The 144,179-nt window shown below is 32.9% G+C and overlaps 6 protein-coding genes and 1 long non-coding RNA gene across 7 annotated transcripts; 1 reads left to right on the top strand and 6 right to left on the bottom strand.

The window, feature by feature from the left end:
- Window positions 1–2,405: 2,405 nt before the first annotated feature.
- LOC129952504 (uncharacterized) lies at window positions 2,406–19,048 on the bottom strand. Its single transcript, XM_056065111.1, has 3 exons — window positions 18,382–19,048; window positions 3,259–3,396; window positions 2,406–3,191 (listed from the first exon to the last, which is right to left on the bottom strand). Exons 1-3 carry the CDS (start codon window positions 18,437–18,439, stop codon window positions 2,827–2,829), a joined length of 561 nt encoding a protein of 186 aa, XP_055921086.1. The 5' UTR covers window positions 18,440–19,048; the 3' UTR covers window positions 2,406–2,826.
- A 12,167-nt stretch (window positions 19,049–31,215) lies between these two features.
- LOC129951493 (uncharacterized) lies at window positions 31,216–39,711 on the bottom strand. Its single transcript, XM_056063678.1, has 3 exons — window positions 39,468–39,711; window positions 38,620–39,377; window positions 31,216–31,535 (listed from the first exon to the last, which is right to left on the bottom strand). The coding sequence occupies exons 1-3, from the start codon at window positions 39,541–39,543 to the stop codon at window positions 31,401–31,403; spliced, it is 969 nt and encodes a 322-aa protein (XP_055919653.1). The 5' UTR covers window positions 39,544–39,711; the 3' UTR covers window positions 31,216–31,400.
- Window positions 39,712–48,000: 8,289 nt separating this feature from the next.
- Window positions 48,001–49,600, bottom strand: LOC129952250 (solute carrier family 25 member 35-like). Its single transcript, XM_056064751.1, has 4 exons — window positions 49,264–49,600; window positions 49,030–49,205; window positions 48,826–48,961; window positions 48,001–48,739 (listed from the first exon to the last, which is right to left on the bottom strand). Exons 1-4 carry the CDS (start codon window positions 49,333–49,335, stop codon window positions 48,203–48,205), a joined length of 921 nt encoding a protein of 306 aa, XP_055920726.1. The 5' UTR covers window positions 49,336–49,600; the 3' UTR covers window positions 48,001–48,202.
- A 361-nt stretch (window positions 49,601–49,961) lies between these two features.
- On the bottom strand, window positions 49,962–50,619 carry LOC129952251 (uncharacterized). The gene is made up of 3 exons (XR_008782285.1): window positions 50,497–50,619; window positions 50,112–50,414; window positions 49,962–50,048 (listed from the first exon to the last, which is right to left on the bottom strand). It is a non-coding gene; the product is annotated as an uncharacterized LOC129952251 (long non-coding RNA).
- A 2,740-nt stretch (window positions 50,620–53,359) lies between these two features.
- Window positions 53,360–64,241, bottom strand: LOC129951599 (steroidogenic acute regulatory protein-like). The gene is made up of 12 exons (XM_056063841.1): window positions 64,030–64,241; window positions 61,942–62,103; window positions 61,726–61,874; window positions 61,504–61,662; window positions 61,384–61,437; window positions 61,193–61,325; window positions 60,997–61,130; window positions 54,924–55,076; window positions 54,743–54,847; window positions 54,129–54,685; window positions 53,935–54,058; window positions 53,360–53,867 (listed from the first exon to the last, which is right to left on the bottom strand). Exons 2-12 carry the CDS (start codon window positions 62,045–62,047, stop codon window positions 53,748–53,750), a joined length of 1,794 nt encoding a protein of 597 aa, XP_055919816.1. The 5' UTR covers window positions 62,048–62,103; window positions 64,030–64,241; the 3' UTR covers window positions 53,360–53,747.
- Window positions 62,516–63,027, bottom strand: LOC129951600 (10 kDa heat shock protein, mitochondrial-like). Its single transcript, XM_056063842.1, has one exon. The coding sequence runs from the start codon at window positions 62,940–62,942 to the stop codon at window positions 62,634–62,636; it is 309 nt and encodes a 102-aa protein (XP_055919817.1). The 5' UTR covers window positions 62,943–63,027; the 3' UTR covers window positions 62,516–62,633.
- A 42,456-nt stretch (window positions 64,242–106,697) lies between the features above and the next one.
- On the top strand, window positions 106,698–107,048 carry LOC129950443 (uncharacterized). The gene has a single exon (XM_056062384.1). It carries the CDS (start codon window positions 106,698–106,700, stop codon window positions 107,046–107,048), a length of 351 nt encoding a protein of 116 aa, XP_055918359.1.
- Window positions 107,049–144,179: the final 37,131 nt, after the last annotated feature.

Consider the following 144,179-nt stretch of genomic DNA (forward strand, 5'->3'; position numbering starts at 1 on the left):
TGAGGTTTAAGATTATATTTAAGGGACTTCTATTGTTTTAATGTTCAATAGTTTTTAATTGTTTATCATTGTTATGTATTCAAATTTATAATACTCTTATCATTCCTCTTAAATACCTCAATAAGCAATAAAAACCCACATCACTAATAAAAACTAGTGCACTTCAGTAAACTGATCTTTTCCGTAACCAACTCTATTTCTACTCTAATTTTTCATAATCAGAAGAAACAAAGTAATTCTTCTCTTAAAATAATAATTAGCACCATCAAGGAGAAAGAGGTGAGCTTCCGGTGTTTTAAAGCCAACCCAAATAAGGAAAACTGGAAAAGTTTTTAGCAGGCCTCTTTATATGACAAATTACGGAAAAAAATACTGCAATTTCCCAAAGGCAGTAAAATATTTTGGTCATTCGTAAAAAATATGAGGAATTCTTCCTCATCCTCGGGTACTACGCTTGTTGTCAATGACACTACTTTAGTTAGCTCTATTGATAAAGCCAACTTATTTGCAAGGCAGTTCGCCGAAAATTCCACTTACCAGATAGTGTCATGACTCCCTCAGTTCTTGGACGTATAAATGGTTCTATGGGACCAATCTTTTTTCGTACTCGAACTTTGGCGAGAGTTCTTAAAGATCTCAACAGATCCAGATGGTATCCCCGCTATTATTCTTAAAAGGTGTTCTTACACGCTAGCAAAACCACTGAGTAAGCTTTTCCATCTATCCTATTCTTTTGGGCTCGTTCCGAGTAGTTGGAAAACTGCATTTCTCCACCCAATCCCAAAAAAAACGAATCTTCTTCTCCCACAAATTACCGACCGACTAGCACTAACGTCCCTTCTTTCTAAGGTCATGGAAACGCTGATTAATTAGCAGCAATACGGCTTTCGAAGCAATAGGTCCACTGGTGATCTTATGGTTCATCTCACCGAAAAGTGGGACAAATCTTTACATCGTTTTGGAGAAAGTAAGATTATTGCACTTGATATTTCAAGGCGTTTGAAACAGTCTGACATCTTGCTCTTTTATAAAAAATGCATAGTTTTGGTATTGACGAATCTCTTATTCGTTGAATTAGAAATTTTCTTTTTTGCGAACCGCTCAATTCAAGTTGTTTTGGACTGATTCAAGTCTGAAACCCATAAAATAAATGCTGGTGTGCCCCAGGGCTCGGTTTTGTCTCCGACTCTATTCCTCATTTTTATAAATGATCTAATGTCGCTATACTTCTAATCCAATACATTGTTTCGCTGACGATGACACTTTTAGTTTTACATATTCGTTTCCAGACTAACAACCTTCCTCTTTGGATGTGGAACTGCAACGGCAAAATGTGATAAGTTCATTAAATTCCGACCTACACACCATTGTACAATGAGGAATAAAAACAGTGTGGAATTTAATGCTGCGAAAACCAAATGCTGTCTTGTATCGTTAAAGAGAGATATACCCTCTAGACATCCTTGGAATGTGCATCATCAACCACCTTTTGTAAAACGATCACATACGCGATGTCGCCAAAAATGGCGCAAGATGTCTAGTTTTTTGAGACGATGCATGTAATTTTTGTCTCCGTCTGATCTGGCTGCAATCTACAAAATATATATACGTCCGAAACTCGAATATAACTCTCATCTATGGGCTGGTGCTCCAGTAATTTATTAAAGCCTCTTGGACAGGATTCAAAGAAGAGCTTTTAAATTGATTGGTGACATGCACATCATCAACTCGATTACGTCACTCGAATATCGACGCAAGGTTTCTTGTCTCAACCTTTTTTCTGTTACTTTAACGTACTAAGCTCCAGTGAAATAGCCAGTTGCGTTTCTCCCCTAAAACAATTTAACCGTAATACCCGCACTTCTAGGAATTCCCCTCAGTTTACCCTTGAGCCCAACTTCGGCAGTACTATGAAGTACAAAGATTCATTTTTTAGCCATACTCCGCGAATGTGGAATGCCTTGCCACGCTATATCTTTCCCTGTCATTGCAATGTTTAGAAATTTTAAATCAATGTACACCGACGGCTCCTATCCAACCCTTCAGTCTTTTCCTAATGCTCACACTGTGTCTTTGGCATATTAAAGGTATACAAAACCCTTTTAGTTTTCGCTTATTATAAAAAAAATTTAAACTTTATAAATGTATTTAAACTAAAACATCTACAAGCACGTTCATAAGGATCATATACACTTTCTTTATGATACCAAAAAGCACGTATACGCCCAAGTACCCCGTTTAAATATTTTATTTGTTTTTGGATTGATCTAAGATTATTCTCAAAAAATACAGATGTTGTTTCACCAGCAATTGTTTTACTACCAACTTAAAATAAAATATAATCCATTTTCATTGCATCAGAATCATATAAACTTATTAATGATAAAATTAAAAATGCGTAGATATAATCTGAATTTTTACAATTTTCATCATAGATTTATTTCAGGTTTTTACAATTATATTTCAAAAATATTGATTTTTGCTTATATATAAGTAAACACTTAAAATATTTTAGTGTAGATTTGGACTATTTAATTAAATTATCAAATAACAGCTACACAATGTCAGTCTTTCTATAAAAATTGTCTTTTAACAATTATTATTATTATCTTGAATACGTATTTTCATACTTTGCATTATCGTTTCTTGTTTTTATATTTTTGTTAGACAAAAGTATGTAATAATAAATAATATTATATTGTAATTATAACTAGGACGAAGATCTTATTGATTTTTTTTTCACTTATTTTCTACAATCACAGATTTAACAGTCTAATCACTGAAAGACTTGTATAGTTTTTTTTTTAAATACTCTCTTTTTGAAAATTAGCAACTTATTTTCTGCAATTCATTGATTGTGTGGAACGTAAATGGTGGCGGTGGATCTTTGTCCTTTTCGGTTTCGATATATGGCACCTGTACGACGAATACTGTCGCTGTTGGTGAATAATGCTTCTCAATAACAGTTTCATAACTAGGAGGGGCAAATTCACTGTATGAAGGTGCTGGGCTGGGTGGTTGTTGGAGGTGATCATCAAGTGATTGCGTTGCATTCCGACGACCGCATTTACGATCGGAACAAGCCATCAAAGTGAAGAACGCCACCAACGCCAGGAATGTGGCAACGTACCAAGTTATTGTTATCGCATCCATTGTCGTCTGTGATAAATCCGATGGAATTCTTGATGAAGCTATGAAATTAAATAAAATAAAAATTAATAAAAATTATAAACATTTTTTAAACAAATCAAAACTTACTGTTTATTGCATAAACTTCAGTGATATCCGTGGCGTTGCGCAATTCGAGTTTCTTCTCGGCAATTCTCGCATTGACTCTATCCTCACTGTAGTTCAGCAGGTAGATCTGAGCATTTGTCTGCTTTGTCGCTGCCAAAACTGAAATAAATAAAATTTTAAAACATCTACTCTAAAGAAATCAATTTCATTACAAAAAGCTTTTTTTTCAAATACATTATTTTATAATCTAAACGGCGTCGATACAAAATGTCGGTCGGTATATAAAATGATAATGGTTTCTTCTTTAACTTTTATCGGTATCTTATCAAACGGAAATATTGTTTATCAAAATTGTCTTGTTTTGCCAATTTGATCACGACACGATTGGAGGGGACTCGCACGCATTCTTTGATACATATTAAAGGTGCATATAACACATATAATGTAAGAAAGAACTTGAAGTGGTCAACAAAGATCTTGTTAGTACTTGAGAATTCCTTAAGCCCGCTGTAATAGTTGTTGAGGAGTAATTTCAACTCACGTACGAGTGGGTACTCAAAATGGGGTTTTGCAACTTCGAGAACTTTTTGCAGTGGAATTATTTTAGAATTTCTATTGTTTCCAAGTTCATTGCACAGTAACAGCTTGAGATAGAAGACAAATTTAATTTTAGAAATGCTCGAAAAAACTATTCATAGTGAATTATTGAAGCTCAATGGGTTTAGAATTTACAAGTACTGTAATTAAAGGCTTTGATTAAGTTGAGCAAGAATATAGAGTTCTTCAAAACTTGAAGTTAACATGTTTCCTGATAAATACTTGGGCTTTTTAGATACATTATTTATTGAAATCGGCTTTTTAGTCTGCTTAGCAAAAGTGCAAATGCAGATGTGTGGAATAAGTGCACTGATTTAGAACTCTTAAGTTCAGAATTCTACATTTAGAACTCCTCTATCAACATAAGGTTTTTTTTTAATAAGGAATTTTTCAATTAACACAACACTTCAAAACCAATTAAATGTTCAAGCTTTTCTGTATTATAGAATAAAGAAGAACCTTAAAACAATACAATTAAAAATACAAACAAAATATCTGTTATTGTTTTCAATCTATTGCAAAACGTTTAATTTCTGTTTAACTTTTTTTTAATTTAACCAACCAAAGTATTTCACTGTCAATATTTGAAGTTCATTGCAAATAAAAAGAAGGCCAGAAGAAGTTCAAGTTTTTCTCGAAGTTGAAGGTCGGCGATTGACTTTGTGTCTGTCTTTCTGCTGTGAATAAGAAAGGTTTCTGAACTGCACAGAAAGAAATAGAAGAAACAAAACAAAAAAACAAAATAAGTCAGAATTTAATTTTTTTAATTAAAAGATATTGATCAAATGACTGCAAAATGACAATTATGTTCTTATAGAAGCAGCAGCAAAATAGATTTAATTTCTGAAATGTCAATGTCAGCTTCTGTTATCATTCATTTAAATTTTGTTTAGCAGGGATATCAGAGATTAGGTTATAATCAAGGTGATCAATTCAAATCGTGTGTTTGATCCATTTTAAATTAAATATCAATTTGGCAGTTTGAGCTTGCAAATATCAAGAAATTAAATTATTAACGCTGTTTTGATACTTGATCAAAAGTGTTCAAGTAACATTTTATTCACATTGAGAGTCAAGGCCAAATAAGTTCGTTAGCATTGTTAATATTGTCAAATTTAGGACTATCAAAGTTCACATAAGATCCATCCACAGATAGCTACTGTTGGGTGTAGATCTTAGACGTTATTTTGGCCTGGTCATTACCGTCAACGGTAGCGAGCGTTATCGGTCGATGATAACCAATTTCTTTGAGTCCCAATTGGATGATATGAACACCAAAGAAGTGTGTGTTTTCAAAAGGACGTCGCTCTTTAGGCACAAGATTATGATGTAAATTGGCACCAGAAATCATTGAATTCCACCCCGCTTTTCTGAATTCTGTTATAAGACTATTAAAAAACCTCCGTAATCAATTCCTCTTGTCAAATTTAACTTAATTATTCTAATTTATGGACAATTCATCGTTTTGGTTGTGCAATACCAGGAGAAGGAGTGATGAGCATTTGACTTTTGTTATTTTTAAAATTTTTATTAGCACGATTTAAACAAATTATTTTTTGGGTTGTGAGCTGAATATTTATTATTTTATTTTAAATATTCTAAGATTTAAAATTACCATTAATGCAGAAAATTAACATCACAATAAGCAATACAAAGAAATATAGCAAAACATCACTTGGCCGCAAGTTCACGATTTTTAAAAATGTGAAAATTATAAAATTAAGCTAAACATGGACCTACATAAATGAATAAAATAAAATCTGACTCGATTTGTTTACTTTTTAATTATCTCTACACCGATACCAAATTGTCTGCTAAATACATTTTTTTGTATCTATATTTGTAAAGAAGATAAAAACCGTGTGCACAATTGTCAAGTAAAAAATTGATAATTTTATTGTTTACAAAAGTAATACATCATACCTAAATATAATTACCATTTGAGTGTCTGTTAATGCACGACTTAAATTTTTACTCTTTTGAAGTTTCTTATCTTTCGAATTTTATGTGACAAGAAAATTAAATTATAAAAAAATAGATTCAATTTAGGGCACACACTTTGTGCACCATATGCTTTTGTTTTCTTTTGTTCTAAAGAGTTTTCTAATGAAAGGTTTTCTTTTGAATAGTTTGCTATTTGATCAGCCTTCAATTTTGAAGTTAGTATTTCTAAAAATGAAACGATAGATGCTTCAAGCATTCAGTTTTTAAAATCTAATAATTTTTGTTTAATTTTCTCACATATTTCGCACTTTTGGATCGTTGTCGTAAGGCAAGTTCTCTGCTAAAAATAGGGAAACTGATTGAAATAATTGAGCTGTTGTTGGAAGTTAGTGATGCGAAAACCACGTGCGTCGTGTGTCAAGAACAACAAAGACTATTGCTATTTAGCATTAGTTAACACAAGAACTAAAGTCGGTTGGTCACCAGAAACGCTGCACCGTATGTTTGTTGATCCCTTGAAATGCATTAAAATTATCTGGATTTTCATCTAAATGTCGTTTTTATAAATGATGATCATTGGAGGAGTTGACATTGAAAATCCAAGGTCGATTGTCAAAAAGTCACTTCTATTGATTTAAAAATGAGATAATTATTGCGGATATGGTAAATTAATTAAGCCACCAAGTACGGCCCGGAATTGGAAGATATTATAGACAGTAATACGTGCAACACAAGCAACGAACCAAGCTTAAAATTACGAGAAAATTGTTTTCGAAAAATTAGTTGGCAACTCAGATCTTCTGATTTTACAGCTTTAAAATTTAAAGCAACTTTAAATGCTTATTAATCGGTAAAGACCTTAACAATGGAATTTATGATCAAAAAACCCTTGATTTTTCAATTTTATTTTCGAAAATCGTTAGAGCAGTTTTTTTTTAATTATTTTGTATATACAAAGTTTTTCAATTTTGTTCTTAAAATATTTTTAGTATGGAGTTGTTTAGTGATTGTAAATACAAACTCTACATTTAAATATTGTTAAGGCAATATAAGAGCTCGTTCAAAAAAAACTATTGAAATCGGTTTATAAATAGCTGCGAAAATTAAAAAACAAACAAACGGTTCTATGAGCGGAACCTTTCCGGAGCAATACAAAAATATGTTTTCCTTACTTAAAGAAGCCAATTCAAAAAATAAAATTTTAGAGAAAATTTAAAAAAAAAATCTATCGGTTTGTTTTTGAGAAAATTCAAATTTTCGTTTTTCGACCAAAAAATCTATTGGAAGCCGCTGTTAGTTTTGATCTTTAAAAAAATTGAAAAAAATATCTAACGAGAATCTGCTCAAAATCTTAACTTCCAGGTTGAACTCAATCGATCAAATGGTTTAGGCTGTAGGAGTGTGAACAGACAGACAGGACTTCTCTACCATCGTGATATCATGTTTGATTAAAATCTCGAGTTCGAAATTTTTTACGAATCCAAAACTTGCCATATACATACGTAGTTTCTATACGTCGCAAGTAAAAATGTTTAAATCACATTTATGTATTTCGAATTTGAATTCCAGAAATAAATAAGATTATGTTTTTCCAACATCCAATAGATCATAGGTTTTTTTAATTATCAATCAATATCAATTAGATATTTATTTTTTAAATACTTTTTCTTATTTTAAAAGACCATGAAATTTCTGTTCATTCTTGTAAATATTTTTTCTTAACTATAGTAATTAACACGCCTTTAAATATGCAATACACAATTAGATACCATTATAATTTGTTTTCTAGTGCAAATAAATATTTCTGAAGTTCGAATAGAATTTCCTAACTTCTATGACAAATAAGATAGTGCTATCAAAGTTATATCACACAACTGATATAATCAAACAAGCCCCTAGCAGAAAATTATACCTCACAGCTTTTTTATTATTATTAATTCATTATTGATTTTTCATATTAATTTTCTGTTGCTATGTACAATTTACATACATATATGGGATTTTCTATAATAAATTAATTTAACAGAATCAAAACAACTCGTCATAGAACTAATAAATTTATTGATTATTATTGTTTATACAAACAAAAATAAATACAAGAATAAATAAACAACATTATGACTATAGGCATGCACTATTTTGAGGAATTTTTCGGTATAACAAACTTTACCTAGAAACAGTTGTCTACATAGCCTGTTTATATACATACATATTAATATACATAGCTAAACAAAATTATATCAGATATCTTTAATATATCGTAAAAACCACTTAAACATGACATAAGACTGTAAAGTTTTGAGTAATGATTAAATCAAATAATTTTATGATATCTAAAAACATCATCAGTGAACCACTTGAATTTTTAAAGATTAAAATATTTGTTTTATTTTTTGTCATTGGTTTATAAAAATAATAATAATTGGGAAGTAAACTTTTTAAGGAAGTATACAACCGACAGAGCGACCGGGTATAAGTAACAAGGTTAAGTATTTATTTTTAAATTGCATTAATTAAAAAACATCAAACTGGATTCTGTTGGGTTTCATGTGGTTACTTTGATTACAACACAATGTTTTTATTTGAACTTACATAGAAAAGAAGTTTATGAAAACCCACGAGAACTGTTTAAATGAGTAACTATAGTCTTTTCTTGTGAAATTGTCTGTTTAAAATTATCTAGAACTAATTAATTGAGGCTGCATTGCAAGTTAAGAAGTTATATAAAAACCCTTAAATATTTGTAAAGATTTTGACTAGAACTTCTTTTACGAATTTTGTATAAAATGTCACAATATTTGCTTTGGTAAGTCTTAAAAAATACAAGAAGAGTAACGATGGATGAGAACGAAATTCCCCCCTCATTTGTGAATACAAAAGTGGTTCACTTCGTTTGCTTACTTTTATTGTAAATTTTATCAATTGTTACGAAATTATATAATAAAAGGTGGCTAAATTTTAAAGGTTTTTCCCATTTCATTTTAAAATTTCTCAATTTCAGACATACTCAATTTAAACCATGGCAAGATACACAAGCAATGCGATAAAGTTATTCAGGCTTATTTTAAAAATGGGTGTTCAAATCAAACTTCTTAATTTGTCCGTTCAATTTAATCGTCCAAATGTTCGTACAATCGGAAAAATCTTTAAGCAATCCAGGTCTTTAGGAGATGTGAAAACTAAAATATTGCTGCTATTCGCTATAGTGTGGCTGAAAAACAGTTTCCAGAATATCTTACGTGGTGGAGATGTCAATTATCTCAAATTCATATGATTTGACACCGTTGGACTTCTTTCATCATCATTTGTTGAATAGGTATACGCCGATAAGTCAGCAACAGTTCAAGAGCTAAAGAATGAAATAATTTGGCTTATTGACCTCAATTATGCCTCAATGTCATCGAACATTTTGACCATCGAATGGAGGTGTGCCGCCGAGGTTGTGTCTCATAATTAATTGAACCATACTAATAATATCTTATTATCAAGAACCGAACATCAATTTTTCCTAAATTTACGTAGCATTTTTTTAAATTTTATTTTCTTATGAAAAAACAGACAGTTGGATTTTTATAAAAAAAAATTACTGAATATCGAAAACAATATTTCCTGTGAAATAAAAAAAAAGTTTGAAGACAATATTTTTAATTTTTGATAAGCTTTTTGATTCGAAATAAAATGTGTACCAAGTTTCAGTACTGTACCTTTTTTAGGTTTTTATTTTTTGTAAAAAAACTGTCAATTAGATTTTTTCCAAAATTTGACTGAATATTTTTTGAACATAAAAGTAGTTTAAAGCCAATATTTCAAAGTTTTGAAAAGATATTTAAGTCCAAAATCAATCAATTTCATTTTTTGTAAAAAAAAAACTATTAATTCGCTTTTTCTCAAAACTCAACTGAATGATTTTTTTTAAGATAAAAGTAGTTTAAAGCCAATATCTTAAAGTTTCGAAAAGATATATGAGTCGCAAATCAATTTTTCTCAACTTTTATTAATTTTTTTGTTTAGTTTTTTATTTTCAGCAGTTTTCCGAATATTGAAAACAATATTTCTCTTAAGATTAAATAAGTTTGAAGCCATAATATCACGTTTTTGAAATTATATTTAAGTCGAAATTCAATTTTTACCAACTTTGAGTAATGTTTTTTTTAGGTTTTTATTTGTTGGTTTGGTATCACGTTTAAATATATGTAATATAAAATTTAATTCAAGTCTCTAGCGTCATTGGTTTGTGAGATATTTAGGGTTAACCAAAATGTTCACCTTTTTTTAAACTGCTATGGTAAGAAAACTGAACACGCAATTTTCTTGAGAGCCCTTTCTGCATCTTTCTGTTTTTTATCTGTATAACACAATTTATTTGAAGTCGATATCTCTTCTATTTCTCGAGCTATGGAAAACGAAAAAACGTCGCAAATGTACGAACGTACGTACACACGCACGCACAGACATCTTTCTAGAAATATTTTATTTCAACTCTAGGGACCTTGAAACGTCGAGAAATACAATAACTTCCTATGGGAAGTAAAAAGTATCTTACTTTATTATAATAAATTGAATTGAAGGAGAAGTACACATTTTTGACGAAAAATAAAATATTTCAATTTACTTTTGAGTACTTATAAAAATTTCCAATATGATTTATTTAAATAAAAATAAAAACCTATGGTACGTGCAAGTTAAAACCAAACATCTGCTTATAAGACTTAAACGAATTAAAAGATAATAAAAATAATAATTAACGCTATTGACACTTAATATTAAAAGCAGGATTAATAAATGAATGCAATTACATATACTTGTACGTAACGCAAAAAGTTATTACCCTTATATTGAATATCGATATATTTCGAGTGTTTTCGTTAAAATATAAAAAAATATTAATTAATTTATAAATGGAAATTAATGAGAGTATTTTTAGGTGAAAGCATAAACTCATATAAAGAAAATAAATTAATAAACTTGTTTAGTCTGGTAAACAATTTATTTAAATAAAATTTTATAATTTGATAAGGTATAAACATTGTATTGTATTATTAATCATGTAAATATGGTAAAAATGGAGGTTTTACCAATAAGAGGTAATTTTGATGTCTACAAAGAGATGTTTTTAAGGGAGCTAAGAGAATAATAAAATTGATACAGTTTTACTCTTGAACTTTTTTGAAAGTGATCATAATAATATAGAAAGTTGAAACTGCTCTATCAAATTTGTCTCAAGTTTTGATTACATACTGTAAGAATGTTAACTATTTAAATAACTATAATATTTAAAATATAAAATATAAATAAACAAATTTTCGGTATGAGAGACAAATTTGTTCAAGACATTTTTAATGAATTGTTATCATGTTTTCAATTTTTACATTTTTGACTTTAGAGGGTCGTTTATTTTTGCTAATTCCAATCTTGATTGATTTTTGGTTTAGTTTTTAAAAATTGTAATAAACAAATGTAAACTTTGATAACAATTGAAAATAATTATTTAATTGTTTACCACACATGAAAGTTTACTTGGACTTGTTGATTGAATACGGATTGGAACAAAACAGTAAACATCAACAAATTAAGTATTTAAATTTAGTCGAAAATAAAGCAAAAAATCTACGTTTTAAAATCAACTAATTTGCGACACACTTTTATAAATTAAATTCTAAACATATAACTGAATAGATAACTTGCTCGTACTTTAACCCGAATTGAAATAAATCTATAATTTCTCAATTCAAAAAAGTGGTCTTAACAATATTAAATTTAATTTAAAATTCAAATTATATTGAAACCAGACTTAATAAATATAAATATCTTCAAATCGGAAAAAAAGATCGTTTTGTATATTTTTATTGAATTAATGAGAATCTTAAATAAAAAAATATAAAAAAATACAAAAAATAAATTGACTGATAATAGAAAGTAAACAAATAAAAAAGACCAAGCCTCTTAAAGCAAATGCTTTATTTATACACTTAATATAGGTGTTCGAAGCCGCCTGAATACAAAACGAGTACGTGCTTATTTTATATTATGCAAATTCATGAGAATAAAGAACTTTAAAGTTAAGTAGCTACTCGTACCATTTTCTGGGATCATACATGAGATAGATTTTAAATTAAGCTTTGTATTTTAAGGCATTAATTTGGCACATCAATAATATGTGAGCCTTGAAATTATAAATAAAATGATGCTTTAATTTTTCCTACTTAATTTTGTAACAATAATTGATCAATTATAGTTTTAATAAGTTGAACTGGAAGTAAATTTGCTGCTATATTATGTAAATCTTTCAACAAAGAAATCAAGGAAAAACTTGTACCAAAAAAAAGGAATTTAAATTCCGTATAAAAAGAATTGGGAGATTTATCTACTATAATTTTTTGTTAAACTCTTAATGTAATATTAATCAAGGCAATAGGGTTGGTTGTTGTTGTTTTATCTCAATGGACTTTAAGATCAATACCATTTTATTTTCCTTTTCTCTGTAACGTTTAGAGTTTCAAAATAAAATATGTTAAGTATCAACGATTAAGCCATAAATAAGATAAATATTATTTTATTTCCTTTTAAGACATAAAAAGTAAGGAACCTTAAAAAATTAAGAACTACCCCAACATCTATAACTCCTTCGAAAAGAAAAAAACTTCTCAATTACTTATGCTATTATTATTGAAACTTAGGTTTTTTTTGTTTTGAAACTTAGTCAAAATTTTATTTTTAACTATTACAAAAAAAAAAGTTTACAAAAATATTCCACACAACTTTTGTTTGCTTATTAAATTCCTAAATAGAAAACCAAATGTTTTGCTGTTTTAATATTCAACCTAGAAAGTTTTGTTGATTATTAACAAAAGTTTTTAATAATTTAAACAAACACAATAGGTATGCAAGTATTAGGTACCAGACTCCGATACTTCGTTACACATCGAAAAGGCTGAATAAACTTTGTACTAAATTCAGGCCTACATGTTTGCAAATGTTTATTGTAAGCAATAACCGCATTCTTGACAAAATTCTTTTCTATTGACATTTGGAATTTATCCTTCGACTATAGGGTGTTTCACAGTCTTTTGAACAGATGAATATCATAATACCTAGAGGCGATTTTGCTTAGACACGTTTACTTAATCATATTTTAAAATAAAAAAAAGAGGCTGGAATGCGACCAACACTGATAACTTCCCATCCCGTCTCTCTATTTGCCTTGCTTGAAAGTTTGTAGGTTTTCGTGTTGGGTTAAAAAAATTGCTATTTGAATTGTTCTTAAATATTTTTAAATAATTAACAATATTTTTCATATAAAAAAACAGTTTAGTTTGAAAATCTAGTTTTGTTAAATAGATTTTTAGTCAAAAAAAAATGTTTACCAATTTTTGTAGTATTTCTTAATTTTTTTAAAAATTGGATGAATACAATTAATTTAAAAGATATCAAAATACGAACATCAATTTTTATCAAATTTTGCGTAAAATTTTTTGTCGATTTTATTTTTTTTAATGAAAAAACAGACTGTTGGATTTTTATAAAATAAAAAAAAAAAAACTGAATATCGAAAACAATATTTTCTATGAAATAAAAAGTTTGAAGACAATATTTAAAATTTTTAAAAAGCTATTTGAGTCGAAAGTAAATTTGTATCAAGTTTTATTATTGTTTTTTTGTAAAGTTTTTATTTTTTGTAAGAAACTATCAATTAGATTTTTCTCAAAATTGTATTGAATAATGACAACAATATATATTGAAAAAGATAAAAGTAGTTTAAGGAAAATATCTCAAAGTTTTGAGATCAATTTTTACCAACTTTTATTAATTTTTTGTTTATGTTTTTATTTTTTGTAAAAAACTGTCAATTCGATTTTTCTCAAAACTTTTGCGAATGTTGAAAACAATATTTCTTATAAGTTAAAATTAGACCGAAGCCATAATCTCAAATTTTTGAAAAGATATTTGTGTCGAAAATTAATGTTTACCACCTTTTGTTAATTTTTTTTTAAGTTTCTATTTTTTGTAAAAAAAAATGTCTATTCAATTTTTCTCAAAATTTTGCCGAATATTGAAAACAATATTTCTAATAAGACACATTAAGTTTGAAGCCATAACCTCGAGTTTTTAAAAAGAAATTTGACTCGAAAATCAATTTTTACGAACTTTTAGAAATGCTTTTCTTAGGTTTGTATTATTTTTAAAAAAACTTTCAATTCGATTTTCAAACAAATTTATGGAATGTTCAAAACAATATTTCTTATAAGATAAAATTAGATCTATGACAAATTTCAAAGTTTTGAAAAAATATTTAAGTCGAAAATCAATTTTAAGCTACTTTTGTTAATTTTTTTTAAGTTTTAAATTTTTTGTAAAAAAAACTGTCAATCAGATTTTTCTAAAAATTTTACTATATGTTAAAAACTTTATTTTTATTGCACAAAATTGTTTTGGAGATAAAATATTTTTTTATTCGTAAAATTTTCGTGGCGACAAATTTGCTTAGTTTTTAGATTCGTTATAAATCGTCAATTGATTTTTTTTTAAATATACTTGTTTGGTATCACGTTACAATATATTACATAAAATTTAATTCAAGTCTCTAGCGTTTTGGTTATTTAGGGTTGACCAACATTTTAACTTTTTTTTAAATTGCTATGGTATAAAAAAACCACCCGCGCAATTTCGTTGAGAGACTTTTCTGCATCTTTTTGCATTATTATCTGTATAACAAAATTTATTTTAAGTCGATATCTCTTCTGGTTCTTGAGCTAGGGACCTTGAAACGTTGAGAAATGTCAAAACTTTCAATTTGACAAATCCTACCCATTACAATAACTTCCTATGGAAAGTTAATAAAAACTTTCTTCAGTAAGAGGTTTTATTTTGAAAAATCCGCTAAAGATACCATTTGAAAAGTGAAGTTGAAATTGATAAAATTCATTACAATAATGGTAGAAATTTTGCAGTTACAATTCGCAGTTTTAAAACAAAACTTTCCTAAAAGTATTATTTTCATGCATCTTTATCATTGTTTTAAATATGCATGCATCTTTATAATTCAAAGAAATTAGAGGAATTCGAACATTTATTAAGACAAACTACATTTCATGCTCGATATTTTTCCATTTATTGTACAATTTGTTTCTACAATCAATTCATTATTGATTTTAAACGAACCAGGAAATTATAACCATAATCTAATTTTTTCTAAACCATTCATAACTCTCCTAGAGCTTAATACTTTTATTTCGACCACTCTCTTCTCCAAAACAATGACATTGACCATGCGATGTGATAAAGTTATTTTTAACTTTTCAAACAAATCACTTTATTCATTTTAATTCAGTTCAATCAAGTATATAAAAAAATGATTAATAAACTTTAATTGAACCTATAAAAATGGAATCTATACAAAATATATGTAAAATAGATATTATCATGATATTTTAGTTTGAACAAAACAAAATATGTAAATCTAAAAGGAAGTATATAACTTTATGCAACTAATGCTCTTGCAATGTACATACATCAAGCTTAGCAAAACCCGCAATTATATAGATAGGAAAAAAAGTATCTCCGCCACATCCTACATACAAAAATGTATGTACGTCACAACAACATTTAGCGTCCTTGAAGTCTGCAACAGGTCTACTTTATCTATTCACTTACATAGAGTCAGTACACAACATTGAAGCTCTATTTTATTATGTTTAGTAATATTATTTTATTTGCATACGAGATACGACAACAACAACAACGTCGATTTTGATTTCATTAATTTTTCTTTGTTTATCGTATAAATGGAGTCGATGCTTTCCATGTACGATAAAATGGTTTTTTAATTAATTGAGTTTTTTTTAGTTCTAAGTGAGGTACTTTTTTATCTATAGTTGTGTGCTATAGGTATTTTTTTAATGCATACACTAAAGACCCTATGTTCTTTTTCTGCATGAGTTACGAGAAAAAAAAAGTTAGGTTAGATTCATGACATTATAGCTCTGCCCTTATTAAGGAAATGAAGACAAAGGAAAAGCATTTGTTTGAAATGTAAGCCAGGTTTTTTTTTAATTGATTAAAACTGGGTTACGTGGGTAGCATTTACATTTATTGAACTTTGTATGTTATATTTAAGTCTAATTTGTAAAGTGTTTTTTCATTTTTCATATTGAATAACCGGCTATTTTCACAGCTGTCACTTTTGAAGCTGCCATCTTTTGACATTTAACAAGAAAAACCTACTCCATTTTCAAAAATGGGAAGATACACATCTTAATAATGCATTTAAAGTGCTAAACTTCACTAGAAGAAGATATGATGTTTTTTTTAGTATCAACATAAAACCTCTTATTAAAAACACCTGTTGATTATGACCTAAATTATATTCCAGCAAAAATTAATCGAAATTTATTTGCCTATCTATTTAAACCAGTTTAACTATGAACTTTGTGAATAAAATTAAAATAATTTAACCATATTCAATTTTTGTATTGTCTTTTTTAAGCTAAAATTGGAATCTCCTTTTTTAGAAGAGGCTTAAAATAGTTTTAAGACTTTTATTAAAACGTTACTTTTGAACATATTATATTAACCCATACATGTACATTATGTATATTAAATAAAATTTTAAAACAAAGTTAGCACATGGGGTTGTTTATATAGTTGAATGAACTTATATTTGTTTTATTATTTTTAATAAAAAAAATGTTATAAAATCTCCAAGTATTCAACTAAAACCTTTAAAATGTCAATGACCCAAGGCAGGTAATTTTGACAAAAACCTTGAACTTGGTATTACAAACATAGTTTATAATTTGTACAACCCCGACCCAAAGAATCTCAATAAAAATCAAATTAATTTGTATAAATTTTGTAGATATCAGAATTTGTCTTTACCTCATCATTCCACTCGAAAGAACCTTAAAATAAACTTGAACTCGCTACTTTGACTAAGATAACTTACAATATTTTAAAGTGTTTACAGAGTACTTTATTGTTTTGTTTAATAATGCCTACTCTAGTTTATAAAAAGGTACACATTTACAGTAGTAGCTCCTTCTCCTCTGTTATGTATAATAAATAAACATAGTAAATGCGAAATATTAACTGTCAGTCGTGTGCAAAATGTCAGATATTAATTTAAGAAATCTTCGCAAAATTTTAGGTAAAACGATCAAGTCAGTTTAGTAAGTAACTAACTTAAAAAAGATGTTTCTAACTTTAAACGAACCCATTAACATGTTGACATAAATGTTAATAGGTCCGTTTCACAAATTTAGGTTTGTTTGCGTTTAGTATTTTTTTTTTACGAACTGTCACTTTTTAGTCATGTTCAGATGCCCCTTTTTAGTAAAGTGAAATAATTCTTTTTAAGGTTACCCCAACAAAAACAATGACAACGAGATAGTTTTTTTTTATATTTTTTTTTAAATTCAGCCATTGTATAAGTTTTACAAAATTGAGTCATAAAATCTGTGATTTAATTTTTTCTTCTTAGAATTTCTAATATACATTAATTATATGCGTTTAGTTGTCACCTAAACATATGAATACGAACAAATACGACACTTAACAGAATATAGTGAAATTGTTACGTTTCTTATTTCTTAAAAAAAAATAATGCGATTCGTCAGAGTTTTAAGAAACAGATGAGTGACTGGTCAACGTTTAGGTATAATTAGACTATGTGTATTTATTCTTTATTCTTCAAATTTAAATTCGACTTAAGTAAATAAAAATAGACAATGATCTTCATAGGGCACGATGCAACATAATATTTTCTATGAATTTATTTATCTTTTCATTAGCACCTTTAACTGTTCCAATTGTGTTCTATACCTTCACTTAATTTTTTGTTTTCTTTTTGCAAATTAAGCTAACGAAATGATTGTTAGATTATAAAAACATGCTTACAGAGACTTATAACCGATTTACAATCAATTGTCAGACAATTTGTGTGCTAATTGACAACCGTGAAAATCTCACATTTAAACGTAAGACGATACATTTTAAAGTAAAATTAAGTAAACACAACATTTTGTCTGACATCTGCCAATGTTTGTGGTTGTCTAGTATTTCTGACAGTAAAAAAATGTCAGATTTACTTTTTTTAAATTATACAATTTTTGTACTGAAAGACAATTATCACCAATAAGCTTAATGTCTTACGTAGTGCTCACTAGGCCTTAGAAATGCCTCAGTGAATTCGTAGGCACAAAAACACAAACCCTACAAATTGTGAAGTTAGCATCAGCGGCAGAATTTTCATTTATGTCTCTTTTTCCAGAGAGATTCATTTAAAACTCACCTTTCTCCCATCTCCCGAGAGCCATGCATATTCGTCTACTTAGAAAAGTTCTATTAAACTCACATGAAAACATTTCTATATTGTAAACCCACCCCACAGCCTTATAATAATAACAACAATAATAATTGAACAAGTCATCAACAATTTCTTGACTTTTTAACCGCCATAAATTCTTCATATTTTTTTTTATTCACAGAGAAAAACAACTTAACCAACCGACCGACCCACTGTTTGTTCGTTCCTTATTGTTATTTAGTTATTTTCTTTTTTTGTATTTAAAATTTATTCAAATTATGATATATTGTAAGTATACTTACAAGTCACAATGACAACTCCAACTGTGAGCGTCCATTCGCATCCCTTTTTTGAAAACATTTTCAATTTTCTTCTTCGATAAATATTGCAATATTTTTATTATCTTCTTGTATTTTTATAATGCACAAAGTTTTCTTTTTTTGTTTAAATTCAATTTTTGTTCATATCAAACAACAATATTATAAAATTATTTAAAAAAAATACAATATTAAATTATTCGTTAAAAAAATGAGTGAACTGAACTTAAAAAATATTCAAAATCACTGGTCAACTTTATTTCCTCTTTATGTTCACTTTGATTTTTCGCACTGATCCAATGCTTAGCACTCTGTTTCAATGGATTCGGTACTGGATAACGTACAGAATATCGGAGACTCTCTAGTAACGAGACTAGCCACAACTATCGAGGTTGAAACCAAAACCGTAACTGCTACTTTCTGATTCCCCACCACAAGTGTTAAATACAGAAAATAAAAAACTTTAACCGTTAAATTTATAAGTGAACCGATTCTAGGGGTACCTTTGGTTTTAAATTCTTCAATAATTTTTATTTTTATTTTGTTTACTTGTTATCTACTCTCTGTGTGCCGGTTGAGAGATAAATATCTACACACTACAGTGATTCAACACCCTCTACGAGGTATGACGACGACTTTGAGTATACGAGTCGAGTCGGCCGCCGCGAGACACCAGGCACAGAGCACACTAAAGGCTTTGATTAAAACGAACTTTTTTTTGAAGGCATTCTAGTCAGCTGTGGTTGTGATGTTTTGATATCTAAACTGAAAAGTTAAGAGTAGCAGTAGCAAATAGTTGAGCAAATATGTATTTTCCGCAGAAAATTTGGGAAAATATTAGTCAATTTTTACATTAAGTATTCAGACAAATTTCAATTACTGAGTTGAAAGAGTTCATCTCAAAAGCTTTTTATCTTAAGTAAATATGAGTTCGTGCACTTTGTTGTGTATCAATTGGTAAAGTACATAAAAGGTCAAGAAATGCTTAAGGTAATGTTTTGGATTTGATAAAAAATAACATTAGTCATTAACCGGTCTGTGGTTTTTTTGATGAAATCCTAAGTTTATAAATATATTTTTATCAGTGAATGAAAGTACAGGTTTGGGTGGCAATTTTTTGAATTTGGGTGTCTTGAGTTTTCGGGATTTTTGGTTTCCGGAATTCTGGGGTTTTATTATATGAATCGGTAGAAGTGATTTTTAGTAAATATTGGGTGATTTTCTAGCTATTATCTTTTTGGCAACACTGGTTTAAACAGCTTACGCACGTTTCGTGTTTTGTTTCACTGTCCAACATCTTATGAACGAACAACGCTTGCAAATATTGAATTTTATTATTAAAATGTGTTCTCTGTTAAGAAAGTTTATAGCGCTCTTTTTACCAAAAAAAAGTGTTCAGGGACGAAGCACATTTTTAGCTCAAAGGGTACGTTAATGAGCAGAATTGTCGATTTTGCAGTGAATATCAGTCAGAAGTATTGCAAGATGCATCCAGAAAAAAGTAACTTTGGTGCAGTTTATGGGCTGGTGGCTGGTGGCATTCGAGCGTACTTCTTCAAAGATGATGCGAATCTTAACGAACCTGTGAATAGTAAGCGCTACCCTGAAATGATATCCAATTTTTTTTGCCAAAAATACCAAGAGCTTGACTTGCATGAAATATGGTTTCAACAAGACGGTGCCACATGCCACACAGCATTGAGAGGCGAGTTCGGTGAAAATTTTATTTCACGTTCGGGAACGGTCAATTGGCCGCCTAAATCGTGCGATTTTTGGGGCTATGTCAAAGCTCATGTCTATACAGACAAACCCGTTTCAATTTACGCATTGGAAGACAACATTGAAGCATTTATTTGTGAGATACCTGCCAAAATATTTTAAAGAGTATGCAAAAATTGGACTAAGCGGATGGACCACCTGAGGCGCAGTCAAGGTCAACATTTGCATGAAATAATCTTCAAACATTGAATTACATATATGGACCGTACTATCGATTCAAATAAATATTTCATGAATTTTGCTGAATTTATGCGTGTGTTTTTAAATAAGTTTCCTAAAGCCTTTAAAGAATCACCCTTTACAAGGGTTGCTCTTTATCCTCTTCCGGAAAAAAAGTGTAATATGGTGTATTCAAAACGAGTAATTAATAACTGTGTGTAGGTAAATATGTTATTCCAATGGAAAACGATATAAATGAAGTGATACGAATTAAATTTTTTACTGCATTACGCTCTTGTATCGATTGGCGATCACCTTTTTTACGTTGATTCAAATAAAGAATTACAAAGTCGCAAAATTGTGGTAACATCTTTTGAAGAAATAACACTGTCAGGATTCAGGAAAAGTTTGCAATTCTTTTGTGGCTTGTGTGGCATGTCTCGGCAGTGGAATTGGTTCACCGTACAATTGTACCTACAGGCCTAATAGAACCACCATCCCATAAACCTCACCAAACAAGCTCATAAATACTCATACATGATTTCAATTTTTCACATTACTAACTATTCTCAAATGCAAAAATTTGTCTTATTTGTTCACAAACACCCGGTTGAAAAGTTAAATCTCAATGAGTCAAAAAGTACTTGAGGTTTGTGAATTGTTACTGCAAAATCTTTGACATTTTTATAGTAATTTTTAAATTTTTAATGAATTGTTAAAAAGCCTTGCGTTTCATATAGCAAGTTTAGACGACATAAGGAACTTGAAGTTAAGGGAAGTTTCGAGTATTTGATTGGCCAGCTGGCGAAAAATTGCTTTCCAAATAAGCCTTTATTGGAAAGTAGACTGGAAACTAAAGCTAAGTACACACGATTGAGATTTTCCAATATTGGCCGAACTGTAAAAAGTCTTTCAAAACATCCAAATAGGCGACAATTGCCATTTTCCTATCAAGTTTAGATTGGGCAGGTTCAGCCAACAAAAGGGACTTCATTTGCAGTCAACTTTATTGTTCGAACGTAAATTTTGACCGAGGTAACTAGTTAATTTTTCAAGGGTCATGAATTTCAAATTCAAAACTTTACTTCGAAATCTCTACGTTTATAGTACAAAAAGTATCAACAAAAATACTGTCTTCGCAACACTCTTCAAGCAAGCTACAAGCCCACCACGATTTGTATTTTGTATTGTAAAGAAATATTAGTTATATCTTTTCAAAATTGACAAGGACTCCCTTTACAGAAAGCATTAAATAAAGTTGTGCATAAAATAAATAATTCATAGAGTAATAAAGTTCAGCTTTCAGTTTAATGAAAAAATATTACCAACTGTCATTTTGATAGAAGTAGACTTGACTTGATAGTTAGGGAGATTTTTCTTGACTTACTTTCCAGTCAACTTTCCATTGTTGCCTTAATTGGAAGGCAATTTTTTGGCAATTGGCCAATCAGATACTAGAAACGAGCCTAACTTGTCCATTTATCCGATTGGTTGATTAGACAATGGAAGATTATTTTCATTACAGATGGCAGAAAATATGAACATTTTTATTTTAAAAGTCAAAACCACAAGTAGTGGCAAACAATAATGAAGAAGGCAACTATCTTGGCAGCATATTTGTTGTAACTTTTCCGGCTTAAAAACTTTTTGCCAATTAAAAATTGGATTGCGTAGTTGGCAAAAACATCATCGAATATCATTAGTAGATAGTGAATATTTGAAAAATAATGAACAATGAAAATAAAAAATTGCAAAATGTTGGCCAGTTTTTCGACAGCCATTACATTTGGATACATAGTTTATAGAAAATTGTTAAAATTCTACTAAACAAACCATCCAATATTGGAAACTCTTCCAATCTTAGCTTTAGTTAAAAACAATCTACATACTTACTGCTTCCTATCAAGTTAAGTCTACTTACGTAAAAATGTGAACTGATCGTTTTTTTTTTTACTCAACTTTTTAAAATACTAACTAAGCCCCTCTTTTACTTATGAACAAGTTTATCCAACATCAACTTAACATTATTTCTTGCACCATGTGATGCTTTTATACGCGTATTAATGATTTTGCTCATCTAATGATGGGGGAATCTCATTTCCAGCTGATTTGTTAGATTTCGTCACAATGAGCTTAAGTTTCAGTTGAAATTGAAATGGAATTTTACGTGACTCAAGTCAGACTTCACACACGATTCGGATGAATGAAAAACATTCACAATTCAACTGAATCAAGGCGTCACAACTTCCTGATGTTGTAGGTATTTAAGTTGACTAAAGAGAATTTTATAATTAGACTAATTTCTACCTACGATGATGATGAGTATTTTAATCACTTAACATTAACACTGCAGTCATTAATCAAAACCCGTGTTAGTTTATAAAATAATTTTCGGGTTTAAGTTGTTGTTTTTTTTTAAAAATACATACAGTAACTCACATATTCGATCGAATGAGTTTCACTATTTCGATTTTTGTCATATTAAGATTAATACTATGTTTGCATACTTTAAAAAAAAAAACAATATTTTATTAGTTCAAAACTTAAGAAATAACATGAAATGGGTTTTGATGTAAATAAAACATTTAAAATAAAAAAAATTAAACAAAATGAAGAAATTGGAATTCGATCAGTTTTGTGAGTTTATACTATATTGAAAATCTGATGCAATTCAATATTTTGTATGCCCTCCTTTTGCAGCTAAAACAGCTTTTATCCGGTTTGGCATACTGTGAATTAGTTTTTGGCATTCTTCTATGCTAATATTTTTCCACTCAGTTTCCACTCTTTGCCATACTTCATCCTTAGATCTAGCGCAATGATCCCAAGATGAAATCCTGCGTTTAAGGATCCCCCAAAGATGTTCAATGGGGTTCAGATCCGGGGACTGGGGTGGCCAGTCTAAAACATTGACTCCTTGAGTTTCAAGCCAATCGCGAGTGATTCTTGCAGTATGTTTCGGATCATTGTCTTGTTGAAAGACAATGTCCGAAAGCCCCTTACCCCATTTTCTGACCGATGAGACAAGGCTATCATTCAATATTTGAATGTAGGATTGTGCTGTCATACGACCATCTACCTTAGAGCACACCCCAACCCCGGAAGAATGCATACATCCCCATATCATAATGTTACCGCCCCCAAATTTCACCGTTTCTTTTACCAAACGTTTGGATAGAGGCTCTTTGGGCTTTTTCCAAACCCATTCTCTGCCATCGGAACCCAGACGATTGATTTTAGTTTCGTCGGACCACACGACATTTTCCCAGTCCGTTATGGTGTAGTTTCTATATTTTTTTGCGAACTGCAAACGCAGCTTTCGGTGGCGATTCGTCAGTAAGGGTTTTCTTATTTTTGCTCGTCCTTTCATTCCGGCTTGTCTTAGGACTCTTCTGACCGTTTCTGGGCTGACATCAACTCCCTGAGTAGCTGATGAGTTCCGTTTTATTTGTACAGCATTGTCAAATGTTCCAGTGTTGACAGATCTAACGATGTTCCGTTTTGTAACAGGATTCAATTTGGGTTTTCTTCCTGACGGTCGACTTTTTGTTGTTATATTCAGCATCTTTCTATTTTTGCTGACAGTACTTAATGAACATTTTAGTTTATTCGAGATTTCTCTATGCGTATTATGTTCCTCCAATAGTTTTTTTATACTTTCCTTTAAAAACCGGCTTATTTCTTTCATTTTTTAACCTTTTTTATTTTTTATAAAAAAAATTAAATATTTAAAAAAGATCCAAAGGAAAAATGAACACGGGACAAAAATACTACAGCTTACTTACTTACCTATAATTTTGTATCAGTTTCACAAATTTTTTTTTTATTAATTAGGGTTTTTCTCTGTACAACTTCACTGCAATAAACAACTCACAAAACTGATCGAATGTACCTATTCCCCAATGACCTTGCATTTGGTAACGGTATTTACGATTAGCTGTAATTCTTATTGGTAAATCATTAGCTTGTTTACCTCTAGCAAATCATGTGTAAAATATTTCTGCAGTGTCATATAGTAACTTTTTGTCAAACATTTTAAGAGAATGTGGCTCACATTCGATGGAAAATGTGAGTTACTGTATGTAAGTTTTTAGTTATCATTATCAATCATAGATGGGTAAAGATTCAATAAAATACAAACATATGTATATTGTTTACATTTTAATGACAATTTCTGAATTTTGCATAAATTATAGATTTTCATTAGAATTTGAATTTTGAACCTTCGATTTCACAATCAAGGTGTAAGATTGCCTTTTTCAATGTTGTTTTTTTAAATTATTATTAAAAATTTCTAGAATCTCTCGAATTGTACTTCGATATTATTTCGTATGGCTCATATTGAATTTGGCTAGCAACATTGAATTTTTTCTAAAGTTGTTTTTGATATGAGTGGTTGATAGCTTGAAATCAAATTATCTTAGAAGTACTTGTTTTGTTCAGATCTTTGTATAGTGATTGGACTTGAAGAATATGGTTAATTATGTGATTAGAGTGGAACTGATGTATCTATTTGATTTTATTTCTTTTTTTATTCTATATAAAAGAAATATAATATAGTAAAAGAGAATTAGCCTTGTTGTCGTGCAATTCGAGGTGAAGGCCTGAGTTCCAAAGTGTGTCTTATTGTTATTGTAGGTATAGGTACTTATGACTTATGTGAAGCACCTTTATTCATAAAAATAGGATGGAGACTCTTATTCTGACTTTCGCATTATTTGTCTAGAAATATTTAAAACTTCTAGAAAGATGTTTTTTTTTTAGAAGTTGTATGTTAGATTTTAAGTTTAAGATTATTTTTAAGTATTAAATTATTGAAAACAAGAATATTATTGTATGAAGTGTTTGAAATAAACAATATATGACAATGTTATTTTTGATTGTTTTTCAAGATTATTATTCATGATAATTTGGAAATAATCAATCAGTAAGTCATCAGACTTGAATTTATAAGTGGCACATTATGATCGTTCCAAGCAAAAAATAAACGAGCAATTGATTTGTATCTCTGTTATAACTACAAAGTTCTGATTGTGAGTCTATTTTTCAAAATAAGTTTTGAGAATATCGGTGTTTTTGTACTTAGGTGAATTGATTTTTTAAATAGGTCGAGAGAACTATGAAAGATAAAGGTAGTTTTTGCCTTAAACTTTAAGAGTTTGTTATTAATGACATTGATCATTTGAGTGCAGTCGTGTGCTGAACATCATGATAGATGTTTGATAAGACATACCTGATTATTTGAAAATTAGATGTAAAGCAGAGCGCACTCCAAAATGTATATGATGGCTTTGACAAACATTTTGACATTTCTCGACTTATAATTCGAACCCATTGGCTGCGTTCAATCTCGTGTTGGATAGGATATCTTGAATTGGTGGATTTTGGATGGATTAATGGATAATTCAACTGATTCGTCGGACGATGATGAATTGATTGAATTGATGAATTTCCTCTTAACTCAATTGGAAATCTGTATGATTAAAAATTTACTTGCGAAATCTACGGTTTAAAACGATTTAAGTTTAACAGAAGTTGATTTGCGGTAAGATTTTGAGTTCGTTTGTTCCCAGTAGATAAAGTTTTAGCTTAATGGTGGGACCGAAACGCAAGAACTTTCGTTGCATGATATATCCGTTTAGTTATCTGGCGCTTCTTTAAAAACCATTCAAGGGGCACCATCTACTAGAATAGCGAATAAAATTTGAACGAACTAGTCTTGATATCTATAATGAATTGCTTATTAACGATTTCAAATTATTAGGATCTCTTGCACAAAGTGCATACAAATAAAAGAACTTTTAACTTGGTGAAAGAACTGTTGTTTTTTGTTTGGATCTTGAGTAAGGAAGACAGTTTTTTATCAGCTGGAGACAGGTTCAATTTAGCTAAGAATTTTGCTCATTTTGCATTCAGAGAAATTCTCCAAGTTGTATTACATCAATATTTCTCAAGTAAAATCCCATCATCAATATCACTTAATCAAATTGTTAAGTCATATACAAAACGAGAACAAAATAAGTCAATTTTGAAGTTTAAAAAAATTGATCGTAATAACCTTCTAAAATTCGGAAGCAAATAGCTTCTTCATCGTCTATTATGTTCCAAACATCCTCAAATACAACTTCAACTAACATTTTGTATCATTTTGTTTACCAAAAAAAAGCTGAAATAAGTTTTCAAGTTTCTTGAAATTCAACCAGGTGTTGAATCAGCTGTTCTGTCAGAAACCTACATACCCTGAAAATTCTTGGATACCTTTGGATTCTTTTTTTGACATCTCAGTTGTTTTTTATCAGCTGTTATTTTACACGTAAAACACTAACAAAAAGGTATCCGGATACCCTATCTGTCTGAGACTGAACGGAGCCATTGTGTTTTTGGCGTATCGTACGTTGGGGACGCCTTCTTTCTCAAATCGTATCTTAAGAATGGGCAGAGGATAACGATTTTTAAACAATGTACAGTAAGGACTTTATTAATTTTGGCTTAACACAAATATCTCAGGAGCTCATAAACAATACAATAACATTTAAATTTTATTTTATACGATATACTCAATTGGTATGAATTCAAAAAAAATGACGTACAGTTTTTCATATAAATTAAACAAAAATTTTTAGTAGCTTCAATATTCCAAAAACTAAATATTTTGCTCTTCAAATTGATTGTTTAAAAGACTCCAAGTTATCTATGTACGAGTAGCAGACTTTATTTTTGTGTTTCTAGCCGTTCTATTTTATTACGCTCGTCCACCTTTACGTCTCTGACATCGCGCAAGCAATTTTTCGTTCATGCTGATTAATTGTGGAATAACCTTCCCAGTCACATGAGGTCTAGAATCAAAACAGAAAGTTTCAAGTTGTTTTCAATATTTCTCAAACTTGAACTGAACATACTTTTAAATTAATCATTTTCAATTTTATTTTACTGGCGTCTTGACTCAGATAACTTTTAATTAACATTTATTTTTTTTTGTTCTGAAAAGTTTAGTTCTTAATTTTAGTCTATTTTTACTTTATAATTAATTTTTACTAAATGTTTGTTAATTTTGTTCTCATACGTTTGTAAATATATCTTTTGTTAAGAGTATCTTAAATCAATGTTTTATATCCTGTACTATTTATAGTTTAACTTGATGTACAGCTGACATACAAATAAATATACATATATAAAAAAATAAATAAAGAAAATATTGCCTAAAACTTTACAATCGTCAAGATCAAGATCAGTTATGATCCCAGATCAAAGAAATATTTAGACTTTAAAGATAAAAGATATATCTACATATGTACATGTACGAGTATGTATGTATACATCAAGGGTATGTATGTATACATCAAGGGTTAAAAAGACTTTACAAAACAATTCATCAATTCATCGTTAAACTCCTTTTTGACATTACTAAGAAACTATTAGCATACATTTTCTTCGATAGAATCTAGGCATATAATTTTAAGGGGGATCTGTGGCCCTAATCAATAAGTTCTATGGTCGATGAAATTAAGATTTTGATTTCATTCAATTCTGTGCAGTTAAATTTGTTCTGTTTTTAATTTTTTTTTAAACCTAGGAAAAACAATCAAATAAAAAAAAAATAATTAAAAACTGAACATTTTTTTATATAAAATTTGTTAAATTATAAAATAAATTATCTTAGGAACTATAACACAAATCGATTATCATGATCATGCAAGCGGTAGACCAGAAAAAAGGCTACATTTAACATAAGGCCATAACAACTATAAACCTTGAAGACCAAAATAGTTTTTTTTTTAATTATTGTAAAAAACATTCAAACTATCTCTATTTTCCTTTTAGTTTAAAACTTTATAAAAGCCTTATTTAAAATAAATGTAAGCCCTGTTTTCCTTTTAAACATAGGGAATAATGAATCGATTGTACATTTAAGGAAAAACTTAACAACATGAAATAACTTACGAAAAGATATAATGGGTATTTTTTTGAAGAAGAAATAAAATGCATATAATTTAACTTTATTATAAAGTTAAGGGTTCGATATTATGTTTTAAAAATGAGATCGCCCAAGAGGCTGCCGCTGTCCGCTAAGATAGATTCCAGGTAAAAGGATCAATTTTCGACCACTATGGTTTGGAGCCACTTTAAGGCCACAGGTCAGCAGTAACACACCGAATATCTGAGTAGACAATCGACTTTACATAAATAAATCGCACTATCTCGGAGGACATAGGTTTCCTTTAACAAATTGACTGTTTCATTGCGCCGCACAAACCAAGCTATATTTTTTTATTAAATTTGTACGATTTTCAAACGTTGTTAAGGAGAGGCAAGCCTGTTCATTATGAAATAGCAAACCAAACCGGGCATAAATCAAATGACAGCTGTCAAAAAGACCAACTCCGAAAAAAGTATTGTTAGATTCAAAACCAGACGTGTAAAAAACGCCCTTAATTAACTTGTCATCTAAAAACATTCCAATTGAATTTTTAAAAGTGAAGAATCTCAATAAAGATTCACTTTCATTTCTGCCCATAGTAAATAGTTCCCAGAATCCTTAAGGCTAACTTCATTTAAAATTTTAAATTCCTTTCAAATAAAAGTAAAATTTTTGCCACTTAGTTTTTATCAAAAAATTGTTAAATTAACCTTTATAAACAGTTAGCAACCAATAAGAGTAAAAAAACAACAATCGAATTAGAGCGGAAATTCCATTTTATTTTGATTATAATTTTAAAATCAAAACCACTTATTATTGATATAGTTAATTTATTCAGAGGTAATTTTTAAAAAGAACTATTGGAGCTCCATAGATGTTTGTTTTATATGAATCTTATGGAATTTTTGTAAATTTGTTGATCTTCTTGGGGTGTTTAATATTTACAAGTATAATTGTTTATTTTTTTGGGTTATTCTAGTAAAACTTCTGTGGTTTTCTGTTACACTTGTACTAAACATGAGCCAAATTTCACAGAAATTCAAAGAATGCTTGTATGCATCCGGCGATTTGGTCTTAATAATGGACGTCCAAAGTTATACCAAAACGTATATGTACGTATTCCAAAAGATAAATCTTAGCCAATCTTCAAACTAACCACACGCAACAAATAAATACCGCCTATCGGATGACTAACTTAAGTGAATAGTAATCTAAGTCTACTTATACCGTACTAAAAAAGCTAAGTACTAAAAATTATCTTTTTTTCTAAAGGTTACACTTTTCAAAAATAAAAATAAGACAAAATGAGTACAATTTCAACCCATCAAGATTGCTATTAAACGGGGTTATGCATATAAATATACATGAGCACATTGTAGCTACTTCGCGGGTGTCAATATGCTCATGAAAATAAACAAGATTCTTAATTCTTATCATTTGTATCTCATTAAAATGTCAAGATTAAAAGTAATATCAATCATATCAACCAGAAGACATACTGCTATTTCATCAGTATAATAATTTAAGACAAACAAAAACAATTCTGATTTATTAACCTGTAATTTAATACTCAATTTGTTTTGTTTCTTCATTAAACAAGAATTGTTTTTTCCAGAAGCATCATCATTTTTGTTTGTAAACATTACTGTTTCCTTATATCTTATTACTAAATATCTTTTTTGATAAATTGAAAATAATAAACAAAAATTATTTGGTTAAGACGAAGACACGAAAACGTGGTGAATGGCCCGCTCTCATTTAAGCACACCATAATAATAAAAAGCCAATAGAAAAATTGCATAGGTTTACTTTAAAGAATTAAGTTTGTTTAATGAAAACGTGATGTTTTTAGTTTAAAAACATGTCATCTCTTTCATCAGCGTAAAATTTTGAACATTTATTTAATAAAGTCGTAGTTTTGTTTGAACAATAAAAAAACACTTTTAGTTGGTTTTGGATTTTTATTCACTATTTTGTTTAAATTATTATTTTGCTTTTCTTATAATTACAATAGATTCATTTTGTTTTTTAAGAATTAAACTAATTTTAGCTTATTAGTGTTTTGAAAAATTGGTAAGAAAAAAATGTCTAACCTAAAATTAGGAAGTTTTTATTTTTGTATTTTTGTAAGACAATAACAAACAAATATATATTTTTATATATTATATAGATTTAATGTATAACCAAGTCGAGATACGTATAATTTACTTGGAGATATACCTCTTACCTTAAAATTGACACTTAATATCTTATAGTTTTACATATACATAGATAATAATCTAAAGCTTGTTGAAATTTTCAATAAAGAAAAAATCTCAAAAACAAAAAATTATACATTTTTTTTAAATATAAAAAATTCAAACAAATATGAACAAATTTTGAGTCTTTTTTGGGTTATTGGATTATTTGGTGAATGTGTTAGAGTAAAAGACTTCGAACACAGCTACAAATTCCAGGATTCAATTACAAAGCTCACACAATTTTTGAAATAATAAAATACTCCATCCATCAGTAATACAAACGTCTAACGTTGAATTCTAAGATTTTTACAAGTTCGATCTTTTACAATAACACATCCTGACTTTTGAGCATTCTACAATTGATATTATTTTTATAAGTATATTTTATTGGTAAAACTAGAAACACAAAAAATCAAACACAAACAAAATTACTTACAAAATCTGGCAGGCATACAAAATAATTTCTTATGATTTTTAAGCAATTTATTAATACTAACATTTTCCTAGTGATCTATCTAAGCTTAGTTGTTTTATTCTTTTTTTTTATTTTTTTTTTCTTGTATAACATTTTTTATAATCAGACATCGAAACTTCGCTCAGAATGCAGACAAGATTTACAGTACATAATTCAAATACTGTTTTTTTAACTAAAACCTACAACAAAAATATTAAATAATCAGTTATTAAAAAAAAACATATATAAATAGATATTGCTATATACAATTTTTGACAAAAATATTAAAACAAAAAATATTAAACAATTATTAATTGAAAACACAAAAATATTAAAGGGAGCGATATAATAAAGCACTCTTGTCCGAACTCTGTGTGTATGTTTGAGTGTGTGTATGATGTACAGTAGTATATTTTTGTTTTTGGCAAATTTTTCAAAAATTATTCGATTAGTTTTATCTGTCGGGAAATAGAGATTCGTAGCTTGGGGGTAGATCTTTTGGAGTTGGGGGCAACGGATGATCAGGATCTTCAACGGATGTGATGAATCCTTCGTTCGGAGTTTGGGGCAGTTCAATTGTGGGAACGTCCTTAAAATAAATTATTGAAAAATACTTATTAGAATTTATTTATTTTAGTTTTAAAATATCAAAATGTTTTTTCATCAAAAAAGAGCAAATATTATGATTTTGAGCTGTAAGTCAATGCAACTAATATTTGGAAACACAGCAAGTTGTCAGTACATTTAAGTAAATGCTTTAATATAGTTTTCTATTATTTTCGGTTAATAAAAAGTAGGTGTCAATTTAAAGACCTTCTTGTCAATACATGACGAAAATATTGATTTTTTGTACTTAATTTTCAAGCTGTAAACGATAATGAAATGTTATCTTTAAGAAATCAAAGATATTATAATGCACTACTTTTCTTTCACAGGATCATCGCTTTTGCTCTTATTATCTAGTTTTAAATGCAAAATTAGCTTAAAAAAGGGTTTAAAGTTTGAAGTTTCCTTTCAAGAATGCCGAAAATGCTGCTAAGTGTTTAGGTTTTCTCCGACGATGCAAGAAGTTTGTTTACCCCTTCTGATGTGGCTATAATCTACAAAGCTTTTATTCGTCCAAAACTCGAGTATAATTCTCAAATTTGGGCTGGTGCTCCAATAACGTATTTGAGTTTTCTGGATAGAATTGAAAAAAGAGCTCTAAAAATTATGGGAGATCTTTTTCTCACCGCGACATTTGTTTCTCTTGAACACCGCCGCAAGGTATCATGCCTTGCATTGTTTTGTCGATATTTTTTTATAATCAATGCTCTAGCGAAATAGCCAGTTGCATTCCCCCCCTTAAACAATTCAACCGTAATACCCGTTTTGCTAGGAATGCCCATCAGTTTACCCTTGAGCTCAATTTCGCACGTACTGTTAAGTACAGAGATTCTTTCTTTAGCCGCACTACACGAATGTGGAATGCTCTACCAGGCTCAATATTTCCCACTCATTACAATGTGCAGACATTCTCCTTTCTAATCATATCCTCCTTTCCTAATTGCTCGCTATGTTTGATCATTATAAGGGTATTTATAACCCCTTTAGTACGCGCACTATATAAAAAAATGTACATGTGAAACAATTAATTTATTATATTATATTGGTCATTTAAATTAAATTTCGGAAAAACGTAAAACTCTGTAAGACTGGTTTCGAAGAAACTGAATTATATAGATTTTGGAAACTTTCATAACTAAAAAGAATCTAACTCATAGGATCTTAACTGAGGATTTTTGGTTATTTTTACTTTGAACGGTAATGTTTTGAAATCCTTTTCCGGCTTTTAAGGTATTATATTTGTTTCTTGATATGGCCGATCGAAGGTTTGATCATTTTTGAGAACAACTATTCTCTGAATGGTTTAGCATTTGAGGGCGATTGTTATTTTGCTTACAGCAAATTGAAAGATTTGTCTTAAAAATGAGCAATACAACTAAACGTTTCACTTTGTATGAAGTGATTTCAATTCAAGAAACCAAAGACCACTTAAGAACATTCACTGCTAAAGCTTAGTGCAACTAATTCCAATGCGGAGTTTATAAAGAGTTTCTGAGATGTCGAACTATTCTTCTTCACGAAAATACAGACCATTTAAAATGTATCCAACATCCAACTCTCTTTGTTTTAAAAAATCAACAATTATTTTCGTGGACAACGCTACACCTAGTGAGCTTTAAACCTAAACAAAGTTCACATATGAATACGACGCCAGTTAAAAGATTGTGGCCAACTTAAACTTCAATGGCTCTATAAAAACACACTTTATTATATCATACAATTTTTGAGAAATGAATGGCTTTATTTGTGCTGTTTATAGAGGAAAACTTTTCCCTGGAAAATTCATTTTTAGTTAGCTTATGATCAGCCTGGACTTAATTTCCATTTAAAACATTTGTGACATGCTGGAGAAAAAGATAAGAATGCAACTTGCTCTTCCAAAGATTTTCAGTTGACTTAGATCTGCTTTAGTCGCAAAAAAAGTAACACAGTTTGAAAATGGTCTTTTTGAAGATTTTCCATAACACACATTGGAGCTGAGTGAGAAAAGGCTTGTCATATACATATATACTGTAGGATATTTGAACGAATTCTTGAAAAATATATACTTTCGTAAAGAGCTACCGTCTTTCCAATTAAAGACGGATTTATGTTCTTACTTAACACCATATCATCCGACATGACTTCTCGCAGAAGACAAAATTCTGTTGCGATTATCAGCGCCATTGAAGTTTTTGGCAAAGAAGGTTATCAAAACTAAATCGGTAGTGACAAGAACGCTGGATTGCACAGCAAACCATGTCAAAAATATTTGCCGAAATTTTGACTTCGATCGAATTCAAAATGAATTTTGAAATGAATGAGGAAGATATAATAGAGAGAGCAATTTCATTGTAGAATCGGCCCCTGATTATTTTAGGCTTTTTCAGTTTATTGGGAATTCTTTCATACTTCTTTTTCGTCTCATAAACAAACTTTGCTAAATTCTATAATCGTTGTTGTTTTGTTAACTTGCGGCATATTAAACTATGTACACGCAAGTATTGCATTCTTAAAAAAAAAATTGAACTAAAGATTTTCATGTTAAATTTTTAAAAATTGAGTTTTGAGAAATTAAATTGCGTTTATAAGTTTTTGAAACACACATTTTTTTACGGGTACGTTTTTAAATGTCAAAGCACATGAAATAACGGGTTATCCATTGTACGGTTTCAAAAAGAAAGGGCTGGAATTCGAAATCTGTCCAACTAAAATGGATTGCTTAACTATTGCACAACGCATAAATATGTGTGACCAATCAAAATATCGCAGCTGTAAGTGAAAATGTGTCGATTCCTTGTCGTTATTGGCAATTAGAACTGTTTTAAGGCACATTAAAACGTATTTTGCACTTGGATCTACAGTTTCTACACCTACATCCATATAAAGTCCAGCTCACGCAACAATTGAAGGCAGTTGAATCGAACGGCGATTTTTCAAAGAAAATTTTCTTCAGCGACGAAGCACATTTCTCACTCGGTGGGTAAGTTAATGAACGAAACAGTTGTATTTAGGGTTCTGACAATCCCTAAGTAAAAAAGAGGATGGGATGCGACCCACACTGAAAACTTCCTATCCTGTCTGTCGATTAGTCTTGCTTAAAAGTTTGTCTATATGTACTCGTATCAATGTTTACCAAATTTGCGTACTATTTTTTATGAACAAAAGGACTGTTAGATTTTTATATAAAAATAACTGAATATCGAAAAAAAATATTTTTTTTAAATAAAATAAGTTTGAAGCCAATATTTTTAATTTTTGAAAAGCTATTTGAGTCGAAAGTAAATTTTTACCAATTTTGTTAAATTGTTTTCAGGTTTTTAATTTTTTGTACAAAAACTGTCAATTCGATTTTTCTCAAAATTTTATCAGATGTCAAAAACATTATTTTTCGTTGCACATTGTTTTGGAGATGAAATCTCATTTTAGTCGTAAAATTTTGGAGGTGACACATTTTTTTTTCAGTTTCTTTGATTTAAACAGCCGTTTAATGGATTTTTTCAAAAAATAAACTTCTTTGATATCACGTTACAATATATTATATAAAATTTAATTCAAGTCTCTAGCGTTTTCGGTTCGTAAGATATTTAGGGTTAACCAAATGTTTCAAACTGCTATGGTAAAAAAACGACCTACGCAATTTTCTTCAGAGCCGTTTCTGCATCTTTCTGCCTTATTATCTGTACAACAAAATGTATTTGAAGTCTATATCTCTTCTAGTTCTTGAGCTATGGACAACGAAAAAAACGTTGCGAACGTTCGTACACAACACACGCACACACAGACATCTTTCCAAATCTTTTATTTCGACTCTAGGGATTGAAACTTCGAGAAATGTCAACATTTTTAATTCGACAATTCGGACCCACTACAATAACTCCCTATGGGAAGTTAAAAATTCACTGTTTGGTGTGCTCTTTGGTCCGGAGTTGTGATTTATATACAGTATTGTGCTAAAAATTTGCAACAATCACCACCAATACAAAAATCGAACATTCGTGTATATTCCAATCGAATTATTTTTATTATTCTAGACTTTTTTATGTGTCCCTTATTGTTCATAATCTAAAACAACACAGGCAAATTCTACAAATACATGGCTTTTACAAAAACAATAATGATTTCAGCTATGCAAAAGATTTGTAACTAGTGGCTAATTCTATTTTCGTCTCATTTTAATAACGGTTAATCTGATTTATTTTGAGGTTGGTAAGTTTATGCGTGTAGCTTGATTTGTTTAGTTAGTTTTAGTCGGGACTTTGATCGATAAAACGCTTTTTAAAGTAAATTATTTTTAAATTGGCAAAAAAAATCGTTTTAAAATGGCGGTAAGAAAATATTATCAAAAATTAAATTAAATTATTTAGAAAAAAGGAGCACCACAAAAAGAAATTTCAAAAAAATATTCCATTTAAAAATCAACTGTTTGTAGAATTATCAAAAGTGGAAAGGTGTTATGACATCATAGAGGAGGAAGCCCTCGAAGCACCAGAGCAAAAGATGATTGAAAAATAACAAATTTCTTCCGAAGAAAACCCACGATGTCATCCAGGGAAGCAAAAATTAAACTTAGGTTACCTATTGACCCATCAACTATCAGACGCCGCCGCACACTGCAGGCCGTATTGCGTTGTTTTCAAATAGTAAAAGAGCCATTTATTAAGAAAAAAAAGTGAAAGCTCATTTGGCTTATTCAAAAACTAATCACAATTGGAGTCCCCAGAAATGGGAAACGGTCTTGTTTTCTGACGAATCAAAGTTCAATGTGCACTGACCGGGTGGAAAACAACATGTCAGAAGGCCAAGAGCTGAGCGGCTAAATCTAAAATACACTAAAGGGACGGTCAAACATGGAGGTGATTCAATTTTGGTCTTGGGCTGCAAGTGGAAGTAGAGATGGCAGAGTAGATTACGTCAGGTAATCTACTCGGTAAACTACGTGCAGTTAATTAAATAAACTACACGTTTGATTTGTTTCATTAACTACCCTACATTTGTTACGTGTGCTATCTTCACAAAAAACGTTAAATTTCAAAAAGAATTTAAAAAAACGAGTGAATAAGTAACAACTAATGAGTGAAAAACACTGAACTATACATAAGAACCAAATATCTTGCGTAAATTAACTAAATCCAGTAATTCGAAGTTTTATGAAAGAAAAAAGCAATTTAAACGAGAGTTAGTTTTTCACACTTACACAGTTATCTTTTAGATGCAATTTGGTGGTTGAATGGACATTTCAAACTACGTTTTGACGTCTACCGCTACGTCTGCTACATTTAACTACGTTAACTACATTTAATTACATTAACTATCTCATTTATGTAGCAAATGTAGTAAATCACAAAATCACATTTCTGCCATCTCTGAGTGGAAGGCATAATGAAGACTGAAGACTATGAAGACATCCTTTGTAACAACATGCTGCCTTATGCCTATTGGGAAATTGACGTTCCAGAATAGAAAAATAGATTGAGGTTTTACTATGGCCAGTTTAATCCCGAAACCTAAACCCAATAGAGAACCTGTGGGAAATTGTGAAGAGATGAATTTGGAGCAACATTATTAAGCACAAGAGTGACCTATTCGCTGGAATTCAGAGGCAGTGGAACAACATACGAAAAACGGTTATTAATAACCCTATAGCTTCAATGCCTAGAAGATATACAGCCTTTTCCAACAATTATAACGTAATATCAAAGAGTTTAGAAAACTAAAGAAAGGATTTTGCTATTTGATTTTCTAAACAATTTTTTGTTTAAGTTTCTAGTTTTTTTTGGTGTTTCTGGTTGCAAATGTTTTGCACAGTACTGTATGTCAAAATATATAGGTATCAAAAAATGGTCGAAAACTACCTCAAAAGAATCGATGCTTGCAAAAATTCGTGTGGTTGTCATTTAAGTGATGTAGTATTTCACACATAATGTCAACGTTAAAACTTTCTAATAAAAAGAAATATCATACAAAAAAAAATGTTTTATATGTGTTTTATTAACGTTTACTTTTTAAACCGCAAAATGGATAACCATGTATTTGTAAACACACTCTTTGGATATATGAGCAAGTTCACCCAGTTGTGCATTTTTTTTTATTTTTAGAGTAATTTACATTTGCATTTATTTCTACAAAAAAAACAACTTCGTTAAAAAAAAAACATCTGTTTAAAGAATTCATTGAAGGCTATTCCAATATTTTAATAAGTCCTACCTTTTTCAAACATGTGACATTGAATAAAAATAACTGTCAAATATTGATTTTATTTTCTATTAAACAGTTTTTAAAAATGTTCACTGATGTTTCAAATCTTTTTTTATTATTGGGAATTGGTTCCTACTTTCTTTTGGCTCCATAAACAATCTTTATGTTAAAAGTGTTAATTTTGCTTCGAAACTATATTTGCTCCTATTATATTTATTGTTATTTAATTTTAATGCATTATTATTTATGCCTTTACTTAAATTACATTGAAATTCAAATCTAAAAACGATAAAAAGTTGATTTTCCCTTTTTGTAAACATCAACCTCCTGCTTCAAATAAATTATGCAAGCCACCCACAAGTTTAGCTTGAAAATTACGCATACGTTTCATTTTTCACATTTTTATGTTTTTTGTTAAAATTTGACCTTTAAATTGTATTATTCTCGCGCCCGAAATAAGTTTCACATTAAAAAAATAACTGCATATGGCATCTAATCTTCTATAGTTAAAACGAGTATGACTTGAAACGAAATTACTTGAATCATCAACTGCTGCTGTTGCTGTAGTGCAGTTGTACTTAAGCCACCACTAAAAGTTCTGTTTTGCATAAATTTAATCCGATGCAAAATAAACAAAATGCGCACGAGCACTTTTAATTAATGCAAATACATTCTGTTACATTTATTTGTCACATTACATTTCTTTTTGTTCACAATTTTGAGAAAACAGAACCCAAATGATGAATCACAAAGCAGAAAATATCTTAAAACGCAGAAACATCAGTTTTGTGATTGATAAAAGTTTCCACAGTTCATCACAAATTGATGTGTGTAACTTATTTGTGTAACACAATTAATTAATCTTTACAACAATAAAAATTCAAACTTACCCTAGGATGATTGCTCTGCGCATCTTCGTGCGCCTGCTGTTGTTGCAATGTAATGCAGTTCCAATATTTCCAGCAAACCCAAATGCAGAAACCCACTCCGGTCATGGTGAAGATTAGAGAAGTTATAGCACTGATGGCTACATTCGCCGTGTCCACCACTTCGGCGGTGATCGCATCGTGGAAGCAACTGTTTTCATCCTTGCACGGATACATGCAGTTGGTGATGTTGTCGCGGACAAAGAATCGCGAGATGCACGAGTCGGGTTTTTTGGGATCGCATAAGAGATCTCCTGAGAACTTGCAGTCCGAGTGCGATGTGATGACCATGCTCAGTTCTAGGGGCTCAAAGATTGGTAGAGTTTTATTGATGAACACGTGCACGCTGACATCGGAATCTCGCTCGTCGAAAATGAGACGTCCTTTCGGGCCGTCGGGACTGATGTCGTTGCATATCTTGTCCGAGGGCCAGCGTGCACCGTTACTAAACTGAATGTAATCGATGCATGCGTTCGTGACCGGATCCTGCCGGAACTTGAGCTTAGTTATCACCGTGTAGAGACCGCGTTTTGGTCGTTCCTTGGTCATGATTCGGAAACGACAGTCATATTTGAGCTTACGATGGGACGTTGAGTTCCACACTTGGGTTATTATCGCAGCTGAGTCTCGGTCATCGCCCAGAGTTATTTGAGGGTCACCTTTGAAGGGTTTTTGAAGCAGAATTAAGATTTTATCCGCACATAGATAGTCCTGAGGGCGAACTGAAAAAATAAAATGAAATGAAAGTGATCCGAAAACAATGAATATATTGAATTTTAATTTTAGAAAGTGAAATGTCATGAATGACTTACCAATTTGGTATGAAAAGGTTCCATAGAAATTGGCTAGTAGAGTTGATACGAGAATATAATGGCTACTGATTAGCATTTTAGGGGAAGTTTTGTCGTCGTCTCTTACTTTGCTTAAGTAAACTTTGAAAACAACATATTTTTTGTTAGACACAAACGCACAGACGAAGTAAAGTTTTAAGTTTATTTATTGCATTGAGATTCAGGAAAAAATATTTTGGTTTTTTCCAATTTGACATTTGTGTGACAGGAGAGTTGTGGCTGTCAAATTGGAAAGTGATGCCAAGAATTTCATAACATTTCTTAGACAAAAGTTCTGTTTCCCTATTAGAAGATAAACCGGCAAGGCCGTGATCACATCATACAATCTTTTCGAATTAAATTAGGTTTCATTTTGGTTTTTAACAAAAAATTATTTTTTAAGAGAAATCATAACTCCTTGAATTCTTTATTCAAAATCATTTATCGATTGAAAATTATACACCAATTATAGTTCCTCTATTAAGATAGAAAGGCTTTTCAATTATTTTTCTTCAATTTTGTTAGCAACAATTTTGCTTATTTACGAATACGAAGTGAAAATCGAGACCGCGATTGCAAATCAATGAGTTAGAAGGAACGATACAAACAATCATTAAATATATTTTGCTTTCATAGCGAAAATGCAAATATTAAAAGTTCAAACAATTGATATCCTAGATACGGACTACTAGTCAATTCATATTCCCATAGAAGGTTCCTTTTTAAAGTAATTACACCTATTTAGCTTTGCTTCTTCTTTTCTTGTAAGCTGTGTGGAAAAAATAATAATTAGCTTTAAAACGCCATGTCTTGTTCTTAGGCCTCAACAAGCTTTTTAAAGAGGAATTGACAGATCCTTCAAGAGTAATTCTTGTCATGAAAAGTTCTTTTTTCACATTTGACGTTCGGATTTGTATTTAAACTGAAGGACCCTCCAATTTTGAAAATATTACTCGCACACAAGAATGGTTGAGAGTTGTAAGTCAGTAGGCCCTAATTCTCAATGATGCTTCACATAATTTCATTTCTTTTTTAAGGACATATATTATAAGAGGTTTTCTATATTTCCGCTAAGCCTACAGAAGGACTTATTAAGGAATAGATGACATCAAAATGAAATCATTTACGAGCAGTCCATAGCTAGTTCAAATACTCACTGTTTTAAACACGTAATATTTGTATAGTTTAAACTTTTAACAAAACTTTAAAATGGCGCTAATATATTAAATCCGGTAAGATTAGTACAAAACTAACTTCTAAAATTATGTGTTGTCTTGTAAAAATTTTCTTTCAGGGTCTACACTTATTATGGATTATTTAAATCCAAATTTAATTGAGTCTTTAAATTAAAATAAACAATTTTGAAAACCTTATTTAAATTGGGATAAAGTCCTTCAAAAAAATATCAAATCAAACAACTCCAACATCAATTCTCTTGTCAAATATTTATTTATTCCATTGTGAATGGGCTAGGTAAATAATCACAAAAACTGTTTTCTGTTGTTCGTGTTCCTAAACCTTGGATTGGAAGGGTTTGAGTTTGAGTCCTTAGATTGTTCTTCGTTGTCGGCGATTTAACCAAAACAATAAAACATCCAATACCGTTTCTTAAGTACCACAACGAGATATGAGGCCTACATTAAATTTTCATTAACACCAATCAACTAGAATTAAACAATAGATTATCCCTGATCAAAGCTGATTTTACAAGACATCGCCATAGACTTCGTCAAGAAAAATCCAATAATATTCAACATGACCGAAGCAAAGAAAATGCTAATTGCGCAACGCCATAATGGTAAACAAATCTTTAATATTCGACCAACTTCTCTGGACGATAGTTTTGCATTCACGGAATCGGATTCATTTGTTGCCCAATTAACTGAACGCTTGAGAATGCTTTCGGATGAGAGTCGTCTCAATGCAATGTTAGAGATTTTGGCAATTCTAAATCAATTTACAAGAGTGGAGGAGTCGCAATGAGAAGGAATGACGAAGAAGATACGACTAAAACAACCGTTTCAGGAGGATGATAATAGAATGATGCATTTTTAGAGCTGCATTAAAACGCATTGATTTTTTTCTTAATTTCATTTATTTTTTTCTAATTTTTGTTTATTTTTTATCTTGTTATAATTATTATTAATAAATATTGTTATTTCTTATCTTTTATATCCAAACAAAATGAGAGATTGTTTCTAATATGTCGGAAAGGTGATGGAACAAAACTAAGGGACTAATTTGAAATTCATTGTTTTGGCTGAACGTTCGAAAAAAGGAAGATGTCAGTCGATGGAAATGATGAGTAAAGCTTAGGTAAGTAATAGTCAACGAATTGGTTTTAAAAGAAATTATAGCCACTGCTTTCCTAAAACATCAACATTTAAAACTAGAAAAGATGAGTTTTTCAACGTAGGTATTTTACCTACAAACTCACATACTACCCAAAATATTGGATTAGTCTATTATTGAATTGGTATAGACTATCAAAATTGTATCCATTTCAGCCTTTAAAAACGAATTAAAATGTTCACATAGGTATTTATAGTTATATCAATCGTGTCATGCAATTGTCTGAACACCGGCTTTCTAAAACAGGATACCTAGATTCTTCAAGAATGGTATAGTGAGCTTAAACGAATGCAGTTTGCCAAAGAATTTTTACACAAGCCTTCATCATTTTGGGAAAAAGTATTGTGGACATGTGAAAGCTGTTTTGAGTACAACGGATCAAAAAAGACATTTTTTTGTAGAATCCCTAGGAAAATGCGAAGCAAAGTAGCACCTGTGTGTAAATGAGTGCCTCATGGTGGTGTCACCGTCATGTTTTGGGAATGTGTTTGCTTTAATGGCACCGGAGACTTGGTAGCAATCGATGGAATGGTGAACAAACAACAATATTTGGATATTTTAAATAACCACGCTTTTATTTCTGGTGCTAAAATGATTGGTCATAACTAATTTTCTAAAGGAAGTTTATGTAAATAAACTATATAGCCATCTCAAAGCCCCCACTTAAGCATAAGAGAAAATTTGTTTAATTTTCTTTTCAAACTCATTTTTTCCTCATAATATATTTGTCAAAATAGTTTTCCGACCATTTTATATGGCTAATACAATCTACTCGATATTAAGCTTAAAAAAATAACAACTTCAAAGATGAAAATAATATAGACACAATTTCAATGATGTTCCGCCTACTACGAGTATTTCTGCAACTCAATCACGTTCCAAATAGAAGTGATTTGTCAATTTTATGGAACCGAAGAGCCTTTTTTACCGTGATTTAAAAATAAAATAAAATAGCTGGTTACAATCCTCCTCTTAACCAATTCAATCGTAATACTTACACCCGGATTACCAGGAATACTTATCAGTATAATCTTGGGTCTAACCTCAGTAGTAATTTAAAGTAAAGAGATTCTTCCTTAAGTCCTACTACGCGAATGTAGAGTACTAAAAGACAATCTGTCTTTCCCTATTATTTGAACATTTAGTAATTTAAAAGCAGTATGCACCGACACTTCCTTCCAAATCTTCTCCCTTTCATAAAGCATTGCACTCTGGCTGGACATAATATAACAAAAAATGAAAAAGAAATCAATTGGAAAAATACTAGAACAACATCCAAGAAGTAATTTATTGAACTGATTGCAAATAACTTACAGCAATTCTTGGAATCAATGCTTGGAGTTATGACCTTTGAAAGAAAAACAAGAAGTGTAGATTAAATACTGGCTTTTATAATTTAATATAACATCAACGCACTAACCATCATGCCACGGGTATTACAAACCTATTACACTTTACATTTTATAGTTCTTTAAAGTGCAATCAATGTGTGTACTCTCCTTCTTCCTCTAATTGACTAAATTATCCAAGGGATACTCAGCTTGTTAGTTGAATCTTTAAAAGATAAAGAGTGTAAAACGAAAACTTCAGTAGCTACATATGTATGTATCGTATGTATTTCAAAAAAGGTCCCTAACGCTTTTCCAATGAATAACATAAATATTCAAGGTTGTTTTATGTAAAGCAACAAAAGAAATTGTCCCCAATTGAGATATTTGTATTTCGTTGGAAAGCTTAGCTCTAGAACACAATATTTTGTATGGACTTACTTACTTACTTACTTAAGGTGGCGCTACAGTCCGGGGCGGACCTGGGCCTCAACCAACATGCGCCTCCAGCCAGCTCGGTCCCTAGCTAGCTGTCTCCAGTTTCGCACGCCAAGTTGGTTAAGGTCCTCTCTCACCTGGGTGCGCCACCAGAGTCGCGGTCTTCCTCTACTGCACCGTCCCTCGGGATTGGATTCGAAGACCTTCCGGGCTGGAGCGTTGATGTCCATCCGCTCTACATGACCTAGCCGTCTGAGCCGTCACTAGGTCATTGTCGCTGTACAGCCCGTACAGTTCGTCTTTATATCTTCTCTTCCATTCTCCATCTATGCGTACGGGACCAAAAATCACCCGAAGAATTTTTCTCTCGAAGCATCCTAAGACGCTCTCATCTTTCTTTGACAGGGTCCAAGCCTCAGCGCCATAAATGAGAACCGGGATGATGAGTGTCTTATAGATAGTGATTTTAGATGCTCGAGAGAGGACTTTACTTCTCAATTGCCTTCTAAGTCCAAAGAAGCAGCGATTTGCAAGAGTTATTCTTCGTTCGATTTCAGCGCTGGTGTCGTTGTCTGCATTAATAACGGTGCCTACGTAGACAAAGTCCTTAACTACCTCAAAGTTATAGCTGTCCATGGTGACGTTTTGTCCAAGACGTCGTCGTTCAGTGTCCTTTTTTGATGACAGCATATACTTGGTCTTGCCCTCATTGACCAATAAACCCATCTTGCTTCCGTCGCAATGCTCAAAAACGCTCCACTGACATCACGCTTTGATCTTCCAATTATGTCAATATCATCTGCGTATCCGAGTAATTGGATGGATCTTTGGAAGATTGTGCCTCTAGTGTTGACGGTTGAGTTTTGCACAATTCTTTCCAGAACGATGTTGAAGAAGTCGCATGACAGTGCATCGCCTTGTCTAGAACCTTTTTTGACATCAAATGCATCGGTGCGATCTTTTCCGACCTTGATAGAGCAGCGAGCATTCTCCATCGTCATTCTGCACAAACGGATAAGTTTGACAGGGATGCCTATAGATGCTGTCATACGCGGCTTTAAAATCGATAAAGAGATGATGGGTATCGATTTGAAGCTCCTGAGTTTTTTCCAAGATATGTAGTAGTGTGTGATTTGGTCGAAAGTGGACTTTCCTGGTCTGAAGCCACACTGATAAGGACCATTCAGGTTGTTGACGAATGGCTTCAGACGTTCACATAATACGGCAAAGAGGATCTTGTACGCAATGTTAAGGAGACTGATGCCTCTGTAGTTGGCGCAGTTTAGAGGGTCTCCTTTCTTATGTATGGGGCACACTATGCTGAGATTCCACTCATCGGGCATGCTTTCTTCCGACCATATTTTGCAGATGAGTTGGTGCATGCTCCGTACCAAGTCATCGCCTGCTGCTTTGAATAGTTCGGCAGCGATGCCGTCAGCTCCAGCAGCTTTGTTTGACTTAAGTTTAGATATAGCTATCTTCACTTCGTCAAGGTCGGGTAGGCGGAATTGTTGATCTGCGTCGCCGAGGTTGAGTGATTCTATCTCCCTTAAAGCGGAATTCGGTTCGTCATCGCCGTTATATAATTTGGAGAAGTGATCTTTCCATATTCTCAGCATCGACTGCGGTTCTACTACGATGTTCCACTGATCGTCTTTACAGGCTTCGGTTCGTGGCTGGTACCCTTGGGAGGTTTTTTTACCTTTTGGTAAAATTTACGAACCTCATTCCTATTGTGACATCCCTCTATCTCCTCGATCGCGCGCTTCCCATTGTCTCTTTTTTCCATCTAAGAAGCCGGTGTTCCTTTTTCCTCTTCTGCTCGTAGAGCTCTCGAGCAGTTTTCAGTCCTTTTGTGCAGCGCCGCTTTGTATGCTTCTTGTTTCGCTGCGTGCGCTTGTCGGTATTCGTCGTCAAACCAGGGGTTTCGCTGTGGTGGCCGTGTGAAACCTAGCACTTCAGAGGCGGCATCTCTGATGGCTGCAAGGCAATGTTGCCACTGGTTTTCAATCCTTAATGCAGGGAGCATAGGACTCCTTAAGAGGTTATTAGAGACTCGATCGGAAAAGGACATGGCAGTCTCTTGCGATTGTAGCCGTCTAACGTCGAATCTTCTCACAGTACTTCCATGTTTTGGTTTGGATCGGGATATCCGTAGCCGCACCTTGGCTACAACGAGGTAGTGGTCCGAGTCAATGTTGGCCTCTCGGAATGATCGGATATCCTGGATACTGGAGAAGTGTCGTTCGTCGATCGCAATGTGGTCAATCTGGTTGACGGTTGATTGATCAGGAGATTTCCATGTCCCCTTGTGGATATTAGGATGCGTGAACTGCGTACTAGCTACCAGAACGTCTCGCCCGCAGCGAAATTGACCAGCCTGAATCCGTTGTCGGACGTAGTGTCGTGCAGGCTGTATCTCCCGATTATGCCACCAAAGATGTCCTCTCTTCCTAGCTTGGCATTAAAATCTTCTAATACAATTTTAATGTCATAGCCAGGGCACTGCTCATATGTCTTGTCCAAGAGCTCGAAGAATATGTCTGTACCAATTGCCAAAAAAAAAAAATAATGTTATGGTAGGTGAATAATTCACTCAAAACCATGAAAATTCTGGGTTCGAAATTTACGTTGAAAATCGAGTGAAATGAGTTCCGCCTCGATAATTCAAATGTACACAGGTGCATCAATTTCACCATTAATGAGTTGATGAAAAAATACTAAGTCATTATTAAAACGCCTTTGATGGAGAGATTACATTTGAAGACGCAGAATACGATGTTCATAGGGAGGCAGATCATAAGGATCATCCCAAGGAAGACCCTTTAAGGCAAAGCGAATGAAATTATGTTGAATTGATTCAATACGTTTTCTATGAATTTCCTAATAAAGAGTCCATGCCTTCGAAGCATATTCAAGATGAGGACAAACATGGCAATTATACAAAGAAAGAGTAACATAGGGATCATTGAACTCCTTTGCCCACCGTTTTATAAAACCAAGCATAGAACTTGCTTTATCAACAATAAAGTTAATGTTATGTGTAAATTCTTAGTTGGAACAGAAATGAACACATAAATCTTTAAATGTGGAAACGCGACAAAGTTTTTGATGTGATATAAAATAATCAAATACACTACCGATTCGTTTTTCAATAACAGTTATCGACTGGCATTTTAAAGGATTGGGGCAAGGCTATTTTTCCCACACCAAAATGTGAAACTATCAATTTCGGCTTGTAAAAGAATACAATCCGATCATGGATAGGCTTTATTATTTTTAAAATTTTCATGTCGACAACAAAAATTAGAACTTCACTTGAGCGTAGACAAGAAGACATATCGTTAATAAACAGGATTAACAGAAAAGGGCCAAGATGGCTTCCCTGGGGAACATCAGATTGAGCAACAAAAGGTTCAGAATGAAAATTTTTAAATTTTACCTCATAGGAATGTTTATTTTCTTCAAATGAAAGTGCCTCTGTTTATAAACAATTTGCTCTTGTCGCATTAAGTTCACACCAAATACCAGATATTAACAATAAGATCAAGACTATCCATACAATATTTATGTTAAGACTTCAAAACAATTTTCGTCTTTGTTTATTCGAATTTGCAAAGTGTTTCTCTTAGTTGCTGGTCTCTTATTATACGTAGGAAAACTCTTTTGTACCTAAAACCTAACCATTTTTGTAGGTCTCATTTCCGCCCACTTGATAAAACAGGCCTCCTATATTTTTTCCAATTCTACTTTGCGTTTCAGTTTTTTACTACAAATTTAACAAACCGGAAATATCGAACCAAATATACTTTTTTAGGTTATTTTTATGTTTTCTTTAGAAAACTAAGCACTCTAGGTGTCATTGCCTTTTGAAATATCCATTGACAAAAAATAACTCAGATAAAAATAAACATCTATAGCAATATGAAGAATTGATTCTACATTTCACTCTCATTAGATATGAAAGCGAAATCGAACAAAAATAAGATTAGTGTTTTGAAATCAATTTTTGTTGATTGTGTTTCTTTCAAATTAAGTTAGTCATAGTCTCTCGATATTCGAAGTGAAAAAGTATCAGAATTCGACCTTGCATGTCAGACAAAAAGTGTTTTTGAATTGAATTCGAGTAGTTTTGAAAACCGAATGAAATATTTAGCATGAAAAAGAGGCGATTGCTTTTGCCACCTAAAATGATTCACTTCGTATTCCTCAATCAGGCGATTACAATTTGAAAACCAACTTAATTGTTTTTTAATCACATGCATACATATATCAATTTCACTTAACTCGATTTTTAGAACCTAGGCAATGCTAATTGATGTGTTTATCAAATTGTCTGATAAGTAACTCTCAATTAGACGAAACATGTTAGCAAGAAAATATAAAAAAAAACAACATTTCATGTTTTTTAAAATATTATTTATTACATACATATGTCTCTATTCTAAAAAAAATAATAGTCCTTAATCGATAAAAAAATAACAAAAACAAAGTCAACAAAAGGCACTTTGCAATACAAAGTTTATGAGGTTTATATCTCGTTTTGTGCTTATGGAAGAGCATCATAGTAGCTTGCTTAAAAGAGTTTACCTATAGTCTTTAAATAATCTTTTTCTCCTTGTACTCATCTCGAACAATAAGCAATTCATCGAAAAACAACAGCACCAATGTTGAGTGGGGAGCGATTCGTAGATAATTAGCCCAGAATCCTTTGTACATGCCATGGATGCCTTCGGTTTTGAGTATTTTCACACAACAGTCCCACATTCCGCGATAATACAACCCCTTGCCATGTTCGTCAAGTCCTTGATTATAGAGACGAGTGGCAATGACATCGGGCGGAGTGATAGCCAGGGACATAAAGGACCCTGCAATGGCTCCAGCTGCAAAGGAGTTCATTGTTGAGTGGACAATTATATCGTGATCCCGGAGGAGGCTCTTCATCTTGCCAAAGGTTGCTATTTGAGCTCCACTTCCAAGAGCCGCTCGGGGAATATTCGATTGGGCACCACGCCATAGGCCCATGATGCCTCGCTTTGAGTAGGTCGCTACTAAGGCACTGAACATGCCCGTGTGCATGTGCTGATAGCCCACGGCAATGGACTTAGCTGCTTGAGATTGGAGTTGAGTTTTTATCTAAATATACGGACAGATATATATTAACATAAATTAGAGAGGAAGTTGCATCATAAAAATAGTATTTGGAGAAGTTGTGAAATTACCAAAAAGAACGGACTGGAAGCCATCGCTCCAATGACACCGCCACCCGCTCCAAAGAACACTCCTCGGCTGAATGACACATCGCCGTTCTTGTCATGGATCAAACCCTTGGACATCGCTGTGTTATATAAGCCTAGACTACAAATATTGTCCAGGAAGAAATCCAGTTAATTGTCCAAAATATTTAATATTTTTAAGCAACTCACCGAAAGAAATTCAAAATAAATTGAAAATAAAGAGCCGGCACGAGTCCTTTCTGCAAACCAGACCATCCGTCATTCTTGGCTACAGCCTTAAAGGCATTGACAATTCCCTTATAGGGTTCCACATAAGTTCCTCGGGCAGCAAGTTCCCCTTGCAGTTGAATTCTTGTCTTTATCACCTAAAAATCAATCTTTGTTAGAAGTTATCGAACTCAGAAAAATGTGACATGGGCCTACTTCGATTGGATTTGTAAATAAAGTTGCTCCAACAGAGGCGAAGCCCCCGATTACGTAGTCACTGTAATCCATTACAGAAAAATTGTGTTTTGTTTTATTGTTCTCTCCTTACAATTTCTTATTTTTCAGAGATTAAATCCAATGACAGTTTGTTTAAGATGATGATAAGGATGAATTGCAAAAGATTGCTCACTTTAATGCCGATGCCATGTTACAAAGATTGTTGATTATCACGATAGAAGCTCGTGAGTCGTGAGTGGGTCAAAACTAAAATTGGTAGTACTAGCTATGGCTAATAACTTAACAATTTGGTCGGCGCGAGTGTAAATTTTGCAACAAAATAAAATAAAAAAAACTATGATCAATAAAAATCAGCTGTAGTTGAAATGTCAAAAAAAATATCGATGTTTTCTTAGACAATGTTATCGAAAATCATAAAGCTTTGTACACATTGAAGCGGTGCGAGTGTTCTAACAAAAATATAGTACTATGTATTTAAAAAACAATATTTAAGATGTATGCCATAGCGGAAATATATTATCTAAAGTCCCGACCGGTACCCGTCCTACCTGAAACACCCTCAAATTTTATTCGAGGTGAACTCTCTCAAATTTGAGGTGAACTCTCTCAAATTCGCTATCGGTGAATACATGTGAGTGGAGAAAAAAAAGCAAGACTATACTGACGATATTGAGAGCATTGATCCCATTCGAAAGTGTCTTCCCATATTGGCAACAAAGTCCACTACATTCAGATTTTCGTACCATGATGCATTGTTGACGACTCTGAAAGAAAGATTATCAAAACGATTGAGTTTTTAAAGCGCATTAGGTTTCTATTATAGTTACCTAATAGGAGATAGGTCATTTTTGCCCCATAGTCCATCCTGATGATTCTTGAATATTCTATTAAGGTGTTTTTCTATAGCAATTAATTTGTCTTAATGACCGTTCTGTTTTTTTTTTGCCACTAGGATCACCGATAAGACCCGTAGCTTTTCCAACTAACGCAATTGGATTGTGTCTTTCTCGATGCCATGCAGAAGTCCAAATATTACCCGGAGATTGCCAACGTGTAGACTATCGGCAAATGGATCAAAGCCGGCGTAGATTGCTTGTTATTTACTTGTGAAAAGTTTTGTCATTTCCGGACTACCGTTTTAAGAAGAACAGAATATAATTCATTACGATTTCTTATAGTTTTTATAAACATACAAAACAATATGCAACTTACCCAGCGGTGTCTGGAAAGAGATCCTGAAAGAATCCTCTATCAGCTAGAGGAAGTTACGTTGGGAAATACTTCTTCGGATATGATGAAGGCACTTTTTAGATCGATGAAATAGTTGACTCTGGATCATTTTGTATGCAATTATTTATATAATATAGATAAAACAGTTAATGAGGAGTACTGTTAACAACTTTGTTTTTATTAATTTTCACTTTTGTTTTGATTTATTTAAAATTTAAATCGCAGAAATTGTATTTTGTTTTCTTTTTAATTTTCGTTGTTGATCTGTCAAAACTGTGTACAACTCAGATTGGGCCACTTTCGTATTGTAGTTCTAGGGTGCGCCTATACTTTCGGCATGATTTTTTCTGTTTTAAGCTAAACTTTTCATAAAAATCGTAGAATTTGTTTGCCAAAAGCAGTTAAATATTATTTTTAGCACAGTTTTCACTAAAAAGAAGTTACAAAATTAATTTTTCTTAAAATATTTTTCTTATAATATTTATTAAACTATTTTGAATTCAACGGATCTCTTTTTTGAACGGCTGAGTTCACTTCATAGTTTTTTCCTCCGCAGTTAAGCAATATGGGCACAAATTCCATAACAACTACATTCAAAATGGCTTGGTCCCATAAGAAATGCACGGGACAACTAACACATGCTTATCCTTAGGGACAAAATCCTCCCAATTTAGCTTGTAGACCAAAAGAGAGAGAGAACCCATTAAGTCGGGACTCTAGATAATATATTTCCTCTATGATGTATACTGAACCAAGAAGTCGCCTCATTTTGATATTTACAAAATGGAGAAATTAATGAAATTTTTGCAGCTGACTTCTTCTGTCCGAGTTCTGATAGTCCGTTGGAACCAGGGTTTAGAGACTTACAACTCTCAACCATTCGTGTGCGCGAGTAATGTTGTGAGGTATGGAGGGGACTACATGAAAAAACACTTTTTGAAAATAATTACTCTTGCAGGATTTGTCAATTGCTCGCAAGAGTCAGTACCCGTTAAAAAACTATAGGTGTCCAAGGCAGGGATTGAACACAAGACCTCTGCCATGACAGTCAGAAGCACGTTCTCTAAAACAACACTATTTGTATCTTTGAGGTTCATTGTGGACCTTTAATTAGACATTATATTTCACCTTACCGTAGATACAAAAAAAGAATCTTAATGTGTTTAAGGTGGCCAATAGTGAACACGTCTTCGAGAATAACTTTTCTTGGAAAATTGTTTTGTTACTTGGGTACCACGTTGTTCCATCTCGTTGAAAACTAATTCTCAATTTCCGATAAGAAGGGCCTAATCGCAAAAATCAGCCCAAAAACCAAAATCAGTGACACGTTGATAATAGAAGAAGAGCCCCAAATTTTGGTTATTAAAGCCTGCGAGGTAAAAATAGGTCCCAATGAAAATGATCTTTTAACGAAAATGTGGTGATTTGCATGCATTTCAAGGACCGAATCAGAGAAGATACAGCATGAACCTTAAATGCCCAATGGCTTGAGTCTGTATGCAACATATCGACAAAACTGACAAATTTTCGGCCATTTGTAGTGAATTTTAACAATTTTAATGCATTGTTGAAGCGTAAACCGGACTTAAAGTTTAGACTAGTTTGAATTTCTGCATTCCAGGTCCTCTAAATTTTTAAAAAGATTGAATTGTAATCTCCAACCTTTAGCCATCAGCTGTTTTGTTTACATTAATTTGAGCGCTGAATGTTTCGAAAGGTTTGTTTGTTTAGTTCAACTTTGAATTGCTACTTGTTTTCGAAAGGTTTTATATAAAACGTGTGGTTTACAAAAACTTGCGGTTTACCAAAAATGTATGGGAAAACTTGAGTTTTCAATGTATAGGTTTTCACCCAAAACTGGGTTTGGACTTGGTGTGAAAAGCCTATTGCACAAATAAACTTAAATTATGAAATAGGTTCATGATTTAAAGAATATTAGAAGTAACCTGTTTTGTTGGCACTTTTCTCCTGCATACTTTATTTTTTTTCTCGAGACTATTAAAAATCATAGAATATTAAAAATACCAAGACCAAGCTGGAATTTCAGCACTTAACTAGCCCAAAAATAGCACCAAATTTCCTCATCATTAGATTTTTAATATTTTCTTTAGTTTAGAAAGTCCAAAGATTTCAGTTTTTCAGCTTAATTTTGGGAATAAGAGCTTGAGCGACGTTTCTGAATTCTTCGAACCAAGGAGTTCAAAAATAGACCTAAATTCTTTCATCATTACTCTTTCAAGATTTTCAGTCTACAGGTGCGGCATTTTCAGTTTGGCGTCACGACAAGTTAAAGGGGAAGAGATTTTTGAACCAATTCGGGATTAGAGCAGTAAATTAGCAAAAGAAGGAATCGTTTGTGATGTTTCTAGCTTTACAGACCAATTCTTAGTATAATTCACAAGTATTATTAGAAGTGGAAATATTTATAACTTAACTTTTTTCGGAAACCAGATCTGCTAAAGGTTATCTGTTTATCCTATGCTACATAAAAGTGCTCAATTAAGATGAGGTTATTAAAAGCATGGAGAAAGACATTAAGGGCTGGATCTTTTGGAGACAACGGAGTACATATCCGCGACGGTTGAGTTTGAAATGTATGACCCTTGAAAAACTAACCAGTTTCCTTGGTCAAAATATATGTTGAAAGAATGCAGTTGACTGAAAATGAAGTCTCTTGTGTTGTCTGAACCAGCCCAATGTTATGAAACCAAAATGTTGATATACCGGTAGATCATATTTTAAATCCTCCTGGAAATCGACAAATATTTTATTTTCAATAAAAATAAAATAATTTCCACTTCTCTTTTACCAATCATTTTGTTTAAAAAAAAAACAACTTAAATTCATTTTTTTTTATAAAAGCATTATTTTTATTCATTAAAAAAGGATTTTCTTTAAATTTTTACACCTCAAATAAAATAAAATGTATTTAATAAAGTATAAAAAGAATACTCTTGTTCCTACTTGCGATGCTAGTTAACTCATATTATTTATAATTGTGTTTCCAATTTGATTGGTTTCTTTTTATCTTAATGAAACAGCGAGCACCCACACTTTATCATTTCATATTGCAGGATTACATTATACGTACACATCTATAAACAAAGTAATAATAATATCGCTTAAAAATGTTTTTTTTTTTGTTATAAAATATGCTCATGAACACAAACACTTCCTGCTAATGTTTTAACTTTTAAATAGTTCCTTTAAAGTGTATTACAAGAAGTGTTACTTTAATCGTCTTCAATAATAGGATACCGATGATGGGAGGCACTTCTTTTTCGTTTTTCACGAAGTTCACAAACATATTTGCGCAAATATAGCATATAGTCTGTCATGAATGTTGTGTATGTCTAAAAAAAAGGAATTATATCAAAATGATTCGTTTAAGTCTCTTTTGTTTTGATTTATGCTACTTACATTGTCCAAGACATAACGCGGCATGTACCCTTTGAGATCTAGACACAAGAGCCATTCGAAAATGCATACATCAGGCTTGCCCTCAACTTCACGCATAGCCCAACAAGATACTAGATTTTCACCTCTGACAAAAAAAAGATAACAATATGTTTTTCATTATTGATTAGAAAAAAAAAAACAAATTCAAACTTTACCTTGTGTATTTAGGAATTTGTGGCATACCAGGATAAACGATGCTCATAGCAGCACTAACATAGATCTTATCATTTTCCTTCGGTTGCTCATTTTGTTTTTTCACTTCAGGAACAGGAGTTTCCTCAGCATCGTGGAAACTATCTTCCAATGGTGGGGGATCAGAAAAGTCTAAATGTCCCTGAAAGCCTCTCGCTCCAAGACTCTGGCTTAGAGTTCGAAAATTACCTTCACTATTTGTCGGAGGAGACATATTATTGTCTTCTAATTTCTGAGAACTTTTAGAAGTAGGCACATTTGAGCTTGAACCCAAGTCACCAGGTGTATTGTCATTGTCCCCAGAGAGTGTTGAAACACTACCTTCACACGATTGAGTTAAAATATTCTCATCATCGTCGTCTTCATTGTCTTTATACTCTTCCCTGTCGCTATCTTCGATTACTTTGCCATCACGACACAGCCGCCAGCAGCGCAGATTGACAAAGTCTCGACTTTTTACTATTCCACCACCTCCACTGGTGGTAGCTTGATAACTGATGTCCGTATAGGTGTTAACTTTCTGTAAAGTAAATTTCAGTGAGTATAACTTTTCTTTTATCAATCAAATTTAACTTACACGAAGAATTTTCGATTCTAACAACGTTGGATTCCATTTGGGAATATTTTCAATTTTATAGAAAAGTTCATCTAGTAGTGCTTTAGCTGGATATTTAATTCGGCCCTAAAACAAACATATCCAAAACATACAATATCCACATAAAAAATCTTTTTTTTTTGAGAATTGTTATAAAACTCACAGTTAATCTGTATATTTTTCCTAGTTTCTCTCGATGGATACTCTGGATGGTATCATTCTTTTGTGTTACTTTTTCCACTTTCCAATCAGTAGCTTTTAGAAGTTGATAAGCTTTGCGCACACAATCCAACCCCTGTTGTCGGTAGTCTTCATCCTGCAAATAACAAACAAACAAAATATAAAATTGATGGAGTATTTATGGAAAAGTTTCTGTTCTTAAATACTTGTGACATGACGAAAGATGGGAATGATACTAGTTGGATCTTCGGATTGAGAAGTTCTTTAAATTCAATTTCTATTGCGAAAGAGGTACACAAAAAATCAACATAGTTTGCATTTCAAATTTCAACTGAATTGCATAAATGAATTTTGTTTCAACACAAAATCAAATCCAACCGAGTCGGACGCAAATCTTTGAATCGAATCTTTTTGCACATTGATTGTGTGGTAATCAATAGAGCACAGATATGCCTTATCACCACGAATATATATGTTTGTGCATGCGACAAAGGTAAATGTTCTTGTGCGAACTCAAAATAGAATTGTTAGGTTTTAATGTACTCAACCTAATCGAAAATCGAAAGTGAATTCAAAATCAGAGTGGTACCCTTTTCGGTTTAAGAACACTTCCATTCGAGTTTGGAGCTATTCAAGTTATGGCTACGTATGTTAAGTTTGTACTTTCATGAATGATGTGATGGAGAAACAACGAAAAATTTCAAGATGTGAAAAGTTTTGCATTGCATATCTTACTGATAGTCAGTACGCTGACCACCAACTGGCTGCCTGGTTGATAGTGGATTTAAAATAATTATTGTTGTGATAAAAGCTTGAAAAAAAGAGATTTGAAAAAACCTTAATAAAATAAAGAACAAAGAATAAGAAGGAATGGTGATTCAAATTAAGTCCTTTAATTGCTTCTGGAAGTTCTGTAACACATTTTTATTTATGGTGGCCAATTTTCTAAACCAATTGTTGATAATGGGTATTTTAAATAGGATATGTTAAATATCAAAACGAATTATAGATTTTAATGGTCTTCGACAAAGATATGTTAGGGCTTAACTATTCTTCGTTTGGTCTTGGCGAAATAAATGCCAGTAACAAAAACAATGACACCACTGGGAAATACTATGTACGGATGATCAAGCTGGCGACGACGACAGGGACAAGAACAGATGATCAATAAATGAGAACATCAAAGGATGAATTCAAAATTTAGCATACTATAGCGTCTATAACAAAAGACAATAATGGGACAAATCATACGCGAGAACAAATTTGTACGGACATTTCCTGGTCCCGTACGTAATACAGGCGGGTCAGTCAGGGAGAGTAACATGTAGAATACGAAAACATCCATGTGCCGTAACTATTTGAGACTGGTGGGAACAAGAAACAATCCCCACAAGGGATTGGCTTATATGGTGAAGCTGGTTCTTGGATTTGCAACAGGGTGATAACTTGTTATGTAAAAATAATTTCAACACTAGACGTATAACAAGCCTCGGAAATGAACTGACTACATGACAAACATCATTGCAACGAATTAGGAACAACGATTTAAGAATTGATGCCTACTTTAGTCGCCGAAATACTAAGAACTCTTGGAGTACAGGGCATATTTCAGAAAATTAGCCTTATAATTGTTCAAGGGCCTATATAGAAGTGAGAGAACCAGACTTACTACGAACTTCAGTTCAGAAGTTCAGCCTATAAGATGCATTGAAAACCAGTGGCAAAATTGCCTTTCAGCCATCAGAGACGCCGCCTCTGAAGTCTAGGTCTCACACGGCCACAACAGCGAAACCCCTGGTTTGACGACGAATGCTTGCAAGCGTACGCAGCTAAACAACAGGCATACAAAACGGTGCTGCACAGAAGGACCAGAGCTGCTATGAGCAAAAGAGGAGAGAGAAACACCGTCTTCTTAGATGGAAAAAAAAGAGCACGAGAAGCGCGCGATCGAGGAGATAGAGGGATGTCACAACAGAAATGAGGTGCGTAAATTTTACCAAAAGGTTTTAAAGACGATTAAGGGAACATCATAGCAGAACCGCAGTCTATGTTGAGAATATGGAAAGACCACTTCTCCAAACTATATAACGGCGATGACGAACCGAATTCCGCTGTAAGGGAGATAGAACCACTCAACCCATGCGACGCAGACCAAAAATTCCGCCTACCCGACCTAGACGAAGTGAAGACAGCTATATCTAAACTGAAGTCAAACAAAGCTGCTGGAGCTGCAGACATCGCTGCCGAACTACTTAAAGCAGCAGGCGATGATTTGGTAGGGAGTATGCACCAACACATCTGCAAAATATGGTCGGAAGAAAGCATGCCCGATGAATGGAATCTCAGCATAGTGTGCCCGATACATAAGAAAGGAGACCCTCTAAACTGCGCCAACTACAGAGGCATCAGTCTCCTTAACATTGCGTATAAGATCCTCTCTGTCGTATTATGTGAACGTCTGAAGCCATTCGTCAACAACCTGAATGGTCCTTATCAGTGTGGCTTCAGACCAGGAAAGTCCACTATCGACCAAATTTTCACACTACGGCAGATCTTGGAAAAAACCCAGGAGCTTCAAATCGATACCCACCATCTCTTTATCGATTTTAAAGCCGCGTATGACAATCCACAGGGAAGAGCTCTACAGAGCAATGTCTAGTTTTGGCATCCCTCTCAAACTTATCCGTTTGTGCAGAATGACGATGGAGAATGGACGCTTCTCTATCAAGATCGGAAAAAATCTTACCGATGCATTTGATGCCAAAAAAGGTTTTAGACAAGGCGATTCACTGTCATGCGACTTCTTCAACATCGTTCTGGAAAGAATTGTGCAAAACTCAACCGTCAACACTAGAGGCACCATCTTCCAAAGGTCCATCCAATTACTCGCATACGCAGATGATATTGACATAATTGGACGATCAAAGCGTGATGTCAGTGAAGCGTTTTTGAGCATTTCGACGCAAACGAAGAAGATGGGTTTAGTGGTCAATGAGGGCAAGACCAAGTATATGCTGTCATCAAAAAAGGACACTGAACGACGACGTCTTGGACAAAACGTCACCATGGACAGCTATAACTTTGAGGTAGTTAAGGACTTTGTCTACCTAGGCACCTACCATTAATACAGACAACGACACCAGCGCTGAAATCAAACGAAGAATAACTCTTGCAAATCGCTGCTTCTTTGGACTTAGAAGGCAATTAAGAAGTAAAGTCCTCTCTCGAGCATCTAAAATCACCATTTATAAGACACTCATCATCCCGGTTCTCATTTATGGCGCTGAGGCCTTGAACCTGTCAAAGAAAGGTGAGAACGTACGGGTTGTACAGCGACACTTACCTAGTTAACAGAATTTAAGTCCAACGGCTTAGGTGGCGAGGTCATGTAGAGCGAACGGACCTCAACGCTCCAGCCCGGAAGGTCTTCAATTCCAATCCCGAGGGACAGCGCAATAGAGGAACACCGCGACTCAGGTGGCGCACTCAGGTGGGTGAAGACCTCAACCAACTTGGCGTGCGAAACTGGAGACAGCTACCTAGGGACCGAGCTGGCTGGAGACGCATGTTGGTTGATGCCCAGGTACGCCCCGGACTGTAGCGCCACCTTAAGTAAGTAAGTACTATAAAAAAACAAATAGCCCTATACGCTATAACTAAAGAGTGGTCAAATTTTAAAGACCGGTGTTGAATGTGATACGCCAAGTTTTGTCTGCATTTTATTTTACATTTCTCTATTTCTGAGTCCGTTTGAACCATGGAAAGATATACAATCGAGCAACGCGTTATAGCTATTCAGTTGATGAACATTATGCATAAAGACTTGCATTTACACGCTTACAAGGTGCAGGTGATTCAAGAACTAAAGCCTCTTGGATGATCAATTTTCAAAGAAAATAATCTTCAATGCTGAGGTATATTTTCATCTCTTCATTGGATTCGTCAATAAGCAGAATCGCCGTATTTGGACGAGTAATAATCCACAAAGAGTGACTGAATGGTGCGGTCTTTGGTCTGGAGGTACCATCGGGCTGTATTTTTTATAAAATGAGACCGGTCAGACATTTACTGTGAATGGTGTACGCTTTCGTGAATTGATAACGAACTTTATTTATTGGAAGATATGAATGTACACCACAGCTAGCTAAGTAAGAAATGCCTATTTTGAGTGACAAATTCAACGGCCGTGTCACTTGGTGGCGGTGTCAATTTGCCTCCAAGATCCTGTGATTTGACACACTTTGACTTCTTTCTTTAGGTTATTTGAAAGAAAAGATACACGTCGATAAGCCAGCAACAATTCAAGATTAAAGGATGAGATAATTTGGCACATTAACGAATTATGCTTCAGTTTCATCCAAAATTTAGACTACCGGATGGAGGTTTAGTGTGTAGCGCCCAATATCAGGACAAATTGACAGCCCATCATATTTGTAATTTTGTATACACAATGGAAAACTGTCTAGAATTTAATTTTAACAATACAAAACCGTGACAAGCCAAATTAAAATAGCCAGATTGCTATACAGACAAACCTATAATCAATAGATTCAGACAAGGGATTACTCCAGATACTGGATTACGGAGACGATATCGACATGGTCGGCAGAACCAATTCCTTCATCCAAATCGAGCAGGCAGCGCAAAAGCTGGGGTTGCCCATTACTCAGGAAAAGCAAAATACATGATGGCGTTGAATACTAAGGAAACAGTTGGTCAAAAAATCAAGGAATATGAATTTGAAGCAGTACAAGTTCTTTGGGCCAATATTAGCAGACAATAACAACATAGAAGAGGAAATACGCAGGCAATTGCTCAAGGCTAAAAAAGCCTTCTATAGTCTGTCAAGACTTTCTTAAAATCTAGAAAATAACCTTAAAAGTTATACCACTTCTCCCAGTCGTCTATCAAGGTTCTACATTCAAAAACGAAGGTAGCAATACGAATTGTACATTGGTCATAATCTCTGTCGTATCAGATATTATAAAAAAAAAATTCTTCCAAAAACATCAAATTATTTTTGACTTAAATTATTATAAGCTGCTCATACGTTCTTACTGGAATAGAAGGCTTGGACAAGGTTCAAGGAGGGCAAAGAAGGTTTGTCGACATCGTTTCTTCATAACCTTGTCGTCCCTTCAGTTAGAACAAAAAGTTGTACTTATAAAGCTTCGCGAACAAGAAAAATAAACACACACAAATTAAGATAAGATACAACTCATACAATAATAAACAATCTCTTTTTCATAAATTATTGAAGACTCCCAAAGCTCTATTATCAAAAAAATGAAACAACAACCTGTTCCTGTACTTAAAAAGATGGTTAATAAGCCGAAGGTCGTCTGGAAAAATGGCAAAAAGGTCGCCGAGTATGTGTAAGCACTTTGTTGTTTTAAAACTTAATCTTCTCTTAAGACCAATTTCTTCACCATAATTTATTTTGAAAATATAATACTTTATATACGATGTATGTATCTATATAAGTGCCGAATATCCAAAAACCAAGCCAAGCACATTTCTTACGTTATCATTTGTCGTTGACGTCATTTTAATATTATTTTCCTTATATCTTCACTCATGTGTTCTTTTCTAAAACAACACACTACTTAATAAATTGAGACTCTTTTTTCTGCAAACTCAAACAATAAACAACTACACTTCAGACTCCCCCGGATAAACTAATTGAAAGTCTTTTTTTAGTTATCATCTTTCCATTGACTTCTTTTCTTTTCTTAAATAAACTGGTTCGGCTTGTTAATGGCGAATGCGAAACATGTACTTGTGCAAAAATATTTGCCATCGTTTTTTATGAACTTGATTTCGTATCAACTCCAAAAATAATAAAAAAAAAAGAAAGAACTATTTTCTGTGTGTAACGTATAGAATATCAAACAGGTTGCTACCTCGGTTAAGTAAGAGATGAAATTATGGAACTCACGACTTATGCAAATAAGCTTAAAAGAAATTGCCAAAAAAAAGCCTGATTGAAATGAAAATGGGATCGATAATGATTTGAATTAAAAATAAACATGCAAGTTTATAATTAACATACATACCTGTTCATGTTCCTCATCACTATTGTGCCCCGTATCGAAAGGGGAGTAGAACACACTTTCTGGTGGTGGTGGTTGTTCAACCTCAGAAGCCAAAAGAGGAGCTATCAGTGGTGAACGATCATTTGATGATATAGCTAAAAGAAAGAATGATATTTCTTTGGAACACAGTAAGTTGTTGATTAGATCTGTTTGTTACCTGCAAGGTAACTCCTTGCGTGTCGTTCGAGGGGTATAACTCTGCCATCGAAGAACCACGCTTCACCCCACGACAACACAAACGATGTTAAAACAAGAACAACTCCAAAAACAGGCTCTGGTGAATGTACCCACTTCAATGAAAGACTAATAAAAAATATGAAAGATCATTTAAAACAAAAAGAAGCTTACATCGAAAAAGAACACTTTGGAGATAAGGAATGCACACGAAGCAGTCGTTGACAGCTATACAAAAAAAAGAACTTTATGGAAACAAAAATAACCAAATAGAATTGTGTGTGCATGACTTACAGCAATAATTGACCAGTGGTTCATGTAAAACAGTCCATAGAACAGTACCAGGACAACAAATCGACAAATAGCCGTTCCAACAACATCAAAAAGCGATGTATAGATTGTGTAGTGTATTATTTGCTTGTGGAAGGCATCGAATATAGTTCCACCGTGGAGCTAAAAAAAAATGTCTAAGAAATGATACCTCAATGTTAACCGTTGAATTTATTTGTATCCTACCATAATACAAATTATCCAAAGCAAAGACACAAAGAATAAATCGAATGTCACAAATAAACAGAAGAATCTTCGAACAACCGACATGCGTCCATCTTGCATGAAGCCACCAAGAAAATCTTCTGAAATAAGATTAACTGCATGGTGTCGATCTAAGAATAAAAATAAACAACAATTTAATAACGATTACGTTAGTTTGAAGAGTTTCATTTTAATTACTGTAATCGAATTGTGGTTGATAGACTCCACGATGATTCATTGGGCGGGTGTTGTTATAGATGGCTTCAGCTGCTATTCGAATATCATCTGCATTTTCGTGGGACATAATATGGATGGTAGAAAGTTATTTGTAGATAGTACTAGGCCGATACATTGCTAAACCTTAAAGAAAAGAAGAATTAGTGTACTCTTTTGCAATTTGTAGTATTGTGGTTCATGCTAAAATCGGAAAGGATTTTTTCTCATCGGAATTGAGACCATGGGTAAGCCCAATTGACCTGTATCGGTTTGGAACTAAATGATTGCTTAGAACTTAAATGAAAATTTACCGAACGGATTCTTTTAGGAATTTTAAAAATACGACATTCGCTAAGATGGACAAACGCAATTTAGAAAATAAAATAAATAATTTTAGGCAACTTAATTGAAACTTTCACTCGGCAATGGAATACAAAAATTCACCTGAAAAGCAAATGGTGGAGCTAACGTCTTGAGGCTTCTCTGGCAGAGACTTTAGTCTAGTGTTGTTGTGTTAACGTATGTTTTTATTCTTCATTAAATACAAAAGATCGAATTATTTTTAGTAGTTTTTTCTTTTTATTAATTAAAATATAACAAGTAATTCAACATTTTTAAATTGCTTTAGACATTCTGGAAAATCATGCATCCACATTTTTTTTTACGATAAAGCCTCATACAATTTTGGCAAGAATTTCAGATTCTCTCAACAAGATGTACTCTTTATTGTCCGTATCGTCTATTTCCAATTTTGTTCCACCAAATTGCGGTAGTAAGACTTTATCACCTTCTTTTATAGCCACTGGTACATGATTTCCATTAGAATTTCTAGCACCAGGTCCAACAGCAATTACTAATGCTTCTTGAGCTTTTGCTTGAGATTTTTCTGGAATCATAATTCCACCTTTGGACGTTGCAATTTGTTCGGCACGTCTAACTAGGATGCGATCTAACAAAGGAATTACTCTCTTCATTGAATTCATTAAGAAGACAAAATTTTAACGACTTCCAACAAACGAAAACTGATTTCAAATGAAAAAAGTAAAATGATTCAAATCTCAAAGATTTTATATCATGGAAGTCGAGAGTGAGAAATTTTTTGAAAGTAAGGGTGTTTTCTTTTCAATTAACTTAAGTTGAAAAAATCAATTCTAATCCAGTAACTAACATAACCATTTTAGACCGGTAGGCTGTTTATAACTTTGGCAATAGTTTGCAGCCTTGAACGCCGAACACACCAAATCTAAAAATTAATTGTTGGTGAAAATTATCACCAAGTGAAAATAGGGCGACTATTTGATTTAATTACATTATGAAACTAACTTTAGAAACTCACAAAGATATTATGATCTAGGGCAAGCAAAAAGTTAGTTTGGAAGTTTGAAGAAAAGAAGACATCATTAATGTTGATAAAGAAACTCTTTACATCTGCACACTTATCACAAAATGAAACACCTTTCTCCAACCTTACAGACCTAATTAATTCATCGATAAACTATGAACTTTAAAAAAATTAATTGGGAAACGCCTGCATAACAATTAATAAACAAGAAACAATTAAATATTAAAACATTGTAAAGAGATGATGACTAATTGTTGCCATGAAAATGATAAGAACACAAACCCAAATGGAAGGAATTGAATTGCCATCAGAAGATCCAAAAACAAAGATAACAATTTACCATTGTTATTTTATGCTCTTATTAGTCATTTCACATGCAGATTATTGTTTGAAATTTCTGATAAACTGATTAGGGACATTTTCGACATAGTTGAAGTTGAAAAATGTACCTCTACTTCACTTATTTTATCTTAATTAAATCAAAACGAGTTTGGATTTGGTGAATCAGAACAAGTCGGTACATCGGCATTAGTAATGTTATGCTTGCAACTTTAAACCTTCGGAAAATCTCTCTTAAACTATTTAAGAAATCCTTTATTTATATAATGAACAAAGGTAGTGATACATTATTTAACACAAAAGTCAAACCAAACAAAAATCACATCGATGGAGTAATTTTCTTTGTTTCTTTTCAAAGCAAATCAAAGTAAATAATTTTATTCACTGACCTATATTTTAGGATAAAACAATAATTACAGTAATTGAAGTTCTCTTAAAAACTTAGTAGAATTAGTTGATATTTTTTAGGAAACTCTTTATTTAAACTTTAGAAACACACAATATTGCATTGAAGTATTAATTAAATATTTTAATTTGCCGAAAAAAAACAACAAGAATATGACTGGACTTTGTTGGTTTTTTGTACGGGCGAACAAAATGTAAAAGAGAAAATGCAAAAAATTGCAATGATTGACAAAATAGAATAATGATAACGAAGTAAAATGTCAGATAACTGTCAGAGAAATTGGTAGATGTGTTCATGCTTCTGAGATCTCAATGATAGATGAATTTCGGTGCGGAACCTAAAGGCCTGTTCGGATAGTTTCAAAAATGTTATTACAAACATCTGAAAATTTGGCTTGTGGCCTTTTCACACCAAACCCAAAACCGGGTTTTTGGCAAAAAGTTTTCGTTCGCGCCGAATATTTACACGTTTTCATTTGACAATTTTGTAGGGATAAAAAAACACTTCAGAATGAGCCGCAGAACTTTCGATATACTCTTCAATGAACTAAAGGGTCTGGAAATGCAAGGTACAAGCTTTAGCCTTATGTAAGTACTTATCAAGTTGATTTTCAGGAAGACAAAGATCTAAAAGAGCTCCAAAAGAACGAATGGGATCCCGTCATTGAGTGGTTTAACAAACGTTTTGATACGAACATACAAAAAACTCTCAGTATATCACAACCCACCGTCTCGGATGCGGATAAAATGAAAATATCCAAGTACCTACTTCTTTCATACAGTGAAGATGTTGTATATGATATGTATTCTCTCAAGTTCAAATTTTCAAAGTGCAAACATTCTAATAAGTATTTTTCTTTGCCGTCGACACCATTAAGTCGATAATCCTTTCCTGTGCGGTGGTAGAGTAGCATATCAGCGTAGACAAGGCCGTAACACTAGCTCATCTCGAAATGGGCGCACGATATAAACAAACAAAAACTACAAGCTCGCTTCGCTGCAGCTGTCCTCTTTGTTCACTTCAACCGGTCCGAACAATTCATTAAGGAGAAGCTTATTGTCTTGAAAATATATCATAGAAAAAACAACAAACAAAACTGTTACAATAAAAATTAATTTTATTTAAAACATTTTCTACTTCTTTCACAACAAATTCAATTTGAGAAAATTCTGAACGATTTCGTGTAGGTCCTTATGGCCGGTAGAAAAGGTCAATTCCTAGTTCCAGATTCGTACCAAAATCACACTCATCCAGAGCGATCACTGAAGCTGTTATGATGAGCTTCTTGCTTTGAGAACTCGCCTAGCTTGTCCAAAGCACTGAGGATCTTCTTGATAGTGGCATCAACAACAATTCTCACACTGTGGGATGTTTTGACGCAAATTTTCCTAGCGCGCTGTGACTTGGCCTCAACTAGAGATTTTCTTTCATACTTATTCGCCTCCACAAATGAACTAATCGCCTTTCTCATATCTTCCAAACCCTTGTAATTGAACGGAGTTACCGGAAAATTTGTCTAATGGTAGTAAGCAAAAGCGTCGAACATATTTGTGGCGACGAGTTCGAAGACGCATCCCTTGGAAACGTTATTACGAACTATGAGCAAGTCTTTCTTGTCCTTGGAGTCGTCATGCCAGTAGCCATAGTGAATTCCAGTTCCTCGCTTAACAAAGGCCGTTTGAAACTGGAGGATCATGAAAGATCCGCCAATGCCGCAAATAGTCACCAGGGCTTCTATTCTCAATTTTTTGTTGCCACGCAGCTCCCTCAAAGATTCCTTTTTTCTCTTCCATATTCTGTAAATAAAAAAAAGCAACACTTACTTCTTATTTTGTAAGGAAATTGTATAAATAATATTACTTACCACGACCAAATTTATTTAAAAATGAAATATTTGTTTTGACAGCAGCCATCAGATGTTTACATTAATTTGAGCGCTGAATGTTTCGAAAGGTTTGTTTGTTTACTTCAACTTTGAATTGCTACTAGTTTTAGAGAGGTTTTATATAAAACTTGTGGTTAACGAAATTTTATGGTTTACCAAAAATGTATTGGAAAACTTGAGTTTTCGATGTAGGTTTTTCGGCGAAAACCGATAATTTCGGAAAAACCTATTTTTAGATTTGGTATGAAAAGCCTATTAATCGCAAAGGAGCATTAATATCGTTCTTTAAGTTGGTAAGACTGACATTTGACACCTGCTAAAATTTAAAACAAAGTTGGTGAAAATTCAGTGAACTTCAGACCAGAACTAATTTTAACCTAGTTAAATGAACAAATTTAAAGAGAATACGTCAAGAATTATCTACAGCGTAAAGTTATGCCGACTTTACAACGTCTTTAAAACTGAAAAGCTAATTTATAAAGAAAAATACACAGTTCATAGGAGTTTTAAAGAAAAATCAAGCCGTTAAAGTACCTAAATGTCATTTTGACATTTCAAACAATTGTGTAAAAGCAATGTTTTTATTTTAACAATTTTCAGTGATTATGGAATCCGTTTATAAAACACGAAATTAGTTTTATTAAATTCACTCTGTTTAAACCATTGAATCCAAAAATCAATCATTCTCATCACCCTCGACTTTATGAGAGAGATAAGTTTTTATGAGGGAAGAGAGAGATGAGTTTTCCTGTCTCTGAATCCGGAGACTTTGTTAAAGGCCCTTCTCCTATGGCATTTCAGCTTTTCTTGTATGCCGATTGGTTGGCCTTTGCATTCAATTTTTATAATTGGCCAACGTCTCTTTTTAATTGGTTTATTTTGTTTAAATGAACCGCTAAATACTTACTCATTTAAAATTTCGCTAAAGACTTCCTTTGCCTTGGTTGTGTTAATATCCATATTTTTATTTTCAATGATGGATACCATTTCTTCTATTAGTTGTAAAAGTATAAACGTTACAAAATATATTATTTTGTTGTAATCTTCAAGTTTCGTATATGACTTTTATATACCGAGTTAAACCTAATACGCAGCTGAAGTTAAACGAATTTTTTCGGCGATCTTCAAGTGCAGAGCAAAATTAACACAAAACCTCAGCGGAAAATATTGGTGGAGAGTTCTGTCATCTGTCAAAAACAATTGACAACTTCTGACAGTCAGCTGCTGGTAAACAAAAGTGAAAAAGAATTCTATATATTACCTTTGTTTGAGCAGTTAGTACATGGTTTTTCTATTTCTGTAGCTATTTTCATGAAGCCTATGCTCCAACTTCCAAATAGCTTCACTGGCTTCAAACAACGAATTTTACAATTTTGTTTTCAATACAAAAATTAAACGTCAAAATTTCACAAGCAATTAATATGCCGGGCAATTGAATTGAGAACGAAAAGAATGGAGAATTATACTAAGAAATCTAGTACAGCTATCCACTAAAATAAGAAGTTTTGTCGTTCAGCAGCGTACTGAAAAACGAAAAGCACAGTGAAATTTTTCGTTTATGATTTCGTCATGTCATTTTTGTATTTGAATTTTCATTTCGCATCAGCAGCGTACTAGGCTTTACCTTTTGCAAATCAGCTGTGTTTGTTTAAGCAAGCTATACACGGCAAAGCCAAAAATCCAAATGGACCCGTTGCGATTCAAAATTGACAGTGTTTGGAGAAATTGAAGAGGCTTTGTATGGTTCTTTCGATGAATTTTCAAGGCTCGGATCTACCGTGCGTGGACTATCTACGAACCAAGTAGTTCTGTCTACTTTCATAATTTAATCTCGCCATATGGCAAATTTGAGCCCAGAGCCAATCGACTCAAAGTTGTTTTTGAGTTACTCCAAGTTTTCAGGAAAAAGGTAGCAACTTAATTGCTTTCCATCTACCACTTTATTCAAATAAAAAGCTCACAAACCAGTGAATGATTTCGAACCAACTAGAAGTTTTGACGGTTTTAAGCTGTTGTTTGATGACACAAATTTATGATTTTGTTTTTGACTGCTTTTTATTCTTACACCTCATTACTTTTTCGCCAATTGTTAAAAATAGACAGTTGAGTTCTTATCCTTTATGTTAGAGAAAATAATTTATCAATCTTGACATTTTTATTACTGCGGTTTTTGTATATGCTTGTGGAGTCTGACAGGTACACACAGCTTTTGGAAGAAGAAACAGTTTATCTGACAATGAATCAGTTAAAAAGGTTGCGGACATCATCTAAAATTAGCGAGAACGGTTTTTAATCTTTATTATTTCTACAATTAATTTTGAACTTAAAAAATTAATTTAAAATTATTATACATCTATTTTTTTATATTCAAATATGTTTGCCATCCCTGGTTAATCCGAAAGGTTTTGGTAAAGAATATCAGGATACCCATTGCATGTCAAACTGTAGACATAACTGCTCAAACTATACGAAATGGTTACGCTGCATACTTTAAGGATTGTCATTTTCAATTTCAAAATAAAAAACCGATTCGAATTTAACGGTTGACTTATGAAGAAGTTGGAAAAAACAGCCTTTGTTTGAATTATTTGAGCTTGGGATTATACTGTTTTTTTTTTATAAGATACAAAAAACTTTAAAAGGAGTTTAATAGGAGATAATGAACATTGTTGGATGAATCAAATTTGAATCAAGACCGCTTTGTTACACAAACATATGATGGCACTAACTACTTTATTTTATTTTTATTTTGAAAAGCTTGATGGTGATTCATTACATAAAAATACAGACCTACAATCCATTCATGATCTATAAATCAAGTACCTTCATATTTTTCTAACGCCTTTCCTATAACCTTTCGTTCTACATTTTGGAATTCTGAAACAAAAATCATTAATTAATCATCAATCGACAATAAAGGCATTCATAGATCAGAAGCACATAAATCATTGGCAATCATTAGACCGATCATTTTCACCAATAAATCACCACGCGATATTTTTTAAAAGATTTATAACTTTTAGTGTATCAAAAAGTTCAATTCTAATTCCAGGTTGGTCGCTCTGCCGTCGCCGTTGCCGCTGCCGCCAACACCACCATTGCCGTCGTCGTCTTTTGCAAAGGATTTCATTTATACCTTAAGGGCTTTATGGAATAACTTTGCTAAAGAAAAAATAAACTTCGCATATCAATAAGCGAAAGACCAACAAAAATTTAAATTCCGAGAAAAAAAAATACTTGAATCTTATTCCTCACACACCTATCATTAAAGCATCTGTTTTGAGAGGCTTCAGTGATGTATATGTAATATCGAGGTACGTGCTCCATAAGACGCGAGGTGGAACCATTCCAAAAAGCAACCTCGTCTTTTGGCGTCGCGTCGCTCGTCGTCATCGCCGTCGTTGACGGTCGGTCGGAGCTGGATTATGATTGGCGTCCAATCTGCAATACCGTGTAGCCCATATACATATTATATAGCATCACGTATCAATCTGCAAACGTATAAATCAATTATTGCTTTTTTTTGCAATGTCGATTTCTTTGGAATATCGATGTTGGATGAAACCCTAACTGATGAGGAGGTAGAAAGATTCAAAGTCGAAACAGACTCCGCCCGTAGTAAAGAAGTGTCTGTATAGTAGATGGAGCTTAACGGTTCAAGAAGTAAGTTCCTATGAACATTTGAATTTTGAAAAAATTAATAATTATTATGCTCAAAGTTTATGAGTACGTTTGTATACATGTACCTAGATATAGACATACCATTAGCTTACACTTTGACTTCAGTCAAATACGAATGGAGAATTGAGATGGACTGGAACTGGACAAACCACAGGACCTATTTTCAGGTTAAAATCATTTGAAAACAATATAGAACAAGATAAGGATTTCTTTCTTAGAAATGTTACAATTTCCTCAAAGTAATCATAGTGGAACCGCAGTCAATGCTGAGGATATGGAGGGACTACTTCTGCAGACTGTATAACGGCGACGAAGAACTGAATTCCGCTGTCAGGCAAGATGATCCATTCAATATAGACGACGAAAGCCAACAATCCCGTCCTCCCGACCTAGACGAAGTAAAGATTACCATATCAAAGTTGAAGTCTAATAAAGCCGCTGGAGCGGATGGCTTGAATGCCGAGCTCTTTTAAGCAGCTGGAGATAAGTTGGTTAGGAGCATGCACCAACTTATCTGTAAGAAATGGTCGGAAGAAAGCATGCCCGAATGTAACCTCAGTATTGTTCGCCCGATCCTGAAAAAAGGAGACCCTCTAAACTACACCAACTATAGAGGAATCAGTCTACTTAACATCGCCTATAAAATCTTCTCTGCCGTAATATGTGAACGTCTTTAGCCCATCGTCAACCTGATAGGTCCTTATCAGTGTGGTTTTAGACCAGGAAAGTAAGTCCACAGTTGATCAAATATTCACATTACGGCATATCCTGGAAAAAACCCAAGAACACCAAATCGACACCCACCATCTTTTCATCGATTTCAAGGCCGCATATGACAGCATCTACAGAGACGAATTGTACAGAGACATGTCTAGTTTTGGCATCCCTGCCAAACTCGTCCGTTTGTGCAGGATGACCATGGAGAATTCAAGGTTGGAAACAACTTAATAGAACCTTTCAATGTCAAAAAAGGTTTTAGACAAGGTGATGCGCTGTCATGTGATTTTTTTTACCATCGTGCTTGAAAGAATAGTGCAGAGCTCACACGTCAACACTAGAGGCACTATCTTTCAAAAGTCTGTCCAATTACTGGCATATGCTGATGACATTGACATAATCGGAAGAACTCAGCGTGATGTCAATGGGGCTTTTGTGAGTATTGAGGCAGAGGCGGCAAAAATGGGTTTAACGGTTAATGAGGGCAAAACAAAGTACATGCTGTCGTCTTGAAAGGACATACAACACCGACGTCTTGGTCAAAACGTCACAATCGACAGACGTAACTTTGAGGTAGTCAAGGACTTCGTCTACCTAGGCTCCGCTGTAAACGCAGAAAACAACACCAGCGCTGAGATCAAACGCAGAATAACTCTTGCTAACCGCTGTTTCTTTGGACTAAGAAAGCAATTGAGTGGTAATGTCCTCTCTCGAGGGACCAAAGTGTTGCTATATAAGACCCTTATCATCCCCGTCCTGCTATACGGTGCAGAAGCATGGACCATGACAAAAGCGGATGAAAGCACCTTGGGTCGCTTTGAGAGAAAAGTTCTTCGTGTGATCTACGGTCCCGTATGCATCGAAGGGGAGTGGAGGAGAAGATGGAACGACGAACTGTACGGGCTGTACAGCGACGTAGACTTAGCAAGAAGAGTAAAAGTCCAACGACTAAGATGGCTGGGTCACGTAGAGCGCATGGAAACCAATGCTCCGGGCCGGAAAGTCTTCGAATCTGCACCCACAGGACAGCGCAGTAGAGGAAGACCGCGGATCAGGTGGTGCGCACAAGTGGAAGGTGACCGCACCCAACTTGGAGCGCGAAACTGGAGACATCTAGCTAGGGACCGAGCTAGATGGAGAAGTTTGTTGGGTGAGGCCCTAGTTCACACAGGACTGTAGCGCCACCTTAAGTAAGTAAGTAAGTAATCAAAAACTTGGAACCAAAATGTTCTAATAGCTTTAAGGAATTTATTTTTTAAGTTAGAAAAATAGTATACGTTTTGTTGGAATAAGTTCAACTAGAACAAAAGGACTAAACCGCTTAAGAAAATGAATCTGTGTGTCCAAAATTGTACAAATCGGTTTAAGTTTATTCCAGGCGTCAAATTTTTCAAAAATTATAATGGAAAAAAAAAATTAATATAAATTATATATTGAAAATTATGCATTAGAAAAATAAAAACAGTTTTAGTAAAAAGAAATTTGAAAATTAAAAATAGTTTTTACAGTTAAGTTTAAGTAAACAAATCGTATTTGGTTATACAACATAAGTTTAATTTTAGACAGTGCAACGTATTAAAGTTTCTATATTTCTTGGTGGTCTACGGCAAGAAGCCATAACTTTATTTCTTTTAAAAACGCGCCTTTATTTCTTCTTTTACGAACTTTTATAGGAAGCGTATGGAAAAGTTTGCAGGAAGCAATGGAAAAGGAGTTTCTGTAGCTTGTCGAACGAAAATATGGGATATTTACTATAAAGGTGGAATTACTTCTAAGCCTTCTTATGTCGGAAATCGGACTATCCAAATATCCAGCTCTTTAAAAAAACATTTTTAAAACTTTAAAAAAATATAAATGTCTAACGGGAAGAATTTTTAAAGACCTAAAAATTTCCATTGATGGTGTTAAACGATGGGTTTTACAAACGTTACGTATAGCTGATTTTTGAATAACTGTCATTTGTTGTAGTTTGTTGACATATGCACCACCCCAACAGGGTATTCCATATTGCAACTTGGAATGAAAAATGGCAAAATAAACCATCTTCAACAAATTTTAGGAGCAATGCTTTTTCAGGTGGTAGAAACAACGGGTCGATGAGAGAAGATAGTTTTTTTAAAATAGCAATGTGTTTGTGCCAGTTAAGGTTTTGATCAATATAGATGCAGAGGTACTAAAAGCCTTCAACTTTATCAATTTCAAAACAGCTAACATTGCGTTGAACTATGAGATGGTATGACTGAGTATGGTGATTATTACATTCACCATAAAGCAACTTATGATTGAGGCAATCGCGAGAATGAAAAATTATTGGTATGTCCGAACAGGTACTACCTCTTAAGCTGAAAAACATTAACTTTGTTTTGCCGCTCACAATTAACTCATGTTTAGCAAACCAAAATTTTAGCAAGTGAATATTATAGTTAATATCTGAAATTAGATTCAAAGGACTATTGCTACAGTATTCAAATCCAAGGTCATCGGCAAATGCTCTGCCTTTACCCCGGAAAGGAAGTGAAAAAAGGGAATTTATATAAACCAAAAATTAAATTTCGTCCAGCACGCAGCACGGATCCCTGTGGGACTCCCAAAAGATTATTTTTAGAGGAACTTATGCTGCGCCCTAATTTTATGTTGAGTTTTCTAATTTTTAGATAAGACTCCAGCCATTTTCAGATGAATGCACGAAAACCAATTTTATATAGTTTATCCAATAGTATGTTATGGTTCACCATTTTAAAGGCTTTAGTTATGTCTACGAAAAGTCCAGCAGACTTTTTTTTAGCATCTAAACCATCTTGTAAAATGCAGAAACATTCTAGAAAAGCCTCTAGAAAGCCCATCCCTGAATCCAAATTGAAATGGACTCAAAAAGTTTATTTTATTAAGGTAATACAGAATTCTTGTTTTAATTACCTTCTCAAACAATTTTGATATTGAAGACAACAAAGTTATTGGTCCATAATTTCCTTTATTTGTTTTGCTTCTTTTTCTGAATAATGGAACTATCATACCTTTTTTTAAATCACCAGGAAACTTTCCAGTGTATATACTTAAGTTAAAAATGTGTGTCAATATATCTACCAAATTTGGCCCAACCTTTTTTAGCATTATATTAGATTGGATTAGAATTATTTATCGAGTTTATTGTTTCAAGTCATGTAATTGGCTTAAAAAAGAAACTGTTCGAACTGGTTTCTTGAGGATCAATCTCATAGCAACAGTCAAATGAAGTATGTACACTTTCAGAAGAACTATGCCCAACAGACGCAAAAAAGGAACTAAATTCATCCGCTATGCATGCCAAATGGATTTTAGATTAATAAAATGAATATTTTGTTGTTCTTATTTCTTCGTTTACTTTTTTATTTACAAGTTGATAGTTGACTCTGGTAAAAGGGGGTTTCGTACAACGTTCATTGTTTTCACATCTAACCCTTTCAAAACAAAATTCCTGTCAGTGGTCCAGTTATTACAATTTGACGTAATCATCACATTGTTCTGTTAAAGCGTTGAACTGTCAAAGTGAATGTAACTGTTTTTGTCGTTGGTGTCATCTATTCCTATTCAGTGGAAATATGGAGAAACTATTGAGTTTGGTATTTTCATTTTGTTTATTTTGTCAAATTTTATAATAATATATGTATTTTGTTTCTTAAAAAAACTTGTTGATGCCTAAAAACAAAAGATGTGAATATGAACCCACTAGCAGTTCAATGTTAAAAGCCATTCGTCATCTAAATCACATCACTAATTTTATTATACAATAAACTAATGTTTTTCGTAATTTTTATAAGTTTTCAAAAACCTGTAAGCTTTTGATTAATGAAATGTTTTATTATTTATTTCATCAATTTTTATGAAAATTCTAAGGCCAGTAAGAAGCAGTTAGAATTTTTTTTTCGTTATTTATTTCGATTTAAAGTTACATATACAAACATTTTTTTATTTTCATTTTTTTAATCGGTAGTTTAACACATCAATAATTGACGTTAATAAATAATTCGTAAGAATTCCAACAATTCATACAAATGACACATGAACAATTTTTATGACATAACAACAATACCCGTGTTTTGTTGGAAAATTTATCCATTGTATAGTAGGATTTTACACAAGTAACAAAAACAATATCCATAGTATGAATAACACGGATAAAAGTTAGAGTAGAATCTTACTATGGATGGGCTTTTGACATTTATACGAGTCTCGAATGGATCTTATGTGATTTCGTTGTCAAATGTTGGTACGATTGATATTGCATTTGTATCTCTATGGCTATGTTCGTTGAGTAGTTGTGCATTTGGAATGTGTTTTCCATTGGGGAAAAAGTCAATCTGTTATTTTTGATATTATTTAGTTTTTTTTAATGAGAATGGACTAAATGGACATATTTTACAAAAGAAAACAATAGAAACGATATTTAAGTTTTGTTATCTTTACACCACAGCGATTTCTAAAATGCAAATGGTGTTTCAATGTGTGAAGTGCAAGTGAGATAGTTTGATTCGTGGTAAAAAATGAAGAACTGATTAGTTCAGAACCATATAAGAATATGCTAACTACTCCATGTCCATTTTTTTTGTAATTTGATTAAAACAAAGCAAATTTTTGTGTACACAAACATGCAAATAAACAGACCATAATGCATTATATGTTTAATTAACTCCTCCCAATAGGTTTTTCTCCTCAAATTTTGAGTCAGATCAAGCTCATTTCAACTCGATTCAGGTATATAAAGAATTGAGGCGATCATTAAGCTCGCTTCAACACCACATCTTAATGTAGTAGTTAACGAACAAACCCCCTTCTTGAAGCAATTGTTAATTGAACAATTATTATTCAGACGAATCTTCTTTCAGTTGTACCAATTTTTAAATAGAAAAATCTGGCTACTGCGGATCGTTTTGTTGGCAATTTCTCACTGTACTATATATGGAATACCAAGAAAACGCACTTAATATCAATAAATTGAGCGCGGCCAACTTCACGTTTATTTCATACGACATGAGCAGATGATAAATTCTAAAATATTAGAAAATTAAGTTTCATAAATAATTAGGAAAACTTTGGTCAAACTATGTTTAGAACACGTTCTCCACTTGTTTTGAGATTAAAAAGAAAAACGCGTAAAATGCGTTGTTGACAGTTTGTGTTCAGCTATTCAGCAATTTTGTCAAACAAATCATCCCCTTTAATATGGGTCAACTAGTTTCTTGAAATATTTTGATGTTTTCTTTTGATTTTCTTAGGCCTGCTGTACATTAGGATATGAACTTTTAAGTTGAAACCAACTAGACATGATGAGAGTTTCTCACGAAACTCTGTTACCATCAACTCTGGTCTACTTTTAATTGATTGCTTTCGACTTACTCTACAATTTATTATTTAAAAATAAAGATGAAAGCATGACATTTGCGGTATGCAAAAAATGCATATTTAATTTGTTTTCCGTGCTGTAAAGTAAAGCTGAATTAAATGGACTTGAAGGAAAGGGGTTCGTTCGTATAGTATGGTCTAAGTAAAAGAGTTTTTCACGAGCAACAGATGGCGCTATTGTTTACAAACTCTAATATTTGTTGTTGATACTAAGTTTTTACAAATAACAAAACAATTATGCAACTTATTTTATAATTAAGAAAATAGCCAAAATAAAAATACATTTTTATTTTAGTTTACAATTAATAATATAAAATAAAAAACGGAAACGTAGGGAATTCAAAGATCGATTTTATGCTCACCAACGTTAAAAACCAGACGTTTTCTAAATTTTGTGTAAGTATCTTTTTCGGACTACCTATTACGATCTTTTTTAAGTTTTATTATTACATTTATTGTTGTAACTAATAAATCAAAAAGATGCACATACAATGACGTTTACGAGTTCAGCCATAGGAATTCAATGCATGCTATCACAATGAATGAACTCTAGTTCAAATTTGTTGAACATTTGTTTTGTCTGATAGCTTAACAGCTGTAAGAAAGTCAACAAACAAAATACTTTTGCTTTTGGAGGGATTCCCATTGGTTATTATAGGCTGTGTAAACTACTTCCGCGATAAATTTAATTTTTTCGATTTTAAAACTCATTTCTTTTTTATTTTGAGAAAAAAATAACAGCTGACAGAAGTGCCATTTTAGAAATATCATATTGAAAGTGTCATTCAAAGCAACCTCGAAGCAGGCCCAACGTAACGCAGGCGAAGCAAAAGCTGAAAGAAGTCAAATCTCATCTGCAGCCAGATGCAACTTCACCTTTTATCGGCAATAATTATACTGCGTATGCTATATTTGTTATTCATGCACATGCCTTTTTCAAAAACCACGGGTGTTGTATATTATTATGTGGAAGAACATCCACTAGAAAACTAAGTTGCACGAAATCTTAATATTATCGGGAGTTAAGATAGTAGAATTTTGTCTACAATTTTTTAAACACAGTTGTCCAAAAACTTTTATTATTCGTCACAAAAGGGACATACGAGTACATATGTAATAAATAATAAAACAGTTGAAAAACACCCGAAGTTTAAACGTAATCAGTTGAAGGTTTTCAGAATCAAATGTTAGAACTATTCTTTTAATAGATAAAAAAAACAATTATTCTCTTTACATTTTGTGGTCCAAGCTTACCAAATGTAATTGGGTAATCAGGTTTTCATTTTAAAAATAAATCAATTTATTCTTGAACTAAATTAGACGAAATTTCAATTTCCCTTCATCTGCGTTTCATTGGGTAAAATAAATGTGTAAATAATTTTTTTTTAAATCAAATTTGCATAAATCTAAATTGTCCATGTTCAAACCAAGAAGCAGTCTTTAATGGATAAGTTGATACCTGAAGCTTATAACCATGTATCAATTTGACAGTTTCAGCAAAATTATTTCGCCAACAATAAAAACAATACACACTGACAAATTGGTTTCTAAAATTGAATTTCAAATTTATTAATGAAAACCTCCATGAGAATTGTTAATGTAAATAAATGAAATGTTCAATGTTGTTATGACGTGAGTGGTTCAATTTATTATCAAAATTTATTTGACACAAAAGAAATAAGTTATAATCGAGCGAAAATGTTTGAGAATGAACAAAACAGAGATTTTAATAATAGAAGGAACATAGTACAATATGGTCATGAAAAAATTTCCAAAATATGTCAACACTTGGAATTATTTCAAAACTTTTGTTACTATTAATAAGAGTGTTAGTCTGATGTCTCTTTTTTTCTTATTACAGTCAAAGAGTAATGTGCACATATAACTAGCCTTCACCTCGAAAAAATCACACAGTTTTGAAACTTGGCGCACTTACTAAGGGATGCCTGGCGATGACCCAAAAAAAAGTCCCCAAGAATCCGACGTGAGCTTTAGCGGCAGTTAAGAGAAACATGGAGATTGTTTCAGTTTTTCGCGTTTATCTCGAAAACTATTTGTCGTATCAAAAAATAATCTTCTACAAAATTAAAGTTTATTAAATTTCATAAAAAAAGATTCCATTAATTTTTTTCCTGTCTCTTAGTTTTTTTTTCGGTTTTTCGGGTTTATCGTGAAAACTATTTGGCGAATCAAAAAATCAAATGTCATAAAGAAACATAAAACCTTGTAAAATAGTATTAATGCACGAACTGCTCTAGCGAAAGCCTTTCCTTGCATCATCTTTTCGGCAGAAACCGGGGCGTATATAGTACTCATTAACTCTTGCAGGCCACTTCCACTCATCAGAAAACCTATTGAACCAATATAGGACATTAACAGGTGAAATCCTCCTAGTCTGACTACGCTTTTTGATAGACGGAATCAGATGAAGCTGCGCCAACGATAGCTTCACTTTTTATATAAAAAAGCTGGTCAAATGTTGCCACCAGACATTTTTGGTCAAATTTGTCACACAAACTGCCACTGCCAGCATAGTGCAATGCTGTGTAAAGTGTATTATAGTCGGATGGTGGAGAGTTTATGAACGGAAGAGAAACGATTTTAGTTTTTCCACTAAAGAAGCCTGTTGTTATTGAGTGCATGTACATTGGAACATCTTAAATTCCAATAAACTTTGATGCCAATCAAAGAGTGTCATATGGTTTTGGCTGTAACATGGATGTAGATGCAGCGATGCATCTTATTCCGCCCAAAGAATGAAATGTATTAAGTCCATCTAAAGTTCTGACATTAAAGTCTGCATTATCAAAAACAAATTGGTTTAATAAGCCGCTGGCGCTGGAATCTGATCGCGTGTGGCAAAAAGCTGATATCTCTAACAACTGAACTTCATAGTATGAAGAACAAAGCCCTAAGCTTGATATAAGGCTTACCAACTTCTTATCTTTCTGTATATAAATAAGTCAAGGCTGCTTAGTATTGGAGACATGAATGATATAATGCTATGCCCTATTGCGATGCACTTCCTTTTTCTATTTTAAATGTCCGTTTTCTTTTTTATACGAGTTTTCAGAAAAGTTTTTAGGGTTTAAAGTACGCAATCGTCATCAAAGTGTTTGAAAATATTATTACATGTTTTCCTTAAATGCCGATAGAGTTATTTTACAAACTAAAACAAGTACAAACAAATTAACATCATATTTCCTCATAAAATTTAATAAGCGTAGAAGATTATTTTTTGATACCACAAAAAGTTTTCAAGATAAACCCGAAAGACCGAAAAACCCGAATATGTTTCTCTTTACTGCCGCTAGAGTTATTTTATAAACTATAAGAGATAGGAAAAAATCGTTAATTTTTTTTTAATAAAATTTAAAGAGGTTTAATTTTGTAGAACAAACTTTCTTGATACGACAAATAGTTTTCGAGATAAACGTAAAAAATTGAAACAAACTCCGTGTTTCTCTTAACTGTCGCTGGAACTCACGTTGGATTCTTGGGGACTTTTTTTATGTCATAACCAGACATCCCTTAGTAAGGGATGCCAAGTTTTAAAACTGTTGGATTTTTTGAGGTGAAAACCTTTTTTACTGGACTACTGAGGACTTAAGAAGAAGTAGCGTCTGCATATAACTTTGTCTCGAACTTAAAAAATAGTTAGTTATCCCATTTTAAGAATAATAAGTACGTTTTTAAATTATGAAATATTCGTATTTTGAAATACCTCAAAACTAAATTTAAATAGTAAAGTTATACAATAAGTCTGCTGGACAAATTGAAGTGATGTATGCATGTATGTGGGTGTTTTCATCAGCTAACCTTCTACATTTGTTGCCTAACAGAAAGTGAAGAACTCATAATAATTTAAGAACTTCCTGTAGCCTCATAACTAATAAAACAAAATTTTTCCTAATTCTGTATACCTACAACCATCATATCAGACCACACACAATACACCCTACCAAAATGAAGTGGCGCCCTGTTCAAAATCTTCAATCGCGATTGTATCCTTGCGATAAGAAATATTATTATATACGATTGTACCTATAAAGTGTTCTCTTATATAGGAACGTTTTTTCGCAAATATCCTGCAGGCATGCGAGAATATATTATGCAAACAAAGCACAGAAGCGACCCACAACCACAATACCAAAACAAAAGTATAAAACAAAAAATTAATTCATTTGGCCTCGGTAAATATTTTGGCACCTGCCTGACTAAAATATATTTTTGGAAGAATCGTGAGGATTTATTGCAACTAACGCCAACGTTAACATGTTTTCGGATATGGCCTGATGTGGTATTCCGTATTATTATTTATTTTGAGTCCTCCTTCATGTATATTATGAGGAAAATGTCAAATCTGTAATTTATTTATGGGGTGACCCCCCGCTCAAAAAACAAAAAGAGGTTGAAGGAGTTCTTTTTATTTAACTTTCTTTCAAGTGGTGAAGCCTTCGCGGTCGCGTCATATAAAAAACGAATAAGTTTTTCTTTCAAGCGCAACGACCCGACCACCTCCTGGCTACAACGTTACGACATCCTGATGATGCTGATGCGCTCCTGTTAATGTTCTGCTAACACATCGCATGTGATGCTCTGATTGTGCTTCAGATCTTAGCAGTTGATATTATATCCTTGGAGTGATTATAATTTTAAATTTTTTAATTGCTTCAGTGCTGTCGTCGTTGGTCGGTCGGTCGTTAGGTCGGTCGCTGAGTCTTCGTTGCAATACAGAGTATTCCCTTCTATACTAACTTAAATGTTGTAAACATTGAAACGGGGGCAGTGTTAAAGTTTTTATTGTTTTTTACTTTTTGTTATATCATGAGCTGACACCTTAGGCATTTTTTGGATGTTGCCGAGTTTTTTGATTTAATTTCGAAGAATGGATTCTTAATTTTGTGTGTCTGAAGGCCTAAAAAGCAAAAAACTCACTTTAGATAAGTTGCAATTTTTTGCTACATCGTATGCTGGAAGCAGTATCGTTGTAGAGGTATAATTTTGAATTATATAATGCTACTGCATAAAAGTTGGAGCTGTATTGTAGGGACGGGTAGTTCCTATTTTTGTTCATTTTTTAAATAACTTTATTCTGAAAATGACAATTTTGCTTATTAACGTACTCATTTAACCAAAAATGATTTTCATCGCTTAACAAACTTTTCTTGTGAAAATCAGGATCGGTGGCCATCTTCAAATTAAGTGGAAGCTGTCAAATAGATTGCCAGATTGAAAACCACACATTTAAAAAAAAACACTCATTATAATAAAGAACCAGTAATTCCAGCTGCTTTTGCCCAAACGACAAAACCCGGATCAATTTGGAATATTCAACTATTTTGAGTTCTTAGTTGAAGATTTTGATGTTTTTTTTGGCAATATAAGGTAACTCAAAGCTCAGAATCATTGACATATAAGGGAAAGTCAACTTAAAGAACATTGTTGCTGAAACAACTCAGAACAACTTTTAGTGTTTTTTCCTTGCCTAACGCTCAATTAAATTCGATTGAATAATTTCCGATTAGAATTGTCAAAACTTACTGTTGCCATGATGACATTTTAAAGCGGTTCCTAATTTCTCAAAAATCACCTTAGCCGATTTCACCCCTAGATGAAATTGTACATTAAATTATAGAGACCACATCTGTAATTTTTTAATATTCCAATTATGTACATCCGCTTTCAATAAATGTCAAATGAATACTTTTTCTTTTAATTTTAAATTCTTTTAAAATTTCTAATTTTTGACCACTTTCTTGACTCTAAACTAACATGTGGTAGAAGGTATTTCGTGAGGCAAAAATAAATCACTTTAAAAAGGTTAAATATGAGCCTTAAATCATTGTATAAACGTTGATAGAATTTTAGGTTAAAACGATGGACAATTGTCAGTTTTGAGATGTAAACGAATAGAGATTCTTTTGCCCATGTTCTGCATTTCACTTAATTGTGAATACACTTTGTGAAAGTGAATTTGGGTGTTCCACAATTCGTTTTTGTGAATTGGATTCTCAATCATGCAAATGTTCTGCATTTCGGTTTGTTCCATTTTTTGAACGCATTCAAATCACATTTTTTATTTCTGTGAATTGATCTTTCTTCTGCTAGGGTTCGGCGGGTTGCAGCAAGTTTTGAACTGAAGAAAGTATCATAAGGTATTATAAAAAGTTCTATTTCTCCTAGAACATATAAAAAACTTGTTTGCTTAATCTAAAATTACAATGAAAGCTTAGAAGAGAAAATCAAGAATTTACTTTATTTATCAGCACAATTCTACATAACTTTCACACACTTATAGCCTTTTCACACCAAACCCAAAATTGGTTTTCGGCAAAAAGTTTTCGAAGACCCGAAAATCGTTCACACCGAATATTTACACGTTTTCATTTGACATTTAAATGTCAAATTTTGTATTGATGAAAGAATGTGTGAGTAAAAAGTTTGGTTCTTCTCAAATTATTTGTGAAATGTTAGTAAAAGATGATGAGTATTTCAAACAACATTTCAGAACGAGCCGCAGAACTTTCGATATACTCTGCAATGAACTAAAGGATCTGGAAATGCAAGATACAAACTTTAGCCTTATGGAGGTACTTATCAAGTTGATTTTCAGGAAGACAAAGATCTATACGAACTCCAAAAGAACGAATGGGATCCCTCCCAGTATATCACCACCCACCCACCGTCTCGGATGCGGATAAAATGAAAATATCGAAGTACCTACTTCCTTTTACACAGTGACGATGGTATGACGTACAAACATTCTCTTAAGGATTTTTCTTTGCCGTCGACATGCTTAAGTCGATAATGCTTTCCTGTGCTGTGATAGAGCAGCATATCAACGCAGACAAGGCTGTAAAACTAGCTCGCCTCAAAGAAGAGTTTCAACTAAAGTTCTGGGGACGGGTGGAATAGCTCACGACATGAACCAACAACTACTACAAGCTCTCTGGTGGCAGCAATACTCTTTGTTCACTTCAACCGGTCCGAACAATTGTCTAGAAAATATATTATAGAATCAATAAAAAATAAAAACTTTTACAATACAAATTCATTTTATTTAAAACATTTTCTTCTTCTTTCACAACAAATTCAATCCTAAATACTGAGCTTATGACTATTGGTTCTGTTGGCGAAATGTGCCTTCAGAATCGCCATATATTGTGACGTCTGAGCAACTTACAGGCGGGGTTGAGAAGATTCTGAACGATTTCGTGTAGGTCCCTATGGCCGGAGCAAAAAAGGTCAATTCCTAGTTCTAGATTCCTACAAAAATCACACTCATCCAGAGCGATCACTGAAGCTATAATGATGGCCTTCTTCCTTTGATTACTCGCCTGACTTTTCCAAAGCACTGAGGATCTTCTTGATATTGGCATCGCTGTCCATCAAGGGGCGATAACCTACTTTTGTAGTTTTATTTACTGGAACAACGATTCCCACATTGTGGAATGTTTTGGAGCAAATTTTTTCTCCTCCACAAATGGACTGATCGTCTTTCTCATATCTCCCAAACCCTTGTGATTAAACGGAGTTACCGGAAAGTCTTTCTCCAGGTAGTAAGCGAATTCGTGAACCCTTGGAAACATCATTACGAACTATGAGCAAACCTTCATCGTCCTTGGAATCGTCACGCCAGTAGCCATAGTGAATCACGGTTCCTCGCGTGCGTTAAAAACTCTGGAGGATCATAAAAGAACAACCAGTGCCGCCAACATTCACAGGGGCTTTTATTGTCGACGTTGGCAAATTATTTAATTAAAATAATATTGCATCCATCTTTAAAACAGCACAAATTTTAGTTCAGAAACAAAATAAAAATGGACGATCCTTCAGTTCTGACAGTACGAAGCAATTTCGAAACCGATCGATTCGAAGAACATGCAATTTCATTTCACGTGAAATTGAAAATAAATCTTATAAAGCAAATTTTATCAAAATTATAAAACACAACTTTTGACATCTGACATATTTTAATTAAAACATTTTTGACATATACACATAAGTTCAGTTTCCAAAAGAATGCTCGAATGCCATGTAAACAAAGCCTTGAGTCATTCACAATCGAAACAAGCCATCTACATACTAGTATAAGAACTAAATAGCAAATGTAAATAGAAAGCGGGTTTAGTTACGTTTTGTTGTTCAATAATATTTGCGTTTTAAGAATTGATCCAGAAAAAAAAAACACTTCAATGCTAATGATGTCAAATATATTTTTTTCCAGTTTTTACAAGGCATATATAAATCTTTTCTTAACCGCAATCATTATAAACGAACACAACAAAATAAATCAAAATTGAATCTAGAGAAATATAAGCACGTTCGCGTTTTAACCCCGATTTGGATAATCTTTTGTAAATCGGTCGGTAATCGTTCAATTATCGCATTCGTACATTTCGCACGTGGATCGTTATAATCGCATTCACTTTTAAGTTGAGATTCAAAAAGGATTTGCATTCAAGCCATACATAGGTGAGGTAGGTTGGTACATACTTTGCATAGAGAGCTCCAATTACCTACACTCTACACATTTTCTCTATAAATATCCCATCATATAAAAGATACACAAAATTCGTATCGAATCATTTGTAATCGATTGCCATCAGGTTGAGATCTAAATTATGGCAATCAATTCACTGACACCGGACATATACGAAGGGCTATTAGGATGATTATGCAGCTATGTAGAATTGCAGAGAAACCAGAGTGTAGTTATGCCTTAGTCTGACATGTTTATAAGACTAAGATTCGTGACCTAAACTTTTGACATCTGATGGTCATTCTAAAAGAAGATATACACGAACTCCATGTTCCATCAGGATCTTCAATATTGTGGAAAGTATGAGAATTTGTAAAAGAAAACGAATTCGTACATACTTGTATGGAATATGCATAGGTCAAGGATTGAGTTTAAGCGTGAGTACCTTGAGTGTAAATCAATGCAATAATGGAAGGGTTTTAAGGCTAGGTCCTGGGAATATCGTTCAATGATATTTGTTGTGTCATTATCTTACATTATCTTAATTTTCTTGTTGAACGTACGCATTATCTAATTGTTTAACTTTTTTCACATGATTTATGAGAATTAAAGTTTTATTTTAAAATTTAATAGAAACAGCAACTTCACTTTGCTTCATTAGAAAAAATTGAAAAATTTAAAACAATACAATTGAAAAGAAATTGTTCTTTTTGCTAAAAGCTGGCTTAAACCGATCCATTCGTTTAGGATAATAAAAATATAGGTCGGATTCATTAACATATTTTTATTCTTAAGTTTTTGTTGTTGTAAATATTATCTAATTACTTTTCATAAAACAATACTCATGAACTCAAGGTGTTAAGATGCTGGTAAGACTTAATGATGTTGATTAATGATTAAGTTCAGTTGATGAATTTGAGGCACAATGTAAATCGATGGCCTTGGCCTCTGAAAATAATTAAAAAACCGAACAATCAAGTAAGTCGTATGAGCCTACTGACTGAACGACTAGAAATCATAAAAAATGTTATGACCAGAAACTAAATTAAACAAGACACAAAACATTATCTTCTGTTGCGGTGACTTTGGGGCACTCTGTATGTTTGTTTTAATTTGTTTATGTTTAAAAATAACATTAATTGTTTTTAGATATTCTTCCATAGATTAGATACAATTAAGGGTTTCATATTAATTTTGGCTAAGGCTGTGTTTCATCGTTCAAAAAGATCATATGTTGTATGATTTTGACAGTTCTGTTGTATGATTTCTGTTCGCTGTCATACATTAATTATTGTCCAAATTTACACTGGAAATATTGGAATTTTGTATGATTCTGTTTCACAAAAATGCCTTATACACATTTTAAACTAACTTAACATATTCGTAGATCTAGGTCTAGATTCTTCAAGGTTAAAATAAATGTGTTCGTTAAGTGTTCTAGGGCGTATTCTGATACAGTTCCTCATTTCAATCATTGTATAGTTTACTATTGCGATCTTATATAAATAAATACTTTAAAGTAGCTAAAATTCATTTTTTTTTGTGTCCAATAACTAACTTTTTTACTTAGCAAAAAATCAGTTTTATATTAACCTCGAATCTGGATTCGAAATCATATACATAAGGTGCCTTATTTCGGCAAACATTTCCTTAGTGTAGTATGATTTGTGACATAGAAGCAGGGGCCCTACTCTGTAATTCGTTTCGAAGGCAAATATTTTCGAAAACGAATATTTTGTACTTTCTATTTCCCATGCGGATAAGAAATGTAGTACTTACGGAACGACAAATCCGCACTGTCTACAGCATTTTTATAAGAAAAACGCTGCATTTTGTATCATTCCGGTGTCATAGAAAACTGTGTAATCTCTCTTAAATCAACTAATTTTCAAACAGTGACATAAGGCCTCTTAGCTGTGTAATTTTAGTAACAAATGGTTCCTCAGGTGTCAAAAAAGCATGTTTTCAATTGCATGTTCCCACAAAGTTTAGTTATAGCTATGTATTAACTGTAGTGCGACTAATTTTTCGAATAAAATGTAAAATGTATCTTTGCAAGTCTTCAAAAATTCTTCTTTTCAACGTTGCTTAGAATAAAATCGATCGTTGAAGTCTCTGCGCAGTTTTGTAATCTTTTTTTATAATAAATTCTTGAACTAAATAAAAATATAGTTTTGTTATATAAGCCGACTCTACTAGGTTGTTGAATTGTATTTATTATTATATTGCAAAAATATAGATATATGTGCGTACACGCAAGAACCTAAAAATAGTTGGAACATAATGTACAAACTAACCCCTTTTGTAAAGATCTTATTCCATTCAACTTCAATTTAAGAAATTGAAAATATTAAAATTAATTACAAATAGTTCTGGGCCCTGATTTACGAAATACTTTTCACTCTGTAACTTTGCACTATTACTTTACAAATTAAGTTTCACCAAACGCAGATTTGCAAAAAGAGAAAATAATTATTGAATTGCAAAGTTGTCCTCTTTGCAAAATACGTTTCATCAAACTCAAATTTGAAAAGTGCAAATTCTTTTCTGAAAAGTGAAAATTTTTGTAATTTTTGTATGAAAGTTAACAAGACAATGAACATGATATTTGAATTTTAAGGTTAACACGTTGATTTATTTCAATTTCAGAAATGTCTGATTTTGTAGCGGTCTTAAATCAATCGACATCGTACCTATCCTTCAATAGAATTTGACAGTTCATACTAAAAAACGTTTATTTTGACAAAGCTGTTGTAAAATAATTTATACCCAAATTATTTGTTGTAAAGAAAACGAAGAAGTTAATATGAGTAACCCAAGAGTTGTGAAATGACAACAAGTGTGGAGAGAGAAGCAGAAGTCTTGGGGCTAAAAATTAATTCCGATAAAACAAAAATGATGACCCTCGGAACCCGACCATCCTCTCAAAAAAAAACCTTTCCTGGCAATCGGTGGAAAAAGTGGAGAGCTTTCAATACCTTGAAAGTATCGTCTCCATCGAAGGCGGAACCTAACAAGACGTCATCTGCGGCATTGGCAAATCAAAAGCGCCGTTCAGTATGCTGTCGAAAATTTGGAGGAATAACTCTATTAGCTTAAGAACAAAACTACGACTGTTTCGCACTAATGCCGAACCTGTGTGCCTTTATGGGTGCAGCACCTGGAAGGATACTTCAGCCATTACAAGAAAGCTACAAACCTTCGTGAATAGACTTCTTCGCAACATCTTAAGGATTTTCTGGCCAAACCGAATACTCAATGAGTTCCTTCAAAGAAGAACAATCCAGGAACCTATAGTCTCTACTATACGAAGGCGTAAGTGGCAATGGATTGGACATACGCGTTGAAAAGGTGACAACTGTATTGCAGGCTAAGCAATGCACACATGAAAGAGGAAGAGCTGGACAACCAAGAAGCACATGGAGCAGGACAGTAGACTAGAACTCAGCGTTACTAGGCAAGAGTTGGAGGGAGCTGAAGCACATTTCCGGAAACCACACGCGATGGCGTCTAGGAAGCCTTATGCTTTAGTTGAAGCCTTATGCCTCTTAAGGGGTTCCCAACGGACTTAACACAGGTCTGAGGACCTAAGAAAGTAAAGTAAGTAAGAGTAGTTCAACTACTCGTAAGTATGAATTTGATGTTGGAAATGATTTTTTGGCTCTTTTGTCGTGCAAAAATTAATTTCGCTTACACAATTATATAGGCTGTTCTTTTAGGCGCAGGGACATAAGTCCCCGGGACACAAGTCCCGAATTTCTTTTTCGGGACTTATGTCCTACTTTGCTGGGTCACAAGTCCCGAATTCGATTCGGGACTTATGTCCCACCCTACTGAGACGTAATTCCTGAAAAAATATTTCGGGACTTATGTCCCACGTATGTATATGTTTTTTTTATTTTTACATAAATGTACGCATAGAGACAATTTAAAGAAACCACATCCTACGAAATGGTAGAACCGGTTTTATTCTCTCGATTTTTTTTTCGGTAGTACGGTAAAGGCATTGCATAAATCGGTGTTATAAAGAATTTGAGAAAAATATTATAAGGCAAACAAATTATTGCGAATTTTATTAAATAAAAATGACAAAATTCGCAATAATTTGTTTGCCTTATAATATTTTTCTCAAATTCCTTATAACACCGATTTATGCAATGCCTTTTTAAATTATAGGTATATATGTATTATATTTTCTTAAATATGATTAAAGAAAATATAAAATGTAATTATATTAGTAAAGTTCTCAAAAGAATACAAATATATGTATATATATATATGTATATATCTTTAATTATTTGATAACTTGCGATTCCAAAAGTTTTTCTACTACCAAATTACATTTGTAAATTCAAAAGAGCACATTCTTCAACAATTCTTCAAATTGTTTTCGTTTCATTCGGGACTCATGTCCCATTTTTGGCTAAAAAATTCAGGACTTATGTCTCAGTAGGGTGGGACATTAGCACCAAATCGAATTGGGGACTTATGACCCATCAAAATGGGACATAAGTCCATCAAAATGGGACATAAGTCCCATTTTGATCGGTCATAAGTCCCGAAAAAGAAATTCGGGACTTATGTCCCTGCGCCGTTCTTTTATTGTCAAAACCAATATAAATAGACGAAACAAAAAGATGATTGTCATATTTGAATGTTGAACTGAAAATTTCGCCTTAAAAGTTGGTAGCATTTGTACAGCGAAATCGAATTTAGGGTTGAGACCTAACGTCGAAGCCAATGTCGATGTTGCTGTGTTCATGTATTCAAAGCCATTTAATACCAGTGGTTCTAAAAAGTGAGAAGTGGCTGTCAGAGTTGTTGTGTCAATCCGTTTCTCGTTTCAGATTAGTAACATGGAATATGAAATAGTATGATTTATGAAGTAGGGCCCTCATATAACATTTAAGCACGAGTTCTTTATGTGTTCTTTATTGATATAAGACTTAAATAAAATCAATCTGTGTAAAAATTGGTAATTTAAAACACAGCTGATATAAGTTTCGAATATAATAATATATACCAATACTAGCAATAGTTCAAGTAATATCAAAAACATCAACGTTTTTCGGAAAACAAATAAAAACCTAAAGCAAAAGCTTTTAAAATATAATAGTTGCAACTAGGCCACTATTGCACTAACGATGATTTAAAAGATATAATTTTGTTTTAACCAATTGGTGTATTGGACTTTAAAATGGATGAAGTAAACTTATTGTTTCTAAAACAAACGCTCTGAACCAATAAATGTTGTTAATTTGTGGATGTCAAACTATAACACATTTTTTGTGCAACAATAAAATCGTTATTCTCTCATGTAATGTTTCGTTTTATATTGTGAGTTATGATTTTTTGTAAGGATTGTCAACACTTTATTAAATATATAAATGGCGATTAATTCAAATATTGCACGTTAACTTAAGGCCTTAGTTTCCTAAAATTTTATTCCTTAAATAATAACCTTAATAGGTTCAAACGTGCGAGGAGTTCCTTTTATTTTTTAAACATTTTAAAAACTGACAAGAAAATTCGTAGGGCACCGATATTGAAGAATTTTCTCACAAGCTATAGGTCAAGTTCGAGATTTTAAGCGAACCGTGAAATTATAATCAAAGGATAATAATTGCTTGAAATTCCAAACAAAAAGTCACGCAATCCGACTACGAGACGATATAAAGACCAGGACCATCATCCAGAAACCAGAACGCATATAATCACAACGCATGGATATGTAGTTTGGATGTAGGCTCAGGGTCCACCGCAAAAGAAAAAAGATGGCTGCTGAATAAGGTTAGATGAACAGACCCATATACATACAGAGTCCTTCCTACGAAAACACTGTTCATTATATGCCACAAAAAGTATGTTGCATATACATTTTTTAAAGGATGTTTTTGAGTTGAAAATTGCATGTTATTATGTGAAGGGTTGATTGTTTTGAAATGTTCGTTGTTATGTTTATATTTTTATTCATGTTCAATTCGTCTGAGCACGACGATGATTTTTTTTATTTTCTTCGTCTCCATCATTTTAGAACGAAAACTTTTTTTTTATCCAAGGATAATTACAATGTTTTGTTTTCTTCTAACACATTTCTCACTGAGCGCTCTAAAGAATAAAAATGTTATTAAAAAAAATTCCTGTGTTCATGTTTGGTTGAAGTTTAAATGGATAATTCTATGTTTGAAGATTCGTTCGGAAACAACACGTCCTTGACTATTTTTTTTTTATATTTTTGGATAACCCAAGAACCATGATGGAAAATTAAAGATACACATCAAAACATTATATACATATATGTATTCTTTCTTGAAACATAACCGACTTAATTTCGTAATAATTATTAAGTTTTTAAACTGGGATTTACAAAAATGTCACGGTCTAAATTTGCACGTGCATGTTTTATATTGTTATAAATTAAGTAATTTAAATAAAATAAATAAATAAATAAAGCAATATTTAAATGGACATTTTGAGACACAAAGTTCATCTTCATACTTCAAAAATGCAGATTAAGCAATTTCCTTGAAAATTGTATTGATATTCAGAATGGGTTTCATATTTCTCTAAGTTCGGTGCAGGGAAATAAATCAAAGGGAAAATGCAAGGTGGGACCGAACTTCAGTTTCTTATGGGTACTTAGTACACACTTAAAACTATAAAGAGGGAACTAATTTCTAATAACTTAACAACGAGTTTCAAGCTAAAGTAAGTTGTCAGAGTCTTGAAAAATGTTCTATTTTGGTGAGTTCTGTCGAATCGGCACTCAGTTCAATTGAAGACAAAAATCGCGTGACTTTTATTTGAATATGTTCAGAATCCTTCTTCTTGATTCTTGTTCATAATTATTATTTTTGTTACGGTCTCGGAAATTTCGTATTTTCACATTTGTGAAATAAAAGTTCTTACCTGGAAAAGAAACTTCGCCTACACCCAACCTCGCACCTTTACCCCAAATCTTATAGTGTACCCATGCCCAAGAAGGGGGTCGTATAAATGTGTACATACTTCATTGACACGTGCGTCCTCGGTCTACATGTATATTTTTTGATTAGGAGTAGTAAAGTTAGAGATTTGGATTATTGATTTTTTGGAATTCTTCCCATTCCTTCCCGACATAATTTTTAACATTTCTGGGTTATTTTTAATTTCTCATAGGAAGTTATTGTAAATAAATTTAAAAAAAAAAAACTGAGCAAAAATAATTATTACCTCGAATATTTTACGAACAAAAAATGATTTTATCTCCGAAATAATTTTATGCAACAAAGAATAAAGTTGTCAAAAACGTTGTTCAAATTTTGAAGAATCGAATTGATAGTTTTTTTTACAAAAAAAAAACAAAAAGCAAACAATACTAAAAGTTGTTAAAAATTGATTATCGACAAAAATATCTTTTTAAGGATTCCAATAATGTCCGTGTGATTTCTATGATGGTCAGACTACGTAGTGAACTAATAGATTTAAATTTTATTCCGCACAGTCCCGACTTACCACTAGAGAGTAATATGTGCAACCTATCAGAAAGAGAGGATATTGTCCACTTCTTGGGAAAATTCCCCATTCTTAGAGAAATCAGAAGGAATGTATTTAGAAAAGACTTTCTATCGGAAGATTAAGTGATAAGTTTATTGAATGAAATGGATGTTGTCAATCTTTACGAATTTTGCAAAACTGCGCTTAAATATAGAAGTGCTATAATGAACGAAAGTTTTTGATTGTGTTTTATTCACTGTTTTTTAAATTATTTGTAAACTATCATGAACTGTTTTTAGTCAAACAATATTATGAATACCTTCTTTAATATTTAAAAGTTATTAAATTAAGGTTTTTACATTCATTGTGTTTTGTTGTAAATCGTTCAGACGGCAATTGCCATGCTATAATGATTTTTGTAAACACTTTTGGTGTGTAATGTAAATTTTATTTTAATTCAATAAAATCTTTATCTATCTATCTATCTTTTTAAAAATTAAGGACAGATAATTTAATTTTATAAAATATAAAGATTTCAACATTCAGTGAAATTTTGTGAAAGATCGAAAGACCATATTTTTACAAAAAATAAATACATTACTAAAACTTGATCGAAATTGATTTTCGATTCAAATATCTTTTTAAAAATTTAAGCTGCTGGCTTGAAACTAATTTAAGTTTTTAGAATTTTGTTTCGACTTTCAGTAAAATTTTTAGAAAAATCCAACAACAATCATTTTTTTTTCAGAAAAATTAAAATCTACAAAAAATAGTACTCCAAATTGTTAAAAACTGATATTCGGTTTTCGTGAATAAATGAAGGTATTGGCTTTAAATTGATTTCATTCTGTGCTTAATTTTATTGTTAACGGTTCGTAGAAAAATCCAACCAAAAATAAAAACAAATACAAATTATCAAGAAATGCTGCTGAAATTGTTAAATTTTAAATTGTTTTTCGACTAGAGAATCTCATTAATAAAAACAGATTTCAAAATCAAACCATTTTATCATATGCAAAATTTTGTTGGTAATTTTTAGTTAATTTAAAAAAAATCAACTGACAACTTTAAAAAAAACACACACGAAAACCTACAAAAACAACAAACAACTGATAAGAAATGGTTTTCAGCGCAAGGTTTAGGAGAACAATGAAAGACATTATCCGTGTTTTGTTGGAAAATCTATCAATAGTATAGTAGGATTTTACACGAATAACAAAAATAATATCCGCAGTATCGATACTATCGAGAAAAGTTAAAGCAGAATCTTTTGTGATTCGTTCTCAAATGTTGGTACGATTGATATTGCATTTGTATTTCGATGGCTGTGTTCGTCGAGTAGTTGTGCATTTGGAATAATGTGTTTTCCATGGGGGAAAAAATCAATCTGATACTGTTGATATTATTTAGTTTTTTTTTTGTAGTACCCGTGAAATGATGGATATTGCGTTGGACTGTCATGCGAGAGGTCTTGGGTTCGATCAATGTCTGTGCCATAAGAGTTTTATTCATCGGTGCTGCCTCTTGAGAGGAATTGACAAATTCTCCGAGAGTAATTCTTGTCTTATATTAGCCTTTCGGATTCGGCATATAAACTGTAGGTCCCCTCCATCTCTGCAATTACTTGTACACAGGAATGCTTGAGAGTTGTAGGTCAACAGACCCTGGTTCTCTACGGACAGTTGCGAAACCTAATTTATATTTTTTATTATTTAGTTTTGTTAGTAAAAATGGACTAATTGGGCTTATTTTGCAAGAGAAAACAATAGAAAAGATATTTAAGTTTTTCTATGTTTCCACAAAAGGTTTATCTTAGTTTAGATTTTTTGTGTTTCCACAGTTAGACAGCACTTCTAAAATGCAAATGGTGTTACGATGTTTTCGATGTGTGTGAAGTGAGAGTTTGAGTCGTGTTTAACAATGAAGAACTTATTAGTTGAGCACCATATAAGAATATGCTACCTATTCCATCTCCATTTTTTTTTTGTAATTTGATTAAAACAAAACTATATTTTTTGTACACAAACATACAAATAAACAGACCATAATGTATTATCTTTAAAACCAACTCCTCCACACAGGTTTTCTTCACAAATTTTGACTCGGCTCCGATGCCCGACCGGAATCGTGGCGAATCAAGCTCATTTAAACTCTATTCAGGTATATAAAGAATTTAGGCGAGCTTCAAGCTCGCTTCAACACCACATGTAAATGTAGTAGTCAACGAACAAACCCCCTTCTTGAATAGTTAAATGAACTTTTTTTTATAAAATCTTAATTTCCAAATGTTTTGTTACAATTTCTTCTTAAAAATTGTCCATTTTATTATTTTTCCAACAAAGCTCGGGTAATATTTTGTGAAGATGTGGCCGAATTCTAGGCTTCTTTACAAACAAACAAATTTGGTCGTTTTTCCAATTTGAAACAGATAATTTGTGGCGTTTTTTCAAAACGTAAAATGCAGTGATAAATGAGAACATGAAGATGTATGACGGATTAGACGTGGTAAGTTTTCTGAATTATTTTTGAAAAAAAAATTCGTTTAAGTTCTTATGTTTTTTTCAACTCATATCTCCAACTGAACGCCATTTTACAGTTACAGCTACCACGGTGCTAGTTTTTCACTTCAGTTACAAAATGATACAACTTATCCAAATGTTAGACATGTCTAGTGTTTTATGACTTTGCATGAATACCTTTAATATATCCCTGACACCTATGTATATATATTTGAACCTCTATTTAATTAGGGAGGTAAAACTCAACATTAATTATCAACTGTTAATTCTTCAAATATAAACTTCCAACATCAAATAAAAATAAATATAAATGCAATACCTTAAAAATGTGTTTTCACTAACCACCAAATTTATGTGCCTACAATTTTCCAATACAATTTTCATTTGCGGCTATTTAATTAATAACAATTATGAACCTTCTTGGCTTACACCACAACCAGTTGGCGGCGGCAGTGGCGGCAACGTCATCATTGCCTACAAAGTACATACATACATATATAGGTAATCTTAGACCTTTACCATCACCTCTACTTCCATAATCGGTCGGTACGGTATTGTTACTCTAAAAGAAGAAGCAGCAAATCCATCAGCAGACATTTTTTTGAATTTCCTATTTTACAACTTCCCACGGAAGTGTGGAGGCATGGGTAACGGTAAACTAACAAAACTTCTTGCGCGTTACGTTATTAGAAAAACGTTTGTTGTTTGCGTGGTTTTCGGCCATATAAACTATAAAATCGACCATAATAACACGTTTTTCTACAAAATTGCACAAAACATTGAAAACACAGGAACAAAAAAAAAAAAAAAAAAGGAGAAAAATAAAACAGAAGTAAAAAGCATAAAATACAAAATGTCTGCCGGAAAGGTTTTTTTTTCAGTTGTTTTCTTTTGGTATGGTGATGATGAAGGTTTGTGTGTAGGTGGAAAATAAAATTTCTTCACTTGATCAAAGGGGGTGTAGTAAAAAGCTACGATATAATATGGAAAGGCGATTTATGTGGCAAATAGCGTATTTTCTAAAGCGGCTTAGATAATGGTTTGTAATTTGCACGTTTGAATTTGTTTTTTTTTGTTTTTATTGTTTTTGTGTTTTAAAAATTTTACTCTTTGTGTATTTTAAAATTAATAGAGTCAGCCCTGAGAGGGTGTTTATGGGTGTTAAGTGTTATTTGATTATAAAAATAGAAATTTTCTTTTAATGCAATCAAATGAGTTATATGGTATCGTATATTATAGATAAAACAGTTTTTATATATGTACTTAAGTAATTGCATTAGAAACTTATAGAAGTTTGTGTGAAGCTTTAATGAAATGGTTATTGTGGTTTAATAATTAGTTTTACTTATTACTATGTGTTATTAGAATATTAGGGCTGATGAAAACATAGAATTGGTTTAAGTTGAAAACAAAATTTCTTATAAAACAAAATTAGTTTGAAGCCATAAGCTCAATGTTTTGAAAAGATATTGGAGTCAAAAATCAATTTTTAAAAACTTTCAGCAATGTTTTTTTGTAGGTTTTTATTTTTTGTTAAGAAACTGTCCAATCGATTTTTTCAAAATTTTACTGAATGTTGAAAACAATAGTTTTGAAAGGATAAAAACAGTAAATTCGATTTTTCTCAAAATCTTACCAGAAGTAAAAAATGTTATTTATCATTGCATAAAATTATTTTTGAGATAAATCTTTTTTTCATCGTAAAATATTTGAGGTGACAAATATTTGTTTTTCAGATTTTTTGATTTATACAAAAATTGTTAGTTAGAATTTGAATCTTGAGCTATAGACGAGGAAAAAAACGTAGCGAACGTGGGGACAAATGGACATCTTTCTTAAAATCTTTTATTTCGACTCTAGGGACCTTGAAACATCGGGAAATGCCAACATTTTCAATTTGACAAATAGAACCAATTACATTAACTTCCTATGGGAAGTTAATAAACAGTTAATTTATCAATAGAAGTTTCGTAAGTTTTTAAATTCTTAAATAATTTTGGCATTTTACTATTTCTAAACGTTATACTTTAACTTATTTACCTATTTAAAAAAAATACAAATACGAAGAGTATAATTGCGAGTTCTATTATTTTTTGTTAATTTGCGGCTTAGATTTTTAAGATTTCTTTAAATTTCGTGTTTTTCTTCCGCTGATGTGGTCTTGTCGAAATATAATATCAAACAGAAAAGATAGTTGGACAAATTTTCGTATTTTTTCTCTTTCTCATCAAATCTTATGTCTCTTTTCATCATATCAACTGAAGGTTCAAGGTTTCGCTGCTTGATGGCGTTTTTGATCCAACAATGCATGGGTATCTGAATTGTCGAATTGAACAATTTTTAGATAGATAGAGATTCTTAATTTTCGTATTAACAGTTAAAGTAAGAATTAACAAATTGTTAAATAAATAAATATAAAAAAGTAAATAAATAATTTTATAAATAAATTAATAAATAAATAAAAAAATAAATAAGTAATTTAGTAAATAGATAAGTATAGGCAAACAATACATTAATAATGAACATATAGAAAATAAATTAATATATACTAACAATTTAACGAGTAATATTTAAACAAATGTACCAATAATTCAAACTAACAAAAATATATCGGAAAGAAGGTTAATGAATCAATTGATTAATAAACTGATTTTTAAAGATTTCACAACTCACAAGAAGGTATTAGTCAATTTATTGATTCTTAGAGATATCAATTCAACATTATCTTTCTCATGCAATTCTATGGTGGAATAATATCGTGGAAGGTTAAGCATCATTTTTAGAAGCTTGTTTTGTGATATTTGTAGTTTTTTAAGATGACATTTTGCACATTTCCCCCAAATCTAACATCCATACATACATTTTGGTTTAAGTAAATACCAAAATATTTTCACTTGGTTCCTATTTGACATTTAAACCCTTAACAAAAAGTTGATTGCTTGGTAGTTAACAAGTTTTTCTTTTTCTACTAAAAGATAGCTTGTAGCTTGTTAGTATTTAGTTACATTTTCCATTTAGTGTAGTAATTAGTCAACAATTTCAAATTTGTCTCAATGTTAAGACTAAATTCATGCGATGAAAAGATGCCTGCATCATCCACAAATATGGCTATCTGACAACCTGGTAATCTTAGAATATCAGAAGTATAAATATTGTACAGTAAAGGACCTAGTACTGATCCTTGGGAGACCCCATAGTTGACTTGGTAACAGTTAGACGGACAGTTGTTGACGAAAACACTGAAGTAACGATTGGACAAAACACTTTGGATAATTTTTAAAAGATACAAAGGAAACCTGAAATATGCCATCTTGTGCACAACTCCATCGTGCCAAACTGAGTAAAATGGCTTTTCTATATCAAGTAGAATAAGCCCAGTGGATTTGCCCAGGGATTGATTTTTTTTAATATGTTCACAGACTCTAAATACTTGTTGAGTAGTACAGTGAGCGTTCTGAATCCAAATTGTCCATTCGGGAATATCTGAAGCAATTTTTAATTTTTCGGAGTTTTAAAGGTTACTAGATTTCAAAAAAAATTAATAAGTGATTTTTTACTACTGCAATTTTTAAGAAAGAGGCTGGGATGCAACCCAAACTGATAACTTTTCATCCGTTCCCAACTGTTAATTTTTCAAAAACTTTTACAAAATATAATTTTACAATATTTTGAGTCGGATACAAAAATTGTAAATTCTTCTCTTTATTTTTATAATACTTCGGGTTTTGTAAAAAAATTGTCAATTGAGTTTTTCTACTAAATTAATAAGCAGCAATATTTTGCATGATATGATTAATTAGGTTTTATTTCAATATCTTTCTTTTTTCGCGATATATTAGATCGGAAACCAATTTTACCAATGGGATTTTTCGAATACAACACAATTTTTCATACACATAATGAAATAATTTTGAAAGCAATATCTTTATTTATTTTCTAGATATTCGATTCAAAAATAGGGATTTATTGAGTTAAATGTTTTTACTTTACTATTAATTTTATTTTATTAATATTTTTTAAACTTTTCGAACTACAATAAATAGAAAAAAAAAAAACATTTGAAATATACGTAATTTTGATTTCTGCAATCTAAAATAAAACATATTATTAATATTAATGATGAGTAATATATTTTTATTAAAAATCTTATTCTGCAGGTTCTCTTTCGTCATAAAATTGGCCATTGTAGAATTTCTTCATAAAATTCTAAAAATTTTGCCGGTACCTATTGTTTCACCTTTGGAATGTCAGGTTAGGTTAGCTACTACAAGTACCTTTATTTTTGAATGAATGTAAACTTCTTGGGAAATGTCACTACCTGTATCGTTTTTTGCGATTACTTCACCAGGTTTACTTGGGTCAAAAACAAATTCATAATAAGTCGAACCTTGAAAAGTAACTTTTTGATTTTTCGGTACAGCTTTTCCGTAACTGCTCACTGATGAAGGTTAAGATTTAAAATTTATTTGAGCCCATTTTTTAAAATCTTTAATGTCTATTGCTTTATTTTATAATCAAATCAATATATTGCTTATGACTGAACATCCGATGTGTCTTTGTGTCTTATTTTCCTTTTGACAACAGAATTGATATAATCATCAAAGAAAGTCGACACTTCGTTTGGACAAGAATAAAATGTTCATTTTTCTAGTCTTCATGTTATGTATACAGAATTCGTATACCCAAAGTTGTCCATAATAAAAAATTTCTTGTACAGACAATCCTAAAACCGTTTCATCACTGGCATATTTTTTTTGTATTTTCTTAACTAAAATTTGCTTGCACGACGCTTGTGCTCTATTAATTCTGCAGCAGTTGTTCTTTTAGCGCCATCATTTGCATGAGGATCTCTTATTTTAACAGTCAGTTCATCACACTTACTGCAAACGTCGATTTATGATGTACTTACCAAATGACAACTCAAAATTTTTGATGAAAATATTGTCAAAAAAAACTGATAGTCAATTTTGTCTGTCATTTCAGGAAACCGCCTCAAAATCATGTCTTGTAATTTTTAGATATTTAACGAGGATGACAAACATTGCTTTGTCATATTGTTAGAATAATGGATTTCCTTCTTATAAAGATTCTATTAATTAGTGAATTTTAACACAATATTCACCAGGAATAACATTACTTCTTCAACCTTCTGCTTTGCCTCTCAGGTCTTGTAGTAATTTATTTTGTTTTTAGTTCTGCCAAACGTCGACATCTCTTATAGGGTTATTCCATGTCAACTTACAAACGCATCGTTTAAGTCTGATCCTAGGTTCGTTTTGAGGTGTCTTTAGGTACAAATAACTCTATCATGCATTGAAGATATATATCTTGTTCGTTTTTTGTCCGAAAAGAGTTGATACGTTCAATCAAGGTATCCATATCGTCTTCAGATAATTTCTCAAAACATTTTTGGGTGCACCGTTTGTCGTCCTGGTATTCGTTTGTCTTTGTGGTTTAAATGAGGTAAACCTTTGATTTTAAAAGTTTTAATGACAACATGTTTATATTGCTCAGTATTTGTAACACCTTCCTTTTATCTGAATTTCACTGTCGGGATCATAAGAACTCATTGTGAAAGCACAAAGTGACTGCTGGCAAAACAATGACAGATGCAATATTTGATTATATTATATCATACCAAAAAAGAGAGAGAGATATAACGGTCGTACTTTTAAATTAAGAAGTTCGAAAAGGGAACATTTTCCAGAGATGTGCCATTTTCGAAGTTGTTTATGTACAGGCGATGACGTTTATAGTAGAATTAATACCAGAGATCTGCTATTTTTGACCTTAATGGGTGTAGACAAGCATTTACGTCACATTGGTATAAAAAACGTATTTGACAAAATATCCGACATGTGTACTTTTCGAAATTGCATATTCAAATATTTTCATACGTTTTTATTTGCGTTTTAAATATTGATAATTGTTTAACTAATTTTAAAAAAAAATTTAAAACAAAATCTCGAATTTAAATATTATTGAAGATTTTGTATTTCTAGAAAATTAAAAATTTGCAAATGATACTTAAATAAGCAATGAACTCTTTTCTATAGAAATATTCGAGGCGTTAAACGAATTCAGTGGTAATTTGTTAAGGTTTTTATTTGTTTGTAAAAATTCTAGATGTCTGTGTCGAAAACAAATTTTTATCAATTTTCAATTGTTTTTTTTTGGTATTTATTTAGTTTTTACAAAAGAACCGTCTAATCGATTTTTCTAAACAATTTAACCACATATCAAAAACGTTTTTTTTTTTTGCAGTATACAATTATTTCGAAGTGAACATCAATTTTTGTTCGTAAAATATTCGCGTGGACAAATGTTTGTTGGTTTTTCTCATCATCAATGTCTCCACAGCTAGGATTCTGTTCTGGTCACATATAACAAGTGTCTCCATTTATTCTGATCGCCAGCCGACGACGCCACTCAGTTGTGCATCTCCAAGGCTTCGGGAGTCCTGATCTACACCATCTCTAGAGCGTATACATGGTCGGTTACCCTGTGTCTACTTTAAAATGTATTACAAAAGACTTTTCGGGTGTCCAACCCACAGGAATGTACCGAACATTATTTTTTTTATGATATGTGTACACAAATTTTATGATTTTATAATTTTTCGGAATCGTCAATCCTCACATTGGGGCCCAACAATTCTCTGTAAGACTTTCCTCTCGATAGTGTCTATAAGACGTCGAAGTGCTTTTTACCAAGCAGCCATGGTACTAGCGAAACCAACATCTAGTACAGCTGCAGCTTAGAAGTTATGGAAAGGTTTCTGGATTTAAAAAGCTTTGAAAGGCTATAGAAGTCTGTTTGCTTTGAGCATCCGGACGTGTATTTCTTCTTCTAATGTGAATTTAAATTTAAGGACCTTGAAACTATCATTTGACATTTTTGTCCTTTTTTCCACAAAATCAATAGGATAAGAAAAACCTGTCAAATAAGCTTTATAAATTAAGTATATACGCCCAAGTGTAAAAAAAATAATATTTTATTAAGAATTCTGGGCTTAATGACCTTGTTAGGTTGTTAACTTGGCCTTTATGTGAAATCCAATTATCTTTCTTTTTATTTTTATCTTGAATGATAGATTCAAATATTTTTCACAATACGAGTAAATTCATTCACTTCGATTGTTTTTTAAAAAGTGCCGTCGGCTTCAGGTTAACCTTTTAATTTTACTACAAATAGTTTTTCCCGACGGAGCTCGTTAAAAATTACACCGCTTCCAATTAAATTTATAATTTTATATATAGTGGTTGTAATAGGTTATTATATTGTCATGTTCTAGCCACTGGTCTTAACCTTTGTGCGTATACCTACATATACTCGATGAATACGAATAGATGCTAAACATACGGAAAGAGGCTTTAAAACAACCTAATTATCAAAAATAAATTTGATTTTAATATTCCCAATTTGAGATGCCCCCAAAGCGATCAAACACAACAACAACAAGAAAAAAGAACGAATAACTTTTATCGCTAAGTTGATATAAAATTTAAGGCTCAAATTGACGATTAGAGAGCGAGGGTTAACCCTTTTGGGGAATAAAAAGATAAAAACAACAAAATTTCTATAGAAATACATCCAATGGGTTATAAGTGCTTCAGACATATTCTAACCTATAATTACTACAGTGCGCCAAAATGATTTTCATTCAAAATCAACACAAAAAAAAGAAGAAAATCAAAATCAAAACCCCAAAAAAGCCCAACATGAAACATTCGAATTCAGGAAATTATCACTACTATATCAACCGAAACCCCTCCCCCCCAACATTAAACATTAAGAAGAAGAAAAAGAATACAAATAAGAAACAGAAAAGGAGTTAATTTTTGATTGTTGTTCGGCATTTCTCGGAGATGTCTTCTCTTGGATTTGATAAACTTTAGTCTGGTCAGAAATTCACCCTGCAGGCAGGAAGTGAAAATTAGAAGCGTCCCGTCGAAACAACACAGAAAAAATGACGACGAGCGACCAGAATTCAAAAATGACTTCTTTCGATTTTTGTACCTTATATGTTATGCTGGGTTTTGTTGAGTTCTTCTACTTATAACCTTAAGCTGCCAAAAACTCATCACAGGTAGCTAGGTTGTCATGATTAAACATTTATCCTGGTATCTGAACATGCAACCACAACAACGTGTATTTTGTTGGTCTTTGCGGGTAACATGCAACATAAAAATAAAAACCACCGAAAAAATACAAAATTTATTTAAAAAAAACATGAAAATTAATTTATAAAAAATATCAAAACGCAACTTTGTGGTTTTTTCACGAACTTAAACCTTTAAAACTATGAGAGTTGTTAGGAAAACAATCATCAGACTTAAGATGTTTTTAGATATTTAAATTAACTTCTCAATAATTATAACCCCAATCAGCTTCTTTTTCGACTCTCATGGGTTATCGTATAATATCTAAAATTCCCTGACCCCGTTGTTGCTTAAAACCAAGTAGGTACTTCGAAGGATACGGGATCCATATATAAAAACTGGCTTTGCATTTTAAAGTGAGCTTTTCCACAGTGTAATGTCCTTGTTTTCTATGAAAGTATAGATGTGGTTTGTTCCTTCATAAGGTGATAGCAACGTTGGAAAAAAACTTTGCAAAACATAATAAGTTGGAATGGCGGTTAACAAAGACAGACCAGACCATAAGATAGACCAACCAAACCTTTTTTCATTCAACTTATGTATAGATATATATTTAAACTTATAACCTCGCTTTATAGCGGGCGCAGTATCATTCAAAAAAGCCTCACACGCGAGGCTTGGTGTGCTTCTCCAATTAGAACGCCTCTAGCTACCAATTATACGAGGTGGGTTTTGCCCTAAAGGCCACCGATTTTATAAAGGTACATTCATATGCGGTTCACCTTTTATATAATGCAAGAGAGTCTATGCCACATCGGCCATAGCCATAGCCACAGACGCCAACAAACTTTAGTTGTTTTAGACGTTTGAATGTCAGTTTGGCACAACATCCTGCAGTCAGTTTTGTATACGATGATGACGGCGGCGGCGGCGGTAGTGACGACGACGAACAGCAACAACGACTTCAAATACAAATCCACAGAGCGCAACAAAAATCAACCGCAAAATAAAATTTTAAAAAGGGAAAAAACAAAAAAGTTATACAACATTCACCACAAATGTGCTGAAAACTACCCCCGAGGGCAGAACTTGCTTGCGAATCTCTCCCCCTTTTATTTTAGTTTTGTTTTCTTTGTTTTAGATCGCAGCCTGGTACCTTTATTGCTGCTGATACTGCTGCTGAATTTTGTAGAAACGGCAGCAATCAACCCAAAAGAAACGCCGTATCTTCATTCATTGCCCTAACATAAAAAGATACATTCGACGTATTTTTTTTATTTGCAGGTATCTCGCAGTCTCCAAAACCAAATACGCATCACTGGATCGTCTTTATATCGCGCTGGACATTTCAAACCCTAGCTGCCTACGTCGTATACGTGGCGGGAAGTAGAAGATGCGATGTGTTCGGCGCGCATGAGATGGTAATTAAAAACCATCGAGCTGATGGAGTTCAGCAATCAATCACCATTAAATCATGATCCAGTAATATAATGTGGCTGCAAGACATCCAGCAGCCAGAGCGCTCTGTAGAAGTTTGTGTAGGTACCTTCGTATATATAAAGGGAAGTCCCTGTGGATGGAGGCCAAACGCGATCTGATGGAACGGATTTTAGGAAATTAGTCCGACTGGATCGCGGTTAGCACGAGCCAAAATATTTGTACGGCTTTTCATCTTTTTCTTTTTGATGAAATATCTTTTAATCTATAGACCTAAAAATGCCCCTAAGATGTTTTGTATATGCGTCCATGTAAACTTCATAGATACGAGTATAAGATTATTGTAAAAATTAGTTTTATCTAGTTACAAAATTGAAGTGGGTATACATTATGTAATTTATTTGTGCGGCTACTGGTATAACTTTGCCTTTGCCGTGCCCCATCGACAGATATAATAATTATAAGTATATGTGAAGTATATATTTCAGGTGCGGTAACCGGAGTCATATATGAAGTAATTAAAAATCAATAAACAGGAAAACAAAAAGCAGAAACTTAGACCAAGTCATAAATACTTGTTCACGCCCAACTTAATTGAGATAACTTCGAATTTTTCTTGTAAACTGAAACTACATAATTCAAATTTGTAATAATTTAAAATAAAATGTCTGTGATATATGCGGTGATATACAAACTTAGAGGCACTTTAAACTTTAACAACTTTGTGACTTAACAAAAGTTGATAATTGAAGTTACTTTTTGTGTACAAGTGGATATAGTAATTATTTAACTAACACTAATTGTATATTATTATATGTAATGATATGTCATTTCGTGTTTAATAATTGTATGTTTTATGACATAAATTTGGTTTTATCAATACATTTCTGTAGAATTTTGGTCAATATTTCCTTAAGGAGCATCTAATGAAAAATTTAGCTGCATAATATCTTGGAATACAATTCAATCACTGGATTATAGAGTTGAATTGACCAATTTAAAATGTTTTTGTTTTATGTACGTATCCTTAAATAAATTGTATAATTGAATATATTTTGTCTGAAAACGATGGCATTAGTTTTTATGAACAATTAATTTTATGGCCGGTATCATGTAATTTACATTTAATTCTAGCAGTTTTAATATTTTATAGTTCAATTATGTGCACAAGTTCGTAATTATGTAACATTGAAATAAGAAGTCTAGAGGTTTAAAAGTCATGTCAGGGGTTTTGTTAAACAAATAAGATTACAGAGAATTTAAAGACTTAATTTTATAGCATTAGCTACTTATTTTTACTTGATGACAAAAATTAAAATGATACATGGTTAGTCCTTATTTATTTGTTTATTGTATGCATACAATTAATAATTATTAGATCGTGAATTGCGTAAAATACCAAAAATAACAATTTTTCAAATCAATTTCAATTAAGAGGAGATTATGGTTTACATAATCGCAAAACTACGCAAACAATTTGCAAAATTGTGAAGAAATTTGAGGAGACTGGATTGGTTACAGATATTTAAGGGCCTTTGCATCATCGTTTCTCCCGGACTCGAGCGAATATGGCTTAATTGCAAGAGACATTTCTCGTCGTGGCGATATCAACTGGCCACGAAGATTGTGCGCTTTGATACCGCTGAACTTTTGTTGTGGGGCTACGTGAAAGACCGTGTTTATGCAGATAAACGTTTAACTCTTGAGCATTTAAAAATCAACATTAGCCACGTTATGGCTGAGATACCGCTCACTATCGAAACTACTTAAAAAGGGTATACAAAAGTGCGTCACTATAAAATGAGGCCATTTGTAAATTTTCAGAAAAATACGAAATTAATAAAATATTTATATTTTATTGTTTAACAACATTTTCTTACAATACTAATGACTATGTTTGACATTTTGGGATATTACCTCTATAAAACGGTTTGAAACATAAACATTCAATTCTTTTTAATAATCATGTGAAATTTAGACAATGGTCACGAAAAGCCTTGGTTAAGAGGTCCTTGTCTTCAAATTGTCTGCCAACTTCATAAACTTTATAAGAAAGCCATGGCCAAACGTTTTAAATTATTGGTAAGTGCGGTTGATATAGGGGTCTTCGAAAAAGTTTAATGTCTTTTGACTGAGTTCAACTTCTGACAACCCACAAAGCGTGAATGGGTCCATTGTCTTTTTGGAAAAGCCAAGAATGACCGTTTGAGCAAAAATGTATAGTTGTTCCCGTTCATTATTGTGGACAAAAACTAAAAGTCGATTGTGGTTATAGCCCTCCCCACCATTACATCTGATGTACGGCTGTGATATCTTACTAAAATAAAACGACCCGTCAAGGTTAGACTTTTTTTCACCCGAAAAAACAACGCGTTTCCATTAAAACCAGGCCAAAGCATTGTTTTTTTAACGAAGATGTTTCAAGCGACGATTTGTACTTTGATGATAATTGGCTACCAAACGATGATCCTAACTCAGATACCGACTCGGAACATGAAGATCTGAACGCGGTTGATGCGCAAATTCTAGAAAGTGATGAGAAAGAGATGCTTGAAGAAACCGAGGAAGCACAAACTTTGATTGATACAAGGGACAAACTACGCTGGATGGAGTTTTCTTCGGTCCAAAAAACCTTTGATTTCACTATAAAGCCTAATATACGTGCCTTCAACTATAAGGTGTCTTGAAGCCTTTTACCTTTTTGTTGATGAGAAGATTATACAACTTATAGTTTTGGAAACAAATATGTCTGCAGAGCAGCAAAAATAAAATGCGGACAAAAATGTTTGGGAAGAACTAAGTTCTTTATTAAAAGGAGAAAGTCGCACTCTATTTGTTGACAATTTGTATGCCAGCTACGAACTGGCACGCTCCAAGCTTGAGAAAAAAACGCATGTAGTTGGGACACTTCGAGCGAACAAAATATTCTGCACAAAAGAGGTTATTAATGCACAGCTAACGAGAGGAGGAATGGTAGCACTTGCGGAAGAAAACGGCATTGTTGTTCTAAAGTGGAAGGACACCCGAGATGTCAGGATGCTTTCGCCAAAACATGCTCCTGTTATGGCTGCCGTATATGACCAATCGATTACTGACTTAAATATTCCATCCACCAGTAGAAGCAGGAGAATAAACCGACGCGAGGGAAATCGTGAAAAACCTCTTGCTATTATTGAATATAACAAAGGCAAGTCGGACATTGATCTATCGGATCAAATGGGTTCATATGATACAACACTCAGAAGAGGTCTAAAGTGGTGTAGGAAAGTTGCCGTTGAATTTTTGCTGGGAATGGCAGTTGTAAATGCTAATTTAGTTTAAAAAAAAAGCCACAAAAAGTGTAATGCAAATTCGAAAATTTAGAGAGCAGGTTGCTGAATGATTATTGGACTTTTTTTCTCCACAACCTGTTGTTTCAAAAAACGAAAGGATACAAATGGTAAAACCATAAGATGGGCTTGTGTTTTGCCCAAACAAAAAAAACGGCTAGGAACAGCATAAAAAGAACAACAACATTCTGTCCAGAGTGCCCCACCAAATCCCAGATATGCGTTATTTGCTTTCCAAAATATTCGCATTCAAAAAAGTAATTTACATAAAATATCTCTTCAAATTCGTTAATTTCAACCGATTTCTTTTAAGACAGTAAAGCTGAATCTTTGGAAATTTTTTTAATGAAATTATATTGTTATTTTTTTTTTCTAAATAATTAGAAGTTACAAAAATAAAGTATATGAACAAACACAAAGAAGAAATTTCACTTTTATCTATTTTCCTCCAAATTTATCCTGCAGCCACGAAATTCAAACCAAAATGTTCACCAGAAGCCACACGATCCGAAACCCATACAAAATCCCATATAATGTCACACAAAAATATACGACATGGCCTGGGCTGATTAACAAGGTGTTGCACGAAAATGTGCGACGTGGCTTCTGGGTAATTATGGCAGTCAAAGTGTTAAGAATAAGTTTCGTTATCAAAAAGGCCTTGATTTGTGTTTCTAAAAAGCAAAAAATATTATATAAAATTATTGCATATGCCCTGCAATATTCAAAAAGTTAATTGAAAATAGTAAATAAGGTTTCAATTGCTGCATTTATTTCATCACTTTTTGTACCTCTTGGCACAATTGGCAATGTTTGCCGAGAATCACAACGCCTCCTATAGGACGTTCATCAACTCTTAAATCTCTAAGTGTCAATCCAGAGCTTCAGGCCCATCTTTACGACATCCCTTTTTGTAAATTCTTGTCCAATAATTAATACGGCTACATCATCAACTTGAGGTGCATTATAACGACCTCTGTGTTCTGTTTGTAGCACACAGTCAGCTTTGATGATGACTTTGCTTCAAAAGCACTCTTGGAGCTAGTGACATTTATATGAAATATATTTGGAAATATTAAAAAGTCAGGGTCAAATCTATCATTTAACTGCCAGCAATTTCTGACAATAAAACTTTTCCTCCTGAACAGCAGAGACCTGGTATTTCTTTAGGCTATTTGAATGCACGACAGAAATTGCACTTAGTATTCAGATTTCCAATCGAAACGTGAGATTAGTGAGTCAGTGAAATTTGGATTTTATATGTATAGATATCAAATTAATGACTAACATTATCGGACTATATTTATGCCTTAAACCTAATCCGCGATATCCTCTTTCATTTAAAAAAAGCAGCATGACATTTGGATAAGAAGTTTCGAAGCCAAACCGTAACAGAGATTTCCTCTTTTGCTTGATTTCAGTTGAATGTATGTACATAACTTTATGATACTTCAAAACTTTCGTAGAACTCAAACATCTCAACTTTTCTTTGAAAATATAAACTGGGATGGAATCGGCTAAGGTGGTATGTGACTTTTACATTTTTTGTCAGTGAACCTTTGTTGGGGAAGGTTGCCCCTGTGTTGTGCGTCTCCGTTCTGTCTGTGCTCGTTCTTTTTTATTTTTATTTATAAACAAACAAAAATAACAATAATTCACCATAACAAAAAAATAAACATAAATTAATATTAGTGGTTCCAAAAAAAACAACAACAAAAAAAAAACAATAGTGCAACCCCATAATAAAATATCATAGAAATCACGCCACTCAAAAAACAACAAAAACACACCAAAAACAAAAAAATGATAAGCCACTCAGCACAGCACTTCACAGTGAGTACCATCCCATCCTTACTTTCCCCTTCTTCCACAGTTGCACAGCCTAGTTTATGTATCAATTACAATTGGAATTGGTGCATTTGCTAATCTGTGTTTCAGCAGATTATTTGAATTGAATTTACTGTTTTGCATCACAGGGTCTGATCGGTTCTCGTCACTGTTAAGGCATAACACTAGCAGTGAAGGGTATTGATAATTATTCTGTGTTGCAATTCAGTGAATTTTATTTTTCATCTCTATCTGTATTGGTTTTAGACATTTTTTTTATTTTGCAATGACTGGACAATTCAGAGTAGATTATTGTAATATTCGTGGGCTAAGGGCAAATTTTTTGTTAGCATACCGCCATACTGTTTCATACAGGCCAGCTGTTTTGGCACTAAGTGAAACCCAAGTAGGTGAGGATTCCGATCCTGCTGAATTTTTTATTCATGGGTATAGCTTGGTGCCTTTATTCTTTTCCCACCATGGCCTCGCCATATACATTAGGAATGATGTTGCTTATCAGCTCTTACCACAATATGGTCTTTGCACCAATTCCTTTTTTAATTATATGTGGTTTAAATTCTCCGTGAATAAGCAAATCATTCACTACTGCTTCCTTTATCGAAGCCCAAATTTAGACAGAGTATCAACTTCTCGTGAATTTGATGCTTTGTCTGATTCCATCCAAAGAATTGTTTCGTCCTATCCTCGCACTGAAATCGTTGTTACGGGCGATTTCAATGTACACAATTCTTCATGGCTTCAACATTCAGGCCAGACAACACCCGATGGAGTGTGTGCAGAAATCTTCGCTGAGTTGAACCACCTAACTCAGCTTGTCAACGAGCCAACCCGAATATCGGACGTTGAAGGTCGAGCAGAAAACACTCTTGACTTGTTTCTTACCTCTGACCCTGATAAGTACACTGTTAGTGTTCTATCTCCTCTAGGCACATCTGACCATTGTGTTATATCAGCAAATTTCTCGTGCAAAAATCCAGTTAAAGAAAGAGCTCCTAAGAGAACCGTTTGGCAATACGAGAAAGCCAACTGGGACGGTCTCAATAATTACTTCAGGATCTTTAACTGGTCACTATGCTTCCTCGATAGTGACGTTGACGCCAGCGCTGATATGATCACAAGTTTGATTCTCCTGGGAATGAGAACTTTTATCCCGAATAGGGTTAAAAGCATCAGACCCAAGGGAAACGCTTGGTTTGATGCGAGCTGTAAAGAGGTTATTAGGGTCAAAGAGGTTAGTTTCCGTTGCTATAAAGCCAACCGTACTGAGGAAAGCCGGAAAAAGTTCAAACAAGCCAGGAAGGCCTGCAACGCCCATATTCGACGGACCAAATTTTTACATGACCAAAATTTACGGCAAAAAATACTGCAATGTCCCAAAGGCAGTAAAAATTTTTGGTCATTTGTAAAAAACATGAGGAATTCTTCCTCTTCTTCGGTTCCTACGCTCGTTGATAATGACACTCCTTTTTTTAGCTCTTTAGAGAAAGCTAATCTCTTTGCTAGGCAGTTCGCCGCCAATTCTACGCTGCCAGTGAGTGTTATGACTCCGCCTGTACTTGAGCGAGTTAGTGATTCTATGGGACCAATCTTTTTTCGCACTCGTACTGTGGCAAGAGTCCTAAGAGATCTAAACACACATAAATCCGCTGGTCCGGATGGTATCCCCGCTATTGTTCTGAAGAGGTGTTCTTCAACGCTGGCAAAACCACTGCGTAAGCTTTTTCATCTGTCCTACTCCTCAGGTCTCGTTCCGAGCGGATGGAAAACGGCATTTGTCCAGCCTATTCCCAAAAAAGGCGAATCTTCCTCACCCTCTAACTACCGACCGATTGCACTTACGTCCCTTCTTTCCAAGGTCATGGAAACGCTGATTAATTATCAGCTCAAGAAATATCTTGAAGATCGAAAGCTTCTTAATGACCGGCAATACGGCTTTCGTAGCAATAGGTCCACTGGTGATCTCATGGTTCATCTCACCGAACAGTGGAGCAAATCTTTACATCGTTTTGGAGAAAGTAAGATTATTGCACTTGATATTTCAAAAGCATTTGATAGGGTTTGGCATCAGGCTCTCTTATCGAAAATGCGTGCATTCGGTTTTCATGAATCCCTGCTTCATTGGATTAGTAATTACCTTTCGGATCGTTCAATACAAGTAGTATTGGATGGATTCAAGTCTGAAAACCATAAAATAAATGCTGGTGTGCCCCAGGGCTCTGTTTTATCCCCAACACTCTTTCTCATTTTTATTAATGATCTTCTGTCTGTAACATCTAATCCAATACATTGTTTCGCTGACGATAGTACTCTTAGCTTTTCATATTCGTTTTCAGACTCACATCCCTCTTCTTCGGATGTGGAACTGCAACGACAAAATATGATAAGCTCATTAAATTCCGATCTAAACAGCATTGTTCAATGGGGATTAAAAAACCGCGTGGAATTTAATGCTTCGAAAACCCAATGCTGTCTTGTATCGTTAAAGCGAGATATACCCCCATTGCCATTATCCATGAATGGCACTTGCATCAATGAGACTGAACACCTCGATATTCTCGGTATGTGTGTCACCAACCACCTCTTATGGAATGATCACATACGCGATGTCGCCAAAAATGCCGCAAGGTGTTTGGGTTTTCTTAGGCGATGCAAGAAATATTTCACACCTTCTGATCTGGCTGTTATCTATAAGACTTACATACGTCCAAAGCTTGAGTATAACTCCCATCTCTGGGCTGGTGCTCCTGCAACTTACTTAAGCCTCTTGGATAGTATTGAACGTAGAGCATTTAAATTGATAGGTGATAATATCATCATAAGTTCATTTACTTCGCTTGAACATCGTCGCAAGGTCTCTTGTCTGACCCTTTTTTACCGTTATTTTAACGGCTTATGCTCTAGTGAAATAGCCAGTTGCATTCCTCCCCTTAAACAGTTCAACCGTAATACTCGCGCTTCTAGGAATGCTCATCAGTATACCCTCGAGCCCAACTTCGGTCGTACTGTCAAATACAGAGATTCGTTCTTTAGCCGTACTACGCGAATGTGGAATGCCTTACCACACTCTGTCTTTCCTAGTCATTGCAATATTCAGGAATTCAAAACCAATGTGCACCGACATCTCCTTTTAAACCCTCTCTCCTCTTCCTAGTGCTCACACTGTGCATCTGCATAATAAGGGTAGTAATATCCCCTTGAGTGTGTGTTTATTATAAAAAAAAAAAAAAAAAAAAAAAACCTTTCTGCTGTGACAGCTTATTAGCAAATACTATGGACTTACACATTATCTAACTTGCTTAGAAGATTTTAATACCGATTAGATTTAAACTATTAAATTAAATTGGACCGAAAAGTTAAATCTTGACTGAACTAAGCTTAAAGAGAGGTTTAATGTTTTATTATTCTCAAAGTGGAACTCACTGTTGAACTAAGTTATACGAAAGTGAAACTGAATTCAAATGATTATTTTGTATGTTTTTTTTTTAATGGAATGGATACAAAATTTGTAATACTTTATGTCCTGAATGACATATGCTTTAGTTAAAAAAACAAAGTTTGGAAACCAAACAAAAAACCGAATTTAACTTGATAAAAAAAACCCGCTTTCTATTCACACAAAAGCTTGAATGTAATTCATATCACTTCTAACCCTGAAGTATGTTACTTTATTTGTTTAACTCTCAAATTAATATTGAAAGTTAAATTTAAATAGTTGACCAATCGATGTTTGTGTATTCATCATTCAATATTTATGATTTAGAGAATCAAAATTAGAAACAAATTTATTTTTCCTTCTTGTTGATGAATTTTTATGGTGGAATTAAGTTGTTGGCATGAAAAATAAAAAAATATATTTATATTGCACGCATATATGTACATACACACATTTATGCAGAAGTAAACAAAACGCTTGGTTATGCAGAGAGCAGCAACAAAAAAAAACTGTTTAATTACTCAAGAACAAATTGTATTATTACAAAGATGCCGTTGGCACATGTGAAAATAAATTATAAACCAGGGAAGAAATAAAAACAACAATTTCTTACCAGTAGCTACATTATTTGCATATTATGATTTGCAAACAGCAAAAAGTAGTTAGAAAGAAGAAAAAACATAAACTGACACTCCTTCCTATATAGGTTCCTGCATTTAATATATTATCCAGTAGTTTTCTAGGTGTTGCATAAAAACATGACTACGTGACTCCAATCATAACTTCTCACATTAAAATTGCTCACACCTCAAGAAAATAGTGTGTAGGTTTAGCTTAGACCAACCATCATCATGTATAAATTAAACTCATAAACAAATGACTTGAGAAGTAGAATGATGTTGAGATGTTAGAAAAAAAAAAACATAAGAACAGTTCTCCCACCTATTTCTTTTTGGTTATTCTATTTATAAGGCTTGAGAAATCATGAACTTACAAATACCTACATCAATTTACTCATAATTTTATTAGAAACACAAAGTACAAGTGTAATGCAAAATTCTCAATGCGTCAATGTTGTATCTTCAATGAACCTAAGTGTAAAACAGAATTTCTGAACAAAATACACGAGGGTCAGAGTCATTTGTCTTGAATTTGGATTACACAATCTATTGCAACCCTTTTTTAAAAATTCAAAGAGATTTTTTTTTTATATTCAAAGAAAAAAGACACGCTAGAAACAAGCAAATTCTGTAATAAATTAAATGAAGTCTGGATTTTTAAGAACATTGTATAAAAAATAATTATATATTACTTATTTTCAAAATTTAAGAGGAAGACGCGAATTGCAAAAACGCAATACGATACACAATACGAAATTAAATGTGATTTTGGAGAGAGAGAGAGAGAGTGGATTATTTTGTTTTTAACATTTAAAATTTTCATCATAAAAAGGTTCGAATGCCAGCTCTTTTGTTTTGTCAAAATTGTGATCAAGGAAATAGGAAATTAAATGGCAGTATACCATCAATGTTCATTTAATAATTAATAAAACTATTATAGAATAAGGATCCCTTATGTTTTAATGTTTTTTTTACCTATAAAGTAAAAGTATACATATTGGTAAAAATGATAAGTGATTCCTTACTTCGTAAATATTTAATAAAAAACAATTTAAAAGCACATAGTAGTACCCGTGGCATGATGGTTAGTGCGTTGGACTGTCATGCAAGGGGTCTTGGGTTCAATCCCTGCCTGTGCCACCTTAATTTAAAAAAAGAATAATTTTCGCGGGTACTGCCTCTTGCGAGGAATTGACAAATCCTTCAAGAGTAATTCTTGTCATGAAAAAGTGCTTTCTCAAACTAGCCGTTCGGATTCGGCCTTAAATTGTAGGTCCCTTCCATTCCTGACAACAGTACTCGCACACAGGAATGGTTGAGAGTTGTAAGTCACTAGGCCCTGGTTCACAACGGACTGTTGCGCCACCCCATTTGATTTTGAAAAGCACATAATTTTTGTTCTTTTAACAACAAGAGCTTTGTATGTTAAGACTCCTCAGAGTTTATTTTTCTCCTTTGATCTTTTTTTAGTGCAATCATATTATTAAGTGTCCACTGTACAAATAAAGCTATCAATTGGCATAACTACTATACTAAAAGTTGTATAACAAATTGACTAACCGAGGATTCGTGACTAAATTACCCTTCAATTTATATAACTTACCCTTAATTGAATTATCCTTTGCCTCCTGAATAATTTCAGACGCCCGCTATCAATAGTAAAATATTCCAAATACTTCACTTCACTTCATTACTATTAATACCCTCACACCAAATACTGAAACACAATACCGTTACGATACTTATCCAAATTATCTTCACTCCATACAAAATTCCACAACCTACAAATAACAAAACCAAATCCAGAGCCAGAGCCAGAGCCAGCAGCGAGCCAGCGACAAAAACGAAAGTGAAACTCAATGTAATTCACCTCGACTCGATGACGATGGACTGATGATTAGTGTCCAATTATCCTCAAATCAACAAGACAGATCCCCATTATCGAGTGTTACCTATGTAGTTGGTATTTTTTCTTTTGTTTTTTGTAAAAAGAAATAAATATACAAATAAAATACCAACACGTTTGTTGGCCAAATAATAATCATCACTCGATTACACTTGATTGCTCGAACAAGCACTTTCCCGACATTATCCCCGCTTATCCCGAACCCGGACAGTAAATGGAACGGAACGTAATGGCACTTATATATATACATATATATTCCCCAAACAACTTAATTGACATAATATGCGATCCACAATCGAATTTGAAAAAGTGCAACACACATTACCCCTCGAGGGATAATCAAATCTCTGTGGGACACAACGACGACACGGGGTAAACCGTCAGCCATTTATATCTTCATTCAAGGGATTTCCCCAAACGCATTGTGCCACGTGCTTCCTGCCCGTGATTATCTTATGGCGGAGCATGAAATATCCACGCCAGAGTCACAATAGACCAGCAGTTTCTCACGCACCCTAAAGATGCTCTTTAGTACTCATCAAAATCAATAATAGTCGATTAAATCGATTAAATAATTAGAAAATTGTGAAAATGACTGTAATTTAGAGACGAGGAATCAATTCGCGCCGCATAGGAGAGAGATTCATCATCGTCATGGCAAGCAACATATCAACGCCACCATTATACCGCCGTCAACCACCAGCCGCACCAGCCATCTATCCAACGACGCGAACGCCAGCGTAAGCGTCATCATCGTCATCGTAATGGAACTTCATTCGCTTACGCGGAGCTTCATTTCGAGTTTCGATCCCATGCCACCACCAACAAGCCAGCTTTTGGGTCATGAGAAGTGGTTCCGTTTCGTTCCACACACATGCACCGCATCACCATCAGCTGAACCTGAATAAGTAATCACAATGTAATAAAATAATGAACCATAATTCTCTAATCGTCCTATCCATATAAAGAGTTGGTGAGATTCCGCAACAACATCAAGTCATCGATATGATGATGGAAGGTTCCATCTCTTGGCAACCAACAAAAAAAAATCGCGACTTCAACTTTGCTAGATCTCTGTTCCAATTTAAATGTAAATCGAGCTTCGCTTAGAACTAAAGAAAGAGACGCTTGAGTTTGCGCGCCTTATTAATATTCAAAATGCCCGCCACCATAGCTGTCAGTCGTAAATTACGCGTCAAAAACTGTCTGCGATAAGTCATCCATCATTCCGATCGGAGCGCCCTCATCGTTTTTCTCGATTAAACAAAGCATCCACCAAGCCAGCACCAAGTGAGTCGAGAGTCGACTTCAATTTGTAATAAATTATCAAATCGGTCAGGATCAAATCACGATAAGCGTTTAGTTTTGTCCTGATGGGCTTGGTTGTGTCGATGTCATGTCGTGATGAAGCAATAGCTATATATGTACATAATAGGAGGCTAGCTAGCACACCTTCTCTATACTTTTGCCTAAACTGCAGGCATAGCAGAATATTTTCGAAAAAGCGTCTACGGCACGCCTACCGCCCTCTGGCTTTCTCGTATACATATTTGGACTCGCGAGATGTCTGTGAAATATATATCCACTATTCAAAAAAAAGCGAAACCACTTTTGATTGATTGATATTGATTCGATGGAATTGCCCCCAAAGGATCGATACTGCTATTATATGGTGCAGTTGGTACGTATGCTTGTAGAGAAGTAGAGTAGTCGATATGGTAGGTTTCTAGGTACATATATAGCGTCAAATAAGAATCGAAGGAACATTTTTGGATCATAAATCAACCAGATGAATTGTGACAGTGTATATATAATAATTTATGGATTATATGCGTGCTTAGGTATGCAGCGCATCATCATCATCGAAGAATGTTTGATGAAGGGATTGATTAATTTATGATCTTTTTTTCCCTTTCAAGGATTCTTCTTCACGCTGAAAATTGAATATTTCAGACCATTTTTGGAGGAAGGTATTTTAAAAACAAAAAGAAGAAAACCATTAATTGATAACTATAATTTTCATCATCGGTACTTCGCAATGAAGTTATTATAAATACATAAAACCTTTACCACAATCTTAGATCTTGATTAGTTTATTCTTCGTCACTTTGTTCAGAGATTCTCATTTTAATTTGATCTTGCTTAGTTAAACCAAAATAACATAAAGATCTTCTTGACTAAATAAATAAGGTGTTTAATATGATTATGGTAATCACAGAAGGCAATTGTTTTGATTCACAATTTATTGGGTTTTGAGGGGCCACAATGTTAGTTTATTAAACAAAAAAAAAAAACAAGTGAAGGAACGACATAATCTCATAAACTCACAAATTTCATTAAACATCATCTTAAACTATAACAAACAGAAAAACCAATTGACAGGTCCATTTCTAGATGGTTTCAGATGCTGTTTGAATTAATGTTCCGTCTTGTTGGCACAACTCTTCCAAATGATTTACAGTGACATGATTGATGAAAAATCAAGAATAATTTTCCTTATGATAGCCCTTGCAGCCAACACTAATTTTTGCAGGATGTAATTCTGATTGTCCGCAAAGCCAGAAAAAGAGCCTCAATGTTGAAGATGATTTTATGATAGAAATCTTGTTCAACTAATGTCCATGATTCGTGAAATATATTCTGTTGTGGTGTAAGTCTTTGTTTAGTAATTTACCAAAGAAGAAAAATATATGAACAGAATCTAAAAATAATTCTGGGGTTCCCATGCACCCACCACCATAAGTTCCCATTGGTGTCCTTATGCAAATGACATTTTCAAAGCTAAATAATTGACATTTTAAGAACTTCAAAAGTATGTAATTAAAAGTGAAATGTTGAGTTGTTTACGGTCAAGATATTGGGACGTTAAATAAATTAGTGTGCAAGTTTACTTTTTATAAAACTTTTGACAAGTATTAAGAAAAACATTTTGTTTAAATAACATAAGTAACAAAAAAATATTCTTTGTTTTCAAGAATTTTGTGTCTTTAATCGATTTTTGCCAATTATTTTTAGATTTGTTCTTAAGATTTTGATTTTTTGTATGAGAACTGTGAATTCGATTCTTATAAACATCTTACGACATATTAAAATGTATTTTTTTTGTAATACATTTATATATACGGGTTTAAGAATTCAACGTAAATAAAACACATATAAAATATTTTTTTTCATGATACTCGTTTTTTATTAAAATGATTGAACGTTGGCATTATGTTTTAAACACTACATCATTTAAATAACCATCAAGCGAATTGTTGCAATCATCTTTTCTTTTGAGGTGATTTTTGACCACTTTTCGACACATTTTGGGAGGTATCTTTGCCATAACTTGACGAATACGACCATAACGCTCCGAATTGACGATGACAGTCGTTCCATAGTATATAGAGCGCACCAAGTAGTGACTTTTTATTGATATATTGGCTTCTCTTCAAATTCTTGAGGATTCTCAGAACCCCAAATACGACAATTAAGCTTCGTTGCTGAAAAAAGATTTTTTTTCGAAAAATCATCGTCCACCGCCTGTTGTTTAAACACCCATTCGACGTTGTGAATGGTCAGCTGGCTTGAGTTGTTGTGTGGATGTAGGCGTAAATCCAAATGCACGTATGGTGCCGTAAGACAGTACTAATTAATGAGAACGATGAGGAATCGACATATTCAGGTCTTCGGCAACGCTTTCACTTACAGCATCGATATTTTCAATGGTACAAGCAAAACGATGATGCACAGGCCTTAAAATATCTGTAACCAATCCAGTCTCTTCAAATTTCTTCACGATTATGAAAACCATGATCTCCTCTTAAGGCACGATATGTGACTGTGGCAGAATTGTTTTATCAATTTGTAAGCGTTGTGCGATAGTTGAGCGATCCATTTTCGTAAATGTCTGACTTTCAACTGAAAAATTGGCTTAACAACTTAGTTTGACAGCCTATATTTTTAAGCCGCAAAATGGGTAACCCGTTAACATTAAAAATGCATAAAGGACTTTTAAATAATTAAATATGTATTTTTTTTTTACAATAGCAGTTAAAAATAAAGCAGACGACTGAATCGTGCGAACTTACTCCTGACTCTGCTTACGAATAGAATTTATATTTTAAAGTTTAAAAACGTACCTATAAAATAAGTAAACTAATCAAACAACCTTGATTTATAACATTTTTCGAAAATCGTAAATACAATTAATTTTGTATGTACACATTTTTTTCAATTTTAGTTTAAAAACATTTTTAGTATGCAGTTACTTAGAACTTATTAACATTGGTTTTTTTTTTGATTAAAAAAAAATATGCTTATTTACGAGGTATCGATTTTTGATAAAAAAATAATATTTAAACTATTTACTTATTTTATTTTTGAGGAAACTTTATAAAAAGCCATCGGTTTTTGAGAAAATTCAAATTTTTCGTTTTTTGTCCAAAAAATGTGTATTGCTATTTCGTGTCTTAGAATAAATAAAAAACTCCTTATGCAAATCTACTTAAAACCTTAAATTCCAAGTTTGAACTCAATCAAATGAATGTTTTGAGCTGTTGGGGCCGAGGACAGATAGACAGATGAACAAAACCGGGGAACCCTATTTTGTGATGTGATAGAAAATTATAAATTAACAAAACTGATACAAAGGGTGATTTTTTTGAGGTTAGGATTTTTATGCATTAGTATTTGACAGATCACGCGGGATTTCAGACATGGTGTCAAAGAGAAAGATGCTCAGTATGCTTTAACATTTCATCATGAATAGACTTACTAACGAGCAACGCTTGCAAATTATTGAATTTTATTACCAAAATCAGTGTTCGGTTCGAAATGTGTTTCGCGCTTTACGTCCGATTTATGGTCTACATAATCGACCAAGTGAGCAAACAATTAATGCGATTGTGACCAAGTTTCGCACTCAGTTTACTTTATTGGACATTAAACCAACCACACGAATGCGTACAGTGCGTACAGAAGAGAATATTGCGTCTGTTTCTGAGAGTGTTGCTGAAGACCGTGAAATGTCGATTCGTCGCCGTTCGCAGCAATTGGGTTTGTGTTATTCGACCACATGGAAGATTTTACGCAAAGATTTGGTGTAAAACCGTATAAAATACAGCTCGTGCAAGAACTGAAGCCGAACGATCTGCCACAACGTCGAATTTTCAAATGGAAGAACTGAACTTGGTTGACATGTTCAAGGAATGGACCGGTAAGTTGGCCACCAAGATCATGCGATTTGACGCCTTTAGACTATTTTTTGTGGGGCTACGTCAAGTCTAAAGTCTACACAAATAAGCCAGCAACTATTCCAGCTTTGGAAGACAACATTTCCGAAGAAATTCAGGCTATTCCGGCCGAAATGCTCGAAAAAGTTACCCAAAATTGGACTTTCCGAATGGACCACCTAAGACGCAGCCGCGGTCAACATTTAAATGAAATTATCTTCAAAAAGTAAATGTCATGGACCAATCTTACGTTTCAAATAAAGAATCGATGAGATTTTGCAAATTTTATGCGTTTTTTTTTTTTTTTAAAGTTCTCAAGCTCTTAAAAATACACCGTTTATTTGTCACCTTGAACATTTTTCGAACAAAAAATAATGTAACCCAAAAGTAAGTGTATACATCAAAGGATTTAGTTTTTAAATTCTGGTAAGACTTTTAGAAAAATCGAAGGGACAATTTTTTTTACAAAAAATTAAAACCCTAAAGAAAACTCCACTAAAAGTTGGTGTTAAAAATTGATTTTCGTCTCGAATATCTTATCAACAATTGATAATTTTGGATTTAAAGTCATCTTTTCTTATGAAAAAATATAGTTGTTTAAAATCGGTCAAACTTTTTGAAAAATGCAATTGTCAGTATTTTTATAAAAATAATGTATTCATTGACGAATATCTCGAAGATAAATCATTAATGTTTTCATTGACTTTCAGATTACGTCATCATATGTAAAATATTGTTTGGTAACAACTTTAAGGTACTTTTTAGAAAATGCCTACAGACGTCTAAACATGAAAACGAACAAAAATATGTGTATATTTTTTTTATCGGTTTAAATCTGTATATTCCGAAAAAAAAGTCTTGGAAGTCATTTAAAATATGTATATTCAACAAATTTTTGGACTTTTTTAACTAATAAAAAAAGATCTGCTGCTTTCCAAGAAAATATGGAGTTTAATGGTCAAACATCAAACAATTTACAAGGTTCGTGTGAACTTCTTTCTCAATTTTTTAACTCGGTTTATGTTGACCATTCTTCATTTAATATTTATCAAATGGAAATCCATTTCAGTAGTAATGCTCATATTTCAACACTTAATCTTTTTGAATCCGAAATCCTAAATGATATCTTAAAATTAAAACCCAGTTTGAATCTTGGTCCTGATGGAATTCCATCTTTTGTTTTAAAACAATGTCAATTGTCGTTAGCTTTACCGCTTTTGATAGTTTTTAATAAATCCCTTTTTGCTTGACTATTTCTGAATCAATGAAAATTTTCATATGTAAGTCTTACATATTTACAAATCACACGCAAAAAATTTAGAAGTAAATTATCGTGCAATTTTTAAAATCTCTGCAATGCCTAAATTATTTGAGCTCATAGTAAAGGATCATTTGTTTTTTAATATTAAAGAACATATTTGTAATGAGAAGCATGGATTCATGTCAGGTAAATCAACTTCAACAAATCTCATGCTTTATGGTAGATATGTCACCGATTCTTTTGAATCTGGCTATCAGATTGACACTATCTATACTGATTTTGTCAAAGCTTTTGACTCAATTTGTCATAAAATTCTCATAGCTAATCTAAAAGCTTTCTGTATTCATGGGTTGATTTTGAAATTGATATCTTATCTAGCTACCTTAATGACAGAACACAATGTGTGAAATTGGGAAATTTTGTTTCAAGTATTATTAAAGTTTCATCTGGAGTTCCTCAAGGAAGTCACCTTGGACCACTCCTTTTCAATATTTTCGTTAATGAAATTCCATTTCTTTTAAAAATGCTTTATGTTTAATGTATGCTGATGAACTTAAAATAAATCTTTGCATACAAAATAGAATTGATCATCAAAATCTTCAAAATGATTTAAACATTTTATCCGTTTGGTGTGAAAGGAATGTTCTTTCTTTGAATATACAAAAATGTAATATTTTTACTGCACATCGAACAACGGTTCCAATGATAAACAACTACCAAATTTCAGATCAGATTCTTGATCGCAAATCTGAGATTCGTGATCTTGGAGTCATTTTCAATTCAAAGTTGTTGTTTTCGTTTCATGTGGACTATATTATATCCAGGGCTAATTCAATGCTTGGTTTCGTTAAGAGAAACTGCAATGAGTTTTCTAACCTTTAGGCTTTAAAATCAGTTTACATGTTTTTAGTTCGTCCAATTCTTGAGTATTGTTCAATTGTATGGTCTCCTTCTACTTCTACTTCTACTGAGATAATACGTATTGAAAGAGTGTAAACGGTTTTTACAAGATTTGTAGATAGGCAGTTAAAATGGAGAATTGACACTCCATCATATGTATCTAGGTGTGCATTAATTGGACTGGATTCATTAGAAAAAAGACGGTATATTCAGTGTTTATTGTTTGTGCATGATGTATTTTCTCATCGTGTTACGTGTCCACCGATTCTTACTTACTTTGAGATCTATATTCCGGAGAGAGAATTGCGGTTACGTCATTTTCTTAATAATCCAAACATAAATACAATTATGGTTGCAATTAATCCTTTTCTTGATGTATTGAACTTTTCAGTTCTTATCCCAGCTACTTTCTTATAAATATACTAATTTTATGTGACATTATAATATAATATTAATATAAAATAATGTAATATAATATAATAATATATATACCTATCCAAACCCAAAAAAAACTTTAAGACCCCAACACAATTGTGATTTCTCATGGCTTTGCCTTGTTTAACTTGTTATAATAATTATAAGTCAAGTTTGTAGCTTAAACAGAAATGAATGTTATCAATGTTTATTTTTAAGCCCTTAGAAAAAAGCCAGTATACTTATAGGACCTTGTTATTGCTATTTAGACAGGTATCTGACATATCTGTCAGTTTCATTCACTCAGCTGTCATATTTCAGTGCATTTGCATTGCTCAAACAAGGGTTCTATCATTTGTCAAAATATTAAATCGCTCACCAAAAGATAACTTCCTTTTCGTTCTGTTCGTTTATTCGTCTTGTCATCTGAAATTCTTCTTATAGTCGTCCCTTGCATCACGCAAAGCTTTACACACAAATGTGTATATCGCCGCACGCAATCCACCATTACTATAGCACATCTTATACACGTCCAACATCCGCCAATTTGTACTTCTCGTGTGCCCAACAATAACAACTGTTGTTGGCCTTCTGACATGTCGACATTTTCAAGACAAGAGCCAAATAAAAAAAAAAAAACAGTCTCGAAAACCTCCGTCGGATCGGTCTGGTTGATGGACTTGGGCTTGGTCGGGCTCAGGATTCTACTGGTAAGCATCATGAGAGTCGCCAAATAGACGAAGTCCAATGTTTTTACGTTTCTCTTGATGCCTCACGGTCGGACGAAAGAAACATCATGTGAGCAGAGCTGAAGTCGCGGTAAAACGCAACGCCACATTGTGTTGTGTTGTTCTGTGTTTTCTTTAACTTGACTTGGCTGAAGTCGAAGTCAAAGCCGAAGATACACCGACACACAGGTGTAATTATACTCAAAACACATTCGGGACGTGGAAGAGATGCGTTGAGTTAGCGTTACCACTGCACTTTTGATGGGAAGACCAAGACAAAGCACAAAGCAATTTCTCTGCGGTTTACCTTGCGTGGTATGTTGCAGGTTGCAGGCATAAGAGATGCATTCGAATTCGAAGAATCATTCAAGTACAATGTTCGTGATTTCGAATGATAAAATAAATAGAATCTAAGACATCCCAGACATAGCCTGTCGCACCAGTCAGAGAGTGAGTATAAATGTTGAGCGTGCACTGTACGCAAGTAGGTATATAGGAAACAACATCCTCGCATCCGGAGACAAAAGTCGGAGCTAGCAATCGAAATTGTGCTGCCTGAGTTTTCATGGTTCTGGCGAGAGCGCTCTGTAATTATTTTGGGGCATCCCTCTTCCCAGGTGTATGTAGGTACGTAATACCTTAACCTTCTTGCATCAGTCGAGAGAAGAGCCATCCAATAGACATGCAGGTAGATGTAGGGTCAATTTGTATCGATAGATGCGACAGAAGTCCCAAAAGGTAGCGGCCGGCATAGGAAGTATCTATCAGAATATCAAATATAATTTTTCGGGAGATTGCCGACAAATTTTCCTCAATGAAAATTGCTCGGCATCTGAACGATTCCCTTGGATTCACGCCCTCCATTCGAGGATCTCGTCCATCGTCGTCGGTTTCGTCGTCATCTATTTCCACACAGCAATGAGCAAGGTCTGACTCTAATTGCTGTCGGATGAATTATTGAAATTAATTGCCTGGCAATTATAGGATCCAGAGGATAATAATTATTACAATTTGTGCATTCGACTCGGGAATATGTGTGTTTCGGGGTGTTTTGCTCTTTTTTTGGTTTTCGTTTTTATTTATTTTTTTGCCGACGGAATATTCATTCATAAAGTTTTAAAAGAAGTCAATTTGGTTATTTTTATTGTTAATATTTTGGATTACACAAACAAAAAATATATTTTGGGCAAGGGCAAGATGGATGTCTTTCGAACAGGGTGGTCTGGCGTATGCCATAGGGAGAAATGATTTTCAACGTGATAAAGTGCGTTTTGTTTGAATTTTAGGGATAATTATTTCCGATTAAGGGTTTTATTCTTTTAAACTGACTGACCACAATGAAACTGCGTTTTATGTTTGATAGAGTCATTACCAATGGAAAAATATGTATTACAAACAAGTTTGCATATTCCTCATCGTCAACTCCAAATAGGAAAATCATGGTTTTGAACACAAAACTAAAGTGGAATAGTAAACTTAAATTTTGAACTACCTTGTACTTGTAAAGTGTATTTATTAGGCGTGTAGTTTTAAAGAAGAAATACAAAAAAAAATGTAATTTTATGACGAATAAATTACTGGTAGCTTTATCATAAAGATACATTTTTGCCATTTTGTTTTGAAAATTTTGATTTGTATCTCAAATATCTCAACAGAAAACAACATAACTTTAATTTTTAATTGAAGATTTTTAAGACAAAATCAGGCTTGTTTCGAAAAATACTATTCGTAATTTTGAAGTTAGCAGCGTGGGTCTCATACATCTTACACAAAAAATACAAAATTCTCGTCTTTGTAGTTGGTCAGTTTTGCTTACAATAATAAATCGGTAAAAAATCCAATGAAGGACGCATTAAAATGCAAATAAAAAGTGTTGATCCAGACAAAGCTACTTTTGGCGCATTACGCCATCGAGCGGTTGCCTTCACTGTTTACGGTCCCCCATAAATTATGTCAAAATTGCCAAAAAAACAGCTCTCAGCGGTCAACACTAATTGGAGATTTGGCAAGCTAAAGATCGTGTATGAATCATTCACTTTTTTTGGGATGCATTGGATTATTGAGTGCCGACAATAACGTGCAGGTTTTTGAGTATCAATTCAAGCTGATCTAAGGACCACACTGCGGTCCTTTAATTGCTGTGTAAACCGAATAATCCTAGGTCTTTGTGCAAATTCTTGTGCGGCTGTGAAATTTGGATTGAGATGACAAGTTGATGTTTGTGAATTAAGTCTCAAACTCCCACACTATAGAATGCACGAACTGGTCTCAATGTGTAGTGCACCTAACATTGACAATAATTTAAGAAGAAACCACTAGATATCCCATCTTGTATGTGGGTATATGATCTCAACTTTTTTAATTACTTATGTGTTTCAGTTAAGTTAAGGTAGTTTTGAAAACGTCATTTGCATAAAAATGAATTTGTATGATTTTCTCAAACCAAAAGCTTCAATCCAAATGAAGTTCTGCAAAAGCCTTGCTTTTATTTCAGGCTGTTTTGCTTTTGTAATAGAACACAGAAACTTTAACTGGCCACTATGCTTCCTTGATGGTGACGTGGATTCCAGTGCAGACAAGGTTACAAACTTAATTCTTTTAGTAATTAGAAATTTTATCCCGAATAGTGTAGGTGACATTCACAAATCCCCTGGCCGGGATAGTATCCCCGCTATTGTTCTGAAAAAGTGTTCTTCAACGCTGGCGAAATCACTGCGCATGCTTTTCCATCTTCTTATTCTACTGGTCTTTTTCCGAGTGTATGGAAAACTGCATTTGTCCAGCCTGTTCCTAAAAAAGGCGAATCCTCCTTCGTCTCTAACTATTGTCCGATTGCACTTACGTCCCGAACAGTGGAACAAATCTTTAAATTGTTTTGGAGAAAGTAAGATTATTGCTTTTCATATTTCAAAGGCGTTTGATAGATTTTGGCATCAAGCTCTCTTATCGAAAATGCGTGCTTTTGGTATTGATGAATCTCTTCTTTGTTTGGTTAGAAATTACCTTTCGGACCGTTCAAACCAAGTACTCGTAGTATTGGACGGACGAAATCCACAATATAAACGCTGGTGTGCCCCAGGGCTCCGTTTTGTCTCCAAATCTCTTCCTTATATTCATAAATTCTCTTTAGTCTGAAGCTTCTAACCCACTAAATTGTTTCGCTGATGACAGTACCCTCTGCTTTTCATATTCGTTTTTAGATTCTCATCCTTGTTCTTTGGATGTGGACTACCAACGCAACGGCAGCGTATTATAAGCTCATTAAATTCTGATCTTGACAGCATTGTTCAATGAGGATTCAAAAACCGTGTAGAATTTTATGCTGTCTACTATCACAAAAACGAACTTGCATCGAGGAGGTTGAACAACTAACAGTCCTAAGTGAAGTTTTTTACTCCCTCTGATCTGGCTATAATTAACAAAGCTTTTATTCGTCCAAAACTTGAGTATAACTCTCATATTTGGGATGGAGTATTTTAAATTCAGAAATTCATGTAAGTTAAATGCACAATTCCAAATAAAGTTGTGTCTGGCTAGCTTATTTTATAGACAAGTTGTGTTTAACGTTAGAAGTTTTTTCTCTAATTAACAGCGCTGGTAAGTTTTATCACTGTTAAAATGTACATAACTGGACAACAAAAGAAAAAGCTTTGCATCCTAACTCCACGTGTTTCAAAAAGAATCACTTACCAAGAATCATTTCAACGTATATTCTGCAATCAGCTGGACCTCCAACGTCAATCACTTAATCATGTTCGATGATGGCAAAATAAAAACGATTTCGTGACACTCAAGCTCTTTGTATTAGAGCGTGTATTTTGTTTTTGTAAGGTTTATCCATCAAAGAGTGTTTTTTTTTATAAAAGCGTGACACGATTTTAAAATTGCGAGAATTCTGATGGTGGACTTAACAGAGCCATAAACACAGTATATTGTATTAAGTTGAACACAACAACCATCCCCTTAAGGGTTAACCTGACATTAAAAAATCACTTACTCCGCACTCGAAGATCCATTGATCACTCTGTTAATACAAAGTGTACAAAAAATAGGCAATGGGAACATAAAAAGTCTTACTGATACATCAAGCTTTACATAAAAAAGACAGTAGACAGCGAAAATGCCTAAGAATTATCTTTAAGCTGACTTTTTACGAAGGTATGTAGATAGATATAGCGAACTGACTTATGCCAGTTTACCATGTCATGAAAAAAAAAACGTACCTATATAATTAATGGGGTTGAAGGCAATACTCGTATAGAGGCATTATATCAAAGCAGACCTTCCTGTATAACCTATACCTATGTATGTATAAGAAAGATCGTGAGCTGACGATTATACCTTCAAGAGATCGCGCGGACAGTTGATTGGTAGGTACTTTGGTAGCTTATTGCAACTTTTCGACAGTTTTTGCATAGTGCAGTGCAAGTTGAGTTGAATCGTGTGAGCAATGTCCTTGGATTTTTATTTTTCGCATTCAAATAAAAATTTGTTCTACCCATATCCGGCGACGAGTAAGTTTCTGTGTCGTAATTTGAAAAGCTGTTTTAGTTTTTGTTTTTCGCACACTTAACGATTTGAGAAGCTTTTTAAGTCACAATTTACTGAAATAGAACTTCCTACGAGAGTACATTGCACCCTGTTCATCTGCACTCCAACGTCCTACCCTAATATTTTCCAGAACTTAGTCAATATATTTCTGTTAGTTTTGCAACTGTCAAAATGTGGTTTCTATTGTGTTTGTGTAATCAAGCTCAACAAGGGGTTAGATTCTCAGCAAACCCTCGATGCAATAAAATGTGTCATGTCACGCCATCGGCCTTTCACGTTGCGGTTTCCACCATTTGGCTAGGCTATGAATTTAAATGTGTATAATATAAGACTTCAGGCTCTTCAGTGGCAAGGATCGTAGCATAAAATAGAACTCAACTTATTTGCAGCCTGTCAGCTGCATAACCACAGCAAAAATATTCGATATGGAATGGTTTGAGGAGAGTTAAAGATGGCGAAACTCGCTCCCACGCCTTCTAAACTGTCTTAAAAGAAAAATGGCAAAGTTAAAAAAGACAAGAAAAAACATAAAAATAGGTACAGAAAGAATAAAATTCAAAAGGTACAACATTTTCTCCGCTGAATCACCTTTGGGTCCGATGGGCTTGGGCGGCATTTTGTATACCTATGGTGCACGGTCCATGCATGAAGCTGAGCGCAGAACGTGATTCCAGATTTCAACAAACGATAGTGCACCATGGCACCTCATTGGATTGCAGTTGAATTGGCTGTGCCAGCCACACTGAACACTCGACGGCAGTGATGGCTTGGAGGCTGTTTGCAACAGCGACGCGTCGTCGTCGTCGGTGAGGTGGAGGCAAAACCTCAGAGCTGAATTGAAGATCCCATATAGACAGTTCGGCTTACCTGATGTTGCTAGAGTCTTGAATTTTATTTGCGACTTGATGTGAAGGCAATGGAGAGATATATCAGGATCATCATCAACCAATAATGCAACACGATCTTGCATCCACAAGGTATCTACACTACGTTAATATTGTATACCGTATATACCTTTATGTATAGGTAAGGTATATAAATCCGTTCGTTGAGGTCCAGGTCCAGGTCCAGGGATATACAATTAAAAGCCAGATCGTTGGCTTTTTTTTTTTGGTATCGTGTTGGGTTGCCTGTGTCCATCATTTTGTGGCATATTCCACCATTGTTGGGATGCATGATTTACTCTTGCAGCAAGTAAGATAGATCTCTTTGTGGTTATTCACATCATTGGAGCCGAATTGGAGATCTCTGTTGCGGGCGATCTGCGAGTGATCGATCTACAAAATGGCGGACTAAAGGTGGTATGGCTTTTGGCTGGCTTGTGCGTTACGTTATTGCAACTTTAGCGACCGCAACTGATATATTTTATTTCTCTGGTTGGACGGCCGGCCAGCGATGAATCGAACGTTCTTTTTGGGTCGAGTAAAGTTGAGTATAGGTATATGCTGCGATGGACGAAATATTTTATTTGCAACAACTGCTTATTATAATTCTGGGCATATCTAATTTTTTAGGTATGTGGCGCATTGTGGTGCATTTTATAAGTATAAATATATAGTTGATAAAATGTGGAATTCTACTTTAAATTTCGTAAATCATAAATGGAATTTTTAAATTATAGGGTTTGTTTTTTTTTTTCAAACATCAGCCAATGCAGAGTTGGTGGTTTGATCTTATGAGGTTTTCTTTTCTGAATTATTGGAAGCAAATCCTATTTTTATATTTTTTAGAAGCTCTGGCATATAATTCTACAAGTCTAACAAGGAATAGAACATTTCATTTTGATTTCCGAATTACTTATACTTTAGTACACACGTTTTAAGGATCTACTTCATTCAGGCTGTATAGTAAGAAAATTGGATGTAATCTATAGCTCTTGTGTTCACCAATTTAAAAATTACAGAAGCCAATCATAAGAATGGTCTGGGTTTATTTTAGGCTTGATTTTTTTTTTATTTGTTGTAACCTAAATCCATCGAAAATTGAGCTTACTATTAATATGTCTTTTTAGAGGAACTCAAGAGGTTATGAACACCCATATGTAGATTGAACATAGAGCGGACAATTAGGAAAGGATGCTAGGATGAGAAAGGAAATACTGATGTCCTTTGGTTTTGAACGTCTGCACATTGTAATGGATAGGAAATATTGATCCTAATAAAGCATTTCATATTTGTGTAGTGCGTCTAATGATAAAATTCTTGTACTTACTAGTTAGTACATTCGAAAAGCTGAGGGTAATATCATGAGCGAAACATTTAAGTGGGTTAGAAGTTTCAGACAAAAATCTTTAAAAAAAGGCTGAGATGCGACCCACACTGATAACTTCCCATCCCGTTTGTCAATTTGTCTTGCTTAAAAGTTTGTAAATTTTCGTGTTGGGTTAAAAAAGTTGTTAGCTGAATTATTCTTAAAAAAAAAAATTACCAACAATATTTATAAGGAAATAGTTTAGTTTGAAAATTTAGTTTTGTTAAATTGATTTTTAGTCGAAAACAAATTTTTGCCTATTCTTACAAATGGGATGAATGAAAATAATTCGAGAGATATCAAGAACTGATCATCAATTTTTACCAAATTTGCGTACTATTTTTTGTAAGAAAACTGTCAATTCGATTTTTCTCAAAATTTTCCCAAATGTTGAAAAAAATATTTCTTATAAGATAAAATAAGTCTGAAGCCATAATCTCAAGTTTTCGAAAAGATATTTGAGTGGAAATCCAATTTTTACCAACTTTTAGTGATGTTTTTTTTAGGTTTTTATTTTTTATGAAAGAAATTGTCAATTTGATTTTTCTCAAAATTTTACAAAATGTTAAAAACGTTATTTTTCGGTCCACCAAATTGTTTTTGAGATGAAATCGTTTTTATCCGTTAAATTTTCGAGCTGACAATTTTTTTTCAGTTTTTTTTGATTTATAAAAAAAACCGTTCATTGGATTTTTTTTCAAAAAATTGTGGGTTTATTACAACGTTACAATATATAATATATAATTTAATTCAAGTCTCTAGCGTCATTGGTTCTTGAAATATTTAGGGTTAACCTTCAAATTTTTTTTAAACTGCTATGGTAAAAAAACCCACGCAATTTTGTTGAGAGCCCTGCATTTTTATCTGTATAGCAAAATTTATTTGAATTTGATATCTCTTCTGGTTCTTGAGCTATGTAGGTACAACGAAAAAAAACGTCGCGAACGAACGGACGTACGGATGTACGAACGTACGTACACACGCACGCACGCACAAAAATCTTTCTAGAAATCTTTCATTTCGACTCTAGGGACCTTGAAACGTCGAGAAATGTCATCATTTTCAATGTAACAAACTGGATCCATTGCAATAAATTCCTATGAGTAGTTTAAAATAAGGAAGAGTGTCTGATAATAAACGGAGCCCAGTCCCACTCCAACGTTCAGTTTGAGAACATAGGATTTGAACCGGTCCAATACAAATTTAATTAAATGATCCTTAACATTATTTCTAACTCAACAATAGTAATATCAAATGAACGCTTTTTTGGTAAGAAAGCCTGATGCCAAATTCTTTCAAATGCCATCAAAATATGAAGTAGGTACAATAACCTTACTTTCTCCAAAACGATGTACGGATTTTTTACCACTCTTCGGTGCGATAAACCATGAGTTCCCTAGAAGATTGATTACTTCGAAAGCCACTGCCCGTCATTAAGAAGATATCATTCTTCAAGATATTTCTTAAGCTGAAAATTGAGCGCTTCGATGACCTTGGAAAGATGGGAGGTAAGTGGACACAATAGCAAAAGGGGAGTAAGATTTGCCCTTTTCATCAACTCAGAAAGAAACCTTTAGAATTATAGCATGCCTGGAAAAGCTTACGCACTGTTGAAAAATACCTCTTTCGAACAATACAGACTTTTCTTGATACCAGAATAAGTTTTATATGCACTGCAGAAAGAAAACCGTTATTTACTGAAAAATGTCAGGACACAAAATTTAGTAAATTTAGTGTCTTGACATTTTATGTTTCAAAATCGTGTATGGCATCCGTTACTGCGCTCTATCACACGGCTTTTTCGAACATATCTGACCTCATTTCGTCAAATGTGTGTCGAATGTTGACTTATAAATCATGAATGGTTGCTGGTTTATCAAAATGTACCTAAAATTATACGTGCCCCACAAATAATCCAAAGGTATCAAATCACACGAACTAGGTTAACAAATCCATTTCTTGCATTTTGCTCACCAAAAAAAATCAATTTGACTTTCAAAAATGTGATAATCACTAATCACCTTAACCCATTTCATCCCTGATTTAGAATTTAAAGACCTTCGAACTGTAAACTTTACCACCAAATAATAATTTTGTCGGGTTATTATCAGGTTTCAAGAACCTAATAAGGTTTGTGATCACTTCAAAAACGAATTACGTGCTTTATACAAAAAAAACTAGGTAGCGCAACAGTCCGTAGATAACCATGGCCTAGGGACTTACAACTCTCAACCATTCCTGTGTGCCAGTAATTGCAGGGATGGAGGGGATCTACAGTTTATATGCCGAATCCAAACGGCTAATTTGAGAAAGCACTTGATCATAAAAAGAATTACTCTTCAAAAATCTGTCAATTCTTCGCAAGAGGCAGTATACGAGAATAAAACGAGCTTTATACCTAAAAATAATTTGTTTAATTGTCAAAAACACTTTATTATACTTCAGTCTTACTTGATCGGAAGTTTAATACCTCTTAAGAAACACATGATATAAGGTTGCTGGTGTTGTATTTATTTTATTGTATTTAGTACCTACTTAAACCAATGCAGCACCAAGAATATAGTCCTTTAAGTCAAAAGTTAGGACTTACAACTAAAAATGAAACGTTTTTAATGAGAATGTACTTAATCATGTAAATCAGATCTAAAAAACCCAGAGAATGAAATATACATTTTCAATTAATTTACAGAACTTAGTGATTTAATTGACGATTCATCTAATTAGAAAATTATGCTATGTTTCAATTTTGTCATGAGCACGAACGCGAATCAAAACACTATAATCTTTTAAAAAAGGTGCGAAATAATTTCATCCATTTGAATGATCTCTTCAAGGCAGAAGGACATCACAAATGCAATTGCTAAGACATTTACTTTTGTTTTCATTAAATTGAACCATTAATGATATCAAAATGATACTTAAAAAAGAGGCTGGGATGCGACCCACACTGATAACTTCCCATCCCGTCTGTCGATTTGTCTTGCTTAAAAGTTTGTCTATATGTACTCGTATCAATTTTTACCAAATTTGCGTACTTTTTTTTGTAGATTTTATTTTTTATGAAAAAAACGGACTGTTTCATTTTTATATAAAAATTACTGAATATGGAAAACAATATTTTCTGTGAAATAAAATAAGTTTCAAGCCAATATTTTCAAGTTTTAAAAAGCTATTTGAGTCGAAAGTAAATTTTTACCAACTATTATACATTTTTTTTTAGGTTTTTTTTTTTTGTAAAAAAACTGTGAATTCGATTTTTTTCAAACTTTAACTGAATGTTGAAAACAAGATGTTTTGAAAGATAAAAGTAAATTAAAGCCAATATCTCAAAGTTTTAAAAAGATATTTGAGTCGAAAATCAATTTTTACCAACTTTTATACATTTTTTTTTAGCATTTTATTTTTTGTAAAAGAACTGTCAATTCGATTTTTTTCAAACTTTTACTGAATGCTGACAACAAGATGTTTTGAAAGATAAAAGTAAATTAAAGCCAATATCTCAAAGTTTTGAAAAGATATTTGAGTCGAAAATCAATTTTTACCCACTTTTATAAATTTTTTTTTTAAGTTTTTATTTTTTGTAAGAAAACTGTCAATTCGATTTTTTTCAACCTTTGGCTGAATGTTGACAACAAGATGTTTTGGAAAATAAAAGTAAATTAAAGCCAATATCTTAAAGTTTTGAAAAGATATTTGAGTCGAAAATCAATTTTTACCCACTTTTATAATTTTTTTTTTAGGTTTTTATTTTTTGTAAAAAAACTGTCAATTCGATTTTTCTCAACATTCTTCAAAATGTTGAAAACAATATTTCTTATAAGATAAAATAAGTTTGAAGCCTGAATTTCAAGTTTTTGAAAAGATATTTGAACCGATATTCAATTTTTACCAACTTTGAGTAATGTTTTTTTTTAGATTTTTATTTTTTATAAAAAAACTGTCAATTCGATTTTTTTCAAAATTTTATCAGATGTCAAAAACATTATTCTTCGTTGCACAAAATTGTTTTAGAGATGAAATTATATTTCAGTCGTAAAATTTTGGAGGTGACAAATTTTTTTTTTCAGTTTTATTGATTTTTTAAAAAAAACGTTATATTGATTTTTTTCAAAAAATATACCTGTTTGGTATCATGTTACAATATATTATATAAAATTTAATTCAAGTCTCTAGCGTTTTTGGTTCGTAAGATATTTAGGGTTAACCAAAATTTTCACCTTTTTTTCAAACTGCTATAGTAAAAAAACCACCCACGCAATATTCTTGAGAGCCCTTTCTGCATCTTTCTGCCTTTTTATCTGTATAACAAAATTTATATGAAGTCGATATCTCTTCTGGTTCTTGAGCATGGACGACGAAAAAAACGTCGCGAACGTACGGACGTACGGAGACGTACGGACGTACAAACGTACGTACACACGCACGCACAGACATCTTTCTAAAAATCTTTTATTTCGACTCTAGGGACCTTGAAACGTCGAGAAATGTCAAAATTTTCAATTTGACAAATCGGACCCATTACAATAACTTCCTATGGGAAGTTAATAATTTCTGTAATATAGCGTTGACCCTAACGACCATCCATTTAAGATGCATGAACTCTTTTTAGACATTAAACTTAAAAAAAGAACAAAAGCTTTCAACTTCGGAATAAAGGCAATCAAGAATCAAGTACATCACCGAGCATGAAAATATGATTTTATTATTACAAAAAACAAAAAAAAAATATATAAAAGATACAACGAAAGGGAAAATGATTCATCTGCACCGGGCCCTTGGGGCAATAAGTGAACATGATGGGAGATCTTAAACCAAAATGTGCAAGGCATAAATAATATTACCTATACCTGTACCTACTCCAAGGTACCTACAACCTACCTTCTATTTTTTAACCCTGTTCTTTTTTGTTTCTTTTCCGAATAAAGTTGTATATCATTTTTATTGCTGCCATTTTTCTTTGATATCAAAGGGAGTATAACAACATACGAAAAAATAAGAAGAAAAATAAACACAAAAGTTGTAGGAATAAGAATCTTATGAAAATTTATTGCAAAATTTTTTTGCACAAGATGGGACTTTGGAAATAGATTTAGCACATTTCAAAATATATTTTTTAAAGATATTACTCTGAAAATGAATACACTCTGACAAGGCACAATTTGTGTCAAGGCCACATAGGAAAAGGTATTGAGACTAAATTTTAATTTAAGTTAAAAATCATTTTAGTTTTTGAATATCTTACGAACGAAACATGAAATTCTTTAAGGATTTCATGTAAAGTCGTACTTGTGCCAATTGTGTTAAAACATAAGTTAAGGCAAAATTTGTATTAACAACCTTTTTATGCATTTGGAAAAATGGGATGTAATTAAATAACTTGTTTTTTTTTTAAAACCTTCGATTTTAACATGCCTTTAAACAAAGAAAATTTAGAAGCCTATACTCTGTTTAAATGATTAGAAAAGATCATGCTTTGGATATATTTCTTTTGTAAGTTCTTGAGTATAATATTCTTCATCTTTCTAAAGACGACTAATTTTTAAAGCTATACATTGATGTGAATTCATGCTAGGTGCGTTATAGAACAACGCAGCTTTTAAGATGTTAAAAAACAATGTACGTACATAAAAATACCCTACAAAATAAATATGAAAAGTTTAAGCATTCCTTATTTTAGTTGAAATGCGGAGTAATTTAACAAACACAATTGTAGTAGAAATCTTTATTAGTTGAAGAAAAGAAAATATTTTGAACTTTTGGTAAAATAAATTTCCATGAGCAGTTATTTTTCTCCTGAAAATGTTTCTAGGTCCGAAATATTGTTGGAAATAATAGTTATTCGTATTAAAATATGCTAGTTGACTTCATGACGTTTATCTTTTAACATGTTTTCCCCGATTGATGCCACTATCGCCACACTTTAGAAGATGTAGATCCATCATAATACCCTGAAGTGTTGAACTTCCGTAAAAGAGTGATCAAACTTTTGATATTGTGGGTTGTCTTGTTCTAGCCATTAAGGGGCTTTGGTAAAGCCTAATTGGTTGCTTTTTGTAATATCTTCAAGTTTACAAGATTTTTGAAAAAGTGTCTGCCTAAGATTTTTAATCTAGTGTAGCAGAGTAGAGGAACAAAATTACATCCTCTGCACATGTCATCGGTAGCAAAGTGCATTTTGTATGTATGTTAACCCAGCAGGTTGTAACCTGTTATTATGCTTATAAGTGGGATTTTGCTTTGTCGAAACTAGGACATAGTTTCCTGGCACTTACACAGGTTGCAATCATTTCCATACTTCATTGGTTTAAATTCACACAATGGGATGTCTTTGGTTGAGTCTATACTATACTGATTCAGTGTTTTAATATTAAGCTCATCGGCTTTCTCATTCTCAAGTACAATACTGTGAGGTAAGAACCATTCGTTCCCTTTAAAGACCGTCCTTACATAGTTCATTTTGTTTAGTAAAGCTTTCCAATATTTATTTAAATAAACTATGGTCATATGGCGTCAATAGAGGCTTAAATATTTGTTGTCAATGATTTAAGAGTTGCCGCTCTGCTGGCATAATCTAATGACTTAACATAGCCCTATTCAAAGTAATTGAGAGACGTAAAGTTAACAGTGCGTTGCATACTAGGTTCAGCCGTCTTGCTGGAATCAACTGTGGTCGATTTTCAACCGAATAATTTTTTGAAAAAAATTGTGTAGTTCAACAGTGTTTAACTTAAGAAATAAGAATTATGAAGCTGTGAACCGAACCAAACAAAATGGACGAATGATATAGATTTATTTTTCTCAAATTTAATTCCTACAATTTGAAAGCGATGTTCCTGCTTTCGACCATTCATGATTCAGATTGAAATCGTCATCTATAAAAGCATAGACAACAATGTCACATTCATAAAAAATACCCTTTATAACACAACATTTGAAATCAAAATGTGCTAACTATATTGATACTAGCTATACCACATCCCAAACCCACACCGTTGATTTTTCCTAGAAAATAATACCATTAAACACTCTTCAAGACCGCAATAATGTGGCGCAAACAATTCTTGTCTTCAATCAACTTCAACATAGTATACGTATGTACTCGTACCTTTATTCACAACAACAAAACAAAAACTTAAAAGGAAAAGAACTTTAACCAAAATGCAGTATGTTCCTGGAAAAGGAGCAACAAAATATAACATGGCGTCCAAGAGGTAATTCCGAAAAAAAATAAAATAAAATAAAAGAAGAAAAAAAAGAAATTTCGCCTTGAGTTCACATAAAATGAATTTTTTACGAGGATTTTGGCGCATCCATCTTGGCAAGTAATTGAAAGGTGTTATTAGAGGATCGCGAACATGCTCCATAGCCACATCCAGGAGATGGGTTTTCTTGTATAGGTACCCATAGCATATGCTTCGCATCTGCTGCATCACATATAAAAAAAAGTCTCTTGTTGCATCCTTATGGCAGGCGCAGGGGGTTGAGTATAGCAATATCTCTTTCAATGTGTATATACCTATAATTTAATTCCAGAGATCATAAGGTAAAAAGGATGCCATTAACATAGGCACTCTGAGTTCTGGGGATCAGACGAGAACGAGAAGAATCTCTTTCAGGACTTATCTAACCTAACGTAGGATTCGGGCACCTTCTGTTGCACTCGATTTGATACAATAATTAACACTTCTTGAGCTTGATGGACGGACATTGATGCATTCGAGGTTTCTCAGAAAACATTGCGTCATTATTTGATGGAATAGCCAAATAACTTATTCACAAAATAACTGATGAACATTTAGTCCATCTATATCCTTGCTGGTGACGACGACCACCACCAGGACGACTACGACTTGACGACGACGATTAAAGTCGAGGAAATGACTTATGCACAAGGATAATTTGTTTACTTTAAATAATTGAATCGAGTCCAGAGCCCCAATCCCAATATGTTTTATATTCTATACTGTAGGACTTTGGACTGATGGACGGCGACAAAGATGTCGTTCGTCATCACCTCCGCCGGGTGTCGGTTGTGTCTTCGTTATGTATACCCAAGCCAGTTAGGTGGACGAACATGGAATTAGGTTGTTTAAGTCAACATAGGAATGTTGTCGTCTTGCACACAGAGAAACATACAATTGTCGTAGCAATGCCTAATTGCGAGGGGGTCTTAGATGAAAAATGGAAAAAGGACATTCATCGTAGAGCTGTCGTCCGCCACAATGTATTAGGTACATTTCCGCCCCAGAAATTAGTTATGTAGATGTCTGCTTGCTATATGTACTATACCTTGTCGCATGTCGTCCATCAAAAGGAGTCGCGTTCGCGAGGCGGTATATGGAATTGTTTGTACTGTTCTGTGCTGTGACCCTTCCAATTATTTTTATATAGAAATAGGAAAGAAGAAAGGACATTATGGTTATGTTCGCACAAGGAATGAGAGGTGGTTGATGGACTTTTCGTTTTCGTCCATCAAATATTCAAGATAAAGTAAATAAAATACAAGAATATGGACTCTATGGACTCTTATTTTGATATAGAGAATGACTTTAGGAAAAAAAGAGGAAGTGGACAAACACAACAAATAAAAAGGACATAGGTAAACCACACACGTGAAGTAACGTGACCTCTATATTACAAGGTATTTTTGTAGAACGGTTATGTCGTTATTCTCTGGATCTTATGTGTCCTTTTTAAATTTGTAATGGCGGAAGAAGTTCAAAGTAGCACGCAATAATAGGTTAAAGTAGCTACCTATGTATGTATCTATATATATTATGGCCAGGTAATCGTGTGCAAATGATTAGGATGGATAGTTTTATTAGATAATTATTGCGTTGCATTCCTTTTGTGGTTAACTAGAAAAGGTAACTTCTTGCATAGAAGTACAGTCATATAATTTTACAAAAAAAAAAATATATATTTAAACAATTTTTTGTTTACTTACCAAAAGAAACAAATACTTGAATATTAGATGATGTTATTCAAATCCCTGTTATTACGTTAAGACATCAGTAACAAGAAGTAAGCAGAAATTCTAAGTTGAATTTTTGATAATTGAAAAAAAAAAAAAAAATATTCGAACCCATTAGTTTATGATTTTTGAGTTGATAGAATTTAACATTTTATAAATCATAAAAAATATCTTACTTAAACCTTAGTGTCTCCGGGTTTTTCAATAAGGTTTTTTATTTTGATATACCAAAGCGAGTATTTTGTGAAAAAAGAAATCAATAGATGCGATTGTAAAGAACAATTAAATAAGACTCACGATTCTATAGCAAATACGCACATTTGCGTTTAAGTGTCCCCAATGGCTTCACAAATTCCATCTTTAACACCTCAAATCGATTGTGGAACTTGTCTTTTACGTGACCTAAAAAAAACGTCTAAATGAGCTAAATAGTAAAATTTTGGGGGAAAATTATGGTCACTTCTTTGAGAAATAACAAGGTCTAAAAACCTTTTTTGTGATTTCACAATTTTTGTACTAAAATCATTTTATAAGTATCGTTTTATTTTTAGTAATGACATAGTTTTCCTTTTTATCGAAAGATGGGAAGTAAAAAGTGTAAGCAAAGCTTATGAGAAAAATAAAGGAATAGAACAAAAATTGTTTTCACAAACACGTTCATCTAATAAAATGGAAATATTTAGTTAGAAGTTAGTTAGAAAAACTTTATTTGAAAAATAATTTTAAAATTAAAAATTATCATACTATATTCACAAGTTAAATATGGTTTTACGATTGGCCGTCTACCAGTCAACGTCTTCTTCGCAGATATGTTGTCTATAGTACAATGCAGTTGTAATATATTTTTATAAAATTTTTCAGCCTACTTTTCCAGAACTTCCCATGTTTCGGCCAATTCCATCACAGCTGCTCCAAAATATTGTATACGAAACTCTTTCAAAACAGGGCATCTTGCAATGAAGTGGTGTACATCTTCTCTTTCATTAAGATTGCAAAAGTCGCATAGGATCGGCAGATCTGGTCGATGCGGAATGTATTTAAATTTAATAGTTCGCCTCTAACTTTAAATATAAAATTTATCATACTTATGGGGAAACGGTTGAGGAGGTATACGCAACTTGGCTTAACTTCTCTATTATTGTTTTAAAATTGTCTTTTAGATCTCAAAGGCTTACACCGAGTAAAAACTCGGTACTTTCACCTAAGCTAAGAGCCAACTCCTCCCACTTGTTGACTAGATTACCCATGGATGACGAAATCTTTTAAGTACTTGTCTCGGCAATCTTTCTTCGTCCATTTCCATCACCCTAATAATGTAGTCAAAATGCAGTTAAGGTCCTTAAGAAAAATGGAGGTTCAGTTGTTTCCAAATGTAGCATATAAATTGGAGTGCAAATTGGTAGCCCAAAAATGCGTTTTAAGAAATACCTGAGGAATCTTTCCACCTTCTCGTATTGGCAATATCCCCAAACTTGTGCGCTATAAAGCACTGTAGAAGCTGCTGTCGCATGAAATTTTTTTAGCTTTTGAATTATGCTCGACACCTTTATTATCGGTGCAACGTTTCCACACAATAGAAACTGCTCTTTTCGATTCCGCTAGCTTGGACTCAAAATGATTTTTTATGTTGAGGTTAGATGACCCCTAAGTCACACAGTATGTCTCCAGTCTGTTCACCATACGCTGCATTCCTTCCACCGACTCAGATAAAAAAAAAATTCATCCGCAAATATCAGTATCCGAGTACTTCCGAACTGGATTCGTCCTCCCACCTCCTCCAAGATATCATTAATAAAAAAAAAAAACAAATAGTAGTGTGCTCAACACTCAGCCTTGTTTAACTCCCATTTCTGTTGAAAACTCTTCGGATATATACTCCCCATCCCATACGTAGGCCACATTATTTTGATACATCGCTCTGACAAGCTTATATAAAGGTTATAAAAAAACGCTTCGCGGTGATTGAATCAAACGCAGCTCGAATAGGCATAAAGTTTTTGTTTCCTTCTTTTGAAGTCCTCTGCAATGTTTATCAAACTGAATACTTGGTCTAAAGTCGAATCGCCTTTTCTAAATCCTGCTTGAAATACATTAAGAATTTTCTTTTCTTCTGTCCAATGTGTAAGCCTTTTAAAAATTAGAGTACTGAAAAGCTTTACGGAAGAATTCAAGAAGGAGAAGCCCCTATAATTTTCCGGTGTATTGACCTCTTAAAGCTTCCACGGACGTCTGCGCTCTCAAAAATTCTGTTGAACTCCTCTGTCAATACGGACAAGAATTCTATGGAACAGGTCTTAAAAAACTCTACTGGAATTCGTCTTTAACCTGGAGCCTTACCCATTTTGGCATTTTCAATTACATTTTTTAGCTCAGTAGTCGAGAAAGGTGCATCAAGTACGGAAGCGTACTGTGGAAGCGGTGAAAATTGCGGCGCGTTGGTTGCTGTTGGTTGTATCTTCGGTACCAGAGACCTATTTTCTGATATTTCCAATATCCGAAAAATATAGCTTAAATATGTTTAATTTGATTTCAAATATTCAATAACTTGATTACGATTATTTGATATATTGAGACACGTTGAATATTGTAAGTTAAATATTGCTTGAACTTTGAATTGAGAGACACGTTTGAACATAGTTCTTCAAAACATAAGGATATACCTAAATTGTAGGGACCTTTAAACTTCATTTTCTTAATGTTAAAAATTGCCTTTTACAACTGCCAATGGAAAGGATACTTTATTTAAATGGTTTGAGGTTTTGAAAAAAATATTAAGTATGACTTAGTTGCTTCATAAAACCTTTTTTTTATCTTGTTTTGTCAATAAAAACTTATTTTAAATAGATAGATAAATAGAAAGATTGATACAGATTTTATTAAATTAAAGTAAAATTTACGTTTTCCACCAAAAATGTTAACAAAAATGATTATAGCATGCCGATTGCCGTCTGCAAGATTGACAACAAAACACAATGAATGTAAAAGGACTAAATATAATTTCTTTTCAATATTAAAGAAGGTATTTATAATTTTTTAACAATATAAAGTTCATGATAGATTGAAAATAATAATTATGATAATGATAATTAAACAAAATCAGAAATCTTCGTTCATTATAGCAGTTCTATATCTGACCGCAGTTTTGCAAAATTCGTAAAGATTAACAACATTAATTTCATTCAATAAACTTATCTCTTCATTTTCCGATAGAAAGTCTTTTCTAAATACATTCCTTCTGATTTCTCTAAGAATGGGGCATTTTCCCAAGAAGTGGACAGTATCCTCTCTTTCTGATAGGTTGCACATATTACATTCTAGGGGTAAGTCAGGTCTGTGTGGAATGAAATTTAAATCACACGGAAATTATTGGAATCCTTAAAATAGTTTTTCTCTGCAAGGTTATGATTTAATCTGCTGTAAGCTGTTTTGTACAAGGAATTAGACGCTTCAGCAATATATTCAGCTCTACATTTCTCATCAACCTTTAAAATGACTTCATACAAGATGTTTTTAGCTGTTGTTAAATCCTTGATGGGTAAATTAAAATTAATTTGACAATGAGCAAGATCTTGCCACTCTCGATACCAACTATTTTGATCTTGTATCGCTTTTCTGGCTACTCTTTTCAAGACTCTTGACATTCATTTTAAAAACGTTAAGCAAGAAGTCCACTTGTAACTTCAGTGTTTTGATAAATAAAGGAGAAAGACCCGTTTTCAGCAGTATTACGTAGTTTAGCGTATTTTTTTGGCAAATGAAATATTCTTTTGATAAAGTGCGTTAAGAGTTTTTCAACCAAATTGTACTTTTTACATCCCCATACCATAAAAGTATGCTCTCAGCTACTGCTTCAAATACTTCAAACTTGCTTCTATGTGCTATACACTTATTCATGAAGCATTGTTTCTATGTCATATTAACAGCAGTTTTCGTCTTAACCAATTTCTCCTTCAAGTGTTTTTTCCATATACCTAAATTATTTGTAACAGTAATGCCAAGGTATTTGTAGTATCGCACACATTCAATATTTTCGCGATTAAAGTTTCATTTTTCATCTGATGCATTACGTCTACCACCACTTTTAACAACCATAAGTTTCGATGTATCGATATTAACTATTAGATTCCATACCTGACAATACTGGCAAACCCTGTTAATCAGCTGCAGAGTTTCCGGTGAATGCGCAAACATGACAATTTCGTCTGCGAACAGAAATCCACTCCACCCGACAGGTAGTCTAAAAGGTCATCAATGAGTAATGCAAGCAAGGTAGGGCTTAATGTACAACTTTTTCCCACTATCGATATGGTTTCAAACCTGCCTGAGAGTTCTTCGCCTGTCCATACAGCCGCCCTTGTTCCTAAGTGCTCAAGAACGCGAGCAAACTTCAACGATATCTAAAACCTATACAGCTTACAGACTAGTGCACCTCGATCGATTGTATCAAAAGCTGCTTAAAAATCGATAAAAAATACATACAGCTTTTTCCTTTGTTTCAAGAAACTCTCTGCCAAGCTCCTGATTATAAAAATGTTATCTATTGCTGAATATCCTGGCCTTAATCCAGCCTAGAACTCCCTCATAAAGTTCTCAGTCTCAATCCAACTTTCAAGACGCTTATGCATCAGCGTTGTAAATATCTTGTAAGATGCATTTAAAAAGTAAATCCCTTTGTAGTTAGCTGCGTCAAATAACGATCCTTTCTTGTGGGTTGGAAACATAATAGCAACTCGAAATTCATCTGGAGACAGTTCTCCCTCGAAAACTGTATTAAAAAGTTTTAAAAGGTATACTCTTAAAGCATGACAGTCCCATACTCAAACGAAATCTCACTGGTCTACAACTCGAACAGGCTGCTTTTCCATCTTTAAGCGTCACCAGCGTTTCTTATTATTTTAAATATATTTTTATATAAACATTGTATACATTTGAATGCCATTAAAATATTTACATTTTCTGAAAGCAGCTATTTAAAATAAATTAACACTAAAAATCCCGAAATTACTCATTGAACATTACTAA

Source organism: Eupeodes corollae, chromosome 3 (assembly GCF_945859685.1).
Source record: "Eupeodes corollae chromosome 3, idEupCoro1.1, whole genome shotgun sequence".
Classification (NCBI taxonomy): domain Eukaryota; kingdom Metazoa; phylum Arthropoda; class Insecta; order Diptera; family Syrphidae; genus Eupeodes; species Eupeodes corollae.

Coding starts and splice junctions, on each gene's coding strand:
- LOC129952504 (XM_056065111.1), bottom strand. CDS start 18,439: ATGTTTTCAAAAAAGGGATGCGAATGGACGCTCACAGTTGGAGTTGTC. Junction 3,397..18,381: donor TGGAGTTGTCATTGTGACTT/GTAAGTATACTT, acceptor TATTTATTTCAG/TTTTGGCAGCGACAAAGCAG. Junction 3,192..3,258: donor TGAAGTTTATGCAATAAACA/GTAAGTTTTGAT, acceptor TTAATTTCATAG/CTTCATCAAGAATTCCATCG.
- LOC129951493 (XM_056063678.1), bottom strand. CDS start 39,543: ATGCTAATCAGTAGCCATTATATTCTCGTATCAACTCTACTAGCCAAT. Junction 39,378..39,467: donor AACCTTTTCATACCAAATTG/GTAAGTCATTCA, acceptor TTATTTTTTCAG/TTCGCCCTCAGGACTATCTA. Junction 31,536..38,619: donor CGCAGAGCAATCATCCTAGG/GTAAGTTTGAAT, acceptor ATTTATTTTAAG/GACGTTCCCACAATTGAACT.
- LOC129952250 (XM_056064751.1), bottom strand. CDS start 49,335: ATGGATTACAGTGACTACGTAATCGGGGGCTTCGCCTCTGTTGGAGCA. Junction 48,962..49,029: donor TTTATTTTGAATTTCTTTCG/GTGAGTTGCTTA, acceptor CAATATTTGTAG/TCTAGGCTTATATAACACAG. Junction 48,740..48,825: donor CTTCCAGTCCGTTCTTTTTG/GTAATTTCACAA, acceptor CCGTATATTTAG/ATAAAAACTCAACTCCAATC.
- LOC129951599 (XM_056063841.1), bottom strand. CDS start 62,047: ATGTCCCACGAAAATGCAGATGATATTCGAATAGCAGCTGAAGCCATC. Junction 55,077..60,996: donor GTGATGAGGAACATGAACAG/GTATGTATGTTA, acceptor TGTTATTTGCAG/GATGAAGACTACCGACAACA. Junction 54,059..54,128: donor CAAATTCCTAAATACACAAG/GTAAAGTTTGAA, acceptor TTTTTTTGTCAG/AGGTGAAAATCTAGTATCTT.
- LOC129951600 (XM_056063842.1), bottom strand. CDS start 62,942: ATGAATTCAATGAAGAGAGTAATTCCTTTGTTAGATCGCATCCTAGTT.
- LOC129950443 (XM_056062384.1), top strand. CDS start 106,698: ATGGTAGCACTTGCGGAAGAAAACGGCATTGTTGTTCTAAAGTGGAAG.